Raw genomic sequence first — 121,393 nt, 5'->3', positions numbered from 1 at the left:
CAACACAGACAAAGAGCAAAGATGCCCTCGTTAATGGAGAGTCTCCGATAATTACTCTGCTCTGCCGCTTCTTTTGGGGCCTGAATAGCCTTTGAATAATGTTTCTCTTGCTGTGGTTGCAGACAATACCCTCGCAGACTGCTTTAAGCGGTGCCAATCCCATTAGCAGAAGAATAGCAGAGCTTTCTGGTTGTGTGGGTGTGTGTGCTCACGGGAGGACCGCGGGCTCGCAGTGGGAACGGATTTCGCTGCCCGCTGCTTCGCTCGCCTCTCCTGCCTTCCACGGCCCAAGAAAGCAAAGCGGGGAAGTGCTGGGAGAAGCTCCATCTGGGAAACAATCTCCCTGTTTAAGCTGCGCCCGTGCCAGGGGGCTTGAGAGAGCCCTGTTGCTCCTCACTGCAGGGGCGCAGAGATGGGCATGTCTGCTCACCGAGCGGGAAGGGAAGAGCTGGAGGCAGAAACCCCGCAGAGCTGGAGGGCCTCGTGTTCCCCAGGCACAGCTCTCCGTGCGCACACAAGACACCAAAGCGGATGGAGGCCCAGGAGTCCAAAATCAGAATCAGGCTGTGCTGCTGCTTTATTACACAGAGGAGGTGAGACAGTCATCCCTCTGCATTCAAGTGATTACAGAACATGAAAATGGCTATACTGCCCAATTTTTGGGAGGGTTAATTTTCTGCTGCACTCCCCGAATAGGAATCTAATTAGCGTGTTCGATAGGTAGCTCTCAACCAAACTTGGAGGAGTTGGGATAACTCTACCTGGGCTTTTCTTTTGATCTCCCCTTCTGCATGATAAGTGAAAATAGTGTATAGCTGGGCTGGCTGCAGTGTTTAATTTAATCATCTGATGATATTTATTTTCACAAACATGAACTCAAGGCGCAATTATCAGAAAGGCTTCATTTTGTGCTGAACGTGCCAGTTAATGGCCTTTCAGTGAGGTAATAGCTTCTATGTAGGGAGTCAGTAATTAAAACGTGTGAAAAAAGGCCACTTCTTCAGAGGCAGTGGGGGAAGACAGTGGGTTTAATGCTCAGCTGGTATAAGCTGGCAAGTTTGTTATGGCCAGAATAAATGGTCATTGCTCCTTTCACATTATGCCAGCAAAGAGTTCTTAAGAGTTTCCCAGTTTGAGAAAGATGTTTGGATTCTTATTAACAAACTCAGGAATAGGTGGTGCAATGATCTGGTCTTCAGATGATTCTGCAGTACTTACAGAAGATGTTTAGATCTAATGATCTGAAGATCCTGCAAACTCTCCCACAAGGAAAGCAGATAAGTGTCTAGTGTTGGCAGAGATAAGAGTAATTTTCTCCTTTTTCCAGTGTTAACTGTCTAGACTTGCAGAACCATAGCCCAAAAACAAGGGGAAAGCCGACAGCTGAGACATTCCAAGTAGCAGGAAGATGAGTTCCTTTATGTCTTCCTCATATGGACAAACAGGGCACAGTTTGTTTATTAGTACAGATAATCACCAGCTGGCTCTGTACACTCTGTTCGGTGCTGGGCCAGGTGCTGAAGGTTTGTTAACAACGGGGGCAAACGTGGAAGTCAAGCTGTGTGGAAGATTCTGGTAGATAGCCTCTACCAAGCCTTTCACCAGTAGGTCTTGCTGAAAACAGGTCGTGATTTCATGTTGGAGGACAGATATGCTTAATGAAAATTGCAAAATCTAGAACTTGCATTCTCAAAGATATCAATATATATTTATAGATATATAGATATAAATAGCAACAAAAATTTTTCAAAAGTTCATATTTCTTCAGAATTAGACAGTGTTATCCTGCAGCTTTGGAGGGTAACCTTGGTCAATGCTTTTGTTTTTTTCATTGACACGCTGTCTGCAGGAAAAGAAAGCTCTACCAGATTAGAAGAAGAAAATGTAGTTACCTGTTCTCAGATTCAGTTTTTTTAGGCTGTGGTAGAGGGATATAGGGTGGATCACAGATACGAAAATGTGATTTAGAAAGGGGACAGAATCTCTTCCTCTTATCAATAAAATGGTGGCAATTTTCTATAAAGTGTTTCTCTGACAGAATGGAAAATGAAAAACTTGAATCCAAACTGTTCCCTAGCAGCCATTTAAAGAAAGGTGCATGTTAATTGCATTTTGCCTAGGACATGGAAAGTGTTACCCATCCCAGTTCTTTTACAAAGGGTTTCCAGCAAATAAGAACAGAGATAAGAACATCTAAAGCTGGCAAAAATGCTCTTAAGGGGGCTGAGAAGGACAAATTAAGAGACCAGTATGAACCATTTTCACTATGAGTTCCCCTTGTTTCTTGAGGGAATGATTTAAAGAAAGCCAGATATAGATGGCAAAGCACAATTTTATTATGGCTGGGCGACAGTCGGGGTCACGCAGGGGCTCATGCCCTCGAAGTACCTGCTCCTTGGATACACAAAATTCAGCAGCTTTGTTACAGGAAGTTTCAAATATTATCTATCACAGGCACTCTTCGAGTTTACATCATCCAATTAAACTTTCGGTTGGTTATTCTCTATGTTTTCAACTATAAGACTTTTACATAACACATTATCATTTCAAGCAACTACTCCACTGCCCCCTCCACCTGGTTTCCACCCTCTGCCTGTGCTACAAACGCCCTTTCCTTATCAGCTTTTATTCAAGCAAACCCGGGGAATTCCCCCTTTATCTCAATTTCCCATATTCAGGCAAACCCAATTCGTTTTGACTCCTTGCAATTTGGACAAATCCCTTTTTACAAACAGTTACATTTTGCAAAGTCACACTAAATTTAAAGGGAAACAGAAACCTAGTTAAACTTCTATGTTTTGTCACTGTTTCAGGAACACAGTGTTCCCTACAGACTTGGGAGCCTGGGGGCAAGGGGAGTTGCACAACAGGCACTGTTGTGATGCCTGGTTGTGTTGGGCAGTTGGGGTACCAAGGAGCACAGTGGGAACATGCTAGGGCTGTAGGAAAGAGAGGGGTCAGGAATAGTGCCTGACTGCATTGAAAGTCTGGGGCACGACTTGGCTGCCAAGACAACTGGAATTATTCTGGGTCCATCGTACATGAATGCTGTCCTTCCAGGTTTATGGATTATCAAGTTGTTACAAATATATTTGTAAATCTAACTGTGGAAGTAGTTATGCTAAGGTTTACGGGGTTTAACTGGGCCTGTGGTGAGGTAACTTGAAACAGTAGTGGGGGCCCAGAAACTATTGGGAACTTGCTAGGAACAGCAGGACAATAATTAAAGCGATTAGTGAAGTAAATAGAACCTGAGGAAGAAAACAAACTGTTGCTTAAAGATAAGATTAGAATCAACATATGTAAAAGGTTTGGTGATGGGGGCCTAATTAACCAGAATCCTGTGTTAGACGAGCGTGGTAGATTTTTAACCCTTGGAGACGGATATCAATTGTATACATATAACCTATGTAACTGATTTATGAACGAGACCGTGTGTCTTTGTGCACGTACAACGCTGTAGAAAAAGTATAAAAGCTGTCTTCAAGAATGGCTCGTTGGAATCCTGGCTTAGGACAATAGTCCCCAGGTTTCCCGGGCCCAGCAAATAAAGCACCGCATAAACTGATACTCTGTCGGTTTGTGTTTCTGTGAACGGGCAACAGTTTTCTGGCGCCCAACGTGGGGCTCCGAGGGCTGCTGGGGCGGTTCGCGTCCTGATCCACTCCAAGCCGGCACCGAGAATTTTCCTCGGGGAGTCATCAGTTCGTGCCCGGCCCCGCGCCCGTCGGACAACTACATAGAGGTGAGCCCGAAGGTGCTTTATTTTGAAAGGGGGGTGGCTTTATTCTGAAAGGGGGTGGTAAGATTGGTTGGTTGGTATTGGAAGCCTGGGCACCGGCCGTAAGACACGTACATAGGAATCGTGCAGGTCCGGTACTTGCCATTCAATAGCGACTAGAATTGGCAAGTTGGGGATATAGGTTGGTGGTTAGTCGCAGCGTCGTACGTGTTTCTGTTATATATGTTGTCATTCAGGAGCTGTGGGATAATGTCTTCTAACGATAAGGATATTCCCGAGGATTCCCCCCTCGGGTGTTTGTTGAAGCACTGGAAAACGGGGAATTTTGAACAACCTATGAAGAAAAAGAACTTGATTGATTACTGTAATCATGTTTGGCCAGAATATAAAACGGGGGGAATGCAATGGCCACGGAATGGTACAATGACTATCATTTAAAAGGAAAAACTGAATGGTTAAAAGAATGTGGTATGCTGGTTTTGGAAACTATTAATAATGAATGTGTGGGTCGTAAAGAGCGAAAGTTGCGCTTTATTGAGCCCCCGGAGGACGATGTGTCGTTGTTGGTCTCCCCTAGTGCACCTCCGTGTCCCTCTCTTGAAAGCCTTAAAATAAGAAAAGACCTCTGCTCCCCCTCTTCAGACGAAGAGTCGGAGCTAGATAATAGGGGTAATGTACAAAGAACCCCATTAGCTGGACGCACACGCCGGGGAAGGCAAAAGGGGAAGGAGGGGGACGTGCGACCTAAATTGACGGCACCTCTACGGGAGGCGGTGGGGGCAGATAGTGAAAGGGTTATAGTTAAGGTCCCGTTTTCACCTAGCGATTTGATGATTTGATGATGGTTGAAGGAATTCGTGATGGTATTCCTAAAACTTTGAATTGGTCAAAGCTATACTCGGTGAGACAGGAGAAGGGGGAATCTCCGTCGGCACTTTTTGGAAAGGTTGAAGGATACTGCTCGAAAATATACTAACTTGGATGTAGAGTCAGAATCTGGTAAACTTCAGCTGGCCTTGATATTTATGGGACAATCGCAGGAGGATATTAGGAAGAAGTTGCAAAAGTTGGAAGGGGAGGAAAAGACATTCCTGCGGCCGCTTGATATTAAATTTGGGGGGAAGGAATTTGATCATCAATTTTTATATATGCCGAACAGCCCAGAGTCACTACTTGGAAGAGATTTGCTTTCGGTTTTACAAGCAAGAATAATATTTGATAAGGATAGGGTAAAATTGGAAATACCAGAAGAAAACTTAGCAAAATGTTTATGATTAAGGAAGTAGAACCAGAGACGATACCAGAGGTGATAGAGCAGGCTGTGGCTCCGTGGGTGTGGGAGACGGGATCCCTGGTAAATCAAAAGCGGCTGAGCCGGTAGTAGTAAAACTGAAGGAAGGAGCGCAACCGGTAAGGGTGAAACAATACCCAATAAGGCTTGAAGCAAGAAAGGGAATAGCTCCAATGATTGATCAGTTTGTGAAATTGGGAATATTAAGGGAATGTGAATCAGAATATAATACCCCTATTTTTCCAATAGTGAAGCCAAATGGAAAATACAGACTGGTGCAGGATTTAAGGGCAGTTAACGCAATCACTAAAGATATATATCCTGTGGTAGCTAATCCGTATACGCTGTTAACATCTGTCTCTGAGAAATTTCAGTGGTTTACTGTAATTGACTTGAAAGACGCCTTTTTCTGCATTCCCCTGGCACTTGAGACTCAGCACATCTTTGCATTCGAATGGGAAAATCCAGACACGGGACGGAAGTGCCAACTGGCTTGGACCAGACTGCCTCAAGGATTCAAATGTCACCTACTATATTTGGTAATCAGCTAGCCAAAGAATTGGAAGAATGGAGAACTACCCAGGTAAAAGATTCACCTTTTTCATATATAATTCTACAATACACAGACGATATATTCCTGGGAGCTACAGAACGAGAACTCTGTTGTAAACTGACTATTGATCTATTGAACATGTTGGGGCAAGCGGGATACCGAGTTTCTAGGGAAAAGGCACAGTTGGTAAAACAGAAAGTTATCTACCTGGGTTGTGAAATTTCCCAAGGGGTACTAGATTGGGAACGAACCGCATAAAAGCAATCTGTGACACTCCAGTGCCTCGTAATCACCATGAGTTAAGATCTTTCCTAGGAATGACTGGATGGTGCCGGCTGTGGATCCCTAACTATGGACTAATGGCTAAACCATTGTATGAGGCTGTAAAGAAGCAGGTGTTTACCTGGGAGCCAGCAGAAGAAAAAGCGTTTCAAGAATTGAAACAAGCCCTTAAGGAAGCGCCGGCCTTGGGACTGCCCGACCTGACAAAGGATTTTCAATTATATGTGCATGAGAAACAGCAGCTGGCGTTGGGAGTCCTCACCCAGAAACTGGGGTCGTGGAAGAGGCCGGTGGGGTATTTCTCTAAACAGCTGGACGCAGTGAGTAGTGGTTGGCCGGGGTGCTTGAGGGCGGTAGCAGCTACCGTGATACTGATACAGGAAGCTCGCAAATTGACTTTGGGAAAACATATGACAGTCTATGTGCCCCACATGGTGATTACTGTGTTGGAACAAAAGGGGGGACATTGGCTCTCCTCAAGTCGTATGCTCCAATATCAGGCCCTGCTAAGGGAGCAGGACGATATCGAACTAAAGCTAACCAACCACCTTAACCCGGCAGAATTTTTGATGTCTACTCAGGAGGAAGGGAAATTGGAGCACGACTGTGTCGAAGTGATTGAACAGGTTTACGCTAGTCGCAAGGACTTAAAAGATGAACCATTACCGGACCCTGATTGGGAACTATTCACAGACGGATCCAGCTTTGTGGAAAACGGCACCAGGTATGCTGGATATGCAGTGGTCACCCTGCGACAGATAGTGGAAGCAAAAGCACTACCACCGGGTACCTCAGCGCAAAAAGCTGAAGTTTGGGCTTTGGTGCGAGCTCTAATTTTAAGCCAAGGAAAAAGGGTGAACATTTGGACCGATTCTAAGTATGCCTTTGGAGTAGTGCATGTGCATGGAGCCCTGTGGAAAGAGCGTGGACTGCTTAATTCACAGGGGTCTTCGATAAAACATCGAGAAGAAATCCTCCAGTTGTTGGAAGCTATTTATAAGCCTACCGCAGTAGCAATCATGCATGTTAAAGGGCATCAAAACGATTCGGGGAAAGAAGTTCAAGGTAATCAACAAGCAGACCAGGTGGCGCGCCAGGTTGCCCGGGAAGTATGGGCTCAGATGGCATTATTACCAACCCGGGAAAACCCTGCTGCATCTTATATGGAGACAGTGCCTCATTATTCTCCAGTGGACGAGAAACTTGCACAAATGATGTGTGCACGGAAGAATATCAAAGGATGGTATGTAACCCCTGTTGGTCAAGTGATACTGCCGGTAAAAATTATGAAGCAGGTGCTTGAAGTGGAACACAATAAGTGCCATTGGGGTGCAGAGGCGTTAGTAAAATTTTTAAGGAAAGAAATATTCTCAAATCAGATGTTAACATTAGCAAAGAGGATCAATGCCATGTGTGCGGTATGTATTAAAAACAATCCAGTGGTAAGGAAACAGGTAAAAATGGGTATAATTAAAGTGGGGCCACAGCCTGGGGATTATTGGCAGGTGGATTTTTCTGAGTTTCCTAAAGCCCAACATTTTAAACATTTGTTGATTTATGTGTGTACCTTTTCAGGATGGCCAGAGGCTTTTCCCTGCAGGACTAATCGGGCAAAGGAGGTGGTTAAAACGTTGTTAAAGGAGATTATTCCGAGGTTTGGAGTGCCTTTAGGAATTTCATCAGATAGGGGACCCCACTTTGTGGCTGGGATTGTTCAGGATCTTTCTAGAGTTTTGGGAATTTCCTGGGATTTACATACCCCTTGGAGGCCTCAGTCTAGCGGACAGGTAGAACGGAGGAATCAAACATTGAAAAATCAAATTACAAAAATTTGCCAAGAAGCAGAAATCCAATGGCCGCAGGCATTGCCTTTAGCTCTGCTAAGAATCAGAATTAAATCCAGGGAAAGGGTGGGAGTTAGCCCATATGAGATTTTGTATGGGAAACCCTATCATGCTGCTACATATCAGGGGGACCCTCATTTAACTGGGGATCAAATGTTGCTTAATTATGTTTTGGCTCTGAATAAAACTCTTACAGCAATCAGAGGGACGTTGCAGTGGAATCGACCTTTACCCCTGGAGAATCCAGCACACGATATTCTTCCGGGTGACCAGGTGAATGTGCGAAAGTGGTCTGAGGAGCCGTTGAAGGAGAGATGGGATGGACCTCACCAAGTGATTATGACTACATATACCGCCGTCAAGGTTCAAGGGATCGACAACTGGATCCATTACACCAGGGTGAAAAAGGTTCCTCTGAAATGGACAGTAGAACCACTGTCACCCACCCGATTAATATTGCGAAGTCAGCCCTGATATTATGGTGGTGGATTGTTCCAGTGGGAGGGGTGGTAACGGTTGAAGTTCCAAGATCTTATGTAACTGTACGTGAAGGGAACGCTGTCAATCTAACTTGTTTATTTATTTGCGACCAGAGAGTTGGTTTCCGAGAAATTAAAGCTAGATGGAAGGCTCGATGGGATGGGGCCGATGACGATCAAGAATTGACTTCAAAAGTGACTTGGGATGAAAGGATGCGAAGGGGCATTTCTATCATGCATATACCGAAAGCTACAAAAATGTGGACGGGACACTATACATGTACAATAACAGTTCAAAGTAGTAGGGACCAGGGAAATGTAGAGTTATGGGTGATAGGTTCCTCTGATCAGGAACCTGTCACTGACTCCCCGAATTCAGGGGTAGGTTGGGAAAAGGAATATGGACATCGTGAAAACTTAGTGATAGGTCTAATTAGAGATTTTGGTTTGATACAAAATGTATCTCAGATTACCGCCTGTTTACCTATGCCCCGGACTGCAAGTGATCCTATTCCGTGGGGGATAATCCCCGTAACTGTTATGCCATTATCAGGCAAGAATTTTTCATGGACATGTCATAAAGTATTTGGAAAAGTACCTCAACCAGAATCGAAAGGGGCTGATATATGTTTGACTAAACGGGTAATGACAGAAACAGAGTGCAAAAGGAAACCTACGTATTATGTATGGCTAAGGGACACAGGTAGATGTTATATCGAACCCCCTTTTGATGAACCCTGTGATCACGCCCGTACTGGGGCACCACGACAAAATATAAAATGGGAAAAACAATATACTATAGAATGCTGGAATGTTACTCATGATGTTGATATCTGGAAAAAAATGGAAAACTACTTGGGGTTCTAGTATCTCGGAGCATTATAGCTATATTGGCAAGGTGCAGTGGTGTATACAGTGGACGGGAACAGAAGATCAGTCACACCTAAAGGTTTTTACCACTGAAACCTCTTCCAGGTATTTTCATACGCAGCTAGAAGAATGGAATTGTACCCAAGTATTTACATGCGACACTCCAGAGGATCAGATAGGACTTGTTCCCGTAAAAAAATGGTATTGAAGTGGGGATGTGAGTGTAGAAGATATAAACATTATATTACTATAGAACAGGAAGAGAAGGCTGTTAATTGTAAATACTCAGCTGTACATAGCCCGGGAAATTTAGTATGGGTACTAGGACACGGGCAGTGGACAACTCACTTGCCCTTAGATGGACTGATTACACAAATTACTTTAGGAATTCCTACATTATGCCCTTTTTGGAAGGAATCAAAATTAACTAAGGAAGAAAAACAACTACGAAGTAGACGAAGTGTGGATCAGGATTTGCAGGACTTAGGATTAGATAAAGAAGGTTGGCATGAACCCTCAGGGGGAGTTAAATTTGGGTGGGCTCTAGAATCTTTGTTTGCACCAGTTGCCTCCTATCGGAATAGGGAGATGTTGTATAAATTAATGGGTCAAACTGAAAGATTGGCAGCGGTAACCAGGAAAGGATTCAAAGCTACAAATATCCAGTTGCAGGCTACTTCTAGGATGACTTTACAGAATAGAATGGCTTTGGACATGATACTTCTCAAAGAACACGGTGTTTGTGGGTATTTGCATGGTAGAAATGAGCACTGCTGTATACACATCCCAAATGTTACTCAAGATGTCGAGAATGACATTCGTCAATTGGGACAAATCGAAAATAAGGTACGTGAGGTAAAAGAAGAAGCAGAACATAACTGGATTGGACAAATCTTTAGTTCCCTAGGAATCCAGGTCTCTGGTTGGCTCTCCTCGATTATACAGTATGCAATATCAATCGTAATAATTGTTGTGGCAGTTTTAATTGTTTATAAGTGTCTTTTAGGAATGATTCTAAAAGAAAGTCAGCACACACGCCAAGTAATCAAGGCTGTCACTCGGAAAGAAATGATTATACCAGGAGCTTTGAAGCCTAATATGTCAGCTCCTCCGCCCTGTTCGCAACTATTTGAATGATTGAGCATCCTTGCGAAAAAGAAGCTCGAAGGATGCTCAAAAGGGGGGAGTTGTTACAAATATATTTGTAAATCTAACTGTGGAAGTAGTTATGCTAAGGTTTACGGGGTTTAACTGGGCCTGTGGTGAGGTAACTTGAAACAGTAGTGGGGGCCCAGAAACTATTGGGAACTTGCTAGGAACAGCAGGACAATAATTAAAGCGATTAGTGAAGTAAATAGAACCTGAGGAAGAAAACAAACTGTTGCTTAAAGATAAGATTAGAATCAACATATGTAAAAGGTTTGGTGATGGGGGCCTAATTAACCAGAATCCTGTGTTAGACGAGCGTGGTAGATTTTTAACCCTTGGAGACGGATATCAATTGTATACATATAACCTATGTAACTGATTTATGAACGAGACCGTGTGTCTTTGTGCACGTACAACGCTGTAGAAAAAGTATAAAAGCTGTCTTCAAGAATGGCTCGTTGGAATCCTGGCTTAGGACAATAGTCCCCAGGTTTCCCGGGCCCAGCAAATAAAGCACCGCATAAACTGATACTCTGTCGGTTTGTGTTTCTGTGAACGGGCAACAAAGTGACTCTGGGAGTTTGTTTTTGAGCAGAAGAGTGAGTGATCTTGAAAGAGGCCTCTCTGCTGTCCTCCCCTAAAAATCAATGATATCTATGCTCTTCTGCAGCATGAAATCACTTTTCCACTACAGGTCACTGTATTTGGGTCACTTCCCAGAAAACTGAGTGTAATGTCAAACAGAGGCACCTTCTCTTCAACACAGCAGTGAAATCAGAACCAAGGGAGGGAAGCACACTGCCTGGCTGCTCTCCTCCTCTTACGTTTGTGCCCCCACAGGTGACAGACCAGCATGCCCTCTGCACAATTTTGTTAGGCCTGAAGGGAAACCTCTAGTTTGTATCTGATAGAGAGGTAAAGTTCTGAAATATCAGCAGACCCAGGAGTCCTAGCTTCTTTTTGAGGAGCCTAAGAGATAAATGTCTCAGTATCATTTGAGGAAAGCCTGGATGGTGATAAGTATGTATGTATGGCCAGACTTTGTGAACACAGATTTGGGAAGGGCTCTCCCCACGTGCGCTTCCAGCCTGCACAGTGGATGTTTTAGGTGAGGCTCAGCGTGCACAGAACTGGCCCCACCGTTTAAGTCCTGAGGTCCATTTGCCGCGGCCGAGCGAGCTTGGACAGTGACAGTGAAGTCCTCGGGACTGTCACAGCCCCCAGTACTAACCGGGGCTGACCCTGCTGAGCATCCAAGATGTGACGGGATGGGATGGCAGGGAGGCTTGAACTGCCAGGAGATGGTCCCCACTGAGACTTAAACTCAGGTGCTTGGGATTCAGAGTCCAGAGTGCTCTCCTTTACACCAAGGGACTGCCCTAATGGTGATAAGTAACATGGCAGGTAATGATACTGCCTCATCCTTTGTGGGATCTCAGTGCATACAGCTGAATTGGAATTAAAAGATCAATCCTTGTCTTTTATCCAGTGAAGAAGCCATTCATCTTTAGCAGCAGGACTTGAAATGTATAGTGGTTTAGTAACATATTATTTGTAAAGACCAAGATTAATTAATTTTCAATCAGACAAACTGGTATTTTTAAGTGCCAAAGGCTCTCATTCATCATTGCTGTCACTGAGACGAGATAACTCGTACAAATGCAACTTTGTTAATTGTGCCAGTCGAGACACAGTAGAGACTAAGTGGTTGGTGTGTGAGGATGAGAAAAAAAAAACTACTGATGCAAGCTGACCTAACACCTGCCTTTTGCTGTGGAATGTGAATCCTTTTTATGGATTCAGTTCAGCACCAGATCTTAATGCAGTTATGTTTCAGCACTAACCTCACTGTGCTGCTCAGCTCAGCACCGCTGGCTCCCCTGGGACGCAGCCAGGAAAGCACCACCACACCCGTGGCCGTGGCCCTGTGCGCCGTGCTGCCCAGTACTGCTCTGCATATCCCAGAATCAAAGTTCAGCTACATCCCAAACACGCACGTGGCTGTTTCTTGCCACGAGGTTATTTTTACAGGACCTGTACCACCGGGTGGGGTGCCATGCTACATACTGATGGAATAAGCCATTTGTAATTGTCTGGTAACTCTTTGTTTTCCTTGGGTGACAGGTTCTGCCGGAGATCCTTTTGCTGCCCTGTGGCAATGAGAATTCCCACGCCGTGCTGCTCCACGCAACCTTCACGTCTAGGTAAGTGTGCCTGCGCTTGGGACTGCCAAAACCCGGCCAGGATTTCGCGTTTCTCACCCCGCCTGCAGGCAGGTGTCACCTCCCTGAGAATCTCGGCTGCTTTACACTTGGAAAGGTGCAATTTCCCCCCCGATGCCTGTACAGGAAAAACCGGTGGGGTTTTGTACTGCTGTATTTTAGGGGCAGTCAGGCTCCGGCGGGCGGCAGGGACGGGCTCCCGCTTTTCCCGCGGCCGGCGCGAGGCTTCGCGCGCTGCGGGCGCGGCCGCGGCGGCTCCGCCGGCGTTCCCGGCACTCTCAGGGTGACTCCCCCGGCGTTCCCGGCGCTCCCGGGGGTGGCGGCGGCGGCAGGAACCTTAGTGCGGCGGAGCCGTTTCCCGCGGCGGCCGGGCCGGGTTTGCGGGGGGACGCGGCGGCAGGAGGGACCCGGCGCGGCGCCGCTCCCGGGGCGCGGGCACGGCCGGGGCCGCAGGTAAAGACCAACACCCCGGTGGGCCGCGGGCGGGGCGGGGTCGGAGGGGCTGCGAGGCTCCCCAACCCTCCGGGCCGGGCCGGGCCACGCTGCCGCGCGGACGGGGCTGTGTGCGAGGGCCCGGGCGCGGCCGCGCTGGCATTTATAACACAAATACGCCTGTAGTCATGTGCCCGTCTGCAAAGACACGTTCCCCTCTGCCCCGTGCTTTCGTTTTCCCCACCCGGCTCTCGGTGTCAGCAGGAATTTGGGTGTTCCCGGTCGGTAGAGTCAGACTCCGGGATGCGAAGGCACAGGGTGCTGACATCCCTCTCTATTGTAATAGCCCAGAGTATGACATAATGCCGTGGTCTTCTTACATTGCAGTAAAACTGCTGCCTTTACTGAGCAAGCACCCAAAGCCAGCCAGTGGAACGATACCTTTTGGAATCAAATAGGCCTGACAGGAGAGTCTCTGCTAGGTGGGAATGAGTGTGTGCAGGCTGGAGTATCAGCAGAAGTGCCACGGTCACTGCACTGCAAGGTGAGGTAAGGCAAGGACCCCGAGTTTATGTTTGTGTAAGGAATTATGCACGATTGGCCCTGATCCTGCAAAGCTTTACAAACAAACTGAGTTTTCATCACTGCATAAACCCCACTAGGTGACTACAAAAAGTCGCAGTATGTAAGAATAAGAAAGCACCAAGGCCCATACGCTTTAAGCAACAGTAGTTTTGGTCTTGACTCTTTTAAGGCTGATTTATGCAAAGTTAGTGAATTAAATTTGGGATTTAAAAGAAATCCGAACTCTAAAATGCAAAACAGAGCACTATATAGTGGAATGAAAGTTCTTTCCAGTCTGCAGTTGCCAGATACATCATTCCTGCAGAACCTTATCAAACTGAAGTCACATTCTGAGTTAACGTTTAAATTTCATCAGATGTCTTGAGGTTTCTACTGGGCTTCTGCTAAGATTTTCTGTAATGAAGATGTAGTTCAGTTTAGAAAGCAGCAAGGATTTATGTGCTGAGTAGTCACGACTGTAATGGTACCTGTGGTTGCAACCAGCCCATAGGGTCAGCTGTTGTGGCAGAGCTGCCAGGGCCTGAGGGTGCTGTGTTGGGTAGCTGAACTTCAGCATTACTTGGATCATTGCTTCTTTTCCGTGTCCTGCCCCTCTTCTGACAGTTAGTGTGAAAAACCACTATGGTCCACACTGTTTGAAAGGCGAGAGAAGGGCTTAGATTGAAGTTTTGAAATTAGTTTGTTATTAAACACTGTATTTCCATTAATGTCAGCATGCAGCTGCTAATAGTTACAGAAATCCGGGTCTCACTGTAGATTGGCTTGTATTGTCCCAGCTGAGTTCTTTGGGAACCACAGCTGGAGGGAGGAGTTAGCTACAGCTGCAGATCAGGGCTACTCAGAAAGTTGTGTGCTGGACAGGTCTGGTTTGTCAGATGTATTTTCTTGAAGCTGTGCTATGACCTCAGGGAAGAAATATCTCCTGTGTTCTTTTGGGAGATGCTGTGTTTCTTACCCTCCTTTTGGCCTCTGGGGTAATGGAAGCTGTTATTCCCAGCTGTGCCTTTTATTTCTGTTCACAGCTTGACAAACTTAAAATGTCTTAATTTCTGATCTTTAGAAAAAAATTAAAAAATTCAAGCATTTAATGTTTGTTTTTTCCCTTCAACACAGTCCTAGAAAATGTAGAGTGAGAAGATACTTAAAAATTTCAGTTTGCATTAAGTAGAAATGTTTATTTTTTAACAAAAAAAAATTTATTTCAACCAATGGATGCAAGTTGCCTCACATCTTACTTGAAGCCAAGCTGGTACATAGTGGCAGATACAGTTAGAAATATTAGACTGAGTCTTGTTGTTTGTTGTTTATTGGCTGTCTAGTTCAATCATGTTTCCTCTTGTACTGGAGGAGGTTTGTGTCACCCCTCTGGGGTGCCCTGTTCCCTGACAAATTCTGTACTCTTTGCTGAATTCAGGAGGTAACAGGCTGCTTTGTGGTGTCTGTGTGTCTATCAGTGCTTTGTGGTGTCTGTGTGTCTCGCAGAATAGGCAGTGCTCTTGCAGTAAAAGGCAGCATGGAAAGTGCAAGTTATACAACTTTAGGCAAACCTGCACATGCAAAGCAAATGAATACAAGCATGGAAATCATTCACTCTCCCTTGAGCTGTTACTTGAGACTACAAGTGTGTTTGAGACCAGACATCCATGTTTCAGGCCAAGTCACTGCATTGCTTCATTCTGATTGTCCATGTGGATTTTATATTGAAGTGTAGGTTTGAGGTGTTGGCATCCAGACGATCTCCAGGGACGGTGCTGGGACTCAGGACAGCCTCTTTTTCCCCACACCTGACATCCTTCCCGGCAAGGTCAGCTAGCCATCAGGCAGCACACACGGGGTAGGCTGGATTTCAGGCTGCTGGAACCTAAGAAGGTGCCCACATGCTGATGGGTTTGGCTGGCCTGCAGCCTGGGTTGTATGTCACCATCAGCTAAGACCCTTCTGGTCAGTCTGCTTGGCTTTCTGTTCCTTTCCTTGCTAAGGTCCTTCATCCTTTCAGGAGCCCCAGTCCAGCTGCTGAGATTTCAAATGGTTACTCAGCCACAGGAAGTGATACAGCCCTTCATTACTTGGTGGTGCTCCCCAGCCAGGAGGGTTGTGTGTCAGATGGCTGCAAGGCAAAGGAGTCAGCGAGAAAGATCTCAGGAGATCTGTATAGCTGCCAGTTTCTGGAAAAGAAAAGCATCCTGTGGTCCACTGCTGTGTCCTTCTCATCCTCTGGACTCATTTTGTTCTGGTGCAGTGGGCTGTTGTGCACTTTTCAGCTTAGCATTTCTTGCCCTGTAATCACTGTTTCCAAAATGCAGTTAAAATTAAAGATGATGTATACTCTAAGTACTGTTTATTATTCATTACTGTGTGCTCATCTCTGGATGAGCTGTTCCGTAGCTGTGGTGTGTTAGTTCCCCACGCGGGCAGGATGCCTGAGAAGCTTCCTTCTTAAAGGCACTGGGGCAGATCAGCTGCTGGGGAGAATCTGTTTCACAGAGACAGACTCATGTATCCTCACTAAGGGTCTGTTTCCCCTCACAGAATATGGCATTCTTCTTCCTCCTTGGTTTCACCTCTTTCTTCAATTCAGCATTTCTCAGTTGTTTATTTTTGTTTTGTAGTGTAGAAGAGATCACTGCTGTCTTTTAGCTTGAGTGTAATTAGGCACTATGTTAATTGCAGCTCTTCTACTCTTTGCCTCCCCTTGGGTCTAGCAGACAGGATGTGGGAGCTCTTTTTCATTGGTAAATGTTGGCAGTTGATTTCATCCTTTAGGACAGCGAGACTGTGGCAATCAGGGGAACATGGTAATGATTATTCTTACATTCACAGTTATCCTCTCTAGTGCCTGGTCCTATAGCCAAGCATTCCTGACCAGAAAGTATCTTACTGCAGTTTTCATGAGCTTTTCCTAAATATTGTCAGTGGTTTTGTGCAGGAATATGAGTTAAAAGATGTTTTTGTGACACACTTTAAAGTTAGGATAGTCTGAAAATTTTAAGCCAGTAATTTCTCAGTTTGTCTGTTGGGGAGGGGAGCATTTGAAGAGGGTTTTTAAAAATCTGATCTAAATACAGTTATCCAGGTCGTGTTGAACCAACCATTGACTATCATATGGCAATACTTGGCTGATGTGACCTACAGAGCAAGTCAGAAATCCTTGTGGCAGCAAAACCAGCAGCTGTAATTGTTTCAGGTGCCACTGGAAGACATTCAGGTCACTGTCTGAGGTTGCTGAGACTGATAAGCAGAAAAGCTCATTAAGTACCAGCTGCTCCACCCCCAGTGGATGTATTCAAAGAGACTGTGCAGTCATCTTTTCTTCAGATGACCTTTCTTCAGGCCAGGTTTGTCACAGCCCATAAACTGGACTGTAGTGGTCCAGGCCTGCAACGTAACAGAAATAAAGGTCCCTCTGAAGCTGCTTGAGTTTGCTCTGCTATCCAATTGCTACCAAATTGAAAGAATGTCCCTTTCTGCATTCCTTGTTGGCATTGGAGTTTCAGCCCACAGTTGTAATGCAGAGTGAGATAAGCAGAGCTGGTTCCCACAGCAGGTTTCAGGGTGTTCTGCAATGTCTGAGGCACTGCTGCTCTCTATTTGCATGCAGGTAATTTGTAAAACTCCTCTTGTGCTCTTGAAATAAAATTCTCAGAAACCCAAATCTTTGCCAGGAATTTGAGCCCAAGAGTCACGAGGAATCAATGAGACTTGGGGGAATTTTAGTATTGCTTGTCTTTTACTATCTTTTGCTGGCTTAGAGCTCCTGTTATTTATGCATTTCCTCCAGAACATCATTGATCGTTACTTGCGAACATCACTGATTGTTGCTTTCTAATTTTCTCTCCAAATACAAGAGAAAAGGGGCAGTCTCCATTTATCTGTTGTGTTATATGTCTCTGTTACCTGTGTGCTGAAGAGGAAGTCCTGTGAGTACCAAAACCAACAAGATTGCTTATCAGGTTGTGTGATGCCTCCTGTTCTTTCTTCCTGCTTTCCCCCTGTGCTTCCCAGTGTTTTCAGATCCATCCCACATTAGCCACTTGTGCTGTGGCTAATTTAGAGAGACCCATGTGGTGGCCTCCTAGAAAGGATAAGAGACTGTTTTTCCTGCTTCTCTGTTAGCAGCAGGGTAACTGTGGACGTGTTTCTTGTCCAGTGTTGAACAGCAGTTTAAGAAGTGCATCTTTAAGGACACTACTGCTTTGTTACATCCAGCTGAAGATACCTGTGTGGTTCAAAAGAAAGAGAGAGAATAGCTGGCCAATAGCAGGATGGTGGCACAAACTGAAAGGTGTTTGTTTCATATACACTTTTTGGATGGATTGGTGAGCTAAATGGATCTCTTCAGTCACTGGTTCCTAAGCACACACTGGTTCTAGCTCTCTCTCTTGCTTGATCTTGAATGAACAGTCCTGTACATAATGCATAAGCTGGGGGTACACAGCAGGTGCCTGTTGTGGGTGTATACATCACCTGCAAGATTACTTTCTATTCTTGCATTTTCTGTGCTTTTTAAATTTTGTCATGTAATGCCTGGATTTTTTCCCAGGCCCATGAAGATCCAGAAAAACACATCAGGAAGTTAAATGATTTCTTCCAGTGTATGTTCCTTGGCATTTGTCTTCCCTGATTTTTCTCTGCTGTCAGGTTGTGCTGTCACCTAGGTTAGGTCCATGTGGCTTCTCTAAGAGAGATAATCTTGACTTAACTGAACTTCAGTGTCTCATGTGCCATGACCAGTAATCCTTACATGTGACTAATGGGGCCACTACAAACTTGTGATAGTGAAGACTTTACTTGTGTTGTAAATGCGCATTAATTGTCTGATTGCTGCATGTTCATGGATGAAGCTGTATCTGTGCTAGGCAGACATACAGAAAAGCTGGTTTTCAGCTATTGCAATCCCTGTGTCCAGCAGTTTTTTCTGAGTACAATGCGGCATGTTCCTTCACTCTTTTTTCAGTCAGACTAGTTGCCAGGGGCCTGGTTGAGCACAAATCTGTCCTTATAGTTGCCTGTAGCTTCAGCAATCTGTAGCAGCTTCTCTCTTCCTCTCTTATTCACTGCCTTACTGTGAATGTCTTTGGAAAATTTCAGGTGTTTCAAGGAACAGTACATGAGGCAATACATTTTATAGTAACTTAAAAGGAGTGTAACATATCCCAATGTTTGCCTTTTTTCTCCTTCACATGAAGGACAGTGGTTTTCACTGCTTTTCCTCCTGGAGAGGATTCTGATGGACCAGTTTACTGCTGTGTCCAAGTTTGCTTTCCCTTGCCAGCAAATCCATGCAGACATCTGAATTAAATTTTTTTTGAGTGCCACTGTCAGAAGATGCCAAATTGAGTTTCTGGAGGATGTGTAATTGCAGAATCCCAGCACTAGTGGGAATTACTGGCACAACTCTTTTAGTGGTGTAGGGAAGGATGAACCTGCCACCACCAAGGTCCCTTTCACATCACATTGAGCAGGGCAAACAGACTAGTTTGGAAGGTATGAATATTACAGTTTATGAACCATGTGATGCAGGGGCCTGTCACCTTCTCCTGACCTTGTGATTCAGCATCCTACTGGATATGAGGTCAGTTTAGTTTAGCATCACCACACTTGGCTGCTGGATGGCTTCAGTCTCACAGGATCCAGAGAAACGTGCTGCCACATGAAGCTTCCAGCATTTGTAGATGAACCCGTTAAATGTAAGTGTCAATTTTACCCCTCGATTTCTACCTTTCCTAAAGATGTAAAGTAAAGAATAGAGCAACATGGTATCTGCTACCACCTAAAATGCTTCAGTGGCGTATCACAAGCTTTTCTGGAGTGATTGCTGCTCCAGTAATGGGACATTGGACTTAGCCTGTTCCTGGAGCTCTGCAGTACCAGGGAGCAGAACACTGTTCTGGGGTTGCTGGCTGGAATGAGCTTCAAGAGTGAACTCCCTGCTGCATCAAGCTGATGGTGCAGATGTCCCCAGGATGACTTTATTTCCCACTGCTGTCAACAGGCAATTGCAGTTCTGCAACGAGTCTGTTCCCATACTATTCTCATTTGACATAATTCCAGATCTGTATTGTTCAACCCTGTAGGTGTGGTTTTGGCTCTACCTTCAGAGCTCTATTCTAAGTTTACTTGTTGAAGCTGATCCTAGTCCTGATTCACTCTGAGACTAACAAAGTGACTCCTTGCAGAGTTAAGGACAGAAAGTTCTCGGTGTAAAGGCTTGACATTTGCAGAGTTGTATACATGATTAGTTATTGCTTTTGAAAGTTATTTACTTGGAGTGTCTGTGGAGATCAGAGTCTGAATGGCATAGCTGTTAGGAGTGAGGGTGAGCTGCTTTTGAGCACAACTGTGTCATGGCTGGCTACAACTGAAGCAGGGGATGGGAAGAAACCAGCAGGGATTGTAGAGAGATGGTTTGTGCTACAGCATTCTGTGCCCCCTTCTTGGGGGGGCTGCTGGCCTCCTTCCTCTGGCTTGCTATAGGAAAGGGTGCCTATTTGAACAGCTTTCCTGATAGAAATTAGGCTAAGAGACTGTTCTGGATTAAAAAAAAAGAACTTTAAATAGGAGTATTACCTGTGTTTGATGCTGTTTAATAGATGTTTTTTTCTGCTAAGTGTAAATCTTCATGGGTCCTGGTAGCACTTCAGACGCATTCACAAACTAATGAGCTGCTAATTATCAGCCCAGCCCAGGCCAATTAGTTCTGTTGAGAGTGTATTAATCTAGGCAGAACTCTCTGAGCTTTGCTGCTTTTAGGACTTGAGCTGATGTGGTCAAAACTGTGTCTTTAGGCTGTTCTGCATGTGCAGGCTCCAGGTACTGTGGTTTGTCGTGGCAGATATGAGGACTGTTCTGCTCGCACAAATGCCCAGTCTCCAGGTCCCGAGAATTTAGAGACATTGGACAGATTACCCAGATTTAAACCTACCCCCAGTGCACTTCCCTTGAGCATGGCAGCACTGTGGATGGAGCTTCAAGGAGAGGTTAGAAGGCAGCAGGCTTGGTGTGACAGAAGTCAGCAGTGAGACACTCCCTTATTGCACCACAGGGAACAGAAGCCCCACTTCCTTCCTCCTCACAGGTGTGAGCTCAGTTGGGTCAATACAGCTCTTCAGCAGTTCTAGTGTTAAAGCTCCTTGCTGTTCTTATGTTTTGCCACAGAATGGAAGTAAAGATTGGTGACGGTGGCAGGATATGGTATATTTTGTTTTGCCTTGTCTTTTCAGGACTTAGGTTGCTACATGGTTTCTCTTAGCTTCCCTGTGGTATTCTAGAGAAAAACTATGTGCAGTGCTCTGCAGCAGCCTCATAGCATTGATTTATTTGTCAAACATCCCAATTCTGTTCATGCAGACAGGTAGGCAAAGTAGCTTCTGTATAACTCATCTTGGTCTCCTAAAATTGGGAGTGAAACCAATCTAGGACAAAAGGCAAACTATTTGAGGCTGGTTGGCCTATTTAACTAGCACTTAGTTTCCTAACTTTTTGTTAGATCCCCAAGGGAAACTGTATGAAGCATTCCCTAGGTGTCTGCATTTGTGATGTTACTACCACCTCTTAATGCAGCTTTCTAAAGCTTGCTTGATAAATGGTATCACTTTGGTTTCTCATCAACTGGTGCTCCATCCTGCTCTGTGCAGGTTCCAGTTCAAGAAGTGATTATACACAGAGTTCACACACAGTGAACAACAGAAACCACAAAGGGTTCTTCATACACAATAATGTTGGTGCAAATCGGAAGTGAAGGGGACTATGATGTGAAAGCAGTGATGTGATTAAACATATTTGAGAAAAGCCCTTACTGACGTGATGTTTCGCTCTGCTTTACAGGTACCCTTCATCACTATGAGCTTATTTCATAGAGGCACCATGGCCCACTTGATCAGTGGATATTAGATCTTCCATCTGAAGACAGGTTGATTTGGTTACTTCCTACCACTACAGGTGTAGTTGCTGGTTGTATTTCCCCACCACCTCTAAGTCAGTGGTGTGCCAAGGACGGATGTGAAGCAGCTCTTCTTCTCGATTTTGATGTGGTATCCTCTTAAAACATCACAACACCTCAGGCCCACTGGCAGCACGGGATATGGAGGCTCTTGAGGTTGATGACATTAGCCCAGCCTTGGAAGTGACTGAAGACTTTTTCAGTAGTTTTGATACTAAGCTTGAAAAGATTGTGCAGCCCTCTGAGGTGTATGGTGTACAGGAGGTCCCTGAACTGGTGGGGCACGAGGTCTTTGATCAGATAACAGAGAGCAGGAATCTGAGGAACGTTGCCTCCTTAGCCAAAAGTAGCCTCATCTGGGATCACTGCAAAAATGACCTCTTGGAAACCAAAACTCAGACAGCATTCCCTGCCAAAGACCAATGCATGGTGCAGAGGGGAACAGCTGCTGGCAGCCTTGCTTGGGCAGGGGAAGGGGAGACCACAGCTTTTAACCTCTTCAGGATCTGCCAGCGGAGGAGAGACAGGCCTCGCTCAGTGAACGACATCCTGGTGCAGAATGAGGAAACCTCCACGTTCAAACCAGGACACAACAGGTCACGCTCTGATATCAGCCATGTAAACTGGGGACTGGTCTTCACAGGCACCTCCCTGCAGCAGCCTCCTGGTCAGGACAATAACTGTGCTCTGCTCTCTTACCTGGCTTTAGCCAAGGGAGAGGACATCCAAGGAAACACAGGTTTGTGCCGGTGCTTTATTGTTTCTGTTGATATGAGGAGTTTCCTATTTGTTTATAATATTTGTTTTGAAAGAGAGTCTCCATCTTAAAAAAATACAAACAAAACACCCAAAAAGCAACTGTGAGGTAACTCTTAAAAAGAGAGAAATCAGTATGGCTCTTTTGTATTTGATGTGGCTCTGTTTGTTTGCCTGCCTGAGAATCAGTTTTTAAACTAGTCTTGACTTCTGTTCCTTTTGTGGTTTGAAAAACTAAGCTTGTTTTACTTTTTGCCTCTATTTTGTTCAGTTTGACTCAGGGAAAAAATAATTTAATTTTTATGTATTTCTGGTAATTTCCTTACCTGAGTTTCCCAAACTAAAAAATGCTTTGAATGCTAAAACTTTTGGGAGAATGGCAAATCCAAACAAAAGCAGTTTTCATAATGTTGAAGAGTGGCCATAAAAAAGAGGTCATACAGACCTTTACTGTGAGGCTTCAGATCCCTACTCTCTTTCTTTAAGAAACACTGACTATTCAGTCCATAAACAATTATCAGAAATTCAAGCACACTGTTTGTGCTTGTCAATATAAGTCATCCCTGCCAGCTTTGTGTGGGGTAGGGAGGGGTTGTTATCAGATGGAGGCAGGCATCTCCAGTGAGCCCTATGAAGCCGTGTTTTAGCAAGTGATACCTTTTCCTTTTCCTGTTGCAAGCACTGCACTGAAAGAGGATGTCCTCAGGGCTTTGGAAACATTCACCCAGTGTCTCCATCTCCGTGATTTATTTTGTAGGTGCCAGAAGTGGACTGGGCACTTAGGGAGAAGAAAAACAGCTACTGCCACAAAGATTTTTATAATCTAAATAAAGGCAAGGCTTAACAAAGGAATTTAAAACTTAAAGGGTTGTGAAATTGTCCAGCTATGCATGTGGTGGAATGACTCTAGTTATGAGTAGGTGGCCTGTTTGGGGTTAAAACGAGCTTTATGTGTAAGGTTTTCCAGATAAATCAGCTATTTTGGAGCATGAAAAGCAGGTGTTTGTTTTGGTGGCCTCCTCTGGCCTCACTCCAACAGTTCCATGTTCTTCCTGTCCTGGGGACCCCAGAGCTGGACACAGAGGGGCAGCATCCCCTCCCTTGACCTGCTGCCCACAATGCTTTTGGTGCACCCAGGACACAGCGGGCTTTCTGGGTTGTGAGTGCACGTTACTGGCTCATGTCCAGCCTCTCACCCACCGGCACCCCCAGGTCCTTCTCCACAGGACTGTTCTTGATCTGTTCATCCCCCAGCCTGTATCCCGATCCAGGTGCAGCTCCTTGCACTTGCTCTTTTTAAACCCCATGAGATGAGACACAGGCCCACTTCTCAAGCTTGTCAGTGCTTGCTGTGTGCCCTTCCAAGAGCCTTTCTGCACGGAATGATTGAAGGCAGGGGTACCTTTCGGGGAAGGAGAGCTTCTGTGCTCTGAAAATGCACTCTATTTCTTCCCCCTGTGTTTACAAGAGAGCCCCCAACAGAGTTTGCTGCTACTGTGAGCTGAGTTGAAAAGAGAAACACAAAAGCAAGAAAGTAGGTTTTACAGATGCATGTATCTGCAACTAGTAATTATTCTCCAGAAAAGGCCACAAAATGTATTTTGAGGCCAGCTAAAACCTGCTGCAGTGGTTGAAGGGGTCATAGTGGCTGCAGCCTGTGAATACGTGCCTTTCCAGGGCTTTAATCCAAATTAAATTAATGCTGAGATACTAAAGGCAGCTTCAGCCAGTCCTGTCAGTCCTCACTGCAGTAAAGGACTTCCCTTCGGAGCCTGCAGAGGTCTCCCAGTCCTCCGAGGCTGTCCCAGTTGCTGCATAGATTAGCTCTTCGAACTGACACAAAAGCTTGTGTGGTTAATTCTGAATACAAGAGCATACCTTGGACTTAGTGATCTTAGAGGTCTTTTCCACTCTAAATGATTCTATAAAAAAGCAAGCAGCAGTGCTTGTGAGTTGCCACTGTTGTTGTCCTGCTCAGGAAGGAGCTGCAAAGACAGCTGAGTGGAAAGGGGAGATGTGGCAGGTACAGGAGCTGCTGCAGAGGTGGAGGCAGCCAGAAGTCCTGACTGATGTGCAGTACTGGAGGTGTGACATGCAGCCTTAATGCTTCCCCTCCCATGGTGGCCAAGTAAAGCCTAGCTCCTAACCCATCTGCCAGGGAAGTTTCTGAAGCCTAAGGTTTTTCACAATTTTTCAAAACACGCCTGTAGCACTATCAGTGGTCTGCAGTAGGTAAGAAGTTACACAGCCAGGGCAGAAAAGTAGGCCAATAATTGTCACTGGGACGGCATAACATTGTAAGTCTGTGGTGTCGTGCAGAAAATAATGGTGTTGCCGTCTGAGAGGCAGAGATGCAGAAATAACACTTCTGCACCTTCCCCTCTGGAGAGCAGTAAGCCTCAAACCACTTGGAAATAATCCCAGAGGTATCAAGCCTGTTGGAGAACTGATGTTCCCCCCGTGGCCAATTTATTTGTGATATGAAAATGTAATCAAGAAAGGGTGGGTGTACTGGAGAGATTTGGGACCTTTCAAGATTTAAGGAGGCAAAAATGTTGTTTAAAATAGAATGTGGGGTGGATGTCCTCCACCACAGGGGTTCATAAGTGCCAGGGACTGTCTGTACATCTAGCAAGAGACAGCCCCTTCTTCCAGGAGATTACAGCTTAAATTCACCACACAGTAAGGATAAGGAAGGTGAGCAGGGACAAAGATAAGTGAGTGCTTTGCCCAAGATCAAATGGGAGTATAATTTAGATCACCTGACTTCAGCTTATCTGCTGGATGGTAGTTCCCCATTAACCCCCCTGGGTAAATTGGGGAGTGCATCACTTTCACAGAATCACAGAGAATGCTGAGTTGGAAGGCAGGATCCACAAGGATCATCAAGTCCAAGTCTTAGCTCTGCACGGGACAATCCCCAGGAGTCACACTGTGTGTGTGAGAGTATCTTCCAAATGCTCCTTGAACTCTGTCAGGCGTGGTGCTGTGACCGCTTCGCTGAGGATCTTGTTCCAGTGCCCAACCACCCTCTGGGTGAAGAGTCTTCCTAATATCCAACCTAAACCTCCCCTGACACAACTTCAGGCCATTTCCTCAGGGCCTGTCACTGGTCACCACAGAGCAGAGATCAGTGCCTGCCCCTGCTCTTCCCCTCACAAGGAAGTTGTAACTGCAGTGAGGTCTCCCCTCAGTCCCCTCTTCTCCAGGCTGAACAGACCAAGTGCCCTCAGCTGCTCCTCCTATGGCTTCCCCTCAGGGCCCTTCACCATCTTTGCTGCCCTCCTTTGGATGCTCTTTAAGAGCTTAACTACAGGCTCACTCCTGATTGCTCCTTGGGCTTGGGCACCCTCCAGGCTGGAAGGGCTACAGGATCTGGCAGAGAGCAGCAGCAGCAGCAGCAGCAGCAGAGGGGGCAAGGGTGGGCAGCTGCCTCGAGTGGAGGAAAATGTGACCTTACTGCACTCCCTTGTCTGGGAGCCTGTGGGAGTGTGTAGAGCGATGGAGAGGGGAGTCCAGTGGGAGACGCTCACATACAGTGGATAAAGCCACAGTGCAGGAGGATTACAGTAAACAGCACTGATGAGTTGGGCTGTGAAGTTGTTCTGGTTGGAAGGTTTATTCTTTATGGAGATTTTTGCTTGCAAGTTACAACACTCCATAAAGCTAATGAACAGAGTTTTCATCTCCTGGGGCAGTGCTGATTGCTTCCAGTGATGTTGTGATGACTTTCATAACTGAATTTTCAGGTTAGTTGCTATATAATTCCCTTAGTGATGTCAGCTGACTTTCCTAATGTGAACTGACCCTCTTTTTGTAGCTTTGACAGTCACTTTATACCATCTTCCTTCTTTTTAAAGCTGAATTGAGTGATTTATAAGAAAATCAGTGAACCCATCTTCATTTTATATTCTCACTTCTTTTGCAAGTGCTGCTGTTTTATGCATCTCCTAGCTCATAGTAGGTAACCATCTTTTTCAGCTCATTATAATTCTGTCTCTGCCAGAGTTGAGTCCTGTTCTGGGTTGGTCTTTCAATGAATCCAATGTCCTTCTCCACTGTCCCCCTGGTGCAGGCACTATCAGTATGCACAGAGTGCTGGTGGTCTGCTGAGTAAGCACTGTACAAGTGTTCAACTTGTTGCACAGGAACAAAAAGGATTGGATGGAGTGGCTGGGCAGGTGGAATTCATCAATGCCACACCTGAAGGCAAAGACATGAAAAGTAATTTGTTTGGGTTCTTTATCCATCTGTTTAGGGATTTTTTCAGTGAGAAGCTGATTTTTGGTGAACAACTAAACCAACCTCTCTGGAAATAACACATAAATATAAAATTAAGGGTTTGGAAGTTCAATATTTTCAAAGAAGGTTTTACTTTCTTTAAGCCTAGGGAAGATGAAGAAGAAGGAATGGCCTTCTAGTGGGGAGTGATGCTGTTTCTTTATATAGATAAATGCAAACCACTACCTAGTTACAAGTCCCACTGCTGTAGTAGTCCCCTGAAAAGAGGTGGCATTGAGAGAAAATGCCAGCTTTGGCTCCAGGAGAGCCATCTGCTGGAAATCTGTGGCGAAATGTCAATGCCATTATTTCAGGACCAAGTGGAATCAGATAAACTTGCCTGGAAGACACATATCTGTGGAGCTAGGTGGGAAAATAGGTGGGAAGCAAAGACTGTTTTTAAGTAGGAAGATAGTAGTGGACATTGTGAATCTGAGTCACACTGACTGAGGCACAGTTTGTCCCTGATCTAGCAAACCCCACCAAACAGGTGACTAGTCCAACCTAGTCTGAGAGCTTCTAGGTCCACACGGTGTCTGCTAGGTTTTGTGAAAATCAGAGAGGAGGGCTATTGACAAAACCTGTGACTTTTGTCCATAAATTACTAAGCATTAGAGAATTCAGAGAGGAGTGCCACCTCACGAGACAAACTCCCCAGAAACTAGGCCTCTCTGCTTCTGCTCTTTTCCAAGTTACTTGGTGTTACTGTCATCAGAAATGCTTTGGTGGTGGAAAACAGGGCAAGTTTTCCTGCCATGCCAACCAAAATCCAAGTACAGGAGCATGTATCTTCTGGATGTGCTGAGACAATGTTTGCTCTCCTTCTCCAGTGGTGCTGGTTGTACCAGCTGCCCTGAGTGTGGAGAGGGGTAGGTATGTGCTGGGTGTGGGGTTCCTAGCCAGGACGAGTGGGCAGTTCCCAAGGGGGAGGAGAGATGCCAAGGAAGATACTGCTCTGTCCCCAGCTGCTGAGTCTCTCTTTGTTTTCCTCTGCCTTCTTCCCCCTTGTCCCTTGAAATTACACCTCCAAATGGCTCAGGCATGGGCCATTTTCTGTGATTATTTCCCTTTTTTTACTCTTCCTCAATTTACTCTCCCTGTCTCTGTAAGGAGGAAAAGAGATGTAGTTTCTGTTTGGAAGGTGGATGGAGAAATGGTACCATTTGCTCTCTGAGTGGAAGGGTGTTATCTGGCACACTGCAAGTGGAGGAGGTAAAGAGGTGTGTGTGTGTGTAGCATATGGATTCAGCCTGTCCCTGCCAGCATCTATTGCCCTGAAATAAACAATATGAGGCATTTGAATTTTAATCAAGTTGGCTCCTGGTTCTGTCCCAGTTAGAGCAAGAGCCATTGGAGCCATTTCATGGGAGCTTGGAGGGAAGGAGTGGGGCGAAGGAGGGAGAGGGGGGTGCTTCTTTGAAAGGCAGGGAGACATAGCCTTTCTCTAACTCAACAAAAGACAAGCAAACCTGTGTGCTGATGAAGGGGGGGGTGGCTGGGGGAAGGTTACGAGTTGTCTTATTATGGAGCAGCTTGAACTGTCATCTGTACTTGATGGAAGCGAGAGAGATTGCAGTTGGAGCTGCAGAAGTGCTGCCTCCCTGATTGGATTAATAGAAAGGGAAGATGACTCTAGAATGGCTGCCCATTATCTGCACTACAAAGGGATTAGTGTGGGTTTCAGAGAAATTAATGGCTTTTGAGTTAGCACAGAAATACTAATGAATGTCAGAGCCAGAGATGTATGGTGAACAAAATTGGTTCTCTTTTAGTGCGTGCATGTGCATGTGTATCTATCCATTTGGGCTATCAAAGTGTGCTTTTTCTCTGCCATTTTGAGTTACAGATTAGGCTTTCAGTTTTCACATTCAGCTGAAATACTCTTAAGTAGTTTGTTGATTTGCAAGGTGTAGTTATACTCACCTTTTTAGACCTTGTGCAAAAGTAGCAATTTTTTTACTTGTTGCGGTTCTAGCCATATCTGCAGGAAGTCTTTGTAGGTGAAGTGCTTTGAGCATGGTATTAAAAGCAGGCTCCATTCTGAGTATATGGGTGAATGGGGAAGCTGAGGCAGAGGTAGCAAGGCAAAATCTAAGTGCATCCTTTTTGTTTGTGTGGATGGGAGGTAGTATCCTTCCCCAATTTTTTAACCACGATGAGGTTTGCAGACTCACATCAAGTGTATTAAACAACTAATTGTCATGTATGTTCAATAAGTTTAACTGAAATTTATCTGCTTAATCCTTATAAATCCTTAAAGTTGGTTTTCAGTGAAAAGCTTTTACACTTTGCTGTTCTAAATCCTCCTCCTACCCATGAATGAAACTCACAATCAACTACAGCAATGCTTTCAGCCAAGGGCAGGAGTATCTCCTTAGAGTGAAGGTTACAGCATGAGTTCTGCTTTCTCACCAGCTGGTATCAGAATCATAGAGTCAGCTGGGTTGGAAGAGACCTCCGAGATCATCAAGTCCAACCCTTGATCCAGCCCCATTGTGATTACTAGATCATGGCACTAAGTGGCATGTCCAGTCTCATCTTAAAAACCTCCAGGGACAGTGAAACCACCACCTCCCTGGGCAGGACATTCCAATGCCTGATTACTCTCTCTGGAAAGAATTTCTTTCTGATATCCAAACTAAACCTCCCCTGGCAGAGCTTAAGGCAATGCCCTCTTGTTCTGCTGTTGGTTGCCTGAGAGAAGAGACCAATCTCCACCTGGCTACAACATCCTTTCAGGTAGTTGTAGAGAGTGATGAGGTCATCCCTGAGCCTCCTCTTCTCCAGGCTAAACACCCCCAGCTCCCTCAGCCTCTCCCCATAGGACTTGTGCTCCAGTCCCTTCACCAGCCTTGTTGCTCTTCTCTGGACTCTCTCCAGCACCTCAATATCCTTTCTGAACTGAGGGGCCCAGAACTGAACACAGTACTCAAGGTGTGGCCTCACCAACGCAGAGTACAGGGGAAGGATCACTTCCCTGGTCCTGCTGGCCACGCTATTTTTGATACAGGACAGGATCCCATTGGCCTTCTTGGCCACCTGGGCACACTGTTGGCTCATGTTGAGCTTCCTGTCAATTAGTACCCCAAGGTCTCTTTCTGCCTGGCTGCTCTCCAGCCACTCTGTGCCCAGCCTGTAGCGCTGCAGGGGGTTGTTGTGGCCAAAGTGCAGGACCTGCACTTGGCCTTGTTAAGCCTCATCCCATTGGAATCAGTCCATCTCTCCAGCCTGTCTAGGTCCCCCTGCAGAGCCCTCCTTCCTTCCAGCAGGTCAACACTCCCTCCCAACTTGGTATCATCTGCAAATTTGCTGATGATGGACTCAATACCCTCATCTAAATTATCCATAAATATGTTAAACAAAACTGGACCCAACAGTGACCCCTCAGGGATACCACTGGTGACCAGCTGCCAGCTGGACACAGCCCTGTTCACCAGCACTCTCTGGGCCATCAGCCAGTTCTTAACCCAGCAGAGAGTGACCCTGTCCAAGTCGTGGGCTACCAGCTTTTCCAGCAGTATGTAATGGTAGAGAGTGTCAAAGGCTTTGCTGAAGTCCAGATAGACCACATCCACAGCCTTACCTGCATCCACCAGGCGAGTTACCTGATCATAAAAGGAGATCAGGTTGGTCAGAAAGGACCTGCCCCTCCTAAACCCATGCTGGCTGGGTCTAATCCCTTGTCCATCCTGAAGGTGCTGTGTGATTGCACTCAGGATGAACTGCTCCATAACCCTGCCAGGCACTGAGGTCAGGCTGACAGGCCTGTAGTTGCCTGGGTCCTCCTTGCAGCCCTTTTTGTGGTAGATGATGGAGAGCAGCTTGGCAAGGTCTTCCACCAGCTCCCTCATCGCTCTAGGATGGATGTCATCTGGCCCCATAGAAGGATCCAAGTGGCTCAGTAAATCACTAACTATTTCCTCTTGGAACACCCCTTGGGGGCCTGTTTGGCTCCCTGTCTCTGTCTACCAGCTCAGGAGGTCAGTTGTTCTGAGGGCCACCTGTCTTACTGGTAAAAACTGAGGCAAAGTAGGTGTTAAGTACCTCAGCGTTCTCCTCCTCTCTGGTAACTATGTTCCCCCCCAAGTCCAACAGAGAATGGAGGTTTTCCTTGCCCCTCCTTTTGTTATTATTTATGGAAGTGCTTTTTGATATCCCTAACAGAAGTGGCCAGATTGACTTCAAATTGTGCTTTTGTCTCTCTAATTTTATTTCTACATGACCTGACTGTATTCCTAAACTCGTCATGAATAGCCAGCGCTTTCTTCAACAGTTGGTAAGCTCTCTTTTTTCCCTTGATTTCCTTCAGAATCTCCCTGTTCATCCAAGCTGGTTGTCTTCCCTGCCAGCTTGCCTTTTGCCACACTGGGACAGCCTGTTCCTGTGCACTCCAGACTTCCTTCTTGAAGCACGTCCATCCCTTCTGTGCCCCCTTTTTTTCAAGGGTTTTTCCCAGGGTACGCTCTGGACCAGTCTTTTGAATAGGCCAAAATCTGCCCTCTGGAAGTCCAGCATAGAGGTTTTATTGATGGCCCTCCTTGCATCCTTGAGTATTGAAAACTTATTTCATGGTCACTTATTTCATGTGCCCCAGATGGCCTCCAACCACTACATCTCCCACCAGCTCCTCTCTGTTTGTAAACAGCAGGTCTAGCAGGACTCCACCTCTGGTAGGTTCATTTACCAGCTGAAGCAGGAAATTATCCTCTATACACTCCAGGAATCTTCTAGACTGCCTCTTCTCTGCTATGTTGAGCTCCCAGCAGATATCCCTGGACAGTAACTATGCCCCTCAACTGCTTATAGTCCCTGACTCTCCTTGTGCCCCAGAAGGACAAACAGACAGACTTGGCTATTAGCCAGCAGTGCCAAGAGCAGATTCACCTGCAATCTTGGCCATATTAGCTGGGAAGCCCAGTACTGATGGGAATGCAGTAGTTTCTATGCAGTCTTGGTTTGGGCTTTTTGTTTCCAGGCTTCATCAAGTCTAGATGCTTCTGTTCTCTTAGCTCTGTGTTGAAGACATCCTTGCTGTACTCAGAGGTTATCGTGTCCAAAGCTACTTAGTCTGTAGCCTGTTAACATGAGTCATAACTGGTTAAGCTGAGACGGCTGAGAATGTTTTATGCCTCCAGCTGTCTGCCCTCTCCCTCTTTCAAAAGCTGTCAGCCCCAGGGCAAAAACCTTAAACAGCTCCTGTATCACTGGGATTTATAATGTTGTGTGTTAAGGTCAATTCATGCTGATTTTGTTGTGACCTAATTATACTGGGCAGTGGATGAGGAGCTGTTCCCAGGATGCCACCTTTCTCTTGTGTCCAGAATAGCAGTCTCCAAGGGAGAAACCTCTACTTGTGTCTGCTAATTCTGCCACAGTTTGTAAGTCAAGACCCATCACAGGTATCCTTACTGGAAAGGTGAAGTAGACCTCAAATGGGAGGAAGAATTTGTTCCTCAGGCCTGGGGTGCCAAGTATTGTAGTTGGTATGACAGCCTAACAGTGAATACCACAGAATTTATACAGGGCTCATAAAAAATTGCATAGAGCCATGTCCAACCCAAGGTAAAAATATGATTTCTGCCTCTATGGTGGCTAATGGTGCAAATCAGATTGGAACAAATTTTGCATGGAAACATTTTTTTAAAACTCAGGAATGCAATGATAAGTCCTTTAAATTTATATCACTTTAGTGCGTGGAGTGACTTCTGCTTATGGCTGGTTTTCAGGGGATGAAAAAAATTCCCCTTGACTTTGCCTTGGGCTGGGGTTTATGAAAGGGTCTGCTCCAAAGCACCTGAAACACTTGGACACTGAGGTGTATGTGTTTGAGTCTGTCTGGGCAGCCTCTTACTTTTCATTTTTGGTCCTGTTTGCTGCTCCTGAGCCTGATTCTCATAAACCAGCAAAGCTCCTCTGGAGTAAACACGGCTGTGCAAAATGTTCTGGTCCCAGGTCGTGCTGAAATGTGGTAAGAAACTGCTGTGTTGGGCACAGTTCTCCATTCCCTGAGATCTGGGGCAGTCCAGGTCCAGTGCTGGCAGCAGGGTTGTTCCAGGCAGTTCCAGCAGCCCCATCACAGGGCACAGCTGTGCCCATCAGGCACTAGTGGGGCCTCTCTAGCTGAGTGCATCTCAGAGAAAGGGTAAAGCACAGTGGTGTGAGGAACAGCTGAGGGTCAGAGGAACTCCCGACAGCCCCATGCAGAACCTTGTGCTCAAGAGTGTGGAGATTTGCTGAAGGAGTTGTGGCCATGGAGAGCTTGTGCAGGCACAGGTTTAACCTGAAGGACTGCAGCTACTGCTGCTTCTGGAGAGGACCCGTGCTGGAGCAGGGGAGAGGTGTCAGGAGGAAGAAGCAGCAGAGGGAACTTGACCAGATAGTGCCATTCCCTTTCCCCTGTGCTGGCAGGGACAGAGGGAGGCAGAGGAGGTATGTTTGAAAACATGAAGTTGAGCCTTGGAAGCAGTGGAAAGGAAGGGAAAGTGTTCTAATATGCATCTGTTTCTCACTGTCGAAATCTATTATAGCTGGCAATAGATTACTTGATAGTTTTGTCCACTTCTGGACTAGGTTCTGGGAGACTTGCGGTGTTTTGTTGCTGTTACTACTCTCCTGGATAATCTCAGGAAAATGGCTTTGTTTCTATGTCCCTGTATTTCTCTGTTCCCTTTTTGTAGAGTGTTTTGCTACCTCTGGGTAAAAATGTGCTGTATTATTATTGTTGGATCAAATGTGGAGTTAGTGCTTGTGTTTGGTAATTATAACCTATTAGATGAAGGCTGGATCTCTGTTCCTATCCTCAGATATTCCGTGTATGTGTAGGAGAGATGTATAAGCCAGAATGGTGTAGCAATTTGAGACAACAAAAAAAATAATTGATGGCAATGTTCTCATTTTGTTTCCTCCAGAACACAAGCCAGTGTTCCCAAATCTTCTGAAGAAGGGATACTTAGAAGTTAGAAGAGACAATGACAGCTACTGGCAAACGTATTACACTGAGCTCTCCCCATACAAACTGTACCTGTATTGCTTGGACAGCAGTGGCAACCAGACTCTTCCCACCGTGTATCCACTCATGCGTTTTCAAAGGGTCACTGTTACTGGTGGCATTGAAACCAAGGTAGTGGACACTGTCCTGTCAGACAGCTCACAGCTACAGCTGAAGGCAGAGTCCTCGTGGGAGACACTGGACTGGGGACAGAAACTCTGGGAAGCGGTTCGTGCTTCTGTGCCTGCTTTCACAAGACAGCAGGAGAAGCTGGAGAATGTGCCAAAGCCTGAAAATAATAGTGACCTTTCTCAAACCAATGGACTACAGAAGCCTATGGAGCTCTTCCTATCTATGAATTTGACTGAAAACACTAAAGAGTATCAAAATATTCTCAAATCAGGGACTCTTTACAGGTTAACTGTCCAGAATAACTGGAAGGCATTTACTTTTGTCTTGAACAGGTCTTATCTCATGGCATTCCAACCCGGTAGGCTTGATGAAGATCCTCTGCTGAGCTACAATGTCGATGTGTGCCTGTCGGTGCAGACAGATACTCAGGATGACTGTGACTCTTGCTTTCAGGTCATTTTCCCCCAAGATGTCCTGCGCCTGCGTGCAGAGACCCGCCAGAGGGCCCAGGACTGGATGGAGGCACTGAAGGCAGCGGCCAATGCTACTAGAAGCTTAACTCAGAACCCACAAGTCACACTTAGGAACAAACCTGGAGATCGGCCCTTTGAAAGTGATCTTAGAAAGAGCAAGCGCCAGTCTGTGACCACCAGCTTCCTGAGCATCCTGACCACACTGTCTCTGGAGAGAGGGCTCACAGTTCAGAGCTTCAAGTGTGCAGGTAAGCAACCAGCCTGCAGCACCTACTCCCCTCAGCAGGAAGAGAAAATCTCTTGAAAAAGCATATATGTGTTCCAGCAGCACACAGCTGTTCCCTGCCCCTCACTGTGGCCACAGTTAGCCTTTTTTTGCTCCCTGTAAAATGTGGATAAAGCCTATGGGATATTCAGAGGTTCATCTGCTTTTGATGACTGATGATGAAAAGTTAGATTCTTCACATAAAGCTCTACGTGGGCCAGGGCTGCCTTACAGAGTGGCTGAGCTGTTTTCTTGACTCAGGACAATGTAAAGGTGGTCCAGAAACAAAGGAGTCTGAATTAATTTGTTGTCTGACTCTAGTCCATGGCAAGATCATGATTTTATCTAGTTTGGGAATGAAGTGAAAATAGAGAGGACCTGTGTGAATGTAGTTCATTGTCATATTACTTTAGCAAGGGTAGCTGTGTGGAGCAAATTTAGGCACCTTTTACATAAGCTGTAGTCTTTGGCCCACTTTAGTTATACTCACTTGGAAACTGTCAGCTCTGTCAGAAATAGCTCTTCTGGAGGGTTTTACTCTCATGTTATGGGAGCTGTGAGGGTCCTGCCTCCTCTCCACTCTGCTCTGGGGTGCAGATCTCCTGTTGCTTTGGAACCACACGTGATTCTGGGAGTGTCTGTGTGGGCCCAGGAGCTCCAAGCTGAGCCCCAGGAGTACTGGACTGCCCTCAGAACTGGCTGTGGGTGCAGCTGGGTTCATCCCTCTGGTAGTCACCTGCAGATCATGTTCCTGCTCATCTCCCCACAGTGCATGGCACCCACCTGGCAGCCAGAGCGTCATGGAGATTGGCCTCATTGTAATTACTGCTCTGGTCACAGTATTTGGGCTCCTGCCTGAATTCAGGTCTGTTCTTGGCCACATTTGCATGACTTCATGTCAGTTTTTTCTAGGAGTATTAATGTACCAAACTACTGCTGAAACTGGAGGTGCCTGGGTTCTATGGTAACTCTAATCACCTGAACACTGTTGGGTAATGGTCATGTCTTAACTTTCAGGGTAGTTGTGAAAGTGAAAACTGGAGGGAGACTCTGGGAATGGCTCAAATAAGTATTCCCCCAGGTAGGTCCAGCTCAGTGTGTTACCCAAGAGACAGCCTTGTGAAACCCAGGAAGACAGCAGAATTAACAGCCTCATTTTAAGATAGTGTCCCAGGTGACAATAAAGCCATATTCCTTTCTCTTAATTTCTTTTAATTCAAAACTTGGTAAACTGTTTAAAATTTTGCTTAATTCTGTGATTGAGGTCCAGGAGTTTCGAGTGAACTTTTTTAATGACCTCCTCTAAAATAGGATCAGGCCCTGGGATGGCAACAAAATGTCTCCAATGTGAAACAGTTTTTAGTCTTGCATTATGTAGTAGGGAGCAGACTTTTCTGTGGGAAAAGGTGGATTCCGTCTCCCAGGCATGGGACAATTAATCTGTACTTATGTATTCCCTGCAGAAATGAAGTGCTCTGACCATGTCAGGGTTGCGTGATGTCTTTTCTTGATACACGTGAGGCATTCACAGTGCTCCTTGTGGTCTTTTAGTCTGCCCAACTGAACAAATGCTCTTGTGCAGAGAAGTGTGGGCTGTGGAGGGTCTGTGAGAAGCCGGTCACCGGGATTCCCAGTCCCTGAGGATGGGGATTTCCAGCCCTTACTGTAGGAGTGGATTCTTTGCCATTTCCTTAAAGCTGATTTCGAGAGTCGGCTGGAACTTGGAGCTGTTACCACGGTGCAAAGAAAGGAGTAATTTTACTTATAACTGAAAGAAACTGGGGAAACTTGTTTGGTTCAGACAAGTTTGTGCTGGGGAGACTCGGAGGCACCCGAGCAAGCCGAGCCTCTCCCTGTTCTTGCTCCCGGCAGGCAGCGAGCTCCGCTCCCGGCATGGGCTGCTGTTTAACCCAAGGGGGCTGCTCTTGGTAATTACAGCGTGCAGGCATTGAGAGCGGTTTTCCCCAGGGCTGCTGGGAGGGGTAAGCTTGGATAAAGATGAGGAGGGGGGAGGAAGAAAAGTTTTGCTGTGAATTCTTCAGCCATTTAGTGCAAATTCCTGTAATTACCGTCTTTGTGTCCTGTCCCAATGGCACATAATGCAGCAGAAGCCTTTCCTAATTGAGACCTTACAGGAGGTACAAATCCCTCCTTTGTTCAGCCTGACAAATTAGTGCCAGAAAGTGGCAAGGTCCGAGTGGGAATCAAAGGCAAGCAACACAAAGATGGAACTTAAGGCTACAGTAATAACCCTCTCTAGTCCTGCAGGGGTGGGAGGGAAGGAAAAGTAATGACCAATGAAAAATGAAGGGGTTTTTTGTTATAAATTCCCTTGACATGACAGCACCTCAGGGCTGCTTTATTTATTTAGGAAAAGTGATTAAATAGTAATACAACAGGGCAGACCATTGTCTTCCGAGCTACCCCCCTTCCTACAGCCCCCTGCTGCCTTGGCTAATTGATTGACAATGAACCTCTGATAAAGAAGGTTGATGGAAGGACCTGATGGGGACAGGGTTTTTTTAATTTATTTTCTCTTTGCAGTCTTTGTAGGGTTCCCCTCACAGATTTTTTTCTGTTTTAAATGCTCTCTGCACCCCCCTTTCCTTTTCTCCCTCAGTAAAACCTTTTCAAGGAATTGCTCCCAGACGAACAGCTGACATTCACAAGCAGGTAGGGAAGAATGTGAATGAATGTCTGTGCCTCGCTATTGACAAGTTTATCTCAGAGTCTGACTAGCACTTTTCAACTCCTGATAGAAGCCAGGGCGGTGGTGTCAGATGTAGCCATGGGGCAGGGGGGACAAACTGTTGATACACTGGAGTCAGAAGGGCAGCTTGAAAAAAAGTTTTCTTCTGCTTGATCAGCAGATACAGAAGCTTTCCCCCAGATTTCTAACTCTTTGTCTTGCTGCAGAGGGCAGGGCATTATTTCTCATAATTTAAAAAAATGAACAAATAGGCCACTGATTAACAGTGAAAAGGAAGGGTTTTTTTACAAACACTTTTACCTTTGCAGCCATTATTTATATTTTTGGCTTGGAACAGCAACACGTTTTGGAACGTGGGGTTAACTAGAAACTTCTGACTGCAGTGGCAGCGTCCTCTGTCCTTTGCATGTTGATATAACTGCAAGCTTGATCTTGCCCTTATGCTGGGATACAGCAGTGTTCCTGTGGGGACTCTGAGCAAGAGTAGCAGCTGAGAACATTGATCTGCTCAGGTGAGATTGGAGGAATCTGCCCCTCATCTTCAAATGGATGTGAAATGAAAGGTGCTTGCAAGTCCAAGCTTGTAAATACCAGGTTTTATGATTTGTTCATTATTGTGTAGGAAATGAGAGATATGCATCATGTTGAGGTGATTTGTTGTAGGGGTGTTATTATTTTTGATGTCTTTATTTCACCTAGATTCAAGAGAAATCTCTGAACTGTTATCCTAAATTTGGGATCAGGAAAGTTCCCTGAAAACATGTCTTTGCAAGTGCAGCATCTTGCAGGCAGTGGTAGCTGGTTGTGAGTACTCCAGTGGCTGTCCTGTCTCCCTGTTAGGCCATCTATGGGGCTTCTGGGGAAAGGTAGGCATTTCTTCTGGAGGTCTGGAAGGAGAAAATATCCTTACCTGCCCTTCACTATCTCTAATTCTTTGTCATGTGCCTTCACTTTTCCATAAATGGGGAAGACAAATGGTCTTTGCTCTTGCCTCCTGTTTTTGCACAGGTCCTGTTCTTTTGATATCTTTCTTGTTTCACCTTTCATTTCTTTTCTCCCTGTCCTTTATTAAAACAAACATTTTTTTTCTGAAGAAGTCAGTTGCATCTTCCAGGTGCTCTTGTTACTTAGACAGCAAGTCCTAATGGATGTAAGAATTTCTGCCTTCCTGAAAATTTGCTCTTTTCCTTTTTCTGTGTGGCTTTCCTTGCTCCTTTTCTGGAGTGCCTTCTGTCTTTTCCTCCCTGCTTTCTCCCTGTCTCCACACTTGCCAAAAGGATAAATACTGCTGTTAGGGCTCCACTGACTTGGCTGGCTGAGCTGAACACTGAACACCAGGTGCGGAGAAGCCAAGGTGAGTAAATGGGCTGCTTCCTGAGCTTGCAGTCCTCTCAAATGGAGCAGCAGGTGGAAAACTGTTGCTTTTCAAGGAGTCGTTCTGCACCTAGTGCTGTGATCATGTGTGTAGTTGGGGGATGGCCCAGTGCAACATGCCCAGCTCATGCCGCCTCTGCTCTTCCTCATGCCAGTGGTCTGAAACCAGTCCCTACTGCAGTGAAAATAAAATTGCTTTTTTTTTCTTTTTTCCCCTCATTGAAAAGAAAGTATTTTCCTAGTAGCTTGCAAGCCAGCAAGTGTGATGTAAAAAAGTAGCCAAAATAGCCCACTGCAATACTGACTTTGTTCAACTTCTCAAAAAACCATATAGTTGAAACTTGTCAAATACAGGTAGTGGAGAAGGAAGAATTTAGCAAATACTTTGTGAACTGTCATCACACCCACTTATTTCTAGCATGTCACTGAAATAAAAATACTGTGGGAGAAATCTTAGAAAATGTAGCACAATAATAAAATACCATGAGGTCCTTTGGAGGGCTGTCGGTACTGTTGTCACATTTTCAGTCCCAAGGAACAATTGTTCTCACCTGTCCAGGGCTTTTAGGATTGTGCTTTTTCTAAGTGCTCTATTTGTTTTGTGCTTGGTTTCGTTTCAATTGATCTCTTTGTTCCAAGGCTTCAGCAGCTTTTTGCCTTCCCTGTGTTTGAGACTCTGTAAAACCCCTTAAGAATATGTTTTGCACTGCAAAGGTTTTATTAAGTATCTCCACTTTAGACCCCAGTCTTGTGTGTGACTTTCAGGCCCTGTTGCTTTCATTCAAAAGTAAAACTTTCACTGCTAACAGTGGTATTTCTAAACTCTTTCTTTGGTAGTCAGAACCAACTGAGAAGAAAAAAAAACATGGTCTAAATTAGTATTTAGAAAATACACCATGTCTGAACTTGTTGGGAGGAGTGGAGAGAGGGTTTCCAGACAAGTGTGACTGCAATTTATGTAGCAAGGAGTACTTTATTTGCAACAGTCCTATGTGTTTGAAAACCCAAGGTTACTGGTCCACAGTGCTTTGCAATTGCAGCTCTTTTTTGGAAAACATTTGGAAGATACCACATGCTTGAGTTGATTAAACCTGTTTATCAGCAGTTATGATCACAGAAGCTATTTAATCATCATTGGTAAGGCCAGTGAATTCTTCAGTTCTGTTTTTAGGATGGCTTGACTAGTGAAAGTGGCAGTGAAAATTATTAGCTTTGTGTAAGCTGGTAGATTTGGTAGAATCCCTCCTGGGATTTGGCTGGCACCTTCACAGGATGAGATTTTCTCCCTCAGGGAATTGGGTTTGGAGTGGGCCTGCTGTTGCCCTGAAGGGCAGTTTAGATGAGTACTTGACCAGTCCAGTGTCTGTCCAGCACCCTGATGTGCTGTTTGCAATCCTCAGCTGGTGTTTTAGTGACTTTGTCTCAGCCAGAACTTCTGATGCATCTGTCGTGGTTGATGAATGTACATATTCCTCCTGGCTTGTTTGAAGGGTGCCTGTGCTGCCTGTGTGGGGATAGGTGACCCCATTGCTCTAATCTGCCTCTGTGAACAACTCTGCAGGTTGTCAGTATGTTCTTGGGCTTTTTTATTGTACTGTTATGAGTTCAATTCAGCTGTGTGTGAACATGTCTCTACTGTCAGCATAGGCTGTTTGTTCTTGGCTATGCCTTGTTTCTTTCTGGCTTGTGAGTACTAGGTATTAGTTTCACTGCCCCCAAAGAATTCTTGGTTGCTTGGGGAATTTTTTAGTCCATTGTGAAACTAATCTTGATGGATCTTTTGGCATAAAGTTCGAAGAAAAGAGTGCCAAAACCAGGGAGTCTAAATGTCCAAGTCTCACCTTTGTTGGGATGGAAAAAGCCACTTGACACACAGCTAGGATTTTTAGTCCTCTTTTATTGATCACCTGTTTTCTTGACTTATATATGTGAGGTGCAAGCTTACACTTTGAGTTTTAAGTTCTTTTGGAGTTACATTTGCAGGCTTAACTGCTATTAGTTTTATTGGGAAGGCAGAATTTAGCTGTGTAACCTGCAGCATGCTTGTACAGCTTGTACAGCCATCATCTACAGAGGATAGTATAGACTGGCAGACTGTTGTGTATGCACACATATGTGCTATCACCTGGCTTGTTTCCAACAGTGTTTTTTGTTCTGTTGGTTGTTCGTCTTCTTAGAAAAAGCCACAGCTCTGGGGGTTCAGCATGACTGATGTAAAGAGCATTGTTTACTTCACCTACTGCCAGCCGTCTGAATATTGGATGTCTACACTAATCCAGTCTTTGCTGGTTGGAGGGAAGCCTGGGTGCCTGGGGAGGGATTAGTCTCCCCTGCCCTGGAGAGGTGCTCTGAGACAGTGCCTGTGAGACATCTCAGCAGGCTGGGATGGGTCACTCTGTAATGACCAGTGTCCCCAGCCCAGACTAGAGCCTGTAGGCACCAAGCCTGCACTGGGTAGGCTAAGTCAGCTGAGCTGGAAAGTGTAAGACAGGAAGGACAGGGCTATGCATTGTATCTTCAAATGGCACTAATGAAGTCAGGAAGTCTGTTATTTTATCACTTAGCCCTGAGCTACAGCTATTAGTCAAGGTTTCTACTATCTTAGAATGGTTGGTTGATCCTTTGGAGACAATTTTTTTAAAAAATGCAACCCATCCTTAATTCTTGAGAAGCTGATCTGGTTTTTAATTAAAGTGGGATTTATACATTGCTGATGTAAATAATATGGGGTTTATATGTTTCTTAGGTAATTATAATTTGATAGGGTCAAATCCACATGGTTTCAACATGGAAAAGTTTCTGATATTAATCTATTAAGATTTTGTTGTCTTTTTTTTAAGTTCATAAGAAGCTCATGAAAAATATAGGCAAGATGAGTAAAGTGTCAGACATTGCTTGAAGGTTTGTAAGTTTTTAATTTTTTTCTTTAGAAATAAAATTACTTTGAAGAGAAAGTAATGGTGGGAAAAGGACAAAGTGTAATGAAAAGGCAAACCTGGGCAGGCATGAGGGAGAACTAAGCTGGATTTGTTAGTGTGTCTTCCTTGTGAGTTTGAGTTTTCCCATGGTGGAGTGAATTGGAATAGATGCACAGGAACACAAGGCAAGCAACTGAAATAATTCTCACTTTCTCTTCCTGTTTGTGCTGGGCAGATAGAGCAATGTTGTGTGTCTGATCTAACACTGGAAATTTGTTGCTATGCTCCTTCTGCTTAGTCTGCTTTATGCCTTTATTGAGCTGAAAGCCTTTTGAAGTCTGTGGGTCATTTTCTTTTCTTCATATTGTATGTTGTTTCTAAATGAATTAGCTTCTAAGCTAATCTGTCACAGATTTAATTATAGCATACAATCACAAGGGACTTGTTTTTTTCTGATACTGAGCAAGGAACTTTACTGAATAAGGAGTACCGCTGTGTACTTGATTCTAGTTTGGTCTTCCACTCTCTGTTTTGCTGTGGAACTACTCCAGTCTTCACTTGTTAAAAGATTAAAGAAAAAGGTATCTGGATATAAAGACTCATATTTTGTGTCCTCCTTGAGCACAAGAGCATGCAACACCTTGAAAGTGTCAGAAATTGTTTCTTGTGTTTGCAGAAGAGGAATTATATTCAAGTGTCTTGGATTCCTCCTCCATACTAGACCACCTTAAATCAAGGAGAGAGTCTTGTTACAACTTTTTAACCTCATCTTCTGTACTACTTTCTTCCTGAAGTCTTCACACTTGGACATGAGCCTCTTGATACTAATACTCCTGTTGTGCTCACAGACATGTTCTTGAGAGAGGTTCATCTGTGTCCAACAGCACTTTCTTGCTGCTATTTTTCCTAGCCCCCATTTTCTTTCTTTGATTCCAAGGCTGTTTTGTTATATTTTCTGTGATGAAAGGTTTTGGATTACTCCTTCCCTCACTTTGCTAACAGTATACCTAAAGCTGCATTTCTTCCCTCTGTAGCTTGCTCTGTAACATTCTTTAGGTAGGGATGATTTTGGGTACCATTAAAAATCACAGTATTCTCTTTTCATTAGGCTCAGGGTTTGTCAGACCTTTGTACAGATGTTATATAGACAGTATTCTGTGTGAGCATTAGGAATAGGTGAGAGAGACTTGGTGAGAGTTGTGCTGCTTTTTTCCCCCCATCCTGTGAAAGGTGCTTTCTCTGGTTATATAGGCAAGTGAGAGTTTTCTGTGCAAACACGGTCCCTTCCCAAACCCGGAACTCTCTGTTGAATTGTGCTATCAATCCCTGAGGTGGTCAGCTACTTCTGATTATCCTCCTGGGAGAGGTGCTCAAGAGCTTAAAGCCAGAAATCAGTACTAGCTTATCTTCTGGTAAACATGATAGCAATTTATGCACAGGTGTCCCAGTGTAGGACTTGTGAGGGCATTAAGCCAATAGATATTCCTTCTTCCTCTTCTTCATCTCTCATTCTTGCTCTGTTTTTTTCCATCTTAAAAAACCAAAGTATTGTAAGTGGTCTATGCCACAGAAATATGTTTATCACACTACATCACTTTGAACTGCATAACTTCAAAGCAAATCAGTGCTTTGATAACTTCATTTGAAAGGGTTGTAGAAATAGCCATCATTATGAATCACAACAGATAGGAATGAAAAAGATGGTGAGTTTCAAACAGCAAAGCTTGTAAGATAGGAGAAAATGTAAGGTGCATGCCAGTGCCACATTCTCATCTAAAATCCCCAGCCATACAACTGTTATGTAGCTTTCCAGAATATGATTTTTTGAGGATGTGTAGAGAAATGATAAATACTCTGTGTAAAAATGTGTTTCTGAGGAGCAAGGAAACAAATATGGGCTCAAGAAAGGGCTGTAACTGGAAAGAATGCAATTCATGCTGCTTGGTAGGAATTTCTTCCACTTTCTCCTCTTCATAAAGCCACTCTTCCTGAATATAAAGGGCATCCAAAATTGCTTACTGAGACCCTCCTCACTCCACAGACCTTCTTTCAGCTCTTATGGACTGGACATACAGAGGGGAAGAGAAAAATGGCGACTTCTCAATTGCAAATGTTTTAGTTTAGGATGCTGGCAATTCAAATTAAACTTTAGTTTGTTCTTGCCTTCAGTCTAATATGTAGGAGTTAGGGCATTGAGGCAGACTAGCATCCTGTGGAGTGTCAAGTGGGTGCACAGTGGTAATTAGGTAAAATCAGTGTGTCCTGTCTCATCCTCATCCCCAGACAAGTAAGTGTTGGCTACTGGGAAATGTTTATAAAGGTCTCAGTGACACTGGGCTGGGAGACTTCACTCGTATTCAGACACAGTTTTACCAGCAGTACTTTCTGGCTGGTCCAAACACATTGAGCTAGAAAATATATGTCATTTAGTAGTCTCTGTTTCGTCCAAAGTGAGATGATGGCCATATGTAATGAAAGCCCAGACTGGAGCTATTTGATGTATGCAGGGAGATGCCTTGGTGGTTTTTGGGATAAGAAATTCAGAGGCAGCTAGTAAGGAGAAAGATTCAGACCTTTCACTTCTTTTAGCAAGGCTGGTGCAGAAGAACATGCCCTACTGAGGTATTGCTAACACAAACACCCTCTCTCAAGGTTTGTTTCCATTTAGTTTGGGAAAGAGGAATGCCCTTTTTCTTAGATTTCTCTGTTGCTTTACTTCTCTGTTTTCTTTACAGAGAGGCAATATTTGCCTCTGTTGTGCTTTTAAGAACATGAGCTTAGCAGCAGTTTGAGTACCTTCTGCAAGCACCTTCCAGGACTGCTACTCAGCTGAGTGTCATGTCAGACAAACAGCACTAGTATTTCATGTCTCATCAGTGGTTCAAACCCTTCACCTTTGTGTATGAATGCATTTTTAAAACTGAAAAAAAATAGACCTGTATGTACTACACAGCACTGATACTGGGCTTACTACCAGGTGTGCCAGCTGACTTCATCCATGCCAGCATGGTAGAGCAAGACTGCTTGGGAACTCTTTCAAATGACCACTGGGAAAACTGTGGTTTTTTAAATAAGTAAAAGAACAGAGAGAAATTACCTTTTGTTTGCACTAAGGGTAATATGAAGTTGTTGGTTTCTAAGTTCTGATTCCAAGCCACAGTCATCTTTTTTTAGTAACACACTGCTGAAATACCTGAATTTACTTTGCTCTTATAGAATGGATACCTGCATTCTTTCTGCCCTAAGAGACTGCTTCGCAAAACATGCTGCTAATATTTACCACACAAAAAATTATTTCTACAATGATAATAGTTTACTGTCATAATGTTAGAGGTTTCTGTTTGATTATTAGCTAAGATGAGATCACATTTTTGCATTATTCATGTTGAGTTATACCACTTGAGATACATGTTTATACTTATGCTCTGGTTTTGTGAAGGGTAAAGGAGGAGTTATTATCATAATTATCTCTTTCATCAGCTGACTTATTTATATATTTGTCTTTTCCAAGAAACTACATATCCTCACTTTAAAAAAAAGGGAAGGAGAAGAGAGAGATGGAGATAGGATATGTCCCACACTGAGTCACTTCATAGTGCATATGGCAAGGAATCGGTGGCCAAATGGCTCTGGAGTGTGGAAGAGGAGGAAGTGATCTAATTGTATGGGTCAGGTTATTCTAATTATTTTGATTAGAGCAGAGGAGACATGGTAACATCAGTTGATGTGGGGAAGGAGGAGTTCAATGTATGCCTAGAGTAGCTGAGCTGCAATCTTTCCTCAAATCAGGATAGCTTCTACAGTGGGGAAAAGGTGCATTCAACAGGAGAAGTTACATAATTACACTAAATGAAACTGATTTGACTTGTACATGGAAAGCTCTGTTTAAACAATACTTCTGCTATAAAAGTGATATACAGGTTTTCTGCTGGTGGGCATTTCTAACCATCTGAGCACACAGCATACGGTGGAGCAGAGCTGTAGTGCTGTGGCTGCAGCTGTAAATGTCATATGGGGACTGGCATTTGAAAGAAAAGAGAAATACCGTCACGTGTGCTGTGTCAGAGAGGTGTTGTCAACAACCACAGACATCTCGCTCTCTCTTACCCAAGCATTTTTAGCCTTGCTTCCTGAGCAGATTTTTTAATGTGACTGTGCTCTCTGAATTTAACCATCCACTCTTATATTAATTGAACCTGTTGGCTCGTTTAAGTCACTATTGAAAGACAGAGGTGTCGAGTACATTGAGTTTTTATGTGTTTTGTGAAAACAGGTGGTCAGGTGAAGGAGAACTCTTCATTAGTTCTTTCTAACTAACGCAGCAGCTTTTGAATACATTGTTTTACCCCAGGGACTCCACACAAGAGGGCATGGGAAGAGGCAAGGGATCCAGCTGTGAAAAAAGTACAGGCAGACCTCAGACCTTGTAACACACAGGGTAATCCAATCGTAAGGAAAGAAAACCCTGCTGGAAACTGAGCTGTGTTACTGCTGCTAGTCAAGAACCACTCATTCTCAATGTGACTGCTGCTCACAGTTATTATTCATGGTCTGACTGTGGTTTGCCTTGGCTGTGCTAATTCTGTGGCTGAATCCTACCTGCCAGGTCAGCATCCCTTTGGGCTGTCAGCAGGGGCTGCCTTGCACTCCTCCAGGCAGGCAGTGCTGACCCATCCCGCCGTGGGGAAAATGGGAGCTCTCTAGAGCAAGCTCACAGTGCTTCTGTGGTCTGGTGTTTCCTGTTCAAGCTCCAGGGCATGGTTTTCAGATGGCCACGTCTTTTAAATGCCCATTGTCTCAAATTTAGTCTTCTGCCTTAGTTTCTTGAGAAGCGGTAGGTATCCTTTCACTGCTGTCTGAACTTCTTGTCACAGATGCCCAAGTTAGGGTGTGCTTTTTCGGCACTCGTCCAAGAATACTGATATTTATTCCTCTATCTTTTAGAGAATGATAAATGTCTCATTTGATCCCATCCTGAGTGCGTATCTCATGATGTACAAACCCATACTTTTTCTCTCTCTCTCTTCTCTAGGCTGTCAGCGCTCCATAGGTTTGTCCCATGGGAAAGCCAAGGTGTGCAGCTACAGTGGATGGTATTACTGCAGCAGCTGCCATGTGGATGACAGCTTCCTCATCCCTGCACGGCTGGTTCATAACTGGGACACTTCCAAATACAAGGTAATCTCCCTGGAGGTTGGTTTGCAAGCAAGGGAGCTGAATTGCTCTTTAGACAGAACACCACAGATATTTCAGCAGCCTGAAGGTTACAGGCATTGACTGCTAACACTGTCTTCTTTGTCCTTCTTGTCAGAAGGAGCCACTTTCTCTCAACAAGTCAGATGTTTTCATCACAGTTTCCTTAGCCAGGCCTAAGGTGTTCCTCCCCAGGAGCACCCATGCTCCTGTTTCTTGGTGGCATCTTGTTCATTATTGCTGATTTGGTTGTTCAGGAGACAGGGAGAGATAGCACACTGCAACTTCTCTTTTAGCCTAATCTTTGTGGTCCTTGAGGAGTACCTGTTTCATTAGCACCAGGGACTAAGCGTTGGCACTGCTTAATGGTGGATGCTAAATTGTGGAAACTGTGTTTGTGAGGCCCAGTACGTCCTGTCTCTTGGCATTAATGTTTCGAGGACACTGGAAGGACATTCTTACAGTGCTTGATTGGATCAGACAGACAAAAGTAAGATAAGGAGAAAATTCTGTGGTTGTTCACTTGTCACACAAGAGCTTTTCTAAAACTTTTGTGATCTGCTATTTGCTGCTGCCTCAGTGGCTGGTTCCTAGAAAGGGGCAACTGATTACATGCCTCACAGCATTATGCCAGCAAACACAGTAGCAGTGTTGTTTCACCATCTCAGGCAGTGCTGAGATGCTGAAGAATAACAAACTCATAAGGAATCATGACCATACTAGAGCCACAGACCTTGCAGCCACTGTTAGGAGACGTTGTTTGATGTTTTGTGTCTGTGAATATTATTATTATGTGCTATTTGAAAAGGAAAAAATAACCAGTAAGTGCCCTATTAGAGGAAAAGCAGGTCTCTCTTGAAGAAAATTTGTCAGACGGGGAGATTATTAAAAGATAGCCAGAGCCTGCCATCAGGAAAATGATAGTCTTGTGCTGTGAAATGCAAGATTCTTCAGAGTTGCAAAGTTCATATGTGGGGAGACAAAAAATCCTTCCATGCCTAGAAGTTAGGAAGAAATATTTAAAAGTTCTTTCTTTAGATGCCTTTACCAAGGACTAAAACTGCCAGCCCACAGTAACATCAGCAGCCCTGATATGGGGCTAGTAGATGGTAAGGCAAAAATCTCATATCAAGCTGTCAGTAATACTACCAAGAAAATAAACTGATTTATTTTCTAAATCTGTAGTGTAAAAACCATGCTCTATGCTCTATTTCCTGTGGTCTTCATGTGGGAAGCTGAGGCACAAAAGCAAGTGAGACTTTTAAGCTTAAATATTCATTAAAAATTTAATCTACTGTCATCTCACTGTAATACTTTTTGTAGACAGATGGAGCAGAGAGGCGGTGACTTGGGAACACAAGCACATTCTGTGCAGACACTTTACCAGTCTTTGTCCTAAAGAGCTCAGAGAGGTGAATTTAAGAAAGGAACACAGTCCCTTAGGTAGGAAAACACTACAGCATCCCCAGCTATTAGAGCTGAAATTAAGACTGGGTGGGAAGGTGAAGAGGACGTCATCTGCCACAGTGGCATTGTGACAGCTAAATTGAGAGCACTGGTTGGATCTCCTCAACTCCATTCTATCCACATATAGCATTAAAATAACAAGTAATTTGTCTTGGGGTTTTTCCCTTCCTCTTCAGTTCTGCATAAATGTGCTTTTATTTCTGTCTGTGTTATACCTCCTGGGGAAGGAACTAAGTGTTGCTTTTCTGAGAGAGAATGTATATTTGCCTGCACTTTCACATCTGCATCTCTTTTCTCCATTCAGAGATCAGGTTTGGTGTTTATTTCAACTTAGTGCTGGCTGCTGTACTTAATAGTTGTAATGAAACTGTATAATTCCTTGGCAGTGTGTTGATTAAATGTGCAATCCCAAGCACAAGTACAAGCTGGGCGGAGAAAGGATCGAGACTAGTCTTGCGGAGAAGGACTTGGTATCATGAGACCCCACCTGGAGCGAGTACTGTGTCCAGCTCCCAGTTTTTGTCTGGCTCCAGAGCTGGCCCCCAACACAAGAAAGGTGTGAACCTGTGAAGAGACTGAGAGAGTTGGGATTGTTAACCTGGAGAAGAGGAGGCTTTGGGGAGACCTTATAGCACCTTCTAGTACTTAAAGGGGCCTACAAGAAAGTTGGTGAGGGACTTTGCACAAGGGCAAGGAGTGATAGGACAAGGAAGAACGGCCTTAAGCTGAAGGAGGGCAGGTCTAGTTTAGATATTGGGAAGAAGCCCTTTATTATAAGGGGGATGAGGCACTGGAACAAGTTGCCCAGAGGGGCTGTGGACTCCCCATCTCTGGAGGTGTTCAAGACCAGGTTGGATGTGACTCTGAGTAACCAGTTGTGATGGAAGGTGCCCCTGCCCATGGCAATGGGGTAGGAACTAGGTCATCTTTAAGGTCCCTTCCAATCCAAGCCATTCTGTGATTTGGCAAAGACATGTATCTCACCTCACTTCCTTGAGGTGATCTTAATAGTAATAATTTTCTTTTGGCGTATTTTTAAAGGACACTTAATTTGTCAGCATTTCACCTCCCAAAACTGGCCAGTGTGCCCACACAAACCTGTGTAGCAACATCCCAAAATGAAGATAAACAACTGAGCTGCTTCTAAACACACAACCCTACCCCCTGCAGGTAGCCCAACAATGCCTGAAAGTTGGAGCTCCCGGGTGAGGAGCTTGCTCCTGGTTGTGCTAGTGGCACACCCCAAGAAGGTCCTGCAGGAAATAAGCACATACCACATTTGATGGTCAGAACTGAATCAGGGCTCCAGTCATCAAAAGGTGCTGTTTTACACAGTCTGAAAGGTGCCTGTCAATCCACCAAATGGAAGCAAAGTTGAAAGAAGAATTTGTAAACCTGCGCTCCTTCCCACTGCCACCTTCTACCTGCCTCCACAGGGGTTTCAGGGCTCTGTCCTACCTGTTTCTGGCAAAGCAATCACCAATAGGTGATGTAGAACATGAGCTCTTATAGTGCAGTTGGGCATGTTTCTCTTTCAAGTTTCATGGACTGGACATCTGAGCATCAGCTGTAAACTGTTACATCAATTAAGGAAGTTTTGAAGTTAAGATGTTCTTGTCTGCTTTTGGCGAGGCAGGTCATGAAAGAACAGAAGCAGTAAAAATCTGTAGAGTTGTCTTTCCCATATCCAGAATCTTGACAAACAACAATGCACTTAACACCTGAAAGCACATGGGTAGGAAAAGAAAAATCCTCTTGGCTGCAGTAGAAGCTCTTTGAACGGACTTGGCAGTTAGGCACATTTCTTCTGTCACAACCAAAGCAGCACCTCAGTCTCCAGGTTTGCTTTTTTTCCCCTGTCTCCCTACTGTTTTCATATTTGTGTTTTTTGTGTGTTTGTGTGAAGGGAAAAGAGGCAATCTTGTGAACACCCTTTCTTCCTTTTAATTAGGCCAACTGTTTTCCCTGTTTGCCTGCAAAACTCACTAACTATTGCAGTTCAGGTGGTTTTCAGCCTGTGCAAAATGCCAGACAAACACAGCAGGAAATTAACTCCCTGTGCCAGAAGGCTTCAAGGGAGGCTGACTTCTGGTAAATTGAATTCTCAACTGTAAGTTTGCAGGCTCTAGAAAGAAAAGATCTGGAAAATGTTAGCATCCATCCTTGTATGACATTTAAAGCTAAAACTCTGTTGCCCTTTGCATCTTCTCACTCCTTCTGGCTGATTTAATAGGTTTGTCTTGTCTGCCCAGTAAAACAGGGGGACTGTGAGTGTGCTGGGATATATGCTAGAATGTTGGCTGGTAGCAAGCTGAATTACTGGGAGTGCCTGACCCTTCCCATTTTAAGACTGCATTTCAGTTTCTTGTAACTTTGCTGTGGTTGGCAATGTGCATTAATGTTTTACCAGATGTGTGTGCCAGTGCAGAGTGAACTGACACCTGTCTGACAGCCAGTGGTGCTGGACAAAGCTACTTTTCCTGCAATCAGAACTCCAGGAGAGAGAAAGGTTTGCTTTGCTCCTTTCCCCTCAGAGGCTGCATTCAGACCATGTAGCACCAGAGCTGCACAGTAATCCTTTGTCATCACAGTGCACCTGCATGGCAGAGTCACTTGGAGGCCCTCAGTTGTGGCATCTCTTCATTTCTGTACTCTTAACACCTTAGGAGGGATGCCCCATGCAGGGCACAGGTGTGCACAGGTGTGGATGTAGTGCTTGGACAGTGACTGCTCTTCAGTTCCTAAGGCAGCAGGGCAGGTGGATGACAGCCCATCGCTTCAGCAGAGGTTTAAAACAAGGAGATAAAGACATCGCTGAGCACCAGGTCCTCCTGGTGGGAGGTGCTAGTCTCTGTACCAAGCATTCTATGTGCCTCCTGGGAAATCACTGAGTACATGGCTTCATTTGCTAGTTGGTGGAAGAGGAGTAGTGTTTAGTATAGATACAGCTGGTGTCAGGGGATTGCTGAGATCTTGCAGTCAAATGGTTTGATGATTGAAAAGCAGGTTGTTTAACTGTAGTCTCTTAACCTCTTCAGTAAGCATAATAAAATACCAATGTTGCTAGTGTTAGAAAACTTGATATATCCAAGTTAATAGATCCAAGTTGCCTCTATTGCTCCATGTTACCTCTGATTCTTCTAAGACATCACAGTCCCTTGCACAAGCATAATATTTGAAAAAGAGAGAAAAAAGAAAGAAATTAATGAGATGCTTAATAGAAGTAGGTGAGATATTTAATACAGTGTCAGGGCCTGGGAAACCCCTGGAATTATGTTCTGCTGTATTTAAAATTACACGTTGTGTTATCTGTGTAGTTATTGGTGGGAAGGCTGGCCTTGGCATTATTTCTTTTTTTTTTAATTATGCATTGTGAAAAGGTTACATTTGGGGCTGTCTTTCCCCATAAGTAGTGAGTAACTATTGCTATTTTTTGGAAGTGGTGCTGTTTGTAAGGGTGCGTATTGCTTTTACCTACTTCTTACCTTACTGCACCAGAAGGGAAATAACTTCCTAAATCTCAAGAGTCTGTGGTTGGCTAGTGCTGTGCCCTTTCTACTTTTCTTAGCCTAATTCATCCCTCCCTTTACTCTGTGTAAACACTGATTTAAAGGCCCAGGAGGACTAATTGAATGGTGGAACCAATGTTATTTCTGTAGCACAGTTTCAAGTGATTTGCAGCTCATTTCAGGTAATCCTATCTTCTCTTTGCCAGCTGTGATAAAATGCAGAAGTGAGGAATGGGAAGGAATTTGGCCTTCTAACCTCAGAAACAGAAGTGTCTTTTCTACTGGAACAAAAATCCCATGAATTTATCAAGATTACAGTAGCTCTTTGCAGGTGGAGATTGGACAGGGCACTATAATGAATAAGGCATAAGAAGAACTTCTTGTAGATGAAACATTGGGAATGAGTAATGCCAATAAAATTCAATTTTATTTATCTGTATTTAAGTAAACAGAACTACTTGCTTCCTGCCAAAAAGAAACAGTGAACAAACAGAAAAATACTAACAAGGGAAGAATCTTGGTAGTCGGATTTTAGACTTGAATAACATCTAGTAAGCTATGTTACTCTGCAGCAAAAGTGTGTGTGACTGCAGATACCACTGCACTTTGGGTAAGTAAGCAGTTACTTCATACACTGAATTTTGAAGGGCTTGTTGAAATTTGACTTGGCTATAAGCAGAGAGAGTTGGATCTCTCTCAGCTCTGTCTTCATTTGTAATTGACAACAGAGTAAGTTTTCAGATGCACAGCTGACAGATCACAGAGGGGAAGACTGGCTAAAAAAGAGCTGGGAGAAAAGCCTAACTAAACTGCTTTACTTTTCAGGTATCAAAGCAAGCCAAAGAGTTCCTGGAATATGTTTATGAGGAGCCATTGATTGATATCCAGCAGGAAAATCCCATGTTGTACAAGCATGCTGAACCTCTGGCAACTGTTGTGCGCCTGAGACAGCAGCTAAAGTCTCTCCGAGCCTACTTGTTCAGCTGCAGAGCTGCAGTGGCTGAAGATCTGCGTAGAAGGTAAGAACCACAGACAACATACAGCACAAGGATGTAGTTTCCTTTTCAAGTTTCTTCCCCTCCCCCCACATTTTGTTTTTCCTCACAGTAATTCTGGAGGTGCTGCTCATTTAGAAAGATGTTGTCCTTGTATCTGACTTCCCTGGGCAGCTGGGTTATCCTCTGCCAAAGAAAATGATTTTATAGGGCCTGAGTATCTGAAGTTGTTTTTAACAGCTGGCAGTCCAGGGAATCACATATTATGGTGAGCACCTTTTACTCCTCCTCAGGCTTCCTGATCGTCTGTGAGTATTTGCAGTCAGGTGTGATACGTCACGCTCCCTGCCATGGCATCCCAGAGCAGTGGCCACTGTTGGGACCTTTGAAACACCTCATACTGTGACAAAGCATGAGAGGGGCCAGAGTCAACCACCTGTCCAGCTTCTGCCCTCTTCTGTGAGTTGACCTTGCCCTAAGGCCAGATGTAGTTCCAGGCACATGACCCAGAATATGATTTATGTAACACCAGAGCATTTGGGCTCTTGCTCAGCCAGTATCCATGACATGGCTGTACTGAATGTTTTGTGTATTGGAAAACACATGGCTATAGCACAGCAAAAGGTGTTTCATATTGTGTTTGCTGTAGTGGAAATTGTAGTTTTATAAAAAGTGGACTTCATTTTAGAAGTGATGTATCATAGTCCACTCAGCTGCTTCAGTATTTTTCTAACAAGCTAAAAATGAACAAGCTTATTAAAACCACCAAGCCACAGTAGTGACCTTCTAAAAGCTGAGTAACTTTTGTTGTGGATCTTCAAAAGAGGTGGGACTCTGAACTGTGAGGTGAGTGTCTCTGGGCACATGCAGCTGACCTGATGCATCTTGTAAGCATTTGTGTACCCCAGTTTTTAAGACAAGACTGAAAGTAGGAAAGGCACTGCTTTGAAACTGTGAGCTGCCAAAGGGCAGGAAAGCAGGTAACATCAGTGACTGTATTTTGAGCATGGCATTTTACGGACCTGAGTTCTCTCGAAGGAAGAGAAGGCTTCTCTAGTGCCTTTATCCCAGGTAAGGAGAGCTGGTCTGCCATTTGGTACATAACCTGTACCACTGCTTTGATGAACTGCCTAGAACGACTAAGAGAAGGATATAGCAGTGGGTTTCTGGAGAGCATTACTGAGTTCTTGTGTCAGACCCACTGTGTGTTATTACGTGCTTGTGTTTTACTGCTCAATTCCTATTATTTGTTAGGGCAGCTTACAGCATTTTAAAATTTAGGATGGTTCCTCCTTTGTTCTAGAGGATGGTATTATCTTGCAGAGCTGTTTTTCTGTTCAGCTATAACTTTCCTATGCCATCCCATTCAGCTACAATAAGAAGCGGCAGAAAGGAAATGGTGCTTTCTGATTAATGTTGAAGAAAAGAATTCCCTTATTAAACTGGACAGAAGAAGGCAGAAAACTGAATGGACTTGGTTGAGAGTAAAAGAAAGTTCAAAGGAGGCCTAAGCAGGGAAATCAATGGACTAGAGAAAAAAAAAGGAATGAGAGAAACCTAAGAGAAGGAGATTCAAAGAGGGAAGAGATCTCAGGAAATGAAGAGTTAATGGAGAAACTGGGAGGACAAATGGAGAACCCCAAAACCTACATCCAAAAAGGAGAGATGACAAGTGCTGAGAAATGGACAGAAGAGAGAATGGACAAAAATTGTCACAGAAATGTGAGCACGGTCTTTTCTTGGAGCAGGGAGGAGAGAGGAAATGTCCCTGTATAAAAATGAAACACATGGAATGGCAGAAGAGGAAATTGGGAAAAAATACTCCAAATGCTCCCTTTTCTTATCTAAGGGTTCCTTCACACTGTCTCCAATTAAAGCTCTCAGTATTGGAAAGAAGGATCCCCAGCCTAAGAAGGATTTAGTTTTGTACTAGGGAAGCATCTCCAGTTTGGTAGGACTTGTTGAAAGTGTAAAAGCCACTGTAGGGATGCACAAAACAGATCTCAGAGTCCAGTTCCTTCTTGGTCTGTGAAGTGGATTTAGTGCTCAGTTGGTCTCTCAGCTCTCCCTAAGAAGTTTGTAGGTATGAAAAGGAAGAACAATTCTTTTTCCAGAAGGAGTTATTCCTTGCTCAGAGTGCTCCCAATGGCTTTACTTTCTTCATCTAGTATCCCAGTGTGTAGCCATTCACTATCAATGTGATGATTTTATAGAGCACAGCTGAAAAGTTAACAAAGAAAATATGTGATTTAAATTTTCCTTTGGCTCATCACATGGGCAAGTTGCAAGAGAAGGAGTTTAAACAATATGGTGAGACAGTATTCCTAAATTTAGTACTGTTTCCTAATTAGAAATGAAAGACTGGGAGAGAGAATCCAGTTATCTGTCCTACTCTAAAGACATTCTTTTTCTGCTTGGTCTTCACCTTAGTATGTGAAAAACTATTAATCACAAGAAAGTGAACACAGCATCTTGAAGACCTGTCAGACCCATATAAACAGACTGAAACAAACTGTTAATATTGCTGTCTACAGAGAACTAAAAACAGACTGATTAATTGTATTGGCACCTTGCTGCCTCTGGGACACTGATAGAGCCTGCCTTATTAGGGAAAAGCAGATCACTCTGAGGTTTCTTTTATTAATACTATTTGCATTATCATCTACTTTAAATCTATACCTTGCTCTTCAACCCAGATCACAAAATGAAGACGGCAATGAAGTTGGAAACTCTTGGTGTCCTCTGTGAAGACAAAACTGTTTACAGTGCTTACAGTCACTTTTTCTGAAGAATTCCAGATGGCTATAAACCAGGTTAGCGCAGGATCCAGTTGGTTTAAATGTGCAAGTGTTATTTATGTTGTTTGGGGTGCATAGATAGGTACTATCTATGGCATCTGGCAGAGAACTCAGGGCTGAAACCACACTGTGAACTTTGAAGAAGCAAATGACTAAGTAGAAGAGGAGGAAGAGAGAAAGGAAAAGACAGAGAAGAAATCCTGAAAGTAGCTAAAAGGCTTACACTAAAAATGGTCTTCATCAGTTATAGTGATTTATTCTCACCTGTTGCTCCACTGGATTCTAAGCTCTTTATATATTTGCAAGGGAAAAAAATAAGGAACCTGGCCGTGGCTGGGAGGTGAAATAAGGCCCTCCACCGGCATGTATCAGCAGTGTTCCTCTGATATTAGCCAGATGAAACTCTGAGCCTGTTGCTGAGCTCTGTGTTTTACAAGGGATGTTGTTATGCCTCGTTTGCTGTAACTGTCACCTCAATATTGCAACACACATCATTTGCCTCAAATGTCTTTACTCAACAAGTTCTCGCTTGTTTTGGTTGCTTTGCTTGTGTGGATGCTGTTCAGGCAAAACCACACAAGACTGAAACCTAGAGCCAACATAGAATTAGTTACAAGCAGAGCTGTACAGATCCCACCACCACCTGCAGATTGGGAGATGATGAATAAATGGCACAGACAAACAAGATGTACTCAATAAAACTGATGGCTAGGGAATGGTGAGAATCTCTGAGTCTACTAAATGAGGGTATTCTGTGAAACTGTGCTGAATGATGCAAGTTCTAATCTGAGTTTGCTTTGTTCTTGTCATTATTGAAGGTTCTTCAGGTCAAGGAACTGTCAGAATTATTTTTTTCTGAGGTCTTCAGTTACCTCCATGTCTGCTGTAGGGCAGGGTCAACCTTGGAGCTCCCTCTGGGGAACCCTCTGGGCTCTGCCCTCTCAACTATACATCTAAACTTGCAGCTCAGGTGTTGCTAGCCCAGACACTTTAGGCAAATGGCAGTGACACAAAGTAAATTGTTCTGCAGCACATTGTCCTATGCATTAGTGCTTGTTGCAGTGCCCTTGTTCTCTAAGTGTATCTGAATGGCGATGAGAAACTAAATGGAAAAAATTCCCTCTTTACCTCTGCCTTATACCATTTGTTAGCTCCAGAACAGCAGTAGTTCTACAGTTTTACCTTAGAAAAACTCCGGTGCTGGATACATTGCTTAGCATTTTGCAGGAAGGCCAGATTAGAGCTTGCTGTTGCAGCAGGAGGTTGGAGGTACCACCTCCAGAGCTGCAACGTGTGGTCCAGGCTGAGCCTGCTGCTCTGTCAGCATGGAGCAAAACAAGCCCAAATTCAGTAATGCTGAACAATAGAGTCCTGTCACTTCCTACAGTGAGACCTTAGACATATCACTTCTGACACAGGAGTAGATTACTTTCAAAATATTTGTGTGGCAGTTGGGGAACCTGTCTAAACACATCGCAGGAATTCTGATTGATATTTTGCAATCCCTGTACCACCAAATAGCTCATGTATGTGAAGCTGGGGCTATGTCATCTTTCAGACCAAGGACAACAGAAGGTCTTTAACTAATATCCAGACTGTCAAAGGAGACTGTTTTGTCCATTTTCTTTCATTTGGAGAGTGGAAAATTCCAGAGCAGGGGAACAAAGGCACAACTTGTGAAAGCCGTAAAATGCAAAAAGAAAGTTTGAGTTTGAACACAAGGCTGTGGCTTTGTAGAACTTGGGGCTCTGAGATAATGGCAAGACCAACAGAAGAAGAAAATTTGTTGCATGGGTGATTGGAAAGAGGGTCAGAGGGAAAGTCAGTTCAAAGGGGATACCTGGATACTCTGAGAGGAGTCAGTGTTAAGACAAAACAACACTCTAAAGATTTGGACTCCGTGAGCTCTGTCGGTCCCTTCCAACTCAGAGTATTCTGTGAAATCTGTGGAAGTGAGAAAAGGTGAGGAAATAAACACAGAGAAGTATGCACAAAACATTTGTTGTTTTGTATAGATCCTGCACACGTGTAGTCATTGCAGTAGCTGCATAAATCATACCTGTTGATGGAGCTCTTACAGACCACCTCCACCTCTTTGCTTCAGCTCTTCTCTCTTTTGGACAAAGAAACTGTGTGTGCAGAGTCCTTGCAAGTCAGCATCTTGAAGAGTCTTTGGCTAAAACTGAGAGGATGATGTTAAGGTGGAATTTGAGCTTTCATTTCAGCTGGAGGTAGCAAACAGCTGGAGCACTGAGTTGGGTGCCAAGTGGCCAGGGTGAAGGCAGTACTGCTGTCTGGTCATGTCAAGGGAAGGTTAAAAGCACAAGCCAGTGCTCCACCGTGGTAAGCATACAGCTGAGGACCATGCTGAGAGTTTTCCATGGCAAGCCTTCCAGAGGACAGGGAGGTCTTTCAGTTCACAGTAGCATTTTCCAGTCTAGGGACCCACCTGCATCTCTTTGTCAAAGAGATAATACTACATCCCTTTCACAGCAGTGGTTTCCGTTCATTTTTTGAGACTAGGATGCTTTAAAAAAAGGTAATGATTTAAAAATAAGTTCCTGTTAGATGTGGACACCATGTTAAGTATGACTTATGCCATTTTTATGTCTATGTTTTTATATCAGAACTTTCAGCAACAAACTGCAAGGGTTAAAAAGTGCCTGACAAAATCAAAGAGCATTTTCTTATTCTTAAATTCAAGTTAATTGGGGGATGTAAGCTATTTTGATTTCAAAATGAAACTGTGTGTCTAATTCTCTGCATTCTGCTTTTAGTGTTACTTGATTCTTAAGTTTGATCTGTAGTGGTTCTTGTCTTTCACAATGTTCCCATAATCTTGCTCAAGGAACCACAGAGGAGAGAGAGTTGGTGTACCGCATTTCAGTTGAAAGTTTATATATTGGTTCAGGATTGCAGATGGATTGTAAGAGTAACTGTTCTAAACTAGGCATGCTCATGGGGAACTTCCTAACAGCATGAAATACCTTCCCTGCCCATGGTTGCTAATAAATGTAGCACTTCGTGTTGGCTGAAGATATGCAGGAATGGCTGCTCCAGAGGTCAGAAAGGTGTTCATACAGAATGAGAATCACAGACTATTCTGAGTTGGAAGGATCATCGAGTTCAACTCTTAAGTCAATGGCCCACACAGGGGATTGAACCCATGACCTTGGCACTATTACAACCAAGTTTTAACCAACTGAGCTAATCTCACAAATGCAAAAGGATTCACAAACACTTTTTTAGATAAATCCACAGAATTAGGAAAGAAGTATTAATCTGGTATAATACCACAAGAATTAAATAAATAAGTAGTGTTTTAGTTTGGTTTAAATTCACCCATTTATTCACCTTTTGACTTTAAAATCACAGTTTCCCAGGGCCCCACTTCCCTAAGTAACTTTTGTTGGTTGGAAAATTTGGGTTCTCCTCTCACAACAAACTTCGAGGAGCTAAGATTTCCAAGGAAATTTCAAAAGCCTGAACATAACTGTGAGAATTATCAACACTGGAAAAAAATCCTTTCTCTTCCCCTCACCTCTGATGCCATTCTCTACCTTAAGTTAACAGAATCCACATCAAATGAATTGCAAGAGAAAACCCAGCAGGATGTATTATTTACCCTGCCACATGTATTTGGCATAACTGGAAATTCACTGATACTTCTCTGTGCTTTTAAAGCCAAACAGTATCCCTGAAGAGCTGGAGCTGCTGTCGGTGGGATTGGGGCACACGCAGGTCCTGCCCGACCACAGCTGGAGGAGGTGCACGGGGAGGGAGGGACCTCAGGGGGCCTCTTGCCCCTTGTCTGGGGGCAAGGAAGTTCAGGAACAGCAGGAACCAGCATGTGCTGGCCTGCAGCTGCTTTAGTTTGCAGTGTAGTGCAGCAGCTCAGGAGTGAGGTGGTTGTGGTGTGAGTTGCAGTGCCAGGGTATGAGCTGTGCTGTTTTGAGGAAATGGACTTGGTACCCGCGGTGCTGTGCTAGCTGTGGGTGTAGCAGCTTCCTGCAGGGGGTGGAGAGGTGGCTGTGAGCTGGACTGGTGCATCTGCGTCCCTGTGAGTCAGAGCTCACTCACAGAGTTCTCAGCCTGGTCAAACAAGACACTCCTGGCTGGCACATGAAATCGTGGTGCCAGCTTCCCCTCCCATCTTAGGTTTCAACAGGCTTTTTGGTACAAAGGAGATTTGGCTGTGCCCACCTGGCAGCGAACTTAATTTCTTTTGATTGCATTGTAAAAAGAAGAGTTCCTCCTGCTTATCACGCTTGTACTTTGGTTATAATGTCAGGCATGGGCAGATTAATGGGTTGTAGCTTTAGCAGAGCTGTCAGGGTATTTAACCCATTGAAGAAAAATTACCTAAGCTGATGATAAACAGGCTTTAAATGCAGAGCAATTACTTAGTGCTAACAAAGCACCATGACTACACACTTTGTCCAAATGCAAAAAGCAAAGTCTTATCAGTGGTTCTGTTTGCAGAAGAACACTAAAAGATAACCTTTGTTTGTGCAAATACTTACCTGATAAGATCATCCAAAAAAACCAGATGAAATTTCTGGCTGTCTTGACTGGCAGTTATACTTCAGATTACAAAGTATCAAACAAAAAAATACAATAATCACAAACTGAGAATTCACATTTCTCTCTTTTAGCTGGACCAGAAGTCTCTGATGGTGGATTTCTTTCCTGCTTGCATTGATTGTGTTTATATCTAGGACATAACAATAAAGCAATTTAGAGACCTTTAACCAATAGGACTTTGGAATTCATTGTCCACAGGAAGTGGCAAAGCTGGAGGGCTGTTTAACATTGAACTTGGTTTGCTCGTTGCAGGCTCAACCCTGACTGGTAGCCAGGGTTTACAGCACAGCAATCCTGTGACTCATCAGTGGTGAAACTGGTCCGGGAGTTTCCAAACTGTGAAAGCTTAGGAGGTGCTTTCAGTGGGATGTGCACTTGATACCATTTGCCTCTCCAGGGTCACAGGTCACATTCTGAAGCAGCAGAGGTTTGAGTTTTTATTGTGATGAGTCTTAACATCTTGCATTTGACCTCTGTGTACCTCACTCCAGGTTTTTTTGATTGAAAGGACACTGTTTATTGAATGCTTTTAATTGACCAACTTTTAAAAAAAATCAAGTTGGTTGAAGCACATTGATCAAAAGATTTACAAAACTGATGTCTATTATTTTGCTTTCAAATAACTAATCAGAGATTTCCCATTTGGTGTTTATAAAGAACCTTTATATGAAGAGAAAAATAAATGTTTTGGTCTTTTTGGATCAAGGTCTTATATTAACCCAAGAATGCTCAAACCTCATGCAGAAAGTAAGTATTTATTTTCTAGTGAAGTGTTTCTAAGTGTAGTTATCTTACCCTGCTCTGTAGTCTGTGTGGGATTTTTGGGCACGAATATGAATTTAGATTGATCTGGATGCCTTGCTTTGACTGGACTCTGATGCACTGTCATGGTGCTTGTGTGAGCCTCATCTCACCTGCTGCTCTCTGCTGACTTTGGTTTCCTTTGGCCAATTTCAGTTGCAGATGGCAGAGGGATGGAGGTGGCATGGACAGTACTTTCCTACTAGTTACATGAGAAGAGGTGTGCAGGTTGAGAAGCAGGAGGCTCTGGATTCATCCTGTGTACCTCCTACTGAAAAAGACTTTATATAAGCCATGACCTCATTAGGCTCAGAGAACCTGTGCAGGGAAGCAAGATGTTGGAAACCGGCCATCAGTTATTTTCTTGCTCACTGGCCTACTTGGTCTGTGTGGATGTCCTACCTCAACTGATGTGCTTGTGTTTTATGATGAGGGTTTTTTGAAAATGTGTTGGATATTTTGGTGCCTGTTAAACTCTTGTTCTCCACTCATTAGAGACTGACAAAAACTGGCAATGAACAGACACATGTCTGGGAGTTGGCTTCACTAGTTGCATTCAGGGAGCTCTTGAGTTTTGGTTTTACTTTCCAAATGCAACTGGCAGAGATTTTTTGGAGGAGATCTTAATTACAGGCATGCAGCACAGCAAGATGTGTTTTTGAGGCAGTTACTCAGCTCACCACAGGTGTGGGGAAGGCACTTCATCTGTCTGGGGGCTGAGCTGTGTCCTTTGAGGCAATTTCAGGGTTTAACAGTCATGGGACTGTGCGCTGTCCACCTCTGGTGAGGTGGGCAAGTGTCAAAGGTGTGTTTTGCACCTCTACATGTATTGGGAATCATACAGGAACTGGCCTGGTTGCTTCATAAAAAGTTTTGTAAATGCTGTTGTATTTGTGAGCTTTGGCTGCTTGGCTGTTTCTTTGTGCCCCACCACAACCAATTTTAATTTTTCAAGCCAGTAGAAGGACTGCAAATCTGAAGTTGGATCAGCCTCACTTACTAAGGGGTTTTATGCCTCAGTTTCCATAGCAATGAAAATGGTCACTCCTCTCTCTCACTTGAGTGCCAGAGTATGTTTGTATATATGTGCCTTGCATAAGACTGGGAGGGCAGTGCCTACTTCTTTTCCTGGAAATAGATTTGGAAAGAAGGAGGTGCTTTGGATGCCTGCTCTGCAGAGCCGTTGCTGCAAACTAACTTGTCTTAGGGAAGGGCACAGGTACAAGGATAGGATGTTTGTCACCAGGACCTGTGCTGTCTGAGACTCACAAAGGAGTTCATGAGTTTGCTTTTCATCTGCACACTTTTTATTAGGAGCTAAGAACTTGCAGGAAATAAAATGCTGTCCTTGAAGGCAGGGGAATGTGATGTTAGTCATTGATACTGAGTCGTTGAGAGTTTCTCCTTTATGAGCTATTCAGGCAATTTCCTGAAAAAGGAAATCTTTCATTAGCTAATTGTTTTTCTTAGCAGTGCTGTAAGGGCATCAGCAAATAATGCAGTTCCTGGCAAAGCTACCACAGCACTGGTTAGTGCTTGTCTATGTGATCAGGGCAGAATGATGGGGAAATTTTAATGAAAGAAATTCTATCTGAGCTGAAAAAAAAAAGCTAATGCTTCAAAATGCTGTTTGGAGCTGACTCCTTAGTAATCAGTTTTAGTAAATCTGCTATGTGCAAATGAGGAATTGCAATGTCATTTGTTGTCTGATGTCTGAATTTTGGCTGTTTTCAAATGGTGTTTGACATTTTGCCAAGTGTATTATGAGGGTGTGATGCAGCAGAGCCACTGAAACACATGCACTTCTAAAAGGAGGAATGGTATCGCCTACAGAGCTGAAGGGGGGAATGGCAGTGTCCTAGTGAGGCTGCAGCTGAGAGCTGGGGGGGTAGAGCGAATATGCTTGGTGAGTGAGAAGAAGCAGGGGCATAGCCCAGCTCTGGAGGAATGCCTAAGATGAGCAGTGCTCAGCTGTCAGTGCCTTGCTTGCAGAACTTTTCTCCTCTCACCCCAATAATTTTTTTTTCAAAAGTACAAAGGAGTTATGAGACTTTGTGCCGCTCACCCTAACAGCAGTGAGAAGTCCTAGTCTCTTCAAGACAGCTTTGAAAGCATCACTTTAAGGTAGTTGTTTAAGACAAGTAATAGAGTGCAAGGAATTGAGGTGTTTTCCTTATTTCTTAGATCAGTGTTCTGTGGAAACATTGCAGTTGGTAGTTGATCGATCAGTGTTTCAGCTGATCATGTCGCAGCTTCTAAAATCTGATCTTTGAGTGGCTCTGCGCTTTCTCATGAATCTCATATCACCATCATGTATGTTCACATTGGCCTTTCAGTACCTTTGGGGTTATTTTGAACTTGTCCAGTGGTCTCTCTGTTCTGTGCCATTCAGTTTAACTATTACAAGCCAGTCTTTGCCAAAGCTTTGTTCATACATTTAGTAACATCAAGACTTTAATTTCTGTATTGCCTTAAAACTACCTGATTGTAATGTAGGAATAGAGTTCACAATTTCTTCTGGAAGAGAGATACATGTGGTGTGAAATAGTTTCACCTCTTGGTATACTTGGTTGGTTTTTTGCAAGTGATGTGACTCTCCACTCCCCAGGATACCTTAGTGTGGTTGTGTATTTGTTCTGTGTAAATGGAAAATAAAAGCTGGCCAGGTGGTGGTTTCTCTGTGTGTGCACACAAAGATAGATATTTTGATTAGATGTACTTTTTCTCTTCCTGACATCTTTATGGCAAATACATAGGATTTAATACACTTCTTTAGCTGATATCCTGTTACCTTGACAATTTCCTTGTTTTCCTCTGTGATGTTCTTCAACCCAGTTTTTAATTTTACTGCCAGTCACTCTAATTAGGGTATCTCTTCTCTGTTCAGGTTTCTGTAATTTAGCTTTACTGAGCAGGTCTGTCAGTGCATAAGCAATGGTCTTGCCTTAAACTTTGCCTTACTTTGAGGTAAATATTGCTTTCTTAAATAAGTTATTACAAAGTCTATACCAATACATATATTTCTGTAGGCAAAAGGTATGTGATATCAATCAACTTCATGTTGGAAGAACAGTATCTGCATGACCTCTTTCCCAATATAGTTATATCAGTTACAAAGCCGTAAATCACATCTAAAACTAACTGTTACAGCTTTGTAGCAAACCAGGAATCTTGTACTAAAACCCATAAGAAATACTTCTAATGTGTATTTTGATTATTTGTTCTTATTACTGGGTTATTTGTTACTGGCACAGCATTCATTCTCACTGTGGAATGGTCGTGCCCATGTGGAATGCTGCAAAAGTAGCTGGTGCTTAAAGGGTGGCCTAACTCCAGTTCCTGGCAAGCTCTCTGTCTGGCATGATTGTTCTGCAGCTATTTGGTGGGGAGAGGAAATTTTGGAGTTTTCCAGTCAAAAAGGTTTGACACATCCATTTTTCTCTTTTCCAGGATCTTTCCCAGAGAGTATCTTCTCCAGCAAATCCATCTTTACTCTCTTGCAGACCTTCAGCAGGTAAGTGTCCTTGATTAATTCTACCTGCTACACATCAAGCCTGTTCTCACCTTCACCTTGTCCATTCCTCTTCTAGCTAATCATAGCATAAATAGGTGTATTTCCAAGTCTTTTCTTTGTGGTTTATAGCTTAGTATAAAAATGAGTTAACAGGGGCATTGGTTAGGGATGAAAAGGACAAAGCCTGGAATATCAGTGTTCAAATGGGGCTGGGAAGAGACTGTGAAAGAAAACTGTAGTCTGCAAAGAGATCTTTGCTCTGAGAAATTTTCATCTGATCAATGAATTCTCATCTAAGTCTCAGCCTACAGGTGACAAGTAGCATTTATTTCTTTGCTTGAAAGGGTAGTTATTCCGGAATTTATGAGTTTGTACAATCCCTAGTGCAACATGATTATTCACCAAGTCTGCTGGGCGTTGCCACACAAGGGGGGGAAAAAACCTCAACCGTTCTCCAAGAACATCCAAACCCTCAGCGAGGCAGCGACACAAAGTTAAGCCATGCAGTGTTACCATGACAGGTGTGACCATGGAAGAGGTAATGTGCCAGCAAAACATGTAGTCTTTGAATTGATATTGACTGAACTAAGCAAGCACCTTGCAGTATCTGAATGACAGAATATAATTATGTAACAGATTAAACAAGGAAAATTTGGGGAAAAGAGCTGAAAAGAAAGGATAGAGTATCCAAGGTGAATGTGCTGCAGTGCTGAGATGCAAAGTGAAGGGAGCAATGAGGTGAGATGTGCTTGCTGACCTGGGCACATCTGTATTCTCACTCTAATGCCGTTGACAGTGACATGTAAACCGCAGTATTTTAGGCTTCTTTCACCTGTTTCCCTTTCCTAGTGGTGCCTTTTCTGCAGGATAAGGGTAGCATAGTCAGTTCTGGACATTCAGCTGACACATTATTTGAAGTAGTTCACATGCCCCTCGGAGTCTGAGTCTACAGAACAACAGGAAACATGGCTTTTGTTGGCTGGTGAAGTCACAGGGTAGAAATTATTCCATATATAAAATAAAAAGGCCAGTTGCCTCAGGTCTGAAACTGTTTCCACATCTTTTCAGCATGTTCTGCTATCTCATCTTTACTAATCAAGCCTTTAAAAAGCAAGCTACTTAACTCCAGAGCTGCAGTCTCCCTGGTGGGCCTGTTTATTAGCCCCCAGTGCTTTGTAAGCTGCTTAATCAGTTCCTAGCATTGGTAGTAGATATTTTAGAAGCAATCAGCAGCTTATCAAGCACCCTGGGGGAGGGTGGTAGGGTAGAAGTCAGAATTCATGCATTGATTTAGCAGTTCCTTTGACATGTTTCTTTGTGTTTGTGTTTGCAAGACACCTTCTCTTCCCCTGAGGGCCCCAGTCCCAAACTTATCATATTTAGAGGCAATATAATTTGATTACCATTTCTGCTGGGCTGGGTTAAATTGCATTTACCTTTTAATCTAGCTATATCCTTGTTGTCAGCATGGAGAGGGTTTTCCACATTTCCGAGGCTCCAAGTTTGAAATCAGATTGCCTGTTTTTGTTAAAGTGGAACCAGAGCGGAAAAGAGAGGAGGGCCCCATTGAGAAAATGAATCCAACAGCCAGATAAATACTAGTACCCTTCACAGCCCCTCCCTCCTCCCTGCTTTGCCCCTTACAGCTGCTTTCTCCTGATTGCTCATCATTTTCCACTGGCCTGCAGTTTGGGGATTTTTAATCCTAAAAGTTTTCCTTCCTTTTGATTCCTCTGCTGCCTATTTCCTCATATCCGTGGACTGCTTTTGCACTGTATCCTGCTGTCATGTAGATTGTGTGTGTTAGTGGAATTAACTAAAAGGTTTATTAAAGATTAATGGAAAGATATGGCATGGTGAGTGAATTAGAAAAGCAGAGAGGGGGTAATCTGCAGATATAAGCAACCCTTACTCTGGTTAGTCCCAGCTCAATTCTGATTTGTTTCCTAGCCAAGTTCCCTTTAAAGGATCCTAGGAAACATGGGTTGTTTCCTACCAAGCAGCTGAGTTTCAAAAATGTGGGTTGAGTGTCTGTTCATAGGGACAAAAAGGTTGAAATGCCTGTTTGCCAGTAGATGAAGCATCTTACAATACTACACTAAAATGAAATCCAGTTTAAATCTCTTTCCAAACCTAACAGAGCCTGGATATTATTCATGTAGCAGAGTACATACTTGGGCTATCTGATGATCTTGGGATGGTTGTCACTTGTGTCCTTTTGGATATGGCTCTGGTAGGGAAGACTTCAACTGTGAGGTTGAAAACTGATTAAAAAAAAAAAGAAGAAAAAACGGCCTGAATTTTGGAAACTTATCAAATCCTGGTGAGGTAGTGGTTCATTAACAAATGCCTGTAATGCAGATGTGAGTAGGTCTGACCTTTAACCAAAGAGACAGAAAATGGTGGTCTTTAGTTGTATGTGCATACACTGCAGACCAGGGCCACAGAGACTCCCTTAAAGTTTACAAGTCTATCTATGGGTGTTCCTCCGGGGGACACATTCTTAGAATCCTGTCATTGGAGGTGTTAGCAGAGGAGATAACTAATCAAGTGCATTCACATTTAACAGCAGAAACACCAACTGTGACAACTTGCCTGTTCTGCCCCATTGGCTATGCTTGCTTTTCTTTCCAGCCCTCGCTGGTGTCATCTGCAAGAGAGTCGTGCCCTGCATCCCCCAGAACACACTGCATCTCTGCTAGGCAGCTTATTGTGGCTATTCCAGTCAATTAAAGCTTTAAGGAGTGAGACTCCCACTTGTTAAGAAGCAAGTATTCACTCCTGAATTTGCTGCTTTTAGCAGACGTATGTGCAGTATACAGACCCTGGTGTCGCTGTCACAGTCCAGGGTAGTTTCATCCTAAACCTGCTGGAGGTGGAAACCCTATTCTGTGCTGACATTCCTGATGGACATATCACTGGCTTTGGGCATATGTAGTCAGAGTTCATGCAAGCTGAAGTTAAAAAGTATCCATTCAGATTCAACATGCATTCATTCAAATGAAAAACATTCAGATTCTGATTAGACTGTGGGGCTGCTTATGTTGAGACTGACACTTTTTACACTGTTGAACATTGGTTTGGACATAAGCTGACTCAGACAAGACTCTTGTATTTCTTAGGAAAAGTAATTCTTGCTACTTGTGAATGGGAGCTTTTGAAGTAAAATACTTGAACTGGCTATTGTGACAATTTCAAAATTCAGATGCTTCATCCGCACAATCCACACAGAGTTATTTCTTGTCTTGCCTGATTTTTATGTAAAATAGCAAGATATGCAAGTGTACAAAGACTGTTGTAGTGATGCTCAGGATATTCCACCTGAACATGAGGAATAACTTCTTTACTGTGCAGAGAACGTGCACTGGAACAGATTACCCAGAGAGGTTGTGGAATTTCCCCTCACTGCAGATATTCAAGAATCACCTGGACACAATCCTGTGCCATGTGCTCTTGAATGATTAGGGAGGTTGAACTAGATGACCTACTGTGGTCCCCTCCAGCCTCACCCATTCTGTGATTCTATGATGGTCTTTAATGTAGAAACACTCTTAATCATGGCATTATTTAATCCTGGTTATACCAACTCCAAAAGATACAGTAAAATAAAAAGGGTCCATGTAAAGGCAAAAATGACTGGATATCAAGGATGGAAATCATGAGTGAGATAGGAGATTTGAAAAAACGATGACTTGTTTACGTAGGAACATTCAGGGTAAAACAGTGAATAGACAAAACGTGGAAATTTAAAAAGATCAGTCGAATTACATTGAACCACTGTGTAAATACTGTTACTCAAAATAAAAGTGGCTTTCTTTTGGTTTATCTCCATTTACTTTGGAAGCAAAGTGGGGTAAATTGTATTAAGACCATTTTAATTCTGAATGTGAATCCCATACAGGGATTTAATGTAGTATATAGTTTATCCATTTAAACATTGTAGATAAACTAATCTGTTAAAATTTAGTTAAAACATTAATTTACTTCAGATCTACTTTCTTGACTCTCTACCTGTAGATGAGCCTACAAATACTGTGAAGAACAGAACAGAGAAAGGATGAACAGAAGAGCCCTGTTCTCACAATAATACAGCACAGGTCATACAGTGAATATGAGATACACATAAAAGTCCTTAATGGAAATGCTTCTTTGCAGAACACAGCCAGAATGAGGAACCTACTGCCACAGTAATGTCACTGAGGGCAGAAGCTGATAATCTTTGAGAGGATTAAGTATCCATAATGAAAATGTCCACAGTTACACTACATAAGATAAAGAGATTATAAGATTTCAGAATAGACATATTATACTGAGGGGATTAGGAAGATCTTTCCCCTACTGACAGACAGATCGATGATTTCATCTTCCTCTGCACTGATTACAGCATTTGGGGGGCATTTTTGTGCTAGTGAACTGTCAGTCTAACAGAAACATTCCTCGTAGGAAAATCTCAATGTCTTTTTTCAAGTTCTTGCACATATAGGGCTCCCTAACAAAAATGTGGGAAATAAAAATGAGCTTCAATGAAACAAAAGTTCTAATTTGAGCCGAAAGCCCTACCAGAACAAAGATGTTGTTAGGTCTTCACTTTTCCAAGCTTGTAACTTCCACTGTACTTTCATTGCACCTCCTAGACTGAGATGGAGGAGGAGGTTGGAGATGCTGTTTCCAGTATTTTCATATATGCAAAACTTTAGGTAGATTTAGAAAAATTGTTTACCAGTTCTACTAGTAGCAAAGAACGCAAGGAGATATGGACTTTTTTTGCTTTTTCACTTGATTTTTTTTCAGAAGTAAAACTTTCTTCTGACAACTCAGTCCTCATCCGATTACTGAGAAATGCTCGGTTTAGATTTATAACATACAGTGGTGGTTACCTTGCCCAGCAGTTCCTTTTTATTCATTCATGAAAAGCATGGGATGTAGCATGTAACCCACATGCTTGTGCTGGTGAAAGCCAGCATGTGGCTGTACTGATGGAAAAAATGTGGTCTGGCTGACATACTTTGAGCTTGCTGTAGTTAGTGGGTTAGGCACATGACAAATACCCCACTGCTCTTAGTGGATATAGCTGTACCTGTAAAAACATTGGTGCCAATTCAGTTAAATCAATGAGAACGTCTGTTGCTGTCATTTGTTTCATTCGGTGATACAATATACGCTGTACCAGCTTAAACTTTTATTTGCTAAAGAGGTTTACCCATGTAGCTATACCAACAGATCCTTTTAATTTTAGGCAAGCCCTTTTTTTGCTTGAGGGGCAGGAGGTGACAAATGAGAAGGAGAATTAGGTTTTTGGCAGGCCTGTCTGTGCTGAGATGACTGATTTGTCTGTCACAGTTCTCTGTGGGTATTCACTGTGCTCAACAAGGGCAGCAAAATGCCAGGCACATCTGTGCCATGGCCGCCACAGTTCAGAGTTCAGCACTGCTGTGAAAGCACAGCCCCCCAAGCAAGCACTGACACAGCATGTGTGACAGAGATGCAAGTCCTGCAGTGTGTTACTACCAGCATAATATTACCGGGTAATTCTGTACGTGAACTATATAAAGGCGCATCCTGAACCATAATGACGTAATCCCATAGCTGTCCTTATGTCCCTGCTTTATGATCTGATTGACAGTGGTAACTGTATTCGCAGAAGAATATGAAAATAGTCCTAGGATAGGAAAAACACAGAATATACATATTCATAAATATTAAAAATATCTGATAGCAAAGCAGCAATTAAACAGCTTTTCTACTTTCCTGTTGCTATGGCTCCTTTATCACAGAAGGGGTGAGGTTCAGAGGGATCACAGAGGGTCATCTGGTCCAACCTCCCTGTCAAGCAGGGTCATCCTAGAGCTCATTGCACTTCAATTATTTTTGTCACTTCCTGGAGTTTGCTAGCACTGCACTACCTCTTATCAGAACAGGAAAATTCAGGTTAGCTGATACTCCAGGTGTGTGTGTAATTCCCCAAAGTGCTGACAACTCTGGTTGCAATTAGTGGTAAGGGCAATGATCTTACTGGTGTTTCCTTTTTACCTCAACTCTGCTGGAGAAGGGAGCTGCAGTCATTCATGGCTCTAGTCAGGCAGGGAGCTGCAGAGCCAGTCAGGCTTGGGGGTGAAGGGCTGGCCAGGAGTGTTTTGGCAAGTGGCAGCCAGGAAGACAAGTGCGTCTGAGTTAGGTGTGTTAAAGTATTGCAGGCAAAGTCCAGAGATCTAGCAAGATTATTAGCAGATATTTTTAATAGCAGGACTGTTTGCTGTGCTGCTTGAAACCGGAATTTTCAACAGTGTTTATTAAATACATGTGGTGCTTTTCCATGTGAATATGTAATCTAGGCCACTTAGGGTAAGTGTGACTTTTTAGAATGAAACTCTCTGTAAAACAACCCAGTAGTGGTGTCAGTGGTTTGCAGTAACTTTTGAGTTGAGCTCTCCAGAGATATTTTAATTTTTCCAGCCCCTAGAAGAGGCAGTAGCAATATAAGTTATCCATTTTCTAGAGCTTATTGCTAAACAGGTTTCTTTTATTATTTTTTTTCCTGTGCAGATTGAATGGCCCAGCACTGGAAATGAGGATTAGCAGTGTGAAAGACTGGGCTCTAAACCTGTTGCTGTACTTCACAGAAAATTATGAGTCAGGAGAGGCAGCTGCATGTATCTTAAGGAATAACATCCCAAGAAACTAAATTTCCCAAGAAACAAAATAATCTCTCAGGGCTACCTGCTTGGATAAGTGAAGAAAATTTGTTTTTAGAATTTTTTAAAATATACTTTGTACTCAACAGAGGTTTTTTTCAGAGTAACCCTAGCCATTTTCTTGGTATGTTGCTTTCTTGTTCTAAAATCCTTCAGAGGACTCTTCCTTAAATTGCTCTGATCCAGTCCTGTGCAAGGCAAGAAAGTTTCTGATTTTGTGATATCTCTCATGAAATAGCATCTTGCTCAGTGGGCATGTAGAGTCAGTTAATATCTCTGCATGCAACTGCCTGCTTAATCTTAAAAAAAAAAGATCACATATATACTCTCTGCCTGAATGCATATTTGCTTGTATGTGTATTTAGAGTCACATATGTTCTTAAGCTAAGTAAAGTGCTTTCTGTTCTCTACCAGCCAAATTCCTGGTACTCTTTCAACCATGTTTGATTAAAACAGCCTTTAACCTTTGCTTGAATACCTTTTTCTTAAAACAACCTATAATTCATCTCTGCAACCAGATTAGGAGAACTTGGGGTGTGACAGAATTGACATGTAGCTGCCTGGAAACCTTGAGGGAAGGAGAAAGAGGGAAGGCGATGGGAACATGGTGAGTGTGGGTCTCACTGCAGAGCTGGCTGGGGACCTGGCACAGGTGATTTCCAGGCGTGCTGTTTGTACTGAGACAATTCCATCTCCTTCTCACTTGTGGCAGCTTGCATCCAGAGACCTGCTGAAATTTCTGGCATTTCTTCCTTTCAGTGAGGAGAATGGGGGAGGGCTGGGAGGGACCTTGTCATCCTCTCTACCTCTTGCTATAAATTCACTTGAACTGTCACAGTTTTTTTGCCTCTCCCCCAACCAGTATCAAACTCCATTTTCACCTTGTCCCTGTCTCTATGTGCTTGTCACAGATTAGCAGCTTTTGCTCTTGACCTTATTTTTCCTTCTTTTCCCAGTACCTATTTAGTGTCTAATTTGTGGAGTGTCTTTAATGCTGAATTAAAGTACAACATATTGAGGGGGTTAGTTTGGAGGGACTGTGAACAGCCAATGGTTCTGCCATCAGTGCAGACTGCCTAGTACAAACAAGTCAAAAGGAGCTTCTGATTTCTGTTTATTCAAACTCTCATTCATTTCTGCTTTAGTTTGATTTATTTGGCATTTGGTTTTGTGGGGCTTCTTTTGTTCTTCTCAGTGTTTATCACAGGGTTTCCTTTTGGGTTGTTCTCTGCCCTGCATGGGTGATGAGTTAGCACAGCAGAATGGGAGGCCACCGTGTTGCTCTGTCTGTGCCAAGGCCAGTGATGGCCAAGTGGTGTCAGAGCCAGCACCTTGCACTGGTGTCAGCAAAGGATGAGTGGAGTTGTGGCCTCACCTGCTCCTGCCCACCCTGCTGTCACCTGTACCACAGGCTGAACAGGCTTTGGGACACCAAGGCACCTGCAATGGGTGTAAAGGGAAGAGGAGGCAGAGGGTGGGGTGGTATCACCCTTGCTTTTGGGAGCTGGGTTTGTGGCTCACAGCATTCCTGTTGCAACAAAAGATGGAGCTCTTCTGAAGTTACTGCTGTGTTCTTTTTAAATTTGTTTTGCAGCTATGTGCAGTGACTGATTCCACACAATTAGTAAGAGATGATTTTTCCATTAAGTCACTTGCAATTTAAACAAAGAAGACAGGCAATCTGAAAGGGATGACTGGGAGTCAAAATGGAGCAAGGAAAGCTGACCAGACCAGTATATTGCACAAAAGATGGGGCAGAGCTGAGATCTGATATCTGTCTCCCTGGGACTTTTACCTCATGATCATCCTTCCTCCTTCCATTTCCCTTTCCTCTAAACTAAAGATTAATTGTGCATTGAAATCATAACAAGAATTCATGGTGTTAAGAATCTGGCCAACGGAAGAGAAGAAGTTCTCAAGGAAATTAGCAGTCCACAAGCATTGTCTGTTCCCTAGATATAAATGACCAGGAACTTCCCAGCCAGGGAATGTTTTCCCTTGATTTTCTCTGCAACTTGCATTATCCTTAGCTAAGCACATTGTAACATGCTTGCCTCCAAGTCTGTTTTCATCACAGAAATCCTGAGCCTGCTGAAATCTGTCATGGGGCAGAGATTCCATTTACTCTTTACACTTTAGTGCCAAATTTCCACATTTAATGAATGCAAAAATACCTGCTTGTTCTCCAGTTAACAAATAGGTAAAGGCAACCACTGTATCTTTTCTGCACCCCCACCTGCTTTTGCTCTTTCTGGCTTGTGGCACAGATCACCTGTGACAGAAGAGAATCTGTCAGGAAATGGTTTCTGAAGGAGATGGTGCAATGGAAGGATAGCAGGTTGAGTGTAAAATAAAGATAGCTGACTGCAGCAAAGGAGATCCACGGAAGCCATTAAGAACAACTTTCCAGTTGTTCTGAGCACTGGACTGTTGTGGGATCTCTGTGGGGAGAAGTTTTTAAGCAAGTCAGACAGTCGTCTCTCATTTGGTTGTGCTATGGGGTGACGAACACACTGGAGGTTTCTAAAGGTGTTTTTTCTAGCCCTGTTTTCTTAGATCATTGGTAGTTCCTTCTAAAGTATATTTCTCATCTGTCCTGAAGGTGAAGAAAGATTATTGAGCATTTAGTCCTCCTCCACAAACCTTCCACAAGTGGAATTTGGAAGGTAGGGAGCATCCAAGTGGTAAATCCAAGACAATTTGTTCAGGATATTTTATTTGCCTTTTAATTCAGTCCATTCTCTGTGGTGCTCTGAAGTCTAAGTGAAGCTGGAGCTTACTTCTGAATTTGTTAGCAGAAGGCCTGATTCAGACTAGCTGTTTCTGGACAGGTGGAAAGAAAACAACCAAGAGGAGGCAGAAACCTTGTCTTTAGAGGATGGTGGAAAGCTGAGCACGATTGTTGACTGTTCCTTCAGAGAGCTTCCTTCTGCCAGCCATGCTTGTGACATTATTCCTGATCATTAAAGTACTTTCTGTCTCATCAATGTACTTAATTTGGGATGGTGAATGAGTTTCATGTGTACCACCCCTTCTCCTTTCTCGGTGCCTCTTGGCCTTTTCATGTCTCTTCTGCATTGCGTCAGTGCCTCCTGGCAAATTCTGTCTGTGTCTGTCTCTCAGATAGAGCCACGTGTGCGTCTGGCCTTGAGAAATAATCATAAATTTTGTTCTGGCAGGAGGAGAGACCAAGCCAATCTAGTTGAGATTTGAACCTGTAGTTCAAGGTGTTTTAGGGATTTCATATCGCTTAACCCATCCCCTCCGGGCATCCCTTGTGTCTGACATGTAAATCAGACGGGAGGAATAAGAGGAGCAGATTACTTAGTGCTCCAAAAGAAGGTTATGAGGCAAACCTGTGTCTTTAAGGAGAGTGCCTTCTAATAAATGTTATCTGCAGAGAAATACACCAGCCCCTGCATAAGTAGTTAATGTTACTGCTTCAGTGTTGGCTCATAAAACAACTTTATCACCTCTATGACGATAATGATTAACAAGCTGATTTACAAGGGTGGGGTCACAAAGCTATTTGGCAAATTTAGCTTGTCTCACAGTGGCAGTGATACAGAACCTTAGTTTTACAATATTTTCACCACTTTACCTGGAATACTTAACCCTAGTGGCCAGGCTCTCAAGCAGAGCAGTAGCAGCAGGTAGTCCTTTATGAGGATAATAACCAAGGTTTCCTCCAGTGCTTCTGATACATGAGGAAATTATAGGTCCCAGTCTAAGGATTCAGGAGCACTGGGGACATTTCTAGTTCCCACCTCAGTGTCTATTCCCTGATCATGTAGCCACAGTGAAGTGACAGTTTTCCTAGACATGCAGTTACATGATGCCTGTGGTTGTTGACTGGCCTTTTTGCCAGAGCTGGCAGAATATCTACCCACAGATGTGGGTAGATTTATCTTTCTTCTCTTAGATTCTGTATAGCTTCTGTTAAAATAGCCTTCATCTGTTTGTTGTTTCTCCATTTTCTTGGATCTTAATATGAGCAGGGTTTTTTAAACTGTGTCAGATATTACATTCATTATATTGTACAAATTACTCAGCCTACCAAATTTAATCCAAAAATTATTTTAAATCCCAAAACTCTTTATCTGGTTTTAACACACTGTGTTCAGAATTTGGACTTCTTAACTTTGGCAGTTTCTCACATTGAGCAGAACAGTGTTTCTGAAAGCTCAGCAAGCCATTCCCTTGACCACCTGTCTCGAGAGTCCCAATGCAGTGATCAAAGGTATTTATGATCTCCATGCTATGTAAACATCTACTGCACTTTTAGAAGTTGGTAAAAATGCACAGACAGGGTAGGAGATTTGATGACTTGGTCAAATTCACAACATAGACTTCTGCAGGGTTGGAGATCTTACTCATTACCTTTTGCTTCTTAGCTAGCATTGCTGGCAGGAGCCCTGCCCTGAAAACAAACACTCACTGCCCTGAGAAATGTCTGAAAACTGTACTGGTTCTTTTTCCTGTCCAGAAAGTTCATCACATCTGACAGATTTCAGTGTTGATTTATGTGGCCATGATGCAGAGGTTGGGTATTTCTGTGGACCTGATCTAATAGGTGGGTGGAAGGCTATGCAGGTGTTACTTGAAGCAATAGTGGATTACAGCTAACTAATTTGTCCTTCTTTCTGTACACATCTCTCCTCTAGTTCCCCCTAAAGCTGTTGTGATGCTACCTCTTTGGAAATGGTACAGTGTGAGTTTGGAGGGGACTTCTGTGCTTACTTTGTCTAATCAATATTTGATTGCTTTTCAGTTAGATCCAGTCAGAGGCTTCCATTAATGTCCTTTCTAATTTCAGCAACTGTCAGGGACTGAAACAAACTCTAACTAATGCTTTAGTAGGTTTTTTTTCATGCCTAGCTTTTGGTTTTGCTCTGTTTTTCAAACAGAAAGTTACTACAAGCCTTGAGTTTAGGTTACCATCTTTCTGGGTTGAAACTCTCAAGAGACTTGAGAAGTTCTGCCACAGTTCCCGTGGCCACTTTTCTGGTTTGGTTTTTAATATGAAAACATATATTGCAACACCACGTTCACTACATTGCTCTCCCATGGGACTAGTTTGTGCAACCCTCCTTCATGCTGGTAAGTAGGTTCTCATATAAGGAGTCTTTGTTGACTGAAAAGGGAAGACAAAGTGATCTGGCTTTTCTGCTCTGTGTGTTGGGCTGAGGGTCTGTGCAAGGCAAGAGCTGGGGAGTCGGAGCCTTCAGAGGTGGACTGACTTCTACCAGCATTGTGCTTAGCCAGAGCTGGGGTAAGGGATGGAGCCAGGACAGAGCTGAACCTCAGCATGTGTCAGAGCTGAGGAGACTGCCTCTCCCCCAGTCCAGGGCCATGTCATGGGCTCAGAAATGTGTTGTGAAGGTGGGACACGGGTACTAGTGAGAGTCCCCTGGGCAACACCTGCTGCTTCTGGAAGTTGTGACCAACAGCCCTATTGTGTGCATAGTGGGCCACTGAGAAGGATTTCTCTGGCTTGGAGGATGCTGTGGTCTATGGCCTTTCCAGTTCTTATTATCTGGAGACAGCTGGCTGCCCACTTGTTTCTGAAAACTTCACCTTGATAGAGCAAGGAAACTATGAGTAACTTGCAGTCTTTGAATAGAAGGATCACGAAACCTCTGGGGGCCAGCACCCCTCCTGGTGAGTAGTTAGACTTAGGCTGATCACATGTTGCCCTAATAATGCAATGTATCCAAAGAGATTTCAACTTGTTCCATAGCCCCTCCTGCCTTTAGCTTCTCTGTCTTCCTTCTGGATCAAGAAAAACATAACTCAGTGCATGTGTGTCCTGTCTCACAGCCTTTGGCTAACACTGGCTTGTCCACTGGCTTTCAGCATTCCCTGTGTTTCCCCCCACCTGACTCATTCAGAGCGTAATTGTTTATTTGGAATTGTACTGCTCCACAACTGAACAGTAGCACAAAGATGCACAGAGAAGAAAGTTTGATTTACCTTTTCATAACTTTGACTTGTATGAAAACCATCTGTTCTGTTAGAATAGAAATCATGTAAAATCATGTAAAATATTTGTTCCAATACCCCATTAGTTTCTTCCACTGCTGCAGACAAGTCTCTGCTTTCCCCTCTTACTTTCCAGTACAAGCTCAGCTTTCCCAAGCCGGGGGCAGGAGTGTGGGCAGTGGGGCAGGTGGCTGCTCCCACTGGATTTCCTGGCTTCTCCTCTCCCATCCGTGGCAGCCCAGGGGGATGCTGTCTGCAGTGGGGGCAGGGAGCCTGTAGGGAGGCTCCTTCAAAACACAGTTTGTCCCATTTAAGGTGGGAAATATGTGGCAGTTACTGTAAAAAGCAGTGTTTGTTTTGTTGGTTTAAATTGTAAGTGCTTTGAGGGCAGGGCCTGGCTTTTATATATGTACATGTGGGTGTGTATTTTTATACAATTCTTCATGTGAGACACGCAGGTAGGAGCTGCAGAGTGCAAAGCCATGGCTTTCTGTCCTGTGGTAGCTTTTCCAGATCCAGAGAGATGGACAATGATTCTGATCTGAACAGCAGGGCTGTTCAGAGACACAGCTTGCTTTGTACCTCTGGACATAACTGTTTTCCTCCTGTTGTCACCTACGGTTGCACCTCAGTATATTCCAGGTGTGGCAGTGATAAGCTAACTGTAGGAACATGGCCCTGTGTCCAGAATTATATTGGGATGGGTTCCTTGATCAGTTTAGGAAGAGAAAGCTGCATTGTACCTTCCATCAGCTGATGATGAGGATCAATCCCTTCTCATCCTTAATTTTTGACAGCAAAACAATTGCTTGCACTATAAAGACTTTAGATTAGAAAACAGACCTTGCTTGTCATGGGTGCTTTAGGTAGAAGAGAATCTGAACTCAGCAAAACTTTAATTTGTTTTAAGCTTCATGCTTTTTTTGAGAGACAAGAATATATTTTTAAGCTTTTGCAGGTGGATGTTGAGGCTCTATTATATTACAGGGATAAGCCAATGGTGGAATTTTTTGTTACTTTTCCTCTGCCATAGCATACTCCTAACTTAGTTTTCTCCTAAATTACCACATTTCTTCTGAAATGTGATGTACTCTTCTGCAGCTCATAGTGTGTGATTTCACAGTTTCTCTATTTTGTAAACTTATTTTGTAAGCTTATTTTGTAAACTGAAATGTCCTTAGGAAAGGTTCAGGTCACAGCTTAGGGGTGACTCCAGCAGTGAGAACAGACGTGCTGGATTAGGCTGCATGGGGGCTGTGGAGTCTCCGTCACTGAAAGGCTTTAGTAACAGGTACAGCTGTAAAGAATGACATAAATATTAAGGCTCTGCCAAGATGGCCTCTTGAGGTTTTGTTTTTCCCTCTCATAATTTCCATAATATCTGAATAATGCATTACATTTGATTAACACACTTCTATTATTTTAATCACTTGTGTTTCCTTGCAACTCAAAATCAGATTCTGGCATTAGCTGGGAGAATATCCTGGGACTGTTCCACTGTGGTTCTGGGATGTCTAAACTGACTGACCCTGTGCCTCTGGCTGTCACAGGAGAAGTTCTGACAGCTTTGATGACATGTCCTATGCTCCTTTTCCCAAGCCATACAATACTCACTGCAGAACTGTTGCCATGAAACTCCTATTGGGAACAGCAAGTAGATATTTTCTTTTCTGCTTGCCCAGGGTAAATGGAAATGAGGATTTTATCCTTATTAGCTACAAGCACAAATGAGAGAAGGCTGCAAGGAAAAGTCATTCTGTGCACAGCCTTGAGGTCTCTGATGAAACAAAATAACACAAAATTTACAGATGCTAAAAACAGTGATAACATTGGTTTGATGCTGCATTTTGTCTTCCTCCTATAATACAGTAAAATGGCCTGTAATTCACATTGCAAAATTGTCATGCATGGCTCTTTGAAGATATCATCTTCATTGTATGTCTGCAGTGGCCAGAGTTACAAGCCCACCCACTGGAGTACTAAGACAAGCCATACAAATAAATAAACAGGGACAGATAACACCAGCTCCTCAAGGGCAGCTGCCCACTCAGTCTGTCTTGCTTAGGTTGTGAACTCTTCAGCATAGGAAACCTTTTGTGCCTCATACAGTCTTAAATGCACACACAGTGCTTAGGAAGGTAATAGGTCATCTTAATTTTGTTTATTACATTATATAAAATGTTATTTCAGCTCAGAGATTTAACTTTTAAAACCTTGCTGACAGTGACATTAGTACACACTTAGAGAGTTTGTTTGCCACTGTGTCTTCAGTCTGGCATTTTAAGCTGAGCACTTGTGGCCTGAGGTGGCTACTGTAGCATGAAAATTCTTTGGAGGATATGTGTGTGTTATGGTTTATTTATTATCTTTGAATGTGTATTTCATCTGTTAGTGGTAACTGGAATTTTGGAGGGTAGCTGTGTCACTACCCGTGTGGCTTCGCTGTTTCTTTCTTCCTGTTTATTGAATCCTGTCAGCTTTCGTGTCTTTCTCCTGCTCCCAGCTTGTTTGGCTTTCAGACTGGAGTCTGCAAGCAAAAAACTTCTTCCTTCAAAATGAAAAACAAAGCCCAGTCTAGGGGAGCTAAATTGACTTCTGACCATCTGTTAGAGGGTTAGTAATATCGCTACCTTGAACTATGGCTTCATTTTCATATTTCATGCAGCAGCTTCTTTGTGTTGTTTATATTGTCATTGAAGGGGATCTTCCTATACCAGGATGCAATAGGAACGTCATTTTTCCTCTGACATGATGTCCTATCTGCAGCACTAGCAATAACATTGCTGCTTCCTGTTGTTGCAGGTGTTGTTGGCAGGCTGGAGCTGAAGGCGGAGGGGGCACATTTCAGCCAGTGCCATTCAATGCCATCAACATCAGTGCTACCTGCACACCTCGTTTTCCAGGTGTACTCTTTAGTAGTGGCTGTTTTACGGAGCAGGCAGGGAGTTTCCCTGCAACACAAATTTATTTCCTTTCCACCTTACATTTGCTTGCAAACTCTGTTGTTCTTCTCTGCCTTGACCTCTGTGCTTTCTCTATATTTGTTTACACTAAACCCAACTTACAAGTGGTGTGTTGCCATATTTAGGGAAGGGGTGCCTGAACTGATTCTGGCACGCATTGAGGTGTAAATCTCCCCACCCTTAGGTTTCAGGGCAGAGCCTTGTGCGAGCCTTCAGTCAGCAATTACTGCATTCTTTTTCCTTTTTACAGGAGGTTGCTATCAAATCCTGGGACACTTTTCTATCGCTAATCTGGCAAGCTGCCATTCAGACCACAGGAAGCCCAGGAGAGAAGAATATACACTTAGGGCCTTATTACATCTTCATTATTCCCTATAGCTGCAGAATTCCTTAATGTCTCTAGAATTTGATCTGAATGGAAAGTATTTTGCTTGAATAGCACCCCTCGTTGAGGTATTGTCACCAAGTCACAAATTTAGATGAGTGTTGTGGCTAGCAGTTTAATCTGTATGGCTTGGCAGCTTTTTCACACAAACATGGAGAGTGCTAATCACTTCTAATAGTCTGGACAGGATTGTCTGGCAGTGAGGGACTTCTTGATTTGAGAGCTGGACACTGAAGGGAAAAAAAAACATTTCCTCTTCAAGACTTTATCTGAGAATTTATTCATTTTGGCAAGGAGCAGAATATTGTATTTAAATGGTTTTCAGTGGGAAACACAATCCTGCTAAAGGAGGAAAGCCAGGGTTCTGTTCACAAAATATATGCAAAAAACTTGTGCTTTGGAGGAAAAGAAACAAAGACAAAACTGCCATCTCTGCATAAAAAGTAAAATAAGTGAAAATTGTAAATGTAAGGCAGTATTTATAGCTGTCAGAGATAATGGGGAAGCCCTAAACTACTTTTCTATTTACTTCTTATTATATGAATGTGTTTTTTGTACTTAAAATTGTTACTAATATTTTAGGTTCTTGCCATGTAGAGACTTACATGTAGTAAATTAGTTTTCATGTTCAGATCCTAGGCTCCTATTGTCACTTGTGATTTCAGGGAGCTATAATTGTTGTGAAGTAACTTTCCTATTGTGTTAACCAGCAGCATTTAGCTGCATTTCTGTAGTAATAAATATTGTCTCTGTCCTTCAGAGCATTCTAGTAATTTTGAGGAGGGTTCATTCAATACTGTCTTCTCATTCCAGGTTATTGAAGGAAAGCTGGCTCCTTTCCTGGGGAAGGTGATCAAGTTTGCCACTTCTCACGTGTACAGCTGCAGCCTTTGTAGCCAAAAGGGTTTCATCTGTGAGATTTGCAACAATGGAGAAATCCTTTATCCCTTTGAGGACATTTCTACAAGCAGGTACTCTACTCTGATGATGTCAGTCATACACTTGATCCACCTTGTGGATTCTCAGCCTCCTGACCTCATCTTTAAATAACTAGGGATTGGATTCCACTAGTGCACATTTCTGGGCAGCTACAGTAGATTACTGGCCCAGGGAGAGCACCTTGAGCAGACCTGGAAATAAATGAGAAGAGCTGCTTCCCACAGCCCTGTAGGTCTCAGAACAGCTGTTCAAAAAGGAAAGAGTCCCCAGTAGCATCACACAGTGTCATGTATCCAAAGCTCTTCAGAGTTTGCAAAGTGTCCTCAAAAGCCAAATTGCTTCACTGGAGTGATCACAGACATCTTTCTGGTCTCTGGTATTACTGGGATTGTCCATTATAACCATCTCTTCTGAAGTGTTTCCCCCATGAAAGGTTATGGCTAATGCTGTGCTCTCTGTGCTTACTCCTCTGTGCTTGTGTGTGCAAGATTTTTTTTTTAATGACATTGCTATTCTCAGATGGCTACAAAATAAGTATAACTGTATGCAAGTCCTAAACTATACAACAGAACCTTTATTTCATATTATATAGAGTGCTAGATGCCAGGTCAGGGAGAGGAGTCACATGGAAAACCTAGAAGCAAAATACAGGAAACCAAAGCAGACTTGGAAACACAGCAGTGTTTTTCAATAATGTCTTGGATTTTGAATAAAAGAGATGGTTTTTTTCACCCTTAACAGAAAGACAGTATTTGGGACAGCACAGCATTCCTCCACAGATGAGTATTTTTTTGGCTGTTTCGAATACAGTAATTTTAATTTGTTCTCCAAAGTGTTCATTTGAAGGGAAAAAATGAAATTTTTTTTCCAATTGAAAATTGGAAACAATCAACACCAGCCTGTTAGAGAGGTTTATTAAGCATCTTGCTCCCCTGTGTCCAGAAAAATGTTAAATTACAAGTAACCAAGAACTACTCCTCAGGGATTTTTCAGTCTGATCTGAGTTTCAGACTGTTTGCACATTCTGTTTCCAGAGTCTTATTGTAAAAAATGCATTGACAAAGCAGGTGACATAAGCTAGACGAGGTGTGCAGCTGAGCTCTGTAAACGGCTTTTAAGAAAGAATGTATCCAGAGTGCATGGTGAGATGGGCTGAGTTAAAAAGAAAGAGACTAAGATTGCATAAAACACAAGATGTCTGTTGAGACTGTATAAAAGGCGATTGAAGATACTCCCAAAAGATTGATGAGAATGTGTAAGAATTTGGGAAGACAGATTTACTTTAAAATTTTATTTGTCTGGGGGATTTTTGTTCATAAAAACATTGTTGGGTCCCACCCTTCAGCTGAGATCAGACATACCTTGCAATTACAGAGTTTAAAATCTTCTGGAATCAAATAGCATTTGTCAGCAGTTCAAGCCAACAGAAACTGCTCTACCTTCTGTTTTTATGTGAATTAGAAGCCAGAAAGGACTTTTGTTCATGTTTCACAAATGTGAAGTTGTGGTTGATGTCATGCCAAAGACAGCGGTCTTTGTCAATGATTTTAATTAAAACACAATCAGCATGACATGTTCTCCACTATTTCTCTTTCTGATTTTGTCAGAGGTCATTCTGCTTATTCCTTTTATACTCCTTATCACTAGACCTTGGTTTTATCCCCACCATTTTCCATTTGCCTTCCTACATAGTTTTCTCATCTCATTACTCCTCATGCATGCACATGCACCTATGTAAACCTAATCAGATTATTTCAGTTTGATATTTTTGCTCTGGAAACAAGTTATGCCAGCAGAGGAGCTTGTATGTTTTACTGTGCAGCTCCATCAGCTGCAAGGCATTGAGGGAGAAGGCCAGGTAGTGGAGTTTTGTGTTTGTTTCCATCCCTTGAAAATGAGAAAAGTTTCTGAGGAAGGTGTGCTGATCACTGCCAGGACAGGTGCAGGGTGAGAGCTGGTTAGAAATAGGTCATGTACAGAGCAACTTGTGGCAGATGGACTGGCAAGTCACAGAATGTTGATGTGAAGACTTGGAATTATACCTGAAAATTCTGATGAGGTGTTCAGCTTTCCTTTTCAATTAAATGCATATAGAGCTCTGAGTGAACAGCTCAGATTTGTGATTTAGTTGTACTGCTCTGAGTCCCAAGTGTACAGCAAGAATTGACTACAGCTCCCTTTCTCCATCCTGTTTTTTTGGAAGTGCTGTCTACAGTATAGTATTCACATTTTGTATTTAATACTAGACTGGCAAGTAGTCTGACTGAAGCTGCTGAGTTAAGGAGGGAAGAGCATTTGAGCTCTGAAGACTATGTTTTTCCTTGCTTTGTTAAGTGATTCCTGTTCACTTTTGACCATGCTATTAACTTAACCAGCAAACTGTGCTGTTAGGTAGAAATATTGAAAAGTGGGTGCATGACAGCTTTTGCAGACTTCACCTCTTTGCTGAATTGTTTGAAAAGGGAAGCCTGCTTGTGTAGAGAGTGTGTGTATTTCTGTGTTGAGCTGGCATTTATTTTTCTGGCTACCTCCCTGGCCTTTGCTGGTCTTTGGAGAGAAGAGTGGCAGCTGTCAGAGTGGCCACTACAATTCCAAGGTGGTTCTCGGTTGACTTTCCATCTTCATGGTCTCTTAGGTCAGCTTTGAGGTGAAGAGATTGTTTCTCTCCAAAATAGTCTCAGGAGTTTCTGGAGCAGTCCCCAGTAGGAATTTATGAAGGATGGGTCTTCTTAAGATAGATGCAGCTGGGAGAAAAAGAGAGCCCCTCTTGAGGGCTGGAGTTTCTCTTTGGTCTCCTTATTTGCTTGAGTCATTTTTGTCAGTCCTTGGGCAAACAGAGTGAATACCTGGGTTATGCACTCCTCAGGGTTTGAATACACATATATTACATACCCTTCTCTCACTAATCAGTGTGACACATTCCTTTGTTGGCAAACGGTTCCAAAACAAACAGAATCAGTTCACTTAATTAGCGGGTCTGTGGGCTGTGCTTGGCAGGCTCTTTACATCCTGCTCAACAATACAGCACAACAGTTTGCTGCCTTCAGTGTAAGGGTGGGCTCACAAAGTCGTAAGCTTTCTAATGATATTTCCTTTCTGTGGCTTTTCTTGGGAGGTGGCCATTCTGCACAGATCTTAATGAAAGCTGTGATTCAGTAGTTAAATGGTTTCTTAAAAATTGTCCCATCCTTTTGATGCCTCTTCCAGTCAGGTTGATTCTTCTGTCCCCCATTTCCCTTTTTTTATATCTTACCCATATTTATATAAATCTTAGGATTCTTTCTAAATTTCATAATTTCACCATCTGTTGGAAGGTCTTTAAGTATTGAGAACTATATTTAAAGCCTCCTGAGTTAATTGCAGGTTTCATGGAGCAAATTGCCAGCTAACATAAGCTCTCACAGCTCTGCTTTTGCTACAGCTCTGGCAACTTTAACAATCTGGGCATCTACCTCCTATGTTATTTCTTGGACTAAATTTGCTCCAGGCTTAAAGTTACAAATAAATATATAAAATTATCCTATGATATCACTTATTTTATATTTACAAGGTGTTGTGAAATTACTTTAGATATCCTTGGCTGTAAATGGGCTTGTAAGAGCTATCCTTGTCCATTAGTTAGCAAGCAGGGACTTCCCCTCAGGTTGTTCTGTGTTGCTTGTTCTTCCTTAATGTGGTGAAAAGTTTTTGTTTCTTTTCCTAAAATTCAAACAGACAAAACAACAGAAGTGAGAAGAGAATGTCTGTGTAGTGGCACTGTTGTCTATAATATATGGCTGTTCTTGTGTTATAACTTAGAACAATTTGGAACAAATTTTAAATCTTAAGGAATACTGAAAAAAAAATCTTTGGAATGAGAAAAATGCTCATTAAAAAGCATTTTCTGTCCCATTAGGTAATTAAGCAATTACAGTTCTGATTAAGATTATTATGTGTTACCCATTTAATAAAGCTTTGGTCTGGCCTGAGTGTCGTCATCCTAGTGACTACTTTCACAAGGAATTTGTTGTGTTTTGCTGGTAAAGCTACTTGCTTGGTTAAGAACAATTTAGTCCATTCCTTGCCTATTATGTGCTGACTGTGGATGTACGTGAACCACGGAGAGTTGCTCTTTTGTGTTCAGATTCATTTATCAAAGCTAAACTGTTTTCAGTTTGCTAAGTTAATTTGTTCTGCAGATCAGTTAAGACGTGTAGACCTTTCAAGATACAAACCAGAAGACCCAAGTTTAAAATAGACGTGCCACAGAACAAGCTTGACTGTATCAACCAGCTTGGATGCCTCTATAATCTTTGGCCACCATCCTGATAAGACCTATGAGTGTACTTTGCACATAGTGACAAGTCTAACTAAAGGCTCTGAGGCTGTGCATGCCCAGGTCTTTGCAAGATTACAGCTCACTGTGTTGTGGATGTTTTGTCACTGGTCAAAAGCAGCTTTGAGCAATTGGGAGAACGTTAAAGATAGATATTAAGGGGAGAGATTGAAATAGAGCATTTCCAGGAAATACCTTGGCACAGGCCAAAGAAGTACATTATTTTCCCTCTTGCTTAAATTAGTTTGTCCTTTGCTAGAAAGCCTTTCCTCAAGCCCAGTTCACCTGAGTTGTGCTAGTAGTTTAGTACCTAATTTTTCAGCTAATAGGATGTTGATAGTTGGTTCAAAGCACCCTGAAGTGATCTGCTCAGCACTGTCTTTAATGAAGTGGGCACCTAAGTAGTTGTTAAGTGCCCTTGGTAATTTAATTTTACCTGAATATGTCAAAACTAGTCAAAATCTGCTGGCCCAGATCGTCTTATTTTTTGTCACACAGTCATGTTATCTGAAGTATGTAAAAAGAAAGTGTTAAAATATACTGGCTTTTTCATCAAGCATTGTGTTTTGCAACTGAATTAGCGTTAGAGCTTGGCTTTACCTGCCTCGTGTCAGTGTTTTAAACCAGAATGTTCAGTCTAAAGGCAGATACTTCTTTCAAGTAGGAAGGTCTCTGCAGTGCTGTCTTGTGCTTTTTCCCACTGGCTGGACATGGTAACCATCTTAGAGTTTCTATTTTGCAGCTTCCTTGCTGTGCCTTCTTCCTCACTCTAGATATTTCCAACTTGCCTTTCAATTTTTTCTTCTCCTTTATAATGCAAATTCTGCTTTTAAGATGGACTTCTCCATCTCCCAAATATGGCTTCTTGGAGACCAAGTGACAGTTTTTCAATTGTTTTTTAGCCCATGAAAGCAAACAATGTCAACTCTTAAGTGCTCAGAAATTCTGAGATTACCTTGGCAATTTGTTGTATATATATTGACTTTATTTCTTTAAATGTTAAGTTTCTTTTTACCATCTTGGGTCCAGGTAGGTATGTCTTCAACATTAATGCAGAGTTGTGAAGTCCAGTTGCCTTTTTCTTTTATTGAATCCTGTGTAGTCACAGGATTTCTAGACTTGAAACTTACAGAAAAAAGCAAAATAATTAAATCATGTGAACAAATTATAATAGTTGAGGGCAGTATGTTAATATTACTTCTAATAGTATTGCTTTTAGATCTTCAACCACCACTTTGTGAATGTGAATTCATTAATAACAGGAGAGGTAGAGGGGCAAAGTCCAGTTCTTGGTGTGGCAGCTACACAGGGAGAGGATATATGTCTGAGTGATATAAACACCTGAATCTGTGGCATTTCAACCTCTCCAGTGGTTTACAGGTAATGGATCTATTGTGTAGGGCTTTACCCCTTTTCAGAGTAACTGAGCTTCACTGACTAAAGTGTAATCGTGTGAGTTTCAGATCAAAAGTTGATTTTAGTTTCCCTTTACTGATTTCTTGGGAAGTGCTGCTTACAGGCCACATTACTTGGCTTCGGATCTCTGAGCTTAAACAACTTGCAAAGCACAGTGCTGAGGTCAGTCCTTAGTTCTGCTAACTATGCAACTATGGAAATATATGTAGATAAGTGTAGCATAGATCCCTGAAGCCACAGCTGAGGAGAAGCTGGGGACACGCTTCACTCCTTAATCAGGAGTGATGTAGCTTTGTGAAGACGAGTCTGAAGCTGCAGGTTCCCATTGCTCCTGCCTGACCTTGTGCCGTGCTCCGGTGCGGCACCTCAGCCTGTGTGCCCCACTGTCATGGGAGGACAGCAGGTGGTTAAACCTGTCCTTGTTCAGCCCTGGCCCGTAGCAAATTGTTCTTTGAGCACCCAAAATGAAGGCCTGCTCTGCGATTTCTCTGGATGTAGCAATGGAGAAGTTGACGCTGAAGCTCCACTGGTGCAGCACTGGTGGTTTTCCATCCCACTTTTCTCCTCATTTGTGAGGCTTTACTGTCTCTGGCCACTTGTCACATCTGCTGGAGGCAGTTGACCTTGGCAGTGGGTGCTAGCATGACAGGATGAGGGGCAAGAGAGGGCACAGTGGGGTGAGCCAAGATAGGGGCTTATTCACTCATCCTCCAGGCTGCCTGGACTACTTCTCCAGCACCTCAGTCTAACCTGTGCTGGGTAAAAGGGAGCAGACCCTGGTCTGGCATTTTTCATGCAGGGACACAGAGCAGTGTGTTGTTCAGCTGTCCACTGTTAAAGCAGCAGTGGTGTGGTGTTCACAGATGCCCTGTCAGGCTGTGTTTAGGTTGGTCTCTGCAGCTGCTCTAGGGGTGCAAGCCATGGGTGCTGTTACCTGGGGAGTCCTGTCGGTGCAGGCTGGTGGTCACTGTACACTCCTTGCTGGCTGCCTTCTGTGACCAGCTCACCCCTCTGCACTGGTTCCCCCAGCACATGAGCTGTGCTAGTGGTTGGCAATTACAGCTCTTCCTGTTGTTTCTGTATCCCCAGGGGCCAGCCCAGGCCCCAGCCATGCCATTAGAAATGAGGAGTGTCTTCAGGCTCTGATGGCTTATCCAGGGTAACTCCCTTCTGATGAACAGGTGTATGAAAAGGAAAACTGTGATTGTGCTTTGAATCACTGCTGGTTCCTTGAACACTGAATTGATCATTTAGAGTGAATTTCAGTTATATAATAATTTGAGGGACTGGGTAGTAGGCCCTTTCTCTTTTCCTTCTTCAGAGGCAAAGTTTTCAAAAGCAAGTCTGAAGTATTAACAGTTTTTGAGTATAGTATATAAAAAAAACCCCACAACTGTCTGGTAAAGACCACGTGTCATACACAGTGTTATCTTATCAAGCTCCTTATAGGGGCAAATCAATGTCATATTAGTGCCAACCTGCTTCCATTCATTTACTGTGTGGGTGTCCCTCCCTAGGCAGGCTCCTTGCATTGGTTCCTAGGCAACTGGAATAATATTGCTGCACATGTGTGTCAAGCATTGATTGCCTTTGGGGCTTTTTTGTGTTGTAAGTGAACACAGGCTAGTCCATTTTCCTTTTCTTTGTGTTCTGCTAAAGTCTCTGAGAGTTTTGAAGGGCAACGTCTGTGATATTCACAGCTGAGCAATTCAGAAATACTTCAGGCAGGCACATGAGCATAGTGTGGGATGGTGATCACACTGGAATCCTTGGCAAGGCTTACTTCAGCTACTGTGGTTTGCTTTTTTTTTTGGTTTTTTTAATAGCCAAGTTACACGTGGGTTAGTATTTTGGATGCTTTTTTAGCATCATCTAAGGAAGACATAATGAACAATCCCACTTTGTCTTGCTTTTATTCTGCATGGAGGGAAAAGAAAAACTGAAGAGTTCTAGTCAGTGAAGGGATTTGATTACTGAAATTCACTTCAAGGGATTACTCACTTGACCAAATGTGTGCAAAGCCTAGCACAAAGAAAGTGGTTTCTTTAAATGAAAGCCAATATGTACAATGACAAGAGAAGGGGTGGTGGGTGAATATGGCACTGCAGTGATACAGGGTAGCTCTTTGCCCTTCTCAGCTCTGCTAAGAGCTCCTGGCTGACCCTGAGCAAGCCAGATCTCCTCTTGCTTCCCATTTGTGAGTTAGAAATGGTGTTATATCTGCCATTCAGTTTGTTCATTCGGGGATGAGCAGCATAACTATGAGCTACTTTGATTCCCTGATTGGTGTTTGGAAGCCAGACAGGTACAGCCCATGTGGATGGTACCAAAGGTGTTCTAAAATAAACTTACTTAGTCCCAGCAGCTTCGTTCCAGCAGCCACCCTGGCTGGTCTGTCAGCAGGTAAGGTTCCTGGGAGACAAAAACGCTGTCTTTCAGATGACATGTTGATCATCCCTGCTTTATTTTGTCTGTTTAAGGTAAGAGGTCTTTGAGGCTTCTTTGTGTTGCACCCCTCACTTTGGTCACCTGATCCTGCCCATGGGCACTTAAACAGTGGTGCAGTACAGAGGAGAAATATGAGCAAAATCCATTGGTTGTTCACCATCCAGAATTACCTGAGCCATAATCCTGTGAAACATATATGGACAGCATGAAAAGAACATGCCAGAATTTACAAATTACAAAATATTGTTATGTGTGTATTTCAAATACCCAGACTTGATAGGACATACTAATATCAGCACTTCCTCAGCATAAAAGGAATGATTATATGCTTTTAATGTAGAAAGGCTTTTCTTTTGTAACTGGTGGTGGTAATAATAAGAGCATTATAATGCCTATCTGGCTGTGGAGAGCTTTGCCCTTTCCTTTACACTTTCCAATGCAATCGAAATTATTTAGAGGATTGAATAATTCTCTGGTTTTTTGTTACTTTGGTGATCAAACAAGTAAAAAATCCTTAAAACATAAGTCTCAACAGAAATTAAGTTAGATCAGGAAAGAGCAAAAAAAAAAGAGAGAAAACACAGAAATAGAGAGGAATCTATTTCAGCTGCTTTCTTAGAAGACTCGTCTGTATGAAAACAACGTGCAATGTTCATTAATTCTTCGAATAGTGTTTGAAAAACAGCAAGATGCTGTTAATGTGCAGTATCACAATATCATTCATTAAAAAAGGAAACATGAAAGGCCTGAATGGCTATGGGCTCATCAGCTTATTATCAGCAGTGTATAGAATTCTCACAAAAGATGTAGGGACTTTTTGGCCTCTAGACAAAGAAGAGTCAGGATTCAGAAATAATACCTGAACTGTGAATTACCTATGACAACAAAAAGGGTTAAGGGAAAGATAAGTAAGTGTAGTGAACTATTAAGTGAGCCTTTTATAGGCTACAAAATATGTTTTATTTCTCCAGAGAAATAAAATAATTTTGAAATATTGAGGCTTGAAAACAACAGTAAAAAAATCTGTGAAACTCTATGTGGAGATTAAGAAGTGATGTCTTTGTAATATTCTAAGAAGAAATATAATAATATCAGTGGGATTTTTGGTATCACTGGAGTATTTCTCACAGTGAGATTAGAAATGGTCAACCAGTTGACTTTCCGGGGGCAGTTGACTGCCTGTATTTGATATGATGTAAAGCAAAGCTGTAGATGCCTTCATCACTTTAGAGGGAATAGCTTGCCATTTGCATAAAGGCAGAGCAAACCAGAGCAAACCAGCCCCCTGCCCTGGTGACTCACTGCCTTTGCCAGTGAGGGGCAGATGAGCCGGCAGTGAAGGCTGATCCAGGTATCCTCTTTACCTGTCCCTACGGAGAGCAAGAGACAACTTTGTTTTCCAACTCAGAGCACCTTTCCTGCAGGCTGCTACTTTGTTGTCATCTGCACACCTTGGTTGGGGCTGGGAGTACCTCAACCTTCATCAGATCAAGCAGAAAATAGGTCTTTAAGCAGCAGGCAGGTGTGGGGACACCAGAATGGAGCAACGAGGGCTGCCAGTACAGTGAGATCTGGGGCTGGCTGGTTTTGTTGCTTCTCTTTAGTGCCTGACCATGTGGGGTCCTGGTCAGAGCCTCAGCAATTGCACCAGCTGTAGTAAATAACAGTTCATACATTTTTTTCCTCTCTTTTGATTCTGAGGGATGTGAAGGAAGTTTGTTAATTTTTCCACTGAGCTCATTTCTTAAAAATGAATTCATATTAATTTAAACACCATCAGTCTTTGTTTGCTCTGCTGATGGCCTTTGACTTGAGAGAGCAGGTGTGCTAGCTCCTCTCTCATCCTGCTCCATTCATTTCAGCAGCGATTTCTGATAGGTTTTGTCACATCCATGCATGCTGTGGAGAAATACTGGGCTAGCATGGGAAGTGGCAATGCAAAAGCACAAAATTACACTCCTCATCAATCATTACCCTTTTAGCAACTTCCAGGGCACTGTAAATTGCTGACTAACAAGGGAGAATTGGTTTGATAAAATCACCATTAGTGTCAGGTCAGAGCATGTAAAGTTTTAAAGACACTGATGTCCTCTCTCTTCCTTGCCCATTAATGTGTCTGTTCCTGTAGATCCCAACCCAGCAAAGCACGTAAGCACATGCTTTATTGGAGGCAGATCCCTAATCCCCAGGAAATCACTGGGATATGAGTCCTAAGCATGTGTTTATGTGCTTCAGTAGATCAGGGCCATATCACACACTCCTTGACCACAAAATTATAAATATCTCTATGTGAGCCAGTTTCTTGTTTCAAAACCAGATTTGGCTATGCTTAGAAATATGGCAGTCAAGTTTTCCTGCAAGAGAGCATGTAAGCTAATAGATACACTGCACTATACTTAGCCTCTTTCACCTTTCTTTTCTTTCTTGTATTTGAGCTTTATCAGTTTATGCTTGCTAGAAATGTGCCTCTAAATCTCTGCATGTCCTTCTCAAAGCCCTGCAGTTACTAAAATTTGGGCTATGTTTGGATTCATGCATAAAACTTCAAGTGCAGCCAGATCAGGAACAGTTTTAAAAAATTAGAGGTGAGGTGCAGACACAGACAATAGAGCTAGCAGGTTGTGTTAGCTCATGGCCTTCTCTCAGTATTGCCAGACCACGTGCCAGATGCTGCAGTTGGCATTACAGCTTCTCAGTGTTTGGGGTTTGTTTCTTCATGCTTTCAATTTTTCATCACAGTGTTGAAGACAACAACCTTATTTCTATGAGAAATAAGTTCAAAGCAAACAAACAAAAAACCTCACTAAAGATATGGCAATGGACACTTGGATTCTCATACAGTCATTTGACTAGAATAGCTGCGAGAAGGGAAAAGTACAGGGCATTTCAAGACATCCCATAGAATCACCAGGGAGACCAGCACCCCTCGTTTGTATTTCAGGATTGCTCTAAAGTTTGATGTTTTGTTGCTTTTATTATTTGATTACCCAGCTGGAATCTAAGACGTTTTACCTCTGACACTGTCATTCTTTTACTTTTCTCTGTAGTTACAAAGCTGTAGCAATTTAACTCATTACTACAGATAGTTACTTGCATTGAAAGGCTGAGACTGTTCAGCTGTGTAGCTCACTCGTGATCACCAGATGTTTCATTGGTCCACAGCTGTTTGAAACTGGGGTTTGATCTGCTGTGATATTACATCCATTGCCTCACAGCGCCCCACAAGTAATCCAGTCATCTTGTTTGAGCAGTTGATTTATTTGAAGTCTTAATGTCACATTTGAGAACAGAATAACACAGCTCTGAATGCCAGAATGTTGATCCAGTCCAGTCTTCCACAGGACATAGAGCAGATAATATCACCTAATTCATTTTTCACTTTGGGAAATGGCAACTTCTGCTGTTGAAGTGGACTGTTTTTCACCCCAAAACAGCTGACCACTGGAACTCCAATGAGGAAAATGTCTTATCGTGGCTGTTACAAATCACAGAATCTGTTTCTGCAATTGCTGAAATTTATCTTATTGGAAAATAATATTGTAACTCTTCATTTGCAAACCAAAGCAACAAGCTTGTCTTTCATAAAGGAAAGTTGATGAGTATTCTGTGATAGACCTGAATGCTGGTTACTAAGAAGATAAGTATTAATCCCTCTAAAAATTTCTGTCTGTGAAGCAGAAGTGCTGGGACAGATTCTCAGCAACTGCAAATGGATACAAGTCAACTTATTTTGATGGTCCTGAGTAGCTTTACACCAGGGGCAATACCAGTGTCTTTTACAGAGTCACTCTTTTCAAACATAACACTCTTTGAGCTACCAGAATGGTTTCAAGGAATGTCATCTGCTTACAGTCCTCATGAAGTCCATTGCATGCTCTGGTCCTATTTTGTGATTCAATTTTGACACTGATTTGTGTTTGCAGGTGTGAAAGCTGTGGTGCTGTCTTCCATTCTGAGTGTAAAGTGAAGGCTGTACCATGTCCCAGGTGTGTGCGTAAAGAATTGCAGAAGAAGCAGAAATCCTTCTGGAGGCAACTGAATATGGATGAGAACTTCGAAGAGTCTTGCAACATGTTTGAATTGTCATATCAGAACACATGAGTTCCTTAAGGCAGTGGCCAACCTGAAGAGAATCCTTTTCCCAACTGCCAGCTCAAGGAAATTCTCAGCTTAGCCAGGCAGAAGTTTTTTTTGAAAAGTATTATCTGATCTTCTTCATCTGTGAATAACAGCTGCCAAAGTGGCCATAAAGTCTTGCTGGCTTTGAAATACAAATGGCTAAACTGCACTGAAGTCCAGCCACTAGATCTCATACAAAATATGGTTTACCTGAAATGCTTTAGGTCTAGGTAGTTAAGCACCCAACATTCTTTACCACCTCTGGAGAAGACTTTTTCTGAAGGCAGAAAATATCTGCTGCCATGACCACATTATTTTTTTATGTTGTTCATTTAGAATGCCGAATCATCAACTTATTTATGTGTATTATTTATTTATTTATTAGTAGCCTCAGGAGAGGTTCTCGTGGGGTGTTTCACAGAACCCAGTAGAGCAGGAACTATTTTAAATCCACCGTCACCTTCTGATATGGGCATGTGGTTCCATTTCCTCATGTTTTCAGAGAACTATTGTGAAGGAACAATGCATTTACATTTTAAAGGATCCTCCTTGCCAAGGAAAGAAAAAGGTCTCCCATCAAACCTTATTGGAGGTGCTTACAAACATAAGATGCAGAATAATTCCTTCAGTTATGTTTATCTCTTCATAACCACCCCAGTGAACTATTCCATATTCAGATAAACAGGGGACTTCCTACTCTTTTTGTTCAGGCTGGGTATATTGGTTAAGCTCAGTCACTGAAGTCCACTGGGTTTTATGCTCATTATTCTTGATCTATGGAAGGCCTTGTCCTTGTCTCCAGTAACATGATGTTGGCTCTGACTTCCTTCTAGTCCTGCACTTTAAGGCATTTGAAGTGTCCACATTGGTTTTCTTTTTATTTCATGAAGGTTATTTCAAATGTTTTTCTAACCTGAACCTGAAAAACTGATAGTCTGGAAAGTTTCAGCTAGAAAATACCTCCAAAATTGTGAAACACTACTTTGCTGTTCTCATATGTAACTTGTGTCCTGCATTCTCTTTGAGCTTTGAGGCATTTTATGTTTCTGTAATGATTTCAGTGGTGGAGAGTGAAGTTCCTCAATGTATGATTCTGCTCCACACACTTGGAACACAGGGAAGTATTCACCACAGTGAATTACTTCTATTGTGCAAGGGAAGTACCTGATGGATTTAACTGTGTCATCACTGGCAGTATGTTTAATTAATTTTGAGTTCACCTCCAGTGAGCAGTTGGAGACCATCCTCCCTCCAGTGCACACTCTCTCTCCACACCCTGCAGGGATGTGTGTTACATACATATGAAAGCAGTCACGTATATATACACACACATCTGTATACTGAAAGCAAATACAGTTTCAGGAGAAAAAAAGCCAGTTGCATGTATTTTTCCTCTCACACAGGTTTGTGAAAGTGTGGAACACTGATCTTTGCTTCCTATATAGTCTTCAGACTGTTTTATTCAAGGCATCAGCAAGGGAAAAGTCTTGATCATTGAAGCATCTGATTGCTGAAGTATTTTAAATAAAAGATCAGGGTACATCATGCCGACGTTAAAAGGTAAAATGCTACAGTGAGTTGCCTTGTACTGGAGTGTAAGCAGTTACCTTTTCCAGCCTCCAGTCAAAGAAAAGGTAGCTGAATCTGAGCTTTCTCAAATTTGAGTGCAACTATTATATATGTATAGAAGCATGTTTATATCTGCATATGTTAGACAACCAGTGCCTTTCTTTTCCAAAGTCCTTCTCTCAGTGGGATTCTTTGGAAGGAAGTGAGGGTTTTTCTATGTTCTTGGCAAAGTACTGTAGGGATTCCCATGTTTAATAAACCTGGTGAATCATGCCCCTTTGTCACGAAAATGAATACCTGCCCTACACAGTGGTGTCTCTGTCTCAGCTCACTGTTCCTCATGTGAAATGAGTTGCTTTTGGCTATCACCCTTAAAGGTATAATGTTCCTTGCAAATCCATTCCCACATGAAGAATTCCCTGCGTGTTCAGAAATGCAAACACTGGGGAAGTATTGTGGAATTCGTCAAGCAAACAGGAACCACACTGGGGCTGGCTGAACAAACAGTGCGCTCCCATGTTTGTCAGCATGTGTCACTACAACTAGTCCTGTGGCAAAGCTGCCTCTGCAACTGTCAGAATCTGGCAGGTACTGTTTGGAGTTATCTGTGGCATAATGTAGGTCGTTAAAGAAGAAGTGGGGGTGTTTTTCATATCATCATGCTCTGGTATTTAAGATACCTTACAGTGTTCATGTTCAGCTCAGTTTAGAGAAGGCTGCTTGTGCGCACTGTCAGAAATGGAATCAAGGGTCAGACATTGCAGACTGTTACTACTTTGACAGATGTCCTGATCTCTAAAGTACCAGTCATGTGCAAGGTTAGATGTTGGGTTTGAATTCTGGAGTAACAACATAGAGAGCATTGGAGTTGCTCTGGGTTTGTACAGGTGTTGCAGAACAGTTTCTTTATTAACAGAGATTTACAGAAAAACAAAAAAAAAGAGTATGATGTTGGCAAAACTGCTGGAATTAGTCATGGATCTGAAACCACTGCCATTACTAATGACAAAGAGCAAAAGCATGTTGTGACGATATGCTGTCAGTGCCCAGAGCTTAATGTAAAAGGATACTGTACAACACAGATTAGATTAATTGCTTTAAAATCCAACATTTTTGTAAAACAGCTAGTTTCTAAAGTGAATACACATTCATTGCTACTTTGGAAAAGTAATGGTAGCTGTAGGAGCAGACCATAATGTGGAAGATGCTGTCCTCTCAGGAATGCCTAGCTCCTATCCAAAAAAGTTACTCCATATGAATGGGCAAGATAAATCTTTTGTCACTGATTTTTGCAAGCAAAATGAAAGGCTTGGTCCTTTCACCTCAGAAGGTGCTGATGCAGTAGAAAGAAGCCCTATTCATTTTTCAGGACTGCAAGGCAAAAGAATAAATTGAAACTACTGCTCACATTATTAACCCTCAAAAGACCCGGCTCCAAAAGGGCTGTTTTCTTGCAAGAGTCATCTGCGAGCAGGAGACTCAGCCTGGGGTTCTGCAGGTAGTTTGGGTTTGGGTTTCAGACGATGCTGCCCCTGTGCCTGGCTGTCTGCTCTGCTAACAGTGCTGTGTGCTGGTCCCCATTGCTACTCTGCCCATTCTGCAGCCCAGGGCCTGCACATGGCTCTGCTCTTCAGCCCTCTGGGTGAGCATCAGCTGCAAAACTCCCTGTGGTCTTTGCAGATTGCACAACTCTCTTGCCTCCACACACACAGATGAAATGATGTATTATAGTTATCGATTTCAACAATGCTATTTCATTGTGAATCAAGAATAAAATATGCTGTTTGTCTCCTTCAAAGAGAAGATGCTTTCATAGCTGACTGAGGAGGAATTGATCTGTAATCCAGTTACTGCTTTTGCTTTGTACAAAACTTGTAATCAGTGTAGAAATAGGATGCCTCACTGCAGTGGACTATAGCTTCATGCTCTACAGGTACTTATATTTGTTAGTCTGAGATTATTTTAATCTAGGATACTGTAGAGATCCTGATTCAAGTTTCTTTGCCTCTACCCTGACCATCTACCTTTCCTTTAATGGGAAGAAGGACCCACCAGAGGGATGCAAACTGCAGCTATTTTATATTATCAACCTATAAAAAAAGAAATTTGTAATTATTGTGTGAAATTTTTCTCTTGCCTTTTATTTTTTTGTCTTAGGTTGTGGAAAATGATGGGTTTGTGATGTGACAAAATATCCTGGCTGGCACATACCAGTGTGAGCTCACTGCTGGGATAATAGGAATTGTAGTTGGGAGGGAAGTTACTTTTTGGTGAGGAACTCAAGTTTTTCACAGACTCTGAAGGCCCTGTTAGGACTGACTAATCAGGATACTTCTAGAGCTCCTCTTGTCAAGGCTTCTCTTATTATCAGGATGGTGTGTGTATTATAAGGGATTGATGTTAATGTCCTGAAAGATTTTTTTTAAAAAAGCAGAGGATATCTGTTTACAATGAAATGGGGAAGCTACACAGTTGAATTTTGCTTTTTCCCTGTAGCAACAGAAGCCACCAAGTTTCCCAGGCTTTTCAAGGTCACTGCCTGGATTGCAGCTGACTGTTGATCTATATAAAAGAAATTAATCAAATAATCATCACAATATTTTCACTTTTTTTGTGCTGCTGCTCAGCTGAAAGCCAGTCTCTCTCCCACTGTTTCTGTCCCTGTCTCTACTCACAGTGCTGAGTCTACAGTCAGACTTGAAGCTTCATAGCTCATTCTGTTGTTTTTGAACCAGTTGAGTCCAACCATTCTCTCCTTCGTAATTTGCCTTCCAATTTTCCCTTTCCAGTAGGAGTGCCTTACAGTATTGTACATTAGCCTCTATCTTCCTGTTTTGGATTTCCTGATTGCATCTGCTCTTCAATTAACTTGTAGGCTTAAACTGAAACTCTCCCATGGCTGTGCCTGCTCTTTTGCTGGAGCAGCTGAGTGATTCAGTTTGCTTGTTCTGCCGTCATGAAGTGAGCTCTGCAGGCTGCATAGACCAGCTCTGAGGACACCAAGCTGCATAGGAACTCCTCACTTTTGCTCGTTTTGGTGCCTTAAATTTTCAAAAGTGAATAATTTTGTTAGAAATGCTCTGCCATGATGCAATGTGTGGCGTTGGAGCTTGAAACCCTTGCTCATGACAGTTTCCACCTTGCTAGGAATGTTAACCATAAGATTTGTTTACTATCTATGCTTTGAGAGGGCAATGTGAGAGAGGAGAGCATGGAGATGGTGTTGGGTTTTTATTATCTATAAAATTTATTTATTATCTATCTTCTCAGCCAGAAATGCAGTTGTGCTTATGCAAGACCTTCAGAAGAGGTGTATATATAATAATGGCAAGTACTGGGAAGGAAAACGGAGTCAGGTCATATGCAGTTCCTCCTGGAACCACCAGCCAGGTGAGGAACTCCCACAGGGCACTCCCTACCCCCATGCACAACTGGATGCAATGCTGTGGGAGCGAAGGCATTTCCTTAAAGCTCCATTTTAATGCAGCCTGGTTCCCTAAAGGCTAACAACCCAGTGACGCTTTGGTCAGCCTTACCTTAGAGAGAGGGTTAACCTGTTTAAATTCTAGCATTATTTGCTAAAGTATGTGGCATGTGCCAGCCTGGGACACATGTCCATACTGACTGTGATCTTACAAGTCCATGTTTGATGCCAGTAGCCTGAGTCCCATTTGACAGCAGCAGTGCTGTCACGGCCTTTTAGCAGTGCAGTAGGGAGGCAGCCTGGATGATAATCTGCAAAGTCCTTCTTTACTTGAAAAGCCAGGTGTTTGCATGCTGGCCTGACTCAAAATGCCCATTTTGCCTAAATTCCTTAGAGTGGCTCTTAATCCAAATTGCAAATGGGCCACTTTATGGTCAGCATCAGAGATATCCAGGCATGGAGAGCTGTCAGCTGTCTAGGACCATGTCTATGTGCGCAAGTGTCAGTGGCTTGATTATTTATTTATTCCTATCTGATCCACGTGTTAAACCTATATAAATCCGTGAATACACAGCATTATTTTTGTGGAAAAAGGATTTGTTTCAGTTTTGCTTATGCACTTGTATACCAAGTCGATTTTGCTTAAGCTCAAATGTGCTCTCAGGCTGATCTTTATTGGCATTGATACCTGTGATACCAAGTTAGCTTGTGTCAGTTCCTGCTGTACTTGAGCTAAGCAAAAGTAAGTCACGAGCAAAATGTGTGTTTGATGGGTATTAACTGATAAAGGCAGCTTCCAAATCAGCTTTAGTTCATGAAGGCAGTTCAAAGCCAGGGAAGGCCAGGTGTGAGCAGCAGAGCTGGGTCTGGTGTGGTCCCTGGCAGCCTGGGCTTTCCCTCCCGTTCACCTGAATCACTGGCAGTGAATTTTAGCATTGCTGGCAGTGCACCCCGAGTTTTTGGAAAACCATTATTGTGTGTGTGCTACTCCGTTAACTTATTTGCAACATCATTATGTGTGTTCCATTGTTCTTGTGTTTGCATTATTGTTTTGGGATTTTTTTACTTTTGACAAGGATTTTTTTTAAATTATCTGCAACTTCTAGGCGATAGTCTTAATTTATTATTGATGTGTAATAATGTTATAATATAAATTCACCAAGTTGAATTTCTTGTTGACACTTGAGCAGGGTTTATTTGGGTTCACTTGTGACAGCATCAGAGCACCAGTCCCTCGTGTATAAAGGCAACTCTCAATAAACACTAAAAAAAGTTACTTGTCCTTTTTAATTTGCCTTGGAGGGGGCACTGTACCATGGGTAAGGCAAGCTTTGAAAGAGTGATCGTATTCTTAAAAATGCTAATCTGCTGGTGAAAGTTTTCCAAATCTAAGGAAATTATGATATTCACTGTTCCTGGGTCTCAGCCAAGAGATCTCTGCCATTATTGTTGATGTCTGTATCAAGCTCTGTGAGTTTGGATTCCCAGTTAAATCTGTTAAGTGTTTTTGGAAAGCCACAAATTTCTGGATTTTTAATGGTGCTGCCCCCCTCAAAAGCTCCCAGAGGAGCTTATTGGGAGCTGTGGCTTTCAGGCTCCTTTGGCTACAGAGCTTCTGGGAGGCACAGAGGAGGCAGCTCCCCACTGTGTAGCTGTCATGTGGACTCTGCCAGAAGGGTCCAAGCTCAAGGCCTGAAATCCTAAGTAGGGAAGTCATCTCCCAGCTGGACTGAAGGAACCACTGAGAAGCTGGAAGGGCAGGATTTTGCCTGTGTTGTAAGGGTTCTCCCACTGATGGAAGTAGGAGCAGGCATGATTCCTGCTCTTCTGGGTTGCATGTGCAGTTCCCTGAAGCCATGGATCTGGTGACGGGACAGCAACATTGAGCTGTGGTGGATCTCATGGGCCTAACCCCCTGCCTGAGAGCCCCCAGGAAACCCCACACCCAGCCCTACTCTCTGTGGCTTTCAGAGAGCAAGATAGATCCTCTCCCTCACTGTCCTCCTGCCCCTTGTCAGAAAGACCAGAAGTCCATCAGGAATGTCAATCCTCTGTCCTGCAGGAGCCTTTGGACTTCATCCCTGTGATGAAATCAGCTACGACCAGGGAGTTAATGTTTGACAAAGACCACACAAGTTGCACAAGAAAACCATATGCAAGGCCTTCTCCTCCTCCTTATTTGCTTTACAAGGTGAGCAAATTCTGTTAGGACATCTCCTTCCCCTTTCACTGCCACCTCCCCTCCTCACTTCACCTTCTAAGAGGTGGTGGGAAAAAGTATCCACGCAGAGACCATGGGGCCTAGGGAGCCCTGGGAAGACCATGCCTATCCAAGCTCCAGTTCTTCTCTGAAGGGTGAGGACAGTTCATTTTTAAAATGCTACCCCTTGAGCTCTTACACCAAAATTAAAAGTATTTGGTTGAATACAGGAAGTTGACTGGTTTTCTGAAAGGTGGTGGAACTGGAATGCAGCTCTTCTTTTGGGAATAAATGACGGTGTCTGAAAGTTTATGAAGTCCTGAGGACACTGTCTAAAATAAATGAAATGGTACAAGCTCGTTGACCAGAACTGTGTTCCAGGCTCAAGGAAACAAATTATTTTTTCTTTAACCTTTTCCATAACATCATGCCAGTATCCATGTATGACACCATCCTGATAACAGTACAGTAACAGAATAACCCAAATGAAGCATCCTCCTTCTCTCCCTAGGGACCAAGAGGGACCTTCCAGGTCTGAGGCTTACCACAGCTTTTCAGTGAAGGCACGCTGAGGGCAAATGAAGATATTCTGGGACTTTGTGTACATAGCTCTGGACTGTCTTGTTAGAGGAGTTCTTGTTTAACTAAATACTCTCCAAAATAGTGGTCCCATGTAGAGGCCTGAGTATTACCACTATGAGAAGGTGGTGAAAAGCATCTCAGATAATCAAGTGTCACAATTAAAACCAGACAAAGTCTATAAGGCAAGCAGGAGTAAATTCCATGCATTTTACGTGTAGACAAATATAAAACTCAGCATTGAGGCTGTAAACATGCTGAAAAGTCAGTCTCTTGTTTATAGTAAGTGACTCTGGATTTTCTATAATTGAATTTGAGTCATTAACATTCATTTAGATACTGCAAATGAAGTTGTAAGGCTCATCTGGAAAGCAAGAGAAGCCAGATAAGAACTTGTGTTAAGGGCTGAACTTGCTCTGACTTAAAAGTTCAGAGGTGTTTTTCATGTAGGTACAATATGATGTATTTAGAGGTAAATAGGGAATCCTTAGTAAAGTATTGCTGAAAAATAAGAAAGTGCAAATTACTGAATCTGTGTACGAAAGCAGTAGATGTAATCAGTGTACATGGAGCAGTTCAGTCCAAAGTGCTTTTCTAGCACTAAAGATTATAAATTAATCTCATTTCTCACTGACACTGCAGGCAAATACCTGAAGTGAGCAACTAAATCACAAAACACAAGGAGTGTCTCTCCACTGACTTATGCCTTTGCCTCAAGTAATCCCACTGATTTCTGGGAGCAGGTGGTACAGACTCCCATGGGAACAAGGTTAGGATGGAAAACAGACCCCAGTACCATTCTGTCATCCGACATTGGCATGCAATTGCCTATGACACTGGTGGATATTGCTTGTTGTGTACATACTGCAAAATGTCCTGTTCTGAGTTGGACTCTGCACTTCTGAAGAGCACTTGTCTCATTGCTCTTCTCTGGACCCGCTCCAGCCTCTCAATCTCTTTCCTGAACTGAGGGGCTCAGAACTGAACACAACACTCAACGTGTGGCCTCACCAATGCAGAGTACAGGGGAAGGATCACTTCCCTCATCCTGCTGGCCATGCTATTTTTGATACAGGCCAGGATCCCATTGGCCTTCTTGGCCACCTGGGCACACTGTTGCCTCATAATCAGCCTCCTGTCAATCCAAACTGCCAGGTCCCTTTCTGCCTGGCTGCTCTCCAGCCACTCTGTGCCCAGCCTGTAGCACTGCATGGGCTTGTGGCCAAAGTGCAAGACCCGGCACTTGGCCTTGTTAAATCTCATCCTGTTGGAATCAGTCCATCTCTCCAGCCTATCAAGGTCCCTTTGCAGAGCCCTCCTTCCTTCCAGCAGGTCGACACTCCCTCCCAACTTGGTGTCATCTGCAAATTTGCTGATGATGGATTCAATCCCCTCATCTAAATCATCAACAAAGATGTTAAAGCTGGGCCCAACAGTGACCCCTCGGGGACACCACTGGTGACCAACTGCCAGCAGGACACAGCCCCGTTCACCAGCACTCTCTGGGCACAGCCATCCAGCCAGTTCTTAAGCCAGCAGAGAGTGCCCCTGTGCAAGCTACGGGCTGCCAGCTTTTCCAGGAGTATGCTGTGGGAGACAATGTCAAAGGCTTTGCTGAGGCCCAGATAGACCACATCCACAGCCTTTCCCTCATCCACCAGGTGGGTCACCTGATCATAAAAGGAGATGGGCAGATTCCTTGTGAAATACACGTGCATCTAGCACAGAGTTAACCCTGGGTGATAACAGGTAAAAGAGGGCAAAAGCTTAATAAAATACAGGTCTCTTCTGTAGGTATTTACACAGTATTGACATTGTTAGCTGTACTTAGAGATTTATGTCAAGTGTTACTGCGCTGTCATAAAACAATAAAGTACTTTTGTGAAGGGCTTAGGGCAAAAGGGAGCCAGAGAAGTCTTGCTATAAAAGGCCCTCCTCCAGCACCTGTGGTAATCCATGGGAATGTTTCCATAGCTGTCGGCAGGAGTTGTTTGGAGGCCTGCTAGAGGAGGGCAAGCAGAAGCATATTTACTATGTTTAAAGCAGGTAACTAGTGATTTTGTCTCAGGGAGGACATTGCCACCACCAAATTATAGGAGCCTAACACAGCTGGTAAGTCCACCTTGCAATAAGTGGAGAGAGATAGGGGTGCTTCCCAGCAGCAGAGAAGACCCGTGGTGTTTCACAGAAATATTGACAAAGACCCATAAAATCTGAGAGATTACATTAAGAAAAATACTATGCTTTGAGTGGCCATGAGGTGAAAAGGCCAAGAGTCCAGTGTCCCAGAGCTTTTACACAGCCTTCCCTGGACTCTGCAGACTGCCAGCTCTAGGCTGTTGCAACTCTGCTTCTCATATTGGGCTCACAGTAGGCTTCCCCTTCACATTTTGGCTGCAGGACCAGACTTCTCATCTGAGCTCAGTGTTTTTATGTATTGGACCAAACTGAAACGCCAGTTTCAATCAGTCAGAGCACCAGGGAGTTTAGATCCAGGCACGGTGCCTGCCTGTCCCTGGGTCTTCAGTTTGTCCTCCCTGCTCTTGGTCTCTGCTTGTCATGAGATTATGGCAAGATTTCTTCTCCAAGCCATGCCGATACATGTTCCTGTGTAGTTGTTCTCTGGTTAGATGCCACTGTATGGGAAGTTCTTTTCCTGCTTCTTCCCAAATGCAGGAGGTAATTCTTTTTCATCAAGGCATTTAGCAGGTGTTCCCCATCACAGCAGCCCCTCTGCTGTCCTGCAAGGACTAGGAGAGTTACCTGGTCCCTGACCCTGCCCTGGACGATGCTGCTCAAAAATCAGTCAGCTTCAAATAAGAGAAGCATCTCTGTCGCAAAGGGACATTTCAGAGACCTTCAGAAGCTGTTGCTGCTGGCCTGGCTTGCCTTGCTTTCTCTGTCAGGAATCAGACTGCTCCACACCTGCTGGCCTTCACTGTTCTTCCAGGAGATGAGCTATTTGAAAAACATGGGTATGTGTTGATCAGTTCAGCATCTGACCCCATGTCTGTTAACTGTCTGGATTAATTTAGAGCCTAGTCAACTGGAAGAGCCTTCCATATTTCTTTCTCATTGTCCATGCCATTTTCTGTCCCAGATTTTATCTTAAGAGCTAATGAATAAAGCTGAAATCTGTCCCTCACTTGTCAGATACATTAGCCTCCGAACTCCAGGGCTGACTTCATACTGGGGCAGCTCTCAGTCTGTGGCTCACTTCTGCTGAATTCCAGAATAAGGCTGGATTGGCCCCTGCTGAGGCCTGGGAAGTGTTACAGTGCCAATAAACGCCTCAATCCCATGGCACCTGCTGTTGCTTTCATTCCTCCAGTCCTCAGATTTGCTGGTTTTAGAGATGTGGCCCAGGTTCATTCCCCTACTCCCAAGAGCACCACAGGCTTCTACTCCACAGGGCCACCTCCTACGCCAGCAGAGTGCTGTAGGACACCCTGTCCTTGCATCCCACTGTCCTCGTGCAAAATATGGATATGCTGAGCTCAGTTCAGTAAGGGGTGAGCACTGTCTCTCCCGTGTGTACGCAGAGCAGAGTGCTGCAGCACCAGCATCTTTGTGGCTTTGTGTGATCTTTTCCCATGAATATCTCAGTGGTGTCCTCATCACATGAGCTCTTCGGTCTCTGGGATGGTGAGACAGCCTGGGAGATTGAGATCACCCTTTTAGTTTGCACATCTCTGCAGACCCACACACAAAAATTATTTGCTTTACCCTTCTCTGTAGGAATCTGCGGGGGCCCCCGGAGAGAACCACTCGAGGCTGGCGGGGACACGGAGCAGGAAGGACACGGAGCAGGAGGGACACGGAGCAGGAGGGACACGCGGGAAGAACAAGCTGGCGGGAGGGACACGCTCGCAGGAGGGACACGGAGCAGGAGGGACACGGAGCAGGAGGGACACGACACGCTGGTGGGAGGGACACGGAGCAGAGCGCGTTGCTCGCTCCTCACACTTCTCTTTTTTTATTGACCCGCCTCAGCGATTGGAAAGGACCCACGTCCCGTGTTCCCCCCACACCCCCCTCGCCCGGCCGGCCCCTCTGCTGCCCCAGCAGCACCATTGTCACCGCCAATTAGTGCATTGTTAGGGCACACAATTGCGCTGTGGCCACTGGAATGGGCCGCTTTTGTGCGTCTCCAGTCGGCTGTAGGGGCAGTCAAGATTCATTTAGGGCCTTACACAACATGGACAGAAAATACTATCAGAAAAGCAAAAAGGGGAAATAAAAAGGGAGAGAGAGGCGGCGAGGGGGGTGAGGCTGCTATTCAGGGGTTAGCCCAGCCGCATGAAAGGCCCAAGAAGCAGTGCCACATTGAAGCCGGCCCTTGGAACACAAAAAGGAACCAGGGCTTAATAGTAATTAGTGGGCAAACTGCAAAGAGCACCGTGGCTCTCCAGTGAATTGTTCCTGCACTTGCTGCCACCGCTGCCCCTTCCCCCCGGCCCGGTCCGGCGGGAGGGAGCGCTGGGGGTGGGAATGGCAGCCCCGCTCACCCACTGGCCCTGGGCAGGCCTGACAGCCTTTCTTTGTGGCAGGTAAATTGGATTTCGTTCTCTAAGGCTCGTAGCCATTACAGGAGGTGCTTTGCAGCCACGACAGCGCTGTGGTTTTGGAGGCAGCACCGTGCCCGTGTCAGGAACAGCAGCCCTGTCCCTTTTGCAGCCTGGCACGACACACCTTGAGGATGAACTGTGTTTGTGGTCTGTCCCTCCTCCCCCAGCAAAGACTTGGAGGTCAGTGCTTTTGTTCTCTTTTGCTTCTGTTGTTTCCCCCTTGGCTCATAAAATAATCACCTGCGCAGGTTTTTACCCTCTGTTTCATGAAAAATCTTGGTAGCAACTCCATCAGCTTAGTAATGGTGAGAAATCTGCTCAGGCTGAAGACCAAACCTTCTCCACAAAAGTCTGGACAGTACAAACACTTGCCTCCACTTCTCTCCCCTCATATCTGTGTCAGCTCTTAGTCACACTAAGGCCTTCATTGGTACATAGAGAAGTTCTTTAAGCATGTTTTGGCCAAGCACACCTTGGGATTGTCTTGGGTAGCTGTTTTGGTATGCAGCTGAATATGTCTAATCTCTGCTTCTGTAGAGATCAGCTTGTTTCTGTTGCTTATCTGAGCTCAGCTCCTGAGCTGCCCACACTAAGTTTAGTCAGGACCTTATGTGCCAAACAGAGTTAGCAGTGTCTCAGGAATATACCAAGTTAAAAGAGCCATAAGGCAGGTTTGACCTCACATAAACAAGCTTAAATATTTAGGAGAAATTAAAGGCATCCTAGCTCCAATGGAAAGTACACAGGACACAAAATAAAGAATAATTCCTTTTATTTTGTCTGGGAATATAAATAAAATCTATGGAAGAAAGCTGTGGGGCCTGATCATTAGGTTGTTGGTTCTTCTCAGATAATAGATATGCATTTCAACTATCCTTGAATACAGGGGTGCTGGAAGAGATGCTCATCTCAAGCACAACCACACACAGTCCTAAAAACTTAAACTGGGCCATTGCATATTCAATTCAGTATAAATTAGGGTAGAAATCAACTGACCAAATTCAGTAGTCTCAGATGGAAATATCTCTCTTCTGGTAGAGGTTGAAAATACCTCCTTGTTTCCTCTGTTATCTACAGCTACAGCATTCTCCTATCTCTTAGATACCCAAGAGATAGCTCAGCAAATGCAGATGCTGCTCCAGTACCAGTTTTTTTCTGTGATCTGGAAGCCACATCCACTCTGTATGTCTATATGAAGTAAGTTTGATTGTATTAGAACAGTGAAAATAAGATTCACAACCAAGGTTTTTTGTCTGTCCAGAATCCCATCACGGGTTTCACATGAGGCTGTGGGCAGCACAGCAGGCATCAAGGACTCAGCTGGTGTTGGTGTGGTGGCTCCCGCAATACAAACACCATCAGGGAGCTCACAGTGTCTGTGTCTCACAGATAGAGCTGGTTGAAGGCACTGTCTCGCAACACAGAACGTGTCTGTCTCTCACCAGCCACAACACATCCTCTCTCTGCTAATTAGCAACATCCTTGGCAGAGTCTCAGCTGAAAGGATTACACTGTCTTCTCACCTTGCTTTCTCCCTTCCTCCTCCAAAGAGGGATGTTTAGCCCTGTCAGGATGCAGCCTGGCCAACCCAGGTAAGGAATCTGCCTTGTTCCCCTCCAGACTGCCTGTCTACCAGAAGAGGATGTCTCCAGTACAATCAGTCTGGCCCTGACCGAAGAGGGCTGCAGCCTTGCCTCCCTGCAGCACGGTGCTGGAGACTGTCAGTCTCATGCTCTAGTGGTACAGAAACAGGGAGCAGCATCTGCAGCAGGAGCCAGAATCGTCTTTTTCCTGCCTAGGACTGAATGGTTGATTTCCCATCTCTCTCTCTGACTATAGGGGCAAATCACAGAACTTTTCTGGCTGCAAAACACAGGAGAATTACTCTACTTCCTCACATTTTTTGTTTCATAGCTGCTCAGCCCAACAGCAGTTTGTGCTGCAGGTACATTCAGCACCTGGCAAAGGTGGAAGCTTGCACAGTAATTTCTCTGAGTGCATCCAGTGGAATCCTGTCTGCCTCATGATGGTGTAATGGCTGGGGGTATGGCAGTGCCAGTCTGTGGGTGTTTTGGAGGAGGGCTTGCTCAGCTGCTCCTTTGTCCCAAACAGCAGAACAGTTAATTTCACCAGCATAAAGGAAATACATACAGCATGAATTGTCCTGCAGCTGGACAGACTTGTCTGAGCAAAAACCCAAACCAAGCTGCTCGACTGTTTTCATGCCATGATGAAGGTGCTGTCCTGTGTGAACCCTATCTTTGCAGCAGTTGTATCAACCTTTTTGTCAGCTTGTTGCTTATACAAAATCAGTTTGATTGCATCAGTTTGGTGAAAAGAGCCTATCAGAGGACTTCACAACCTGGTCAGTCATCAAATATTTTTGGCAACTCTGTGCTAGTACTTGTGGTATATTTTGAAGCACTTTCTTGCATCACCAAGACATATCCCAAGCAGGGTAACATCATTGTATCCTTGATGTTGCTGCACATGGCAGTGAGGTACAGGATTTAGAGGAGAGATTCCTTCTTTTGCTCAGCAAATCTTGATGCACTTCTATTCTGTAACACTAGTCCCTGCCCTTATGGCCACAGAGAGCTGGGAAATCAACCCCTCAGTCTTGAGCTGGAAGAAGACAATTCTGGCTCTGATACAGGTGCTGCTCCTTCTTTCTGTTCCACTAGAGCATGTAAGGGTCACTTGCACGTGTTAATTCTTCACATCTAATACCTGAATGGGAAGGTTACTAGCAACATCCTTTCCAAAATCCCTTTGACCTGTGTATTACATCATCCCATTAATGACTTGCAGAAGGAAGTAATCAAAATGAGTATAGTTCCAGCCAATGCTAATTGCCTTTTCATTTGTTTCTGGCTCTTTTTATTTGTGTCCAAGAAGTGTTGATTATACACTGATTTAAATGTGTATTTCAACATAATTTAGTTCATTTGGTGTGAATGACATGACTCACTAAACCTTAGCTCCAAATATTCCTCCAGCCCTGTGTCAAGCACTTCAAGGACATGTAAAGCAGATAGGGAAAATCTGAAGTGCCTGATCTTAGCAGGAATGCCTAAAAGGTCAGGGAGAGGACATTGTTTCAGGAGGTCTCTGGCTTTGATACTTTCTGGTTCATGGAAACATGAAAACATAGCATGTGTGTATAGTATGTGAGCATTCTCTTTCTAGGATACTACAGATCAGTACACATACAGGATAAAGCTTTCAAATGTGTGATTTTTGATTGCTTCTGATCTTGAGTGAGCAATGTGGCAGATTGTAATGGAGTCTGATTTCTGGAAATAAAGATGCCTTAAGGTTGCCTCAAGAGAGTCCAGAATCACTGCATCTGGAAAATCTTGATCACAGTGTCTTGAGAGATTAGTGAAGAAATGCAGTCAAACAGGTTTATGTGTTTGAAACCTATTTTGATTATATCAAACTCTGTATTTTCAGGAAAGGCCAGACTAAACTTGAACTATTCTGAACACAGACTGAAATTGCATTTAACAGCAACAGTTGTTAGCATATGTTTTGCACCAATTCATAGAATTTTAAGGCCAGGAGAGACCACCCGTAACTGCAGATGTTCTGACTGGGAGCAATGTCTTTGTAAAGTGCCAGTTCAGCAGAGACAGAAAATTTCTTGGAAACATTTCTGTTTTGACTGACCAACTTTCTCTGAAATCCAAGCAGAACCTAAGGGACAAATACTCACCAGACAGATTCCTGGCTGATTTCTGACCAGTTTCCCAGCAAGATCCTGGCACCTCAGGATTTCCATGTCCCAGGACCTGCCCTATCCTGTGCTCTCAAGGCCTCCCTGGGCAGGGGGCTTCTAGGACTTTCATACGTTGTGACAAGAACCCTCCTTTTTGTGATGCTTTTTGTGATGCTGCAGGATTTCTCAGAAGTGTGGGCAACTTGCCTATTTTACATTGGTTTTTAATGTTGGAATTTTCCATAAAACAGAAATTGCAAGTTTCAACTCTCTTCAGTCAAGGCTGCTTGACTCTCTTATCCAGAGGATTTTGCTTATTGGCCATTATGAACTTGCATCCTAACTCCGAAATGTTTGCCACAACATTTTCAGCCAGAGATTCCTCTAAACAGTCCCTCTTTTTGCTGAAATGGAAAACTGCTTAATACTTCTGTCTCTGGAAATAATAAGGTACTGCAAATGTAACAGATAATATTTTAATTTTGGTGTAAAACAAGCAAATAGAAACAAGTTTCCAAAGGTTGTGACCCGAACCAGGGCAGGGAAAGCATTTTGCCAAAGCTGAACTGCTTTCAGGGGTTTCGCCCTGAAGATCTCACAGCAAAGGAGAGTGCAGGAAAAAGAAATACCTATTTAGAGACAGCTTTCATCAAAAGAGCATTGGTCTGAAGATAAATCAAGCAGTAATTAGTCTATAATATTATTGTTGTTGTTGTTGTTATTGTTGTTGTTGTTGTTATTGTTTTTGTTGTTGTTGTTGTTATTGTTATTATTATTATTATTATTATTATTATTATTATTATTATTATTATTATTATTATTATTATTTCATAGAGGCTCTTGATAGCTTCCATGTATGAGTTGAGGTTTTGTTTGACTCATGAAGTCAGAGTCAGAGCTGGTGAAGCAGGAGCCTGGCCTGGGGTTATGCTTCCCATGTCTGCATCAGTCTTCAGAAGCCTTCAGCATGTTTTTTTTACATGCTGGCCTCCAGTGGATCTCAGGGAAGTGGTCATGGTACCACCTCAGTGCATAGAGAGGGTTAGATGTGCTGTGGGGCAAACCACGGCTTCAGGGTTGTTAAGGTCACTTTAGCTGGACTTTCAGATCAGACAGGGCAAAACTCATGTGGCTCTTGGGAAAGGCCCTGCTTTCTCAGCTAGGGAAAGGCCTGAGCTGCTCAGACCACTAGAGTGGCAAGCACTGGACCCCTTGGTATCTCTGATTCCATGCTTTGAGGCTGCTCATTTTGAGATTTTCCTGAGAACTCGTTTCACTTACAACTACAAGCAAACAAATACATGTGTGATACAATCACCTTGCTTGGAAATCCCAGTGGCGCAAAGTATTTAACTTTGAAAAATACTTGGAGTAACTTCTTTGCAATGCATGGAGCAGCAAGAGTTTCAGAAACAATCCAACTGTATTTAAACAGTCATTACTGCTTTCTGGGTAAATAACACATGTTTTTAAAATGGTCTCTATTCACAATAGACGCTAACACAATAAATCCTAATTGCTCTGAAGGACCCATTAGGCTCTATCAGGTCAATACATGCAGGAGTTTTTTTGAAAGTCACTCACCCTGTTGTTACATAAGCCACAATTTGAAAGTCCATAAATAAGTATTTGCCCAATGAAGAGTGAGGGCTTTGCCAGGGCCATACTAATTTATCATGTCAACTTCACTATGGGGACTGTTTTCTTTTCAAGGGCCTGTGAAAAAAAAGAAAAAGAAAAGAAAACATAGCGCGATGTGTTTCAAAAACTATGTATCTGTAAAGTTTCAGACATTTCAGGCTGCACTATACCCCCCAAGAAAATAAAATGTAAGGAATTTCACTGCTTTCTCCTTACCTCAGCATTGTGTGAATCGCAGCAAGGAGATCTGAAGATCAGCCATGCCATAGCATGGCAGAAACCTGTCCACATCCCCCCTGCCAACCCTCCTGCACCTCTGGGCCAGGCCCTGATGCTGCCTCTGCATACTGTGGTAGGGGCACCTCAGGACAGGAGCATCCCTTCACTATAGCAACTGTGCCTCACAGAAAGGGGACACCAAAGAATACTAATTATGTACATTTTATGTGCACTTATATGTACAAATATTGTAAAGTAATAACTGATGAGTCTAGTAAGATTAGTTTTAAATGCAGCCACTCTCCCTGATTTTACTTTGGTCTTGCCTGAACTTCTGGTAGCACTTTACAAACTGCAGCACTTGGGTCAGGTGTTGCTAAAGTCTGTGTCACTAATTTGGATTAAATCACTCAGAAGTTGTCTAGTTCCATGTAGCTCTTTGGATATGACTACAGTTTGGCATGGCTTTGTTTTCCTGCAATATGTTAAGGTGTGTAATTGTACAGGTAAATATAAAACCAAATTGTATTGATGTAAGCTAGGATTTTGAAGAAAATTTCAGCAAGGCATCCATGATGAAAAGTACTCAAATGATTTAATTCTGAATTCCCCAGGCAACAGCCTTTAAATCATCTGGGCACATGAGAAAATGTTTGCCCCTGCTGGTGTTGCACTTTAGTAGGGTTTGGGTGCCAGGGTCCCTCTGCAAATGCCAGGAGTGATTCTCACTCTGCCCTGCCTGCTCACAAAGGGCTAAGAGCCCCTCTGCATCCCTACCCGCTGAGTCTCCCTCCCTGTGTGGCTGCAAGGACCTTGATCTCTCATTTAGGAGCCTCTCCCATCTCCTGTCGCACGAGGTCAGTCTTGGTGCTGGGGTCTGCAGCATGGGCAGCCTGCAGCCTTGCAGCTGTCTGGTGGGAAGGCAAACACTTGCCACAGGTGGAAGAAGAAGCACACCTGTCTTGGTGCAGCTCTGTCCCCTGCATGGAGGAAACATTAATCTCCTTTTGTACCAGTATGCAGAGGGTCTGCTGTACTGGAGCTGGTTGGGGGCTGCATCATGATGCCAGATGTGATGTCTGTCTGTCCCTGCACTCATGACAGGCAGTAAGACACGGTCTTGTGCTGCTGCAAACCACCTTGTGGTCCCCAGTACCCCTTTGCTCAAGCAGTTTGTTATCAGGGGTCAGTGCTAATTCAGGCAGTACCTGAGGTAGCACAGCCTCCAGCTGGGGTGACTGGCAGGCTGCCCACCGGCACCAGGAGTCACCTGCGCTGGGCCCCACTGCTGCCTTCCTGGGAGCTGGAGGCTTGTCAGCAGTGCAGACAAAACTGGAATATTTGCTTCAAGCAAGAAGGGTCGAGGGCCAGGGGTGGCGTGTTGGCTCTATGACAAGAGGGGCAGGAGGTTCCTGCCCTGCTTTGGTACCAGCAAAGCCAAGAGTGAGATCAGTTGCTCTCAGGCTTTGTCCCTGCCCAGAGCCTGGGCTGAAAAGCTCTTTGCAAAAGTCTGCTGAGTCCTCTAACAAGGGCAAGGGCAACAGCCGATCTTTACAAAGGAAACTCACTTAGTCTTTTTCTAAAGTCTTTTAAAAGTCACAGTATCCTTCACAAAGGCATTTGTCCAGGTAAAGTGTACGCTGACAATCAGCAGTGAAAGAACCAAATACAGAAATGTTTATCACCTTTTTACTTTCTGCTTCTACCAGGAACCACTGCATCCCAGCTGAAAATGCCTCAATGGGTGCAAGGTGTGTCTGCAAGGACACACACTCTGTCAGCCCATGCCCATATCCTCTGGGCGGGAGCCAGGAGCAGGGTTTAGCTGAACTCCCACAGAGACCCGTCTTGTATGATGGAGCTTCATGGATGCTTCTGCACACAGATTAAAGGTAAAGCCATTTCTAATAATTTCAGAGGTTTTTAACAACAAAAGCATTTTCTTAGGGGCCAGAAGCACTTTCTTTTTTTGTCTCCAGAGTTTGGCACAGTAAATTTTGTGCAGAAACAGCTTCTGTCACTAATAGTGCTGGGTGCACTGTACTCTTATACTGTACTGAAGAGATGAGTAACAAGCCCATCCTTGTACTTGCTCCTACACCATATTTAATCCTGCTCTGGTTGCTCTGCTACATATTCATAAAAAACAAAAAGGAAACAGAAGCACAGAGCAAGCTAACAGATGTCTACCTGGCTCCTAATTGGATTTTATGTGTCCCCAGTGTAGCAAATACAGCATTATTTACAGCCAGGCTCTAAGAATTAGATACATCTGGAGGAGTGGCAAAACCTGAACCAGGCTACAAGAGTTGATAGATAAACTGAAATGAAGAGCTGCCCCATTTTCATCTTCTCCCTTCCCATCTATGTACCTGTTCCCAATTGTGTGTCAAATGGAACCAAGATACTGCCCAAGAGAATGCTTATAAAAATGAAAAAATGCCATCAAAAAAGTGAATTTCTGCTCTTGTGGAGCTTCATCAGCATTTTCTAATTGTACAGCAATGATGATAATAAAAAGCCTGCCCTCTGCTCTCAGCTATAATTTGGATAATCAGCCGAAAGCCATAATGAAACTGTCTGTGATTGCTTTCTGCTGGGCTGCTAGTTCACAGAAACTCATTGTTGGGGAGAATTAAAAGTTATGACTCCTACTACATGCATGTGCCACTGTCTTCCAAAGGAAAATGTGACTTGTAATTCTTTTATGTATAGCTTTATTAGAGGTATAACAGAGGGTAAAGCAAAGAGATGTAGGAACTTCAGATTCTTTTTTTTTAAAGTTGGTAAGCATCAAGGTTGACACTGCCAAATGATATGCACGCCTAGGATGAGTGGATGTGCAGACACAAAGGATTTCAGAGATGGTCATGAGGTCTGTGTCCTTGAAATCCTTGATGACTGGTGTATGGTAGCAGCAGTCAGTACTACCACTGGCCACAGAGCAACAGGCAACCTAGATTTTACATCTGAGAGGAAGGCAGGAGCTAAGTCATGTTTGGAGTCTTTGCTTTTTGGGCTCTGGATGCAGATAGGGGTATTTTGGAAGGATGAGATACTGAGTGTTGGTGTTCCCCAGCACCCAAATGTGAGCTGTCTGTGACGTGCGCTGTCTGTGACATGCTGTGGGTATGTCTTGACTAGCACATCCAGTGCAGGATGCCAAGTACTTTGGCCCATATTGCCCTTCCATCCACATCCACTGAGGAGGAGTGAGGAGCTCCTGTGCAAAGGCCTTGGGAGCAGCATTCTGCTTTGTCCAGAAAACGGACTCTGCCACAGCAGCTGCAGCCAATTCTGGCTTCTGAAGCAGGTCTGGTCCCCTGTGTGCTCTGAACATGCCATGGGCTTCAGGGGAAGCCACTGAAAACCAGGCTGGTAATTTAGGTGTTTGCGAATGCGTGGATTGGAGGATTGGAATTCCTCAGTCAGGCAGCCGAGCGTGACCACCGCGGTGGTCCTGGCAGGAGCCCGCTGTCCCCAGGGCGCCCCAGGGCAGGGGCCTCTGCCCCGGCACGGTCTCGCCGTGCCTGCCGCCCGCCCGGGAGGGAAGGAAGGGGCTGGGAAAGCGGCTCCCGCGGCTCCGAGGCGGAGCGGCGGGCTACCGGAGTCCCGGGCAGGCATGCGGCAGCATAGCTGCTGCACTCGGGACTGGGACGGTTTCCCTTCCCTTCCGAGAGCGCCGCCCGGCCGGGCTGCTGGGAGCGGGCGGCGGGGGGAGATGCTGCCGTGCCCGCCTTGTACTCGGCCTGATGTGCCATTGCCGCAGCAAAGCAAACGCGGGCAGGACCTCTGCGCAGGAGGGGGCGAAGCGGCACCGGCACCGCGGGCGCTGCCTGCCCTCCTGCTGCAGCCGCTCCCCCCGGCCCCGTCTCTTCGCGCCGACCCGGGGCAGCCGCTGGGGCGGGCGAGGGGTCTCGGGAAGTGCCGGCGGGCAAGAGGGGAAGGAGTTGGGATCCCCGCACAGATACGGAGCCGGGGGTGGATGCGGAGCGGTCCGGGCTTTGGCAGCACCGCCACATTCTCACTTCGCTGCCTGCCCCCGGGACTGCGGGGACCGAGCGGGACGCCCCCGGCAGGCGGGGCGCAGCGGGGCCGGAGCAGTGCGATGTTCCAGTGGGACGCCCGTTCCGCCGCCCGGACTCGGAAGCCCCGGGCGGGGGCGGCCCCGGGGAGCCCCGGCGGGGCGGGGCGGGGCGGGGCATTGTGAGCGGCGGGGCGGGCGCGGGGCGGACCCGGGGGCGGGGCACGGGCGCGGCGCGGAGCGGGGACGCCCGCACGCCCCAGAGCGCAGGTGGCGGTGGCGGCGGCGGTCGCGGTCCGGCTCCCGGTCCCGCTCCCAGTCCCGCTCCCGGCGCGGCGGCGGCAGGTGCCCAGGACATGCGGCAGCGGTAGGACGTGCGGCGGCGATGGGCGGCCGGGGGCTGCCGGTGCCGCTGCTGCTGGGGCTGCCGCTGCTGCTGGGGCTGCCGGCGGCGGGGCGCGCCGCCTCCAAGGCGCTGGTGTGCCAGGAGATCACGGTGCCGATGTGCAAGGGCATCGGCTACAACCTCACCTACATGCCCAACCAGTTCAACCACGACACGCAGGACGAGGCCGGGCTGGAGGTGCACCAGTTCTGGCCGCTGGTGGAGATCCAGTGCTCCCCGGACCTGCGCTTCTTCCTCTGCAGCATGTACACTCCCATCTGCCTGTCCGACTACACCAAGCCGCTGCCCCCCTGCCGCTCCGTCTGCGAGCGGGCCAAGGCCGGCTGCTCGCCCATCATGCAGCAGTACGGCTTCGCCTGGCCCGAGAGGATGAGCTGCGACAGCCTGCCGGTGCTGGGGGACTCCGAGGTGCTCTGCATGGGATACAACCACACGGAAGCCACCACCCTGCCGCCTTTCTTCGGGAAGCCCACGCGCCCCGCCAAGGACGTGGCCAAAAACCTGACACCGCTAGATGGGCAGCAGCCCTCGGCGCTTGATTGTGGTCAGACTTGCAAGTGCAAAGCGCCCCTGATCCCCATCTCCAAGGAGTCCCATCCGCTGTACAGTCGCATCAGGACTGGGAAGGTACTCAACTGTGCCATTCCCTGCTACCAGCCCTACTTTACCCAGGATGAGAAGACCTTCACCACGTTCTGGATTGGCCTCTGGTCCATCCTCTGCTTCCTCTCCACCTCTACCACTGTGGCCACCTTCCTCATTGACATGGAGCGCTTCAAGTACCCTGAGCGCCCCATCATCTTCCTCTCTGCTTGCTACCTCTTCGTCTCTGTGGGCTACATCGTGCGGCTGGTGGCAGGACATGCCAACGTGGCTTGCAACCCAGAGCACCACCACATCCATTATGAGACCACGGGCCCTGCTCTCTGCACTGTGGTTTTCCTTCTCCTCTACTTCTTCGGCATGGCCAGCTCCATCTGGTGGGTCATCCTGTCCCTCACCTGGTTCCTGGCAGCTGGCATGAAGTGGGGCAATGAGGCCATTGCTGGCTACTCACAGTACTTCCACCTGGCTGCCTGGCTCATCCCCAGCGCCAAATCCATTGCTGTGCTGGCACTCAGCTCCGTGGATGGTGACCCAGTGGCTGGGGTTTGCTATGTGGGCAACCAGAGCCTGGAGAACCTGCGGGGATTTGTGCTGGCACCACTAGTGGTTTATCTCTTCACCGGCAGCCTCTTCCTGCTGGCTGGTTTCGTCTCGCTCTTTCGCATCCGCAGTGTGATCAAGCAGGGCGGCACCAAAACTGACAAGCTGGAGAAGCTGATGATCCGCATCGGCATCTTCACCGTGCTTTACACTGTGCCCGCCACCATCGTCATCGCCTGCTACATCTACGAGCAGCACAACCGGGAGGCGTGGGAGCAGGCACAGAACTGCTCCTGCCCGGGGGACCCTCACCGCTCCAAGCCCGACTATGCTGTCTTCATGCTCAAGTACTTCATGTGCCTTGTGGTGGGCATCACCTCTGGTGTTTGGATCTGGTCTGGCAAGACACTGGAGTCCTGGAGACGCTTCACCGCCCGGTGCTGCCGGGCCAGGAAGCCTGTGGGCGCCTCCATGTATGGTGAGGCCAGCCCAGCGCTGGCGGGCAGGACGGTGCTGCCCAGCATGGCCTCCTACCACAAGCAGGTCCCAATGTCCCATGTGTGACCAGAGGGAGCCTCAATGACCCCAGCCACAGGGAGGAGAGGGTTACAAAGACCCTTGGGCCACAGAAGAGGGGGTGACAGCTGGGCTACCCCTGGCACCCTCAGCCCCACCATGACAGTGCTGCCTGGGACCGAGTGTGTGTGCCCATGGGGCATGGAGCAGCTGATGGCCCCAGGCAGGGCAGGGAGAGGTGCTGCCAGCAATGTGGGGGCAGAGGGACAAGGACACCTGGAGCCTGGCACTGCCATGTGTGCCCTGTCTGGGGGGTCTTACACTCTGGCTGGGGTCCTGGGGTGCTGCTGCCTGTGGGCCAATCAGGTGGCAAGTAGCCCTTGAGTGTTAATTTGTGTCCCACAACAAGCCTCTGGGCAGGTCTTGCTGGTGCCAGGGTGAAGGGCAGAGCTGCAGCAGGCAGGGCAGATGGTGGCCCCTGACCCCAGGTGGTGCTGGCAGAGGATGTGAGGGGGCTGAGAGAACTGACAGGGGCGCTGCCACCCTGGGCTCCCATGGTAGTGCCCCCAGGGTCCCTGGAGCCCCCAGGCACAGCTGTATTTTGGAGGAGAGGGTTGGGGGCCCTACTGTGAGGCAGCAGCTGGCCCTGCTCGGGCAGCAGCTCACCCTGAGTGCGAGAGAAGGAGCCGCACAGGCCGGGGGCTTCACAGGTGGTGGCGGTGCAGGAGGAAGGGGGCATGGAGAGGATGTGCTACCTGGCCCTCAAGGCAGGTGGGGACAGGGTCCCAGCTGTCTGCAGTGCAGACAGGGACTAGGTGACCCCTCCATGGTCCCTTCTGCCCAGGGCGAGCATGTGCTGGCCCCCCTCCGTGCAAGAGGCTCGAGGCCAGGCAGGAGCTGGTTCTGGTGGGGCTCAGCTTGACAGAACTGACTCCCTGCTCTGTGCTGGGCAGCTCCACCACCCGTGGAGCAACTCGCCTTGGAGAGCCGTAGGGCTGCGTGGGGTGATGAGGCTGCTGTCCCAGCACGGTGCTCTCGAGGAGAACTGGGCAGTACTGCCTCCAAGAGCAGCTTTCTCCTGAGCTGCTGTTTGCTCTGGGAAGGGGTCGGTGCTGCTCTGCACCTCTTGCCTCTGCAGCAGGGTGAGTTTCTTGCGTCTCCCTCATGCTGTGCAGGTTACCTGGGGCAGGATGAGCAGGCCTGGTGCCCTGCCGGTGCCATGCCTGCCGGCCTGCCAGCTGTGGCCTGTGGTGCAGCAGCTGAATGTGGCACAACCAACCCTAAAAGGGTTGCACCCCTGCAGAGAGTAGTGTCTGCATGGGCGGGGGCGGTTCCGAGCCAGGCTGTCTCTCCTGAGCAGCAGCTGGGTTTTCCAGCCAGTCGGCTTCAATACTTCTTGCTGCTTTTTTCAAAGCTGTGCCTCTGCTGGAGACAGTGCCAGGTTTGAGAGTGAGCAGTTAATTTAGAAAAACTTAGCAAAGTGCTCGTACTTCTTTTCCCTCAGCTTCCCAAGCCTTTTTCCCTTCCCTGGATCAGACAGCAGCTGAGCACTGACAGAACCAGAGTCTGGCATGAAGTGGTGGTGACAGCTGGGTTTTGATAAGTGGAATGGTGGCAGGGGGGCAGCAAGGGCGAGAGGCTCCAGCTGTGTCATAGGATGGGGCACAGCTGGCAAGAAGTGGCTGCTTCTGACTTCAGGTCACTTGTGAAAGCACCCAGTTTTTAATTTATTTTTTTCCCCTGCCCTAAGTAGTGATCACATGTGTAACCATCCAGCCATTACTCGAGTCCTTTTTGCCCTCCTTCAAGCGTGGCACCGTGACCTGGCTGCTCAAGCACTGGAGAACAACTGCCAGCTTTGCTCCCACAGGACTGCAAGGATCTGGAATTGCTCTCAACACCCTTGGACCACTTCAGTCAAAAAGGTTTCCACCTCATTTTGAAACCAAAGACTGGGAAGTGAGGAGACACTCAGGTGGCACATCTCTTGATAAAGGTACTGCCATGGTACTGTGTGTTTCTTGGGTGTCCTGGCCAGAAGAGCCAGCAGTGCAGGGACTGAAGGCTCAGCAAGGACTGTTCAGCTGCACATATCTGCACTCTTGTGACAGGGCTCACTCCCTCCAGTGTGTTGCAGTACTTTATTGTGGACAAAATTGCACCATGTTGTGTTACAGACTGTAAATTGTTGTATTATAGCCTAGGTTGTACATAGAGATGCTGTAGTGACCTTTGATACGGGTTAGGGACAGGTGTGTTCTCAGCAGTGAGGCAGGTCAGGTGCAGAGACACTGTGGGTAGTCTCATGTAATCCAGGGCATTAAATGACTCCAGCCTGCTCCAGTCCACACCTCGCTAGACTCCTCTCTTTCTATAGTGCCTTTTGTAGATACAGCTAAACACACATCATGCAATACAATGAACAAAACCATGTCAAAGGTGGTATTTTGTTGTTTTTGTTTTTTCTGAAGTGCAACTGACTGTAAAGAAATTCAAGATTAGCTACAACCGTTGCCTGTTGAAAAATGCAAGAGCATTTCAGCTTTGATCTTATGGTAGGGTAATACAATCAACTCATGTCTGAGCCTGGCTTCTCAGCAACAAGTGGCAGGAGGGGGGAAGGAGCCGTTGCCGTGTGCCCTGTCTGCTGTAGCCAATTTACATGTTGGGTTTTGCTTCTTCCGTTACTGATGCTGTTTAATGTTGTTTAAATTACTGTACTATATTTTGTGAAAAGCTGAAGAAATTTTATTCAAAGAGAAGTATCAAGATTAGTTATTTATGAGGACAAAAAAATTAGTGTGTGTTGTTTTCTTTGCTTCTGCTTCTGTTAGAATATTAATAACAATTTATCTGTGGAGGGTACTGGGAGGCATGGGCTGGAGGACTGTGCAGGGCTCTTATCATGGTGGATTGTGAGGAACTGGTGAGGCAACTACACTTGCGTGGCACAGGAACAGCATGTTCTCTGTGGACAAACCCCACGCAGGGCTGCCCTTGGCACGGAGGATGTCACGCACCTGCGCCCTCACTGCTGGTGTGCTGTGGCCCACCATGGCACCAAGGTCCCAGCCTGGCTGTGCACTGAGCTGGCTCGTCCCTGGGGGGCTGTGCTGGCTGTGCCACGGGCTGTGCCCATGACCTCAGTGACAGCACCTTTCCCTGACAGGCCAAGGTCACACCTCGCTGCTAGAAGAGGGTTAACTATCAACTTTTATTGGCATTCTGCAGTTTGCACAGTATCAGCCCCTTGCCCTGCACTGAGATCAGGCCCTGAAGAGGTGGCCTTTGATACTTTTCAGGACAAGCAGATGACAGCTCCTAGCCAGGCAGGATGCTGAATGCCAATTTGGGTGTTCCTGTTGCCACCTGCTGTGCGATCCCTCCCCTTGAGAGGAGCACTTTAGGAGGGACAGAAGGGGTTAAGGCTGGCTCTGCAGTGACTAATGATGCAGGACTGTGCTATCTAGTTAGGTGTGTAGGCACACACCAGGTCCCACTAGATAGGATCTCTTACCTGGAAGCAGCATTCCAGCACCCAGCAATAAACCTGACAGCCCCACAGCTTGATTCACCTGATTCCTCAGTGATCTGACCTCCATGCTCAAGTATAGGCAACACACGCTGTTGGGGCTGATCCTATTACTTTGAAGTGCAACAGGTTTGGGGTGTGGAGAGGACATGCACCATCTCAGCATCAGGTTCTTCCCAAGGAGCTGTGGAGAGTGACTGCCTGCTCCAGGAAGTAACTCCAGCACCTTGCTGGCAGCCTTGTTGTCATTCTTGCCTCCCAGGAAGCTGTTGAGTCCTCAGTAAACAGGAGTTTGGCAATGCTGCCATGCACCGCCTACCTCAAGCCACCGTTTCCGAGCAAGGGCAGGGCCTTTGCTGCAGGGAGGTGTCCGACTCACCTGCAGGGCTCTGTTCCTGTGAGCACACGCATGATCGTGCACAGCCCGGCCTCATGCTTGTGCT

General features: G+C 44.4%; 2 protein-coding genes across 6 annotated transcripts; both read left to right on the top strand.

Moving 5' to 3' along the window:
* The first annotated feature begins 12,331 nt into the window (after nucleotides 1–12,331).
* Nucleotides 12,332–100,542, top strand: PLEKHM3 (pleckstrin homology domain containing M3). Of its 5 annotated transcripts, none has more exons than XM_071562487.1 (8): nucleotides 12,332–12,414; nucleotides 21,274–22,127; nucleotides 33,334–34,266; nucleotides 46,318–46,463; nucleotides 52,280–52,473; nucleotides 64,083–64,146; nucleotides 80,982–81,139; nucleotides 93,210–99,661. In XM_071562487.1, exons 2-8 carry the CDS (start codon nucleotides 21,530–21,532, stop codon nucleotides 93,385–93,387), a joined length of 2,271 nt encoding a protein of 756 aa, XP_071418588.1. In that variant the 5' UTR covers nucleotides 12,332–12,414; nucleotides 21,274–21,529; the 3' UTR covers nucleotides 93,388–99,661. The 5 variants fall into 5 exon arrangements, with proteins under 5 accessions (XP_071418588.1, XP_071418590.1, XP_071418587.1 ...); XM_071562489.1 differs by lacking the exons at nucleotides 12,332–12,414; nucleotides 93,210–99,661 and adding exons at nucleotides 12,791–12,885; nucleotides 100,461–100,542; XM_071562486.1 differs by lacking the exon at nucleotides 12,332–12,414 and adding an exon at nucleotides 12,791–12,885.
* Nucleotides 100,543–115,636: 15,094 nt separating this feature from the next.
* FZD5 (frizzled class receptor 5) lies at nucleotides 115,637–120,214 on the top strand. The gene has a single exon (XM_071562510.1). It carries the CDS (start codon nucleotides 115,736–115,738, stop codon nucleotides 117,464–117,466), a length of 1,731 nt encoding a protein of 576 aa, XP_071418611.1. The 5' UTR covers nucleotides 115,637–115,735; the 3' UTR covers nucleotides 117,467–120,214.
* The last annotated feature ends 1,179 nt before the right edge of the window (nucleotides 120,215–121,393 follow it).

The sequence above is a fragment of the Pithys albifrons genome, chromosome 8, assembly GCF_047495875.1.
Source record: "Pithys albifrons albifrons isolate INPA30051 chromosome 8, PitAlb_v1, whole genome shotgun sequence".
NCBI classification, from domain to species: Eukaryota; Metazoa; Chordata; class Aves; order Passeriformes; family Thamnophilidae; genus Pithys; species Pithys albifrons.
The sequence above is the reverse complement of the archived record's forward strand: the minus strand, read 5'-3'. Positions and strand labels throughout refer to the sequence as shown.

Excerpts from the sequence above, each read along its gene's own strand:
- PLEKHM3 (XM_071562487.1), top strand. The coding sequence starts at position 21,530 with ATGGAGGCTCTTGAGGTTGATGACATTAGCCCAGCCTTGGAAGTGACT. Across the intron at positions 34,267-46,317 it reads TCAGAGCTTCAAGTGTGCAG|GCTGTCAGCGCTCCATAGGT; the intron begins GTAAGCAACCAG and ends TCTCTTCTCTAG. Across the intron at positions 81,140-93,209 it reads GAGGACATTTCTACAAGCAG|GTGTGAAAGCTGTGGTGCTG; the intron begins GTACTCTACTCT and ends TTGTGTTTGCAG.
- FZD5 (XM_071562510.1), top strand. The coding sequence starts at position 115,736 with ATGGGCGGCCGGGGGCTGCCGGTGCCGCTGCTGCTGGGGCTGCCGCTG.